The 109,290-nt window shown below is 49.9% G+C and overlaps 4 protein-coding genes, 1 long non-coding RNA gene and 1 pseudogene across 7 annotated transcripts in view; 1 reads left to right on the top strand and 5 right to left on the bottom strand.

Moving 5' to 3' along the window:
* Positions 1–11,235, bottom strand: part of IQCN (IQ motif containing N) — a gene marked incomplete at its 5' end in the record, with an annotated part of 22,350 nt that extends 11,115 nt beyond the window's left edge. Inside the window, 1 exon segment of the mRNA XM_082454004.1 lies at positions 11,033–11,235. Coding sequence (XP_082310130.1) covers positions 11,033–11,235 — 203 coding nt within the window.
* JUND (JunD proto-oncogene, AP-1 transcription factor subunit) lies at positions 10,579–12,348 on the bottom strand. The gene has a single exon (XM_082456240.1). It carries the CDS (start codon positions 12,291–12,293, stop codon positions 11,253–11,255), a length of 1,041 nt encoding a protein of 346 aa, XP_082312366.1. The 5' UTR covers positions 12,294–12,348; the 3' UTR covers positions 10,579–11,252.
* A 4,534-nt stretch (positions 12,349–16,882) lies between these two features.
* LOC309658074 lies at positions 16,883–19,829 on the bottom strand. The gene is made up of 3 exons (XR_014262022.1): positions 19,788–19,829; positions 18,721–19,059; positions 16,883–17,659 (listed from the first exon to the last, which is right to left on the bottom strand). It is a non-coding gene; the product is annotated as an uncharacterized lncRNA (long non-coding RNA).
* An 8,042-nt stretch (positions 19,830–27,871) lies between these two features.
* Positions 27,872–39,970, bottom strand: LSM4 (LSM4 homolog, U6 small nuclear RNA and mRNA degradation associated). Of its 2 annotated transcripts, none has more exons than XM_082456128.1 (5): positions 39,814–39,970; positions 35,654–35,773; positions 33,524–33,622; positions 30,480–30,663; positions 27,872–28,522 (listed from the first exon to the last, which is right to left on the bottom strand). In XM_082456128.1, exons 1-5 carry the CDS (start codon positions 39,814–39,816, stop codon positions 28,431–28,433), a joined length of 498 nt encoding a protein of 165 aa, XP_082312254.1. In that variant the 5' UTR covers positions 39,817–39,970; the 3' UTR covers positions 27,872–28,430. The 2 variants fall into 2 exon arrangements, with proteins under 2 accessions (XP_082312254.1, XP_082312255.1); XM_082456129.1 differs by having other exon boundaries at positions 35,732–35,773; positions 39,814–39,969.
* Positions 39,971–56,380: 16,410 nt separating this feature from the next.
* Positions 56,381–103,926, top strand: PGPEP1 (pyroglutamyl-peptidase I). The gene is given in 6 exon segments (XM_082455482.1): positions 56,381–56,504; positions 58,570–58,622; positions 76,862–76,978; positions 85,244–85,476; positions 103,070–103,487; positions 103,490–103,926. Coding segments are annotated over 6 exon segments (1,101 nt in total). The 5' UTR covers positions 56,381–56,470; the 3' UTR covers positions 103,736–103,926.
* On the bottom strand, positions 77,968–83,248 carry LOC309657679 (COMM domain-containing protein 10 pseudogene; annotated as a pseudogene). The gene has a single exon. The product of its transcript is annotated as a COMM domain-containing protein 10 pseudogene (transcript).
* Positions 103,927–109,290: the final 5,364 nt, after the last annotated feature.

Genomic DNA, 109,290 nt, shown 5'->3' on the forward strand with positions numbered 1-109,290 from the left:
CTTTGCAAATCTCGCTCATTCAGAGGTAAAACTAGAGAAATACCAGTTAGGCCAAAGGGTAGGATAAAGCCATCATCAAAAATTGGCACTTCTGGGCTTCCCTGGTGGCGCAGTGGTTAAGAATCCGCCTGCCAATGCAGGGGACATGGGTTCGAGCCCTGGTCCGGGAAGATCCCACATGCCGCGGAGCAACTAAGCCCATGCGCCACAAATACTGAGTCTGCACTCTAGAGCCCATGAGCCACAACTACTGAGCCCACGTGCCACAGCTACTGAAGCCCGTGTGCCTAGAGCCCGTGCTCCACAACAAGAGAAGCCATCGCATTGAGACGCCTGCGCACCACAATGAAGAGTTGCCTGCTGCTCGCTGCAACTAGAGAAAAGCCCACGTGCAGTAACTAAGACCCAATGCAGCCAAAAATAAATAACTTAATTAATTTTTTAAAAAATTGGCACTTCTGCTACAATTGTCAGTGAATCTCCTCCACACACATGTTTTTGGGTTTTAAAAAAAAACCAAAAAGATGAATGTGCAAGGAAGTCTATTCCAGTGGTTTTTTTTAAATTTTTATTGAAATATAGTTGATTTACAATGCTGTCTTAGTTTCAGGTGTATAGAGAAGTGATTCAGTTATATATACATAAATGTATATACATATATACATATATATTCTTTTTTTACATTCTCTTCCATTATAGGTTATTACAAGGTATTCAGTATAGTTCCCTGTGCTATACTGTAGGCCCTTGTTGGTTATCTATTTTACATACATCCAGTGCTATTTTGTACCTAAAAACAAAACTGGAAATACCCAAAAAGGTGATTGCTAGGGGGCAGTTACAAGCGCATAAAGAAAAGTACTCAAGGATGTTCATCACTATATTTTTTAGAAGAGTCAAAACTGAAAACAACCCAAATGGTGGTTTAAATTAATCAATTGAACATTCATACAGTGGTATGCTATCCAGCCATTAGAAATGGTGTCCAGACCCACAAGAATGGCTAAAATTTAAAAGGTGAATATGTCACAACCACTTGCAAAAACGATCCATGTCTTGAAGGGAACTCAACAATTCCACCCTGACAAATATATTCAAGAGGTCCAAGTGTTTATACTCACCCCAAACCAGAAACCATCCAAATGCCCATCAACAGAATAATGAATATCAAGTGTATATTCATCAATATATTAATATGAACGAATAGAAATAGAAATACTGACTTATTTATACCCGTTCAACACATCAATGAGAATGAGGTCAACACTATAGAGAAATCTCACATTCATTGTTTTGAGTGAAAGAAGCTGAACATAAAAGAGGACAGATTGGTTATTCCAATTATAGGACATTTAAAAGGGAACAGAAGAAATTAAGGTCTGCTATTAAAAGTCTGGACAGTGGGATTGCCCTTGTGGTGGGGTGACTGGGAGGGGACATGAGGGGGCTTGGGAGACCAGTCACGTGGGTTTCTTCGGATTGTGAAAATCTGACCTGGGGTCTTTTCTCTCTGCGTCACCTTCATATAGAGGCCAAAATACTCTTAAGTGATGTTGAGGAATATGTAATGAGGTAAGCAAATAATCAGAGCATAATCTTAAATGAAAAATGCAAGTTGCAAACCACAGGCACCATAGGACTTGACTTTTTAAAAAAGAGCCCAGGGGACTTCCCTGGTGGCACAGTGGTTAAGAATCTGCCTGCCAATACAGGGGACACAGGTTCGAGCCCTGCTCTGGGAAGATACCACATGCCGCGGAGCAACTAAGCCCATGAGCCACAACTACTGAGCCCACGTGCCACAACTACGGAAGCCCACGCACCTAGAGCCCATGCTCCGCAACAAGAGAAGGCACCGCAACAAGAAGCCCGCACACTACAACAAAGAGTAGCTCCCGCTCGCCACAACTAGAGAAAGCCTGCACACGGCAACAAAGACCCAACGCAGCCTAAATTAATTAATTAATTAATTAATTTTTAAAATAATAATAAAAAATAGCCCAGGACTTCCCTGGTGGCGCAGTGGTTAAGAATCTGCCTGCCAATGCAGGGGACATGGGTTCAATCCCTGGTCCAGGAAGATCCCACATGCCGCGGAGCAACTAAGCCTGTGAGCCACAACTACTGAGCCTGCACTCTAGAGCCTGCGAGCCACAACTACTGAGCCAGTGTGCCACAACTACTGAAGCCTGCGCGCCTAGAGCCCATGCTCCGCAGCAAGAGGCCACCGCAATGAGAAGCCCACGCACCACAACGAAGAGTAGCCCCTGCTCACTGCAACTAGAGAAAGCCCGCGCACAGCAACGAAGACCCAGCGCAGCCAAAAGGAAACTCTAATGTGGTTTCCTAGGGCTGAGGGAGTATCCCAAAGGAAGGGCAAATTTGGAAGAGGTTAAACCCCCTTGGAGAAGATGTGGTTTGACCCACCAGATGGCAGAGATATTTGCTGGTTTGGCCAGACCGAAGCAGAGCTGGAGTTGCCAGGCAAGCAAAAGGCCACCTCCTGAAGTGCACGTGGAGGAACAGGTGATCAGTAACTGGTGATATGCGCACACATCAGGAGTCCAGTTGCTGGTGGGGACAGAAGGCCTGCAGAGTGTGTGGGCTACCGTGGGGGCTTTGGGTTTTGAGTCAAGAAGGCTACAGAAAGATTTTCACCAGGTCATGTCTGCAAAGTCGCAAAGGGATGACGTTGTAGACCCATGAGTGGGGCAGGTTCACCAGGAATCTTCACACCTCTACCACTGACACTTCCTGCAATGTTTCACCAGTACCCTCTACTGAGAAAGATTAACATTACACTCACTTGAAAGGAGACAATGAAAGGAACTCCTTGGTATATTACAGAGTAATGGACATATTGAAAGGTACATTTGGAGGCAAGATGTAATAAATTGAGAACTGACGTGCACTTTAAGTGATGAAAGAACCAAAAACCTGCCAACTGATAATTATATATCTAGTGAAAATGTCCTTTGAGAGTAAAGTTAAAGACATTTTACAGAAAACAGAAGCTGGTCCTCCTTGAGCGGCATCACTTTTTTTTTTTTTTTGGCTGCATTGGGTCTTCATTGGGTCTTCATTGCTGCGTGCGGGTTTTCTCTAGTTGCGGCGAGTGGGGGCTACTCTTCGTTGCGGTGCACGGGCTTCTCACTGCGGTGGCTTCTCTTGTTGCTGAGCACAGGCTCTAGGCGCACAGGCTTCAGTAGCTGTGGCACGCGGGCTCAGCAGTTGTGGCTCGCGGGCTCTAGAGCTCAGGCTCAGTAGTTGTAGCACACAGGCTTAGTTGCTCCGTGGCATGTGGGATCTTCCTGGACCAGGGCTCGAACCCGCGTCCCCTGCATAGGCAGGTGGATTCTTAACCACTGCACCACCAGGGAAATCCTTGACTTGCATCTTGAATTGCTGCCCTTTTTTGGTCAATTTACCCCCTGGGAAGTCCTGCAAGCCAGAATAGAGATGACTGTATGACACAAAGCATCACTGAAATTTTTCAAAATGGATAGGCTTTGTGGAATTCCCCCCCTCAAAGTGGGGTTGGTGGGCTAGGCACTCAAAGAAATCTCATGCACACCTTTCTCTGTAGACTCTATGAAATAATAGCCGCCAACGGAGATACTCAGAGATTTCAAGCTGCATAAAAAGGTTTTAAACTCCTCAGAAACAAAAGTGGTTCTGTAAGTAGTATGCAAAGAATGAGAATCAATTCTGCCTCAGAGAGGAAGTAAAAGAAGCAAGATGATCAATATCTTGTGATAAACTCTAATGGGAAAGAAACTAAAAAAGAATATATATATATATATATATATATATATATCTGAATCACTTTGCTGAAATTAACACATTATAAGTCAACTATACTTTGATAAGAAAGAAAGAAAGAAAGAAAGAAAGAAAGAAAGAAAGAAAGAAAGAAAGAAAGAAAGAAAGAAAGAAAGGGAGAGAGAAAGAGAAAGAAAGAAAGAAAGAGAAGCAAGATGATACCTGACTGGTCATCTCTTCTTGGTCCAAAATGTGCAAAGAACCTGGTTTATGTGGCTTGTGTAGCTCCTATGCCCTGAGAGATGCTTTGTGCCCAGACGGCAGTCATGGGTGATTACCTCCATGATTACCATGCTAACTGGAGAGCAAGGGCTGTACTGCTGTGTCCCCAGCTCTATTGCCAGCTTGGCACATAATCAACCAACACAGATTGCTTGTTGAGTAAGTGCTTGTTGATGTGTCTTGTTATTAATCAGTTAGAGGGTCTGATGCCACCATACCTTCTCAGATGTGTCCCTTTAGCTTCCTAAGAATCTAGGGGTAGGGGATTAAGAGGTACAAACTATTATGTATAGAATAATCTACAAGGATGTATTATATAGCACAGGGAACATAGCCAATATTTTATAATAACTATACATGAAGCATAACTTTTAAAAATTGTGAATCACTATACTGTATACCTATAACTTATTTAATATTGTACATCAACTATACTTCAATAAAAAATTTTTTTTGAAAAAAAATAAATAAATAAAGACATTCTCAGGTAAAAGAAAACTAAAAGAATTTGTCACCTGCACACCTGCATTACAATAAATGCTACTAAGAAAGTTCTTCAAGCTGAAGGAGATTTACACTTGAGGGAAACAGATCTTTGGGGAGAAATGAAGAACACATAAGAGATGATAAATACCTCATAAATAGGAAAGACTATTATTTTCCTCTTTTAAAGAACACATATAACTGTATAAGCAAAAATTAAAACATTGTCTTGCGGCATTTATAATCTAGGTAGATGTCATTCATATGACAAAGAGAATAAAGGACAGTGGTGAGGGTAAAAGGACCTATACAGTTGGAAGATTTTTACATTTTAGGTGAAGTAGAACAATAGTAAGTCTAAGTCAATTGTGACTTAAGGATATATGTTAAGGATTACAGTTCCTTGAGCAGCCCCTAAAAAGGAAAAAAAAAAAAAGTCAGTAGTTAATTTAAAATAGAATTCTGAAAAATATTCAAATAATCCAAGAGAAGGCAGAAGTGGGGGAACAGAGGAATAAAATTCAGAGACCACAGAAACTAGTAAAATGGTAGATTTAAATTCAATCATATTAATCATTGATATGATAATGGACGAAACATCTCAAGGCAGAGATGATCACAGTCGATTTGTTTTCAAGCATATCTGGCCCCAGGGCTTCCCTGGTGGCGCAGTCGTTAAGAATCTGCCTGCCAATGCAGGAGACACGGGTTCGAGCCCTGGTCTGGGAAGATCCCACATGCCGCGGAGCAACTAGGCCCGTGAGCCACAACTACTGAGCCTGCGCGTCTGGAGCCTGTGCTCCGCAACGGGAGAGGCCGCGACGGTGAGAGGCCCGCGCACCGCGATGAAGAGTGGCCCCTGCTCTCCGCAACTGGAGAAAGCCCTCGCACAGAAACGAAGACCCAACACAGCCAAAAATAAATATAAATAAATAAATAAATTTATTAAAAAAAAAAGAATATCTGGCCCCAAGATGGGCCAGACCCCAGGCACAATGGGCATCAATGTGAACTGAATCGTAACAGTAAACTGGCCTGAAGCTGGCTCCCCGGAGGTGGGCACAGTCACTGCCCCCATGTCAGAGGAGGAACCTGAGGCAACACAGCGTGTTTTTTTTTCTTTTCTTTTTTTAAAAATCTATTTATTTATTCGGCTGCGCCGGGTCTTAGTTGCGGCATGCGGGCTCTTACTTGCGGCATGCAGGATCTAGTTCCCTGACCAGGGATCGAACCCAGGCCCCCTGCATTGGGAGCGCGGAGTCTTAACCACTGGACCACCAGGGAAGTACCAACATACCGTGTCTTACTTCTTTATATCGTTTCGTATTTGCCTCCCCCGTTAGACTGTGAGCTGTCCACCAGGGAGGACCCTTTGTTTGCCCTTGTCCCAGTGTCTAGAACAGTACACATAGTATGTGCTCAAGAGATATTTATGGATAAATGGAAGGATGAAAGGAAGGATAAATAAATGGATGGATCGATGGATGGATGGATGAATGTGGCCCAGGATTCAGAACTTGGTGACGGCCGCTTCAGGATCCAAATTGGTCCATCCCAGGTTCTGAGGTTTTCTCAACCACATGGCTCAGCCCTTTCGATAAACTCAATCAGAATAAGGAGACAAAGGAAGGACAGAGTGAGAGAAACAGGATGGCAGGAAATGAAAAGAAGGAATAGGAGCCGCGGACACATAAGCTCAGTGGCCAGCTAGGCGATTTTGAGTAAACCCCTCTGAGCCTTCCAAATGTGTCACATGAGCTAAGACCACTTTCCCAGCTTCCCAAGAAGACATGATAGGCTCTCCAGGCTGGGCCCCCAAGGCAGACAAACCCACCATCAGGCCTCCGGGGGCCCCTAGCACCCCTGCTGTGAGAGGTTGTGGAGCTGTTCCACCTCTCAAAGCAGTCTGGAGGGCCCAGGAGGACTCTGAAGGCGCTGGGGGCCAGGGGAGAATGACCAGGTCTCCACGTACTGCCCCCGCACCAAACCTGCCACCAGCCTCACTCACCTGCCCTTGAAGCTGAACCCACCAGCCCAACGGCTGGCCTTGGGGCGCTGGTGCCACAGTGGCTTTGTGACTCACAGCCAGGTTCTGGCCAATCCTATCTCCTGGGGGGAGGGGGTATTAGAAGGCTGACTCAGTGGGGTGGGGGAGGGGGCAGGACCCAGGTCAGGGTCAGGGTTGAGGGCATGGTGATTGCTACATCTTGCCTGCCCATCCTGAGTAGAAAGTTAGGGCTCTGAGCACAGAGGGGACCCCAAAATCTCCCCCTCCATGTGTCTGGAGGTGGCCTCAGTCTCATCCCTTGGGTCTTTGCTGAGCACTTACTTTGTGCTGGGACCTGATCTGGACCTGGGGACACAAACAACTCAGATAATCTAGGGGTGTGAAACTGTTACGAGGGAACCAAAGCGAGGGTGGGATGGGCTGAGCCCCACAGAGAGAGAAAAAGAGTTGGCTGGGGGTGTGCTGTGGGAAGGGCATCCCAGGTGGCCAGCAGAGCATGTGCAAAGGACCTGCGGTGGGAACAAGCTGGGCATGTTTAGGGAACATGGAGGAGGCTAAAGTCATTGGAGGGAGGGAGAAGAGGGCAGGGAGGGTGACTGTATAGGTAGGGCTTCAGAGAGGACTATAGGAGTTTGGGTTTTGTTGAGAAGGTGAGGGGTAAGCCAGGCTCTTGTGCTCTGACTTACATCCTAAAGGGCCTAGAGTGTCTGGCTTTGAGGATGGGGACTCCTTAGGGTAGTGCCAGGCCCAGGGCCCCTTGGGATCTTCCCACTGCCTGGCAAAAGTGGGCACTGACCCTGAGCCACAGGCCTGGAAGGGGAAGTGAGGCCACCATCCCCGGTCACCTCCTGGGGCTGGGCCAAGGTCTGGTGTGAATCACTGCTGGCTGGGCCACGGCTGACACACACTTTGGCCTCAGCTCAGCAGTGTCGTGCCAAAGCCACACAGCCTGGCCCAGAGGCCTCTGCCTGGCCTCCCTGGGGAGCCACTGGGGGGCATCAGAACAAGAGGCCAACAGGGACGCCCAGCCTCCCTCTGCAAAGATCCCCTGTCTTCTCCACACTGTGGGTGTGGCTTTGGGCAAAACCAGGGATATGGGAGTTGGACAAGACTTATGTCCTTCATTTCAGCAGTGACCAGGACAGTTCCCATCCATGACCTGAGTGAGCCAAACACAAATCCAGGGTGATCAGGGCAATAATAGTGGAAGCACAGAGCACTGATGGAGCCCAATAAGGGCATCTGCAGCAGAGCTTGAGAGGTGAAGTTCAGCTGGGCGGCTGAGGGAAGAGGTGTATCAGGCTTGCAGCTGTGCAAAGGTCCCGAGGCCAGAAGGAAGGGAAATAGTTCGGGTGGGGAGCTGCCTGGAAAGAGACACTGACCTGCCCAGGGCCAGGTGCAGTCAAGGCCTTTTTTCCAGAAAAGTGGCAAGTAGGGGCCAGATCTATGGTTTCCAAAAAGCCCTTCAGGTCACATGCTATTGAAAAGACAGGGCGTCCACCTAGCCCCAAGGCTCCTTTTAGGCAGGTAAAAGGCTTGGGTTTGAGCCCCTGTGCTGCCATTTAGCAGGATTTTTGTCCCTGGTTCTTAGCACACAGCTCCTAAAACTTCTGTAAACTCCGGAGTGGTAAGTGTCTTTTGTATGCTAATGAGATAATCGGTGGCCAGGCCAAGCTTAGATAGCTTCAGGATGGGGGCTGGTCTCCAAAAAGACCAAAGCATGATTAGAGGGTTGTAACTTTCAGCCGCACCTCCCAGACCTCCTGGGAGGGGAGACAGGCTGGATATTGAGTTAATCACCAAACGCCAGTGATTTCATCAATCCTGCACAAGCATTGGTGAACTCATGGGGTGCTGGGAAGATGAGGTGCCCAGAGAGGTCATGGAAGTTCCTCGCCCTTCCCCCATTTGCCCTTCCCCCATACCTTGCCCTAAGCATCTCTTCCATCTGGTTGTCCCTAAGTTGTATTCTTTAAAATAAACTGGAAAGAGTGAGTCAAGTGCTTTCTTGGGCTCTGTGAGCGGTTCTAGCAAATTATTGAACCTAAGGAGGGGTTGATGGGAACCCTCGGGTTTATAGCCGGTCTTTAAGAAGTACAGGTGGCGGGGGGAATTCCCGCGGAGTGGTTAAGACTCAGCGCTTTCACTGCAGGAGTCACGGGTTCGATCCCTGCTGGGGGAACTAATCCCTGCATGCCCATGCCGCCCAGGGCCAAAAATAAATAATTTTTTTAATAAAAAGAAGCACAGGTGGCAACCTGGGACCTGTGATCGGCGTCTGAAGTGGGGCAGTCTTGAACTCTTCACCTGTGTGGTCCGTGCTAACTCCAGGCAGAGAGTGTCAGAATTGAATTGTAGGATACCCAGCTGATGTCTGCAGTTGGAGAACTGGTTAGTGTGGGGAAAAAAAAAACCCACTCATTTGGTGTCGGAAGTGCTGTGAGTAAAAACATTTCAGGGGGTATCCGGTAGATCTCGTAACCTCCCTGGGCCTCCCCTTCTCTATAGGTTGGGGGCTGCACAGTGTACGCCTCGCCTGAATTCTATTTCACTGCTTTTCATCCCCCAAGCACTTCCAACTTCTGACCTGAGATATGTTACCTGGACACGGGAAACATATCCTTTTCACAGCACAGTAGGTAAAGGCCAGAATGGGGAGGGAACTTGGCTGAGGTTACAGAGGCAAATTGGGCAAATTGGCACCCAAGTTGGGACTCAAGTCTCCTGAAGAGTGAAGCTCTGATCCCCAAGCATGGTTCTTGGTCTCCTCTGTGTGGACACCCCAAACTCAGCATCAGCCCTCTTTTCACTTCAAACCCCTCTCCTGAAACATCTGCCTAAAGGTGGTACCAAAGAGAGGTCACATAGTTAAAAAAAACAAACCCCAAAGCAGCCCTTGAAGCCTTGAAAGGTGGGCAGCCAGGGTGATCCGGCGGAAGAGGGAACTTGTATGTGGTGAAGCCCCACTCTTTCGATGGCTGAGGGACTGTGGGCACAAGGCGTTTCTTCTCTGCACCTCTCTGCACCTCAGTTTCCTCATCTGTAAAACAGGCATGATTTGCCCACCTTCCCTATCAGGGTTGGGTACACAGTTGGAGTTCAAAGCTCACTTGCCCTCTTTCCCTGTGTCCTTGTCCACCAATGCTCATGTCCCTCGGGCCCGAAGTGAGGCAGAAGCCCAAGGTCCAGGGTCTTTTGCCCCCACAGCAGCAAAGGCCAAAGCAGGCAGGGGAAGAGGGTAACCTGGCAGTCAAGGCTGTGGAAGTGAGAAACCCAAGGTGCAAATGTCCCTGCACGGTCTCCTAAAAAAGGCTGTGTGACCTGAAGCCTGTCACTCAACCTCTCTGAACCTTAGTTTCTTCAAAATGGGAGAATACGATGTTGGGGGATGGGTGTTTCAGATAGTACTTGAAAAATCCTGGATTCCAAGTCAGTGGTCCCACAGAAGCTAACCACACCTCCAGTCCCGGAGGCAGACTGCCTGGGTCAGATCCTACCTGTGCCAACCTTCCTTCTGTTCCTGAGACTCACGTATCATCCGACAAACGATAATACAAGCTTACATTGAGCACCACCTGTAAGCCAAGAACTGCTCTGTAAACGAACTGTCTTAATCCTCACAACTTTATAGGACAAGTTTACCATTGCTCTGCCTATTTTACAGACAGGCAAACAGAAGCCTGGAAAGTTAGTTTCTGCCTTTTCCTCCCTGCCTCGGGCTGAAGTTGTCCCCCTTCCCTCCCGCAGTCCCTCCTCCGCAAAGGGGAGACAAAGGGGACACCCGCGGGCTGGCTAGTTCCAAACTCAGGTTGGAAACCCCAATGTCCCCCGCCCAACCCGGACATGAGTCGGCCCCGCGCCCAGGCGCTCCTAGATGGCGCTCGCTGAGCGCCAGATGTGCAGGTTCTTCCCGGACGCCGACTCCCTCCTCTGAGCAGGGGCGGAGGGAGGAGGCGAAAGAGGCAGGAGGGGACGGGGACCGGGCCAGGCCCCGCCCACCTCGTCGGGCCCCGGCCGGAGAAGAAGGAGGCGAAGAGCCGAGCTGGCGTAACGAGACTTTACTGAAAACAGAACACCGGGCGAACCAAGGATTACAAACAGGAATGTGGACTCGTAGCAAAACGAAACAAAAAAACAAACAGAAGAAAAAGGGCGGGAGGAGGGGGGCGTCGGAGGGATGTAAGGGGAAGGGAAGCGAGAGCGAGGAAAGGGAAGGAGGGAGTTTTTTTTTTCTTCTTCCCATTTCTTTAAAAAACCCACACAAGAAAACACACACACACACAACCAACGTTTGTTCCCGAGTAGAAACATAAATAGGGCAGAATCGAACACTCTGTTCTTCTCTCTTCCAAAGTCAAAAAAAAAAAAAAGTAAAAGAAGAGAAAACGCAGGGCTTGAGGCTGCGCCCCCTCGGAGCCTCCTTCGGCGGCGGTGTGTACAAAGGGGCGGCCAGGACGCGCGGGTTTGTGCAACACTGGGTGGCCGCGCGCCCGGGACAGAGGCAGCGCGAGGGCGGGGGAGGTGGGGGTCATGCGCTCGCCCCCCGGCAGCAGGGGGTCCAGCTTGTCGAGTCTGAGGCGCCCTCTCCGACTCCTGGCACCCTCAAGGGGGGGATCCCGGGGCCGCGCCCTCTGCGAGTCCGGGGCGCCCACGCCCCCCCCAACCACGCGAGCCCGCCTCTCTGGGAGGAGGCCGCGCATGCGCCCCGCACGCGAGCTCAGTACGCGGGCACCTGGTGCTGGGGCAGCAGCTGGCAGCCGCTGTTGACGTGGCTGAGGACCTTCTGCTTGAGCTGCGCCACCTGCTCGCGCAGCAGGCTCGCCGTGGACGCCAGCTCCGTGTTTTGACTCTTGAGCGTCTTCACTTTCTCCTCGAGGCGCGAGATGCGCTCCAGCTTGCGCTTGCGGCACTTGGAGGCAGCGATGCGGTTGCGCAGCCGCTTGCGCTCCGCCTTAATGCGCTCCTGCGTGTCCATGTCGATGGGCGACAGCGGCGGGCTCTCGCCGAAGCTCGGCACGTCGGGCACCGTCTGCGGCTCATCCTTGAGCGCGGCCAGGCGCGGAGGCCCCAGCGCGCCTGGGGGTGGCGGCGGCGGGAAGGGCACGGGCTCCGCGGCGAAGGCGACCGTCGCAGCACCCCCCGCACCCCCGGTACCGCCCGCGTAGCTGCTTAGGTTCGCGTAGACGGGCGCCTCGGGCGTGGCCGCTGCCGGGGCCAGCTCGCTGGGAGGCGCGGCGCCCGCAGCCATGCCAGAGGGTCCCCCGGCGGCGGCGGCGGCAGCGGAGGCCGCGCCCGCGCCCAGCTGGTTTTGCTTGTGTAAGTCCTCTAGGGCCTTGACGAAGCCCTCGGCGAACTCCTGCTCCTCGCTGGCCGCCACCTTGGGGTAGAGGAACTGCGTGCTTGTCGGCGTGGTGGTGACCAGCCCATTGGACTGGATGATAAGGCGCTCGAGCTCAGGCGAAGCGAGCTTGAGCAGCCCCAGGTCGGGCGAGGCAAGCAGACCGTCTTGGGGCGCCGCGCCAGGGGCGCCGTCGGTGCGCAGGGGGGCTGGGGGCGGCGCGGCCGCGGGCTTGAGCGCTGCCGCCACCTGCTCGCTCAAGCTCAGCGTCAGCGCGTCCTTCTTCATCATGCTGCCGGCCGCCGCCGTCGGGGGCGCCCCGGGAAACAGACGACCCGGGGACGCGAAGCTGCCGTCACTACCACTGCCGCCGCCGCCCAGGCCGCTCAGCGCCTCATCGCCGTAGAAGGGTGTTTCCATCCTCCGCCTCCCCCGCCGCGCTGGTCCGGGGGGGGAGGAGTGGCCGCGGCCGCCCGGGGGGCCCGCGCCCCCCCGTCCGCTAGGCCCTGCTCCCGCCGCGGCCGCTGCGCCCGGCCCTCCGCTGGCGGCGGCTCCTGAGCCGCGCGTCCCGCGCGCCCCCTTATAGCCTCGGCCGGGCGCGATGAGCTCACTGTCCCTGCTCGCCATTGGGCACGAGTGACGTCGCTCATTTGCATGGTGGGGCGGGGCCAAGTCACTGACGCCCCCCTCAACCCCCACCGACTGCCGTTGTCCGGGTGACGCGCGGTAAACGGCACAACAGCGCGTTGCCTTATGGGTTGACGTCATGGGGGCGAGCAGCGCGCCCGGCCCGGTCACTCCGCCCCAGGAGTGCTGTGTACGACCAATGCCCCCAGCGCCGCCTCCCGCCAAGGCACGTTCCGGGTGGCGTGATGGGCCCGGCCACCCGGCGCCCGCCCGCCCCGCGGCCCGGCCCCGCCCCGCGTCCGCGCGTGGGGCCCCGGCCGGGCGGGGGCGGTGCCGACCTCCGGAGACCGGAGGGGGATGGGGCTCCGGATGGATAAATAACTCCCTGTCGCCTCCCGCTCCACTGTGCCGACTGTGCCTTCCTTAGCGCACCTCTGCCTAGGCTTTGTGCGGGCCTGAGGGAGCTGTGCCGGGTGGCTCGCCGGAGGTGTGGGCCAGATCTGTCTCCACGTCACCCCCACCCCCGCCCCAGTCCCCGGTGGTGTGTTTGCCCCAAGAAGATGGGGGAGGGGAGAGGAGGTTTCAGCCAGAAGTTGCTGGAAATGCTTTGATCCTGCTACTCTTCACTGGGTGGGGTCTAAAGCGCGGGAGTCCGACTTCCTGACTTTACAGACGGGAAATTAAGGCTCTGCGAGGTGGAGTGACCTGCCCTCAGGGCCAGAGCTGTGACCAGGTCTGAGCTCTTATCCATCTGGTAGAACCCAGGCGTCCGTGCCCCTGGGCAGCCGCCTACGTTTTATCTCTGCGTCTGCCAGGGCCTCCTGTGGGTACCCCGGTGACTCCCGGACTGGGTTGTTAAGGCAGGAATTCCAGCTGGTAATTATTACCTGTTTATTACTATTATCATGACTGTCAGGTCAGGCTTAATGGGCCTCCATAAAGGCTGGCTGGCGATGGGATATGAGGGAGGTGGGAGGGATCCTTCCCCACACTCCCAAGAGATCCTCGGGACATCTGGATCTGACCTACAGCCCCTGCACAGAACCCCTCCATGGCTCTCACCACACTCAGGATGGCGCCCAGTCCACAAGCAGTTGGTGGAGGCCCCATATGCTCCTTTGCTCCTTCGGGTGACCCCCTCTAACCTATCACCCTCAACCTCTCTGAGCTTTGTCTTCCCAACTCATTGCTGCCTCATCGATAGGTGCTATGCCCTCAGCCTGGTGATCCCTCCGCCCCCCCCATGCTTACACTTGTCCTCAGAGAGGCCCCTCCCACTCACCTTGTTTCCGTTATATTCTCAGAACCATCCAGAATGATGGGATGGACCATAAGTCCCAGGAGGGCAGGGACCTTGTCTATCTTGAGCCTGATGGGTCCCCAGCTTCCTGCATGGGGCCTAGCATCCAATAGCCAGCGTTAAAGAACACTGGCTGGTGGGGTTGCTGTGGCAGTTTCTGGCCTCAGTTTGTCTGACTGGCCTATGGACATGAGCACCTGTTCTTCTATTTCCCTTCCTCACCTGGCCTTGCCCCTAACTGGGCTGTGGAGCAAGAAGGCCATGAGGGAGGTTGTCATCACGAGCAAGAAGCCTGGCCTGGCTGGCAGACGGTTGGGGGTATGGGTTTGTGTCTACATACACACAAATGTCTGTTTGTGCCCACATGTGCCTGTGTGTGTTCATGCGTGGGTCAGTGTACCCAAATGTGTTCACACATGGGAGTGGGTGTCTGTGCCCGTATGGATCCGTGCATATGGATCTATGTACCTGTGTGTGTGTGTGTAGATGTATGTGTCTGTGTTTCCAGGAATGTGGGTCTCTGTGCCCTCCAGACCTGTCCTCTTGGGTACCAGCCCGGGCAAAGGGACCCCTAAATGGAGCGGATGCAGGCCCCAGCCTGTAACCAGCCCTGCCCTAGGACCCTTCTCTGGGCCTGTGCAGTGGGGCTAAACTGAAGGAGATGGGATCATGCTTCTCCCCAAGGCAGGAGGGTGAGTTGGTGGCCTAGGGAGGCTCCACCCTGACCTTGGGCCTTGACTTTGATAGGTAGCGATGGTCTGGTAAGCTGTGGGCAGGGCCAGCTTGAGCTGAGAGGTCACCCAACAGACAGGCTTTGGGAAATGGAGGCACAGGAAGGCCAAGGCATGTTACCTCTCTGAGTGTGTTTACTGCTTATGAAAATGGAGCAAATAATCCACCTACTTCATGGAGTATTGTGACTTTTATTGGAAGTATTTGAACAAATAGTAAGGGCTCAATAAATGTTCTCTATAATAATTGTTTTACTTTATTATCATTTGGCCAAACTTAACTGCAGTTCTTTGGAGTACCCTCAGCCTGGAGTGCCCTTCCTTAGCCTCCTGGCAAACTCCTACTCATCCTTCAAAACCCACCTCCAGTACTCCCTCCTCCAAGAAGTCTTCCTTAACCATGCCTCCAGCGACTCCCCTAAACCCTTCCATCTGACTAAGCCCTGTCCACTCTGTGTTTGATTCTCTCTGCCCCAGGAGGGTCCTTGGAGCTAGGTGGGGAAGACCTGTCTTGGCCTCTAAGTGTGGGGAGCTGCCCTTGGCAGCCTCTGCCATCCCTACTCTCCAATATCTACCCGCCTCAGGCTCCTCTGCTGTGCACTTGCTGTTCCCTGTGACCCAGTGCCCTTCCCCATCCTCTCATTCCTCCCTCTGGGACACTCCTGATCCTCCATTTGGACCAGCGCTGACCCCATAGAGCTGGGGGGCAGCTGTGTCCAGCTTTAGTACTCCCAGACAGGGGGCTTCTCAGGCAGGTCAAGGGGGGCCTGAAATCCATCAACAGTCCCATGCAGTGAACTAGGGAAAACTCCCATTCATTCATTCATTCCACATACAATGATTGAGCACCTACTGTGAGCCTAGTGATGGGGACTCACATGGGTGACACAAACACCAGCAACCTCTCAGACACACAGTGTGAAGGAGGAACCTGACAAGCACAGCTTCAAGGAAAATAAATGGTACCTCCTTCATGGAGGATGAAGGGGGTAGTGTTTTAGAGTTGGGTACTCTGGGAGGGTCACCCCAAGAGGTGATGTTGAATACAGGAGGAGCTGGAGCAAATCATGAGATAATTAATTTGAGGGCAGTGTCCCAGTGAGAACAGCAAGTGCAAAGGCCCAGGGGCAGAACCTGCTGGCCACATCGATGGAGGGTAGAGAGGCAAATGGGGCTGGATTCACTGAGCCAAGGGGAGCCAGAGCGAGAGAAGGAAGGGGGGGCCGTGGAGGTACCTCCCCTGAAACCTAGGTGGTATTTGTCTCAAGGGCAGCAGAAGTGGCAGATAGGATTGAGGGACCAGAGGGTAACAGGGCTAGGTCGGGACTCTTCATTTTCGCCTTTACTCTCCCTGCAGCTTCTTAAGTCTTGGGACATTATCCCACTTCCCAGAGCAGCATCCAGAGAGGGCGCGCGACCTTCCCTGGGTCACACAGCCAAGGCCTCAGCCCCATTCCCACCCCAGCCTTCCAAATGGAGGCTGAACATAACGCCCCCTCGCCGGCGTTAAAATCTCCGCAGCTCTGCCCTCTCCCCAGCGCGAAGAGGTTTGCTTTCTTGTTTAAAGCAACCTGCAATTCGATTTAATGTTTAGTCTTTATTTGAAGCTCCAGAGACCTAAAATCTACTTAATAAAACGGAAAGCCCCAAAGAAAAAGAGTTAAGCAGGAAGCCCAAGGGAGTGAAGCGGAGGGGTCCTGGGGCAGAGGCTCTTGCCAAGGATGGTCCCGGGGTGCTCAGAGCACCGCGGAGCCGGATGGGGCTTCTGCGGACAGTCCCCCGGCGCTTAGGACCCAAGGTCTAGTGGGGGTGGAACTTGCGGAGACCGTCCCCGGGTGGCAGAACCCCGCGGGTGGGCCGGGGGAAGGGCGCCGGGCTCGGGCTGGGGGCGCTTCTGGCCCCGGCGCATTCCTGAGGATCGGGTTACTGGCGCAGGCGGCGGCCCCTCCCCTCCTGTCCCGCCTCCGCCCTCGCCTGGAGCAGGAACCGCTCTCCTCCCTCGTCCAGTGCAGGTGTTTGTCAGGCCGCTGGGAGAGGACTCAGCCACTGCCCTCTGGCTCTTTCCAGTCTCACAAGACCATTTTACCGCCGAGGAAGCTGATGCGCCGGCAGCCCCCTTCAGCACCAGATGGACACCGGGCAGAGCCTGCTTTATGACCGGTGGCCCTGTTGACTCTTTCCCGAGGTTGTGGTGTCCCGAGGCTCCCGCAGGCTCAGAAGAGTCACTAGGTCCAATACTTGTTGATCGATTGAATGAGTCCAGAAGGGCTATGGGACAAGAAAATAACTTCTTATGCTACCCTGACCTCCACCCCCCAGGACAGGCAGGACTCCTGCACTCATCTAGTGCACATTTTAGGTACACTTGCTGTATGCCCAGACCCACGTTAGGCCTTTTCACAGGCCGACGTTGGGGAACCGGAAGATTTGGGGGTCAGAGGGTGGTGAGCTCGATTTCACAAGACCAGCTTCAGAAGCTGATTTGTTTTTGTTTTTTGCTTTTGGTCAAGTGCAAGCACCATCATTCATCCATTCTACCACCCTCTATATATGAACACCTGCTGTATGCCCAGGCCTGTGTGCTGGGGGAGGGTTTGGGGCCATCCCTCATCACCTCTGAGCTGACCAGACTCTCACCCGGGATGGGAAACCAGCACCATGACATAGAAGCCCGCTTTAGGTCAATGTCACAATTTTTTCCTTTAAGTCGACCCCTTTTCTGTTTCTACTTCAGTAAATACATTTCAAGAGGGAAGCTTCGAGTCACCACCAGGAATGGAAAACCAGTTTCTCTTGCCATAAATAGAAAGAAACCGAAAAACGATGAAATGAGAGCAAAACTCAGGCATTCACTCCTCAGGGACACTCTGGGCCCGTCCTGGACCCCGAATGTCCCAGTATCCAGAAAGCATTAAAAGCAGGGAAGCCCCAAACCAACAAGAGTGGGGCATGTGTGTCCAGAGGGCAGGAGGGGCCACAGGGACCCACCCAGCATTCCTGTCCCCAAGGGGAGGACCCCAGCACGCAGTAGGAGCTCAATAATGTGCCCAGCCTTGGTGACGAGCACCTATGACGCGGGGTTTGCCTGCATCAGCCGGAATCTTCCCAAGGCCCTGAGACGTACCGACCTGTTTGGGGGGACAGGTGGAGGCTGCAGTGGCAGGCAGAGGCCTCTTGGGGGTGGGACCCCAGGGGCCTCTCTGAGGAGGCTTCAGGTTGGTTAAGTGGAAGCTCCCATTTCTGCCTCAAGACCCTGGGGCTGTCCCCACCCACAGTCCTGTGGGCCCCTGAGGTCGCTCCCAAGCTGCCTGGGATTGGGGAGGGTGTGTGTGTGAATCAATGGATACATTAATAAGTAATTAAATGAATAAGTGGATGAGTTAGTGAAGTAATGAGCAGATGCTTCCATGCTGCCAAGATGGGAAACCCACTCTCGACATTGTTCCTTTAAAACCCCACAGCAGCACCGCGAAGAGTGACACCTGTCCCCATTTTTCACATGAACAAACTGAGGCTCTGAGCAAAGCATGGGTCCAATCTTTGGAGGGAAGACTGGAATCCAGGTGAATCTCTACAGGCAGACAAGGCTCAGGGAGTTGGGCTGATGCAGAGAGAAGATGGGGCTGGACCTCAAGCCTGCGGGGGGCGGGGGGAAGGACCTTGTGGGCCGGCAGCTGGTCGGCAGCCCTACAGGATCAGGCTCCTGTAGGGGAGTAGATCGAATGGGGGTGAAGCAAGCGGCCGAGGGAGCAGGGAGGAGGCGGCGGGGGCCCCCAGGGTGGGGAGGAGCAGGCAGAGTCCGGGTCGCTTGGGAAGGGGCCCCCCAGGAAGGAGCAGATTGCGGGGAGGGGCTGCATGCGAGGTATATATTAACGCCAGTCGTGCCCTTCCTGGGCGTGGGGGCAGGGAGACCCCCCACTCTGAACCTGAGGCCGTTCCTCTGAACTCCCTCGCCCGTCGCCTCCCACCCTTCCCCCCTGCCCCCTCCGCCACCGCCTCTCCCCGGGAGGAAGTGGTGAGGATGCGGGGGAGGGCCCCCCATTCTCACTTCCCCTGGGGCAGGGCGGGGCCTGCAGGGTTCCCTCCCCCGTCGAGGGACTCGAGCCCCCGCCCCCTCAGGGGTGGGGCAGGGGAGCCGCACGAGCTGGGGCTCGGCCAGGGTTACACGGCCCACCTCTGGGTGACTTACAAGTTCTCTAGGCTTCGACGGTTCTCATGTTAAAAATGGGGATAAGAAACTCGAACCTTGAAACAGCGAATTGCTGGGTGACAGGTCCCCGCCCCGGGCCTGAGGAGCCCCCCGCCCGGGGCGTGGAGACGCAGCCGGACAAGGACACGCCCAGCCCTGGAGGGGTCAGGGCCGGGCCGGAGGGAGGGATGTCGCAGTAAACAAGGACTTGGATTGGGGAGGGAGGCGCATTCCAGGCTCAGGCAAAGACCTGGATGCCGATCGGGGCCTCTCGCCTCGCCTGGCGGCTGGGCTGCCCAGGACCTGTCCCACGTCGGTCCGGGCAGCCTGGCCCCTCCTCTGGCAGGGGTAGGGGAGAGAAAGGTTACTGGGTTGCGGGGGGGGGGGGTGTCTCGGCACGGCGGGTGGCAGAGCAAGAGTTAACCCCGCGCAGCGACCGGACTCTGTGGCGGCGAGGGGGGCGGGTGGCGTCAGCACCGACGTCAAGGCGAGGCGGAGCGGCGTAGACTCGGGTGCTCTGGCCGCCCGGCCCGCGCCCCTGTAGCGCGGGAGACCGTGGGTGTGGTGGTGGGTAGGGCCCGGCCCTCCAGTTTCCCCGACGTTGCGCAAATAGACTGGGAAACTGAGGCACGAGGGGCGTGGCCTAGCTGGGAAAACCCTGGGCCTCTGGGCTCCAGGTTCCCCCGCCAGTCTGCCCCAGCCCACCTCTATCCCACCGGGTCACCGTCTCCCAAGCCGAGACCGCCCCCGGCGTCGCCTGGCTGGGACGAACTGGTGTTTTGGTTTTGTTCTCCAGCACGCAGACAAACGCAGATAAACGCTGGGCGGCCCCGAGCCGTGTCCTAGTTAGTCGCCACATCTACGTGGGCCTCAGTTTCCTCCACCGGACAATGGGAAGAGAGCTGACATTTACTGCGGGCGCCGGGCTCGGCCTTCGGGAGGGGGGGTGGGAGGGGATTCCCACCCCGAGGGGCGGGGAAGGGAACCGAGAGCCCTGAGGTACGAGCTGGGGACACTAGTCAGGCGGGATTAGAATCCCCGGCTGGTTCCCGGCACCCCCTCCTTACCTCCAGCCCCCTTTCGTCCCTCTCCCTCCGTTTTTTCTCCCCTCCACTTCTTCTCCGCCTCCTCTCCTCCCTCCCTCCCTTCCCGGCCCGGCCCCCCTCGCCCCACGCCCAGCTCGGCAGCCCCGCGGGGCCGCTAATTAAATGCAGGGCTGGGGGAAGGGGGACGGCACGCGGTTAACCCCTCCCTGCCGGGCCGTGAAGTGCTGTTGCAGCCGGGGAGGGAGGGAAATGTCCGCTGCCAAACTCCCCTCCGCCCAGGACTTCAGGTCCTAGGACAAGCCCATTTGATGAATGGGTAGATAGAGGCTAAGGGGCCGGCCCCAAGGTTCTGGGCAAGGCCGGATTTATCAGGGCCTCCTAATAGGGGGGTTGGAGCGGGCACATAGTGGAAGGGAAAAGGGAATTATAGTGAGTGAGAAATAAACAAAGGGAGAAAGGCAGAGATGGAGGGAGAGAGAGCAGGAGAGGGAGGGAGAGAGAGCAGGAGAGGGAGGGAAGAGAAGTGTTTCTGGTGGAGAAACACAGAGACAGAGACCAGAGAGAAAGGAGGTGGGAAGAGAGACCAGCTCGAGAAGGCAGGAGACACAGGAAGAGACAAATGATTGTTTTTAAATCAAGCCACATTTTTCACTGGGATGCAGGGCCCTTGGCTGGGGACTGGACCCAGTCTTCTGTCTCGCAGGCATGAAGAGAAGGTGACATTATAAATCTGTACAAGGAAAATATAGTGACTGTCTCCTAGGGATGATCAGTATGTGAGGTGATAAGGGACTCACAGGCCACCTCGGGAGCTGGAGGCCCCAACTGTCCTGGAGGCTCACAGGGCAGGATCCCTGATGCTGGCTTCGGCCCCAGCCTGGCTCACCCACTGCTCATTGACCTCTGACAGGGCTTTGTGGCCTGAAATGCCCAGGGAGCTGTAGGTCACTCCAAGTCCCCACCATGCCCCTGCAGCTCTGGGTCAGGTGGAGAGGACGCAGACACTGGTGTTTCACTGCCTGGCTTCCCCTTCTCTCCGCACACTGGCTACTGCCATTGTCAAGCTGGGTAAACTGAGGTTCTGAGAGGGGCCCACATTCTTGGGGTGGAAATAAGTGAAAACATAGATAATACAATATCTGGCAGTGACAAGAGCTATGAAGAAATCTCACTGGGAGGAGGGGAGTGGTGAATACAGAGGGTCCTTGACACCTGCAGACAAAAGGGGTGCCATGAGGAGGCACCTGGGAAGGATGTGTCTGAAAGCTGGATCAGCAAGAGCAAAGGCCCTGAGGTAGGGCTGCAAGGTGTGTTGGAAGAGAATCAAGGAAGAGGCCTGGAGTGGGGTGAGGAAAGGGGAGATGGGAGAAGGTAAGGGTCGGGGGGAATCACAGGGGCATCCGTGTTGTCAGCAGCTGGAGTGGGGGATAGGTGGAGTCCTTGCCAGCCCAGGTAGAGCCCGTGACTACCCTCCCTGCCTCTGTTTCCCCACCAGTGTCCATGTTCCAGAGGATGCAGGGGAGGCACAGGGGGCATAGGGACTGCCAAGGGTCACAGGGATCCATCTTCTGCCCTCTGTGAGTGCCACCCTGGCCTCCTCACACTCTCTGTGACTCCCTGCCCATCTCCCTGCCACCCCTTAGCTCTCTGCCCACTGCTGTCATCGAGCCACCCAACCCTTGCCCATGATGTTCCCTCACCAGTGCTCACCTCAGGAAACACTCTGCAGCTCCCCTACCGAGCAGAGCCCAAAGACTCTCCCTTGGCTGGCTCCCCAATGCCACTGGGCCCCTCACTCAGCCTCCTCACCCCCAGTTTGGCTGCAAGCTCTGCAGGGAGGGGGTGGCTTAGGAGACAGAGAGGCTGACAGAAATGGGAGAAGGTGGGCATCAGGGTCCTTGAACCTGGGTAAAAATAGCTGTCCCCTCTGCCCCTGCCCCCTGTGAGGAGGCGGTAGTGATGGTGGCTGCAGTGATGGGGGATGTGCCCAGAGGAGCATCCGGCAGGGCCCGTGTTGCCATGGTGATGCTGACTCAGAGGCAGAGGCAGGTAGCGGCATCTGGTACCCAGCCGGCCCGCCTCTGCACTCACAGCACCCTCCCCAACCCCCACCCTGTAGCGTCCACTCCACTCCACTCATTTTCTGAGACTAGAGAGGGGTGGGTGAGTCCCTGTGGCAGCTGGATAAGTTCCTCCACAACCCCCATCCAATCACCTGCTGGAAGGTGGGGGACAATGTTCTCACTGCACTGACTTGGGTACCAGGTCTTCCTCCCTCCATCCACCTGTCGTCCTGCCCATCTGTCTGTCTCTCTGTCCATCCCTCGTTCATACATCCGCCTAACATTTATGGACCACCTCCTGTGTGCCCACATTGTTCTCAGCACAGGGCAGTTACCTCATGCCCATGCAGTCAAGGTATCAGAGAGGGGTCTGGGCTGGGAGGATGTGGGTGAAGACCCCCCGGCCACTTGGGTCCAGGCCTCAAGATGCTGAGGCCCCCTTCTCTCCCTCCTGCTCTCAGTCTCTCCCCCTCTTCCTGCATCTTTCAGTCTCTCTCTCTGTCTCTCCATCTCAAAGTACAGCCCGGACCCTTCCCCACACCCCTCAGGGCCCACAGCTGCTGCCCACCTCCCTCCACCCTCTACTTATTCCACTCCAGCCACGCCAGCCTCTGCAGTTTTCCTCCAGCACACCAGCTCATTCCCACCTCAGGGCCTTTGCACATGCTGCTCTCCCTGCCTGAAAGACCCTTAGGGTCTTCACCTGTGTATTTATCTTCTTTAATTCTTGGTTTCCCAATTATCTCTCTACCCCGCAGGGTATGCCTTCACTTCTCCAACTGTGAAATTGGCATGGTGAGCACAGTATGACTTTATAGTGGGGGGTGGGGATGATGCGCTTAGAACTGCGCCCAACGCAGAGTAAAAACTCAACACAGTTCAAATGTCCAGGAGCTGATGAAGGATAAACAAAATGTGATCCATTCATACAACGGAATATTATTCAGCCAAATAAAGGAATGAAGCACTGATACACACTACAACATGTATGAACCCTAAAAATATTACGCTGAGTGAAAGAAGCCAGACACAAAAGGCTGCATAGTATGTGGTTCCATTTATGTGAAATGTTCAGGACAGGCAAATCCATAGAGACAGAAAGCAGATTAGTGGTTGCCAGGGGCTGAGGAGGAGGGAGTGGGTGTGGGGGTTTCTTTTTGGGGTGATGAAAATGTTCTGGAACTAGATACAGGTGGTGGTTGCACAACATTGTGAATGTACTAGATGCCACTGAATTGCTCACTTTAAAATGGTTGATTTTATGTTAGTGAATGTTACCTCCATTTTTTTTTTAAAAGGACATTAGGTAAAAACTAAGGAAATCTGAAAAAAAGTGTGGACTTTAGGCAATAATGGTCAACCTGCTGTGTCTCCAAGACACCCAGCATGCATCTTCCCCAGGGCCTTTGTGCCCGCTGTTACCTCTAGCTGGAGGTTTCAAGTGACAGAGAAGCTGGATCAGACCCCAGGGGGCCAAGGCACAGTCTGACTCCAATTGCTTTCTTCACCTTCCTGTGGCCACAAGAAAGGTCAAGGGGCTTGGTGGTTAGGATGGAGTGTGCCCGGGAGGCTGAGTGGTTGGGATGACATCAAAGATATTTGGGTCCCTTGGAGGGAACGGTCTGTTCCCCTGGGGGAGGGAGAAGGCTCTGTAACCTATGTGGGGTCCCAAAGCAAGTGGGCAGGGAAGGCAATGGAATTCAGCCCAGCTGGGGGCCCTGTCCTAGGGGCCTGCTTCTAGCAGCCTCATGAACACAAACAACAAGATCCATTTCCTAATTTTTAAGGAAAACTGCTGAGTAATGAAGATCTCCCTGGACAGTGTTGCTGCGCCTGGGCCTCCCCATCCAGGAACCGAGACTTCTGGGGGTTGTGGAAAAGGCTTCGCCCTTCCAGAGAGTTCTGGGGAACCTTGTCGAGTCTCTCCATGGCAACAGGGAGGGAGGGAGGCCACCTCGCCACACTTCACACGGACTTGGGCACTTGGGGACATCCCACAGCCCTGCTGGCCTTGGACGCTTAACGTGCTGGAGGGGTGCAGCGTGGAGGGACAGGTCCTGGGGGTGTTTACAGGGACAGTCTTCAAAGGAACAGAGAAGGGAATGAGGGAGGGGAAGATGCATGAGAACTCGCCAAGTATTTTTAGGCACTGAATGCAGCCCTGAAATATTTCCATGGCCACTCCTAGAGGATGAGCTGGGTGACTATTTCAGTGCCTGGTCCCAGCGGGGGCAGAGTGGGGGTGAGTCACTGCTGGGTGGCTGGACAAAGACCAGGAGGGGGCTCTCAGGGCAGGACCTTGGGCCTGTAGGGTGACGGCTCCCTGGCCCGGGACCAGGCGTCTGGTGCTGGGCTCCAGGGTACAGAGGACAGTGGTCTGGCCATTCCCTGTAGCGTGGCACCACTGCCCAGATCCCCCCTGGACAACAAGCAAATCACGTTGACCCCACGGCTTATGGAGATAAAGAGGGTCCCAGGTGAGGTTTCAGACACTCCACAGGTGCTCGGTGAAGCGCCTCTCCTATGTTTTCAGGCACGTATGAGGGACTTCCCTGGCGGGCCAGTGGTTAAGACTCTGCGCTTCCACTGCAGGGTGCACGGGTTCTATCCCTGGTTGGGGAAATAGATCCCACATGCATGCCGCAACTAAGAAGTCCACATGCTGCAAATAAGAAGTCCACGTGCCGCAACTAAGAAGTCCACATGCCGCAACTAAATACCCCGCACACTGCAACGAAGATCCCGTGTGCTGCAACTAAGACCCAGTGCAGCCAAAAATAAATAATAAATAAATATTAAAAAAAACCAAACAGGTGCCGACTTCACCTGCCCCCATTCCTAATTCTACACCTGACACAACTGACCGGAGAGAAGGTAAATGGATCCTCCAAGTTCAAGGAGGGGACAGAGGGAGGAGCTCAGAGGAGGCTCTGGAGCGGTGTGTCCTGGGGGCTGTGTGTCCTGGGGAGGGTCGCTCACCCTCTCTGTGTCTGCGCCTGGGCACTGCCTGGCACATGCTAGACTGTTGTTAGTTTACGGCCCTGGGTCTCTTCATCCTCTCTGCCCTTCCCAAGCAGGCCATGGAAGCTCAGGGGATTTGCACTTGCTGTTCCCTCTACCTGTTGTTCCCTGCTCTCTTTCCGAGGCCAGAGGCTTCTCGTTGTTCAGGAATTGGTTTGACCACGTCCCCCTTCTACTCTTTGGAAAGGACCCACCCCAGCATCCTAAGCTTCCTGCAGAACAACAAGCCTGTCTGCCTGGGCCCTCACGGCGCCCCTGCCCCTTCTCCTGTCACCTCTGCGGCCTCTACCTTGGGCTGAGCCCCCAGCACTGCCTCCTCTTGGTCTCTTGGCTTTCACCCTTGCCTCAGTCTGTTCCAGAACGTTCTGTGGCTTCCCATTTCGCTCAGGGCCTGCACCCGCCCCATTTCCTGTCCTCTCACTTTGCTCCTGTCACCACTTGGCACAGGACCTTTGCACAGGCTGTTTCCCCTTTCAGGAACACTCTTCCCCCAGATGGCTGGCTCCTTTGCCTCCCTCAAACCCTTTTCTCAAAGGTCACCCCCTGGCCTGCCTGGACCACCTCTCTCCCCGACCCTTGCTTTCTACTCTGAATTTATGCATTCGGCTTGTTTGTTGCCAGCTCACCCCCGTGGAAGGTAAGGGCCACCATGGTGGGGACTCTCTGCCTAATTCACAGCTGAGTCTCCAGTGCCTGGGATGGAGCTGTGGCCCCAGTTCCTCCGCCCCCGGCCAGCCCTCTGCTCCCGTTGTGGCAGGCAGCTTCTCCCACTGAGATCGTTTGAGTGGACATCAGACCACTTCCCACAGGCCAAGCAGCCCTTTGTCCACAGAGAGATGTCAGAGGACAGCAAAGCACATGCTGAGCCAGTAGGGGCCCACATGCTGTTGATGCCAGGACATGCGGACCCCAGGGTCCAGTTGAATGGGTGGGGAGGACACCGGCCGTCAAGCCTGCCTGGAGGACGTGGGAGGCAGCAGTCTGGGGGCAGGGCCTCCCGGGGGAGGTGCTCTTGGAGCAGCAGGTGAGGCCCAGGAGAGGAGGAATCAGCGCAGAAGTGTGTGCAGGCGGGAAAGCAAGAGACACCCTCCCACCCGCCACCAGCTTGCGGGGCTGCCGCTTGAGGCTGCCCGCTGAATCCAGGTCTCTGAAATGGACTCATGGGCCCCAGGGTGAGGCAGCAGGGCCATCCAGGCTGGCACTGGCCCCAGGCTGAGTCACACCCTGGGTGTGTGGGTCTCCCTGACCTGAAGCAGCTGGAGCAAACTCCAAGGGGAGGAGGTCGGGGCCTACAGGAACCACCTACACTTAACCACCTACACTTAAGGTAGCCCGCAGGCTGCAGGTCATGCAGCAGTCAGCTGACAGTGGTGAAAATCCCTGGGGACAGACCATCAGAAGGGCAGAAAGAAGGAGGCCGAGTTGTGGGAACTAGGCCAGCACTTTTGGTTTCTCTTCTTGTTGAAGGGGCTGAGGCTGGTTTCTTGAAACCAACCAGGAAGACTGGAAAACGGGCCTGTCCTGACACCCAGCTCAGGAGGACGACGCCTTCCGGAAGCCCACTGCACCTAAGCGGCCAGGGCCGGGGAAGCGGCTCATATCACCAGCGGGCAAGGAGAGAACTGGGAGCCCGGACTGCCCGGCTGGAAAGGTCAGGGTTGCCTGGCGCGGCTGGCGGCGCGGACGGGAAGCCGCGATTACGCACGCCGGGGATGCGCCCCCGCGCGGAGACGGGGCGCGTCTGGGACCCACGACCCTGAGCTGCGAATGGGCCCTTGGGAACGTCTGAACACGTTCCTGGTCCAGAGCTGGGTAAGGGAAGAAAAACCAAACTGCGAAGAGCAGGAAGGGGCGGGGCTCCTAAAGGGCTTCCCATTCACAGCCGCGCAGGACACCAGAGCCCCACGGATTTCATCAAAGCCTGACTGGAGACGACCCGCGCCCGGCAGTGGGGAGACCTAGCCCCCCAGACCAAGGCCTCTGAGGCCATAATGGGACTCTGCGTCCAGGGCCATGGGGGAGGGGAGTTGTGAACACGGCCCCCTCCCTCCCCAACCGTCCTTCTCTTCTTGCACCTTCATGTCAGCCGGGCCCCTGCACAGCCCACGTCTGTGATGAGGAAGGTGGGTTCTCAGGGCCCAGGTCACACTCAGACCCCACACCCGTGTCCTCAACCTATGCCAAAGTGTTGCTTTGTCACTAGGCAAGGATTCAGGCAGCAGCAGGTCCCTGGAGGGGGGGCCCGGGGAAGAAGCAATGATGGGGGCGAGAGTGGTGGCAGGGAACGGCACTCTCCAGATAGGATGGGGCTGAGAAATCTTAGTCAGAGGTCTTCGAGCTAGCTAGGCCAGCACTTTGCAGACCTGATAAGTGGCAGTTCTACAGGTGGTGGCACCACCACCTTTTCTTCCAATCACCCCTCAGAACCAGTCTCAACCCCGTGACAGGTAGAACCTGCACCCACAGGAATTGGCCTCCTAACACCAGCACTGTCTCTGTGGTTCCCAGGAATATCGGTCAGCAGACCACGTCACCGGAAACATTTTCACAAGTGCTGGCTCAGCGTCTCAGACAAATCACGGGGTTGTGGAGAGGCAGTACCCTGACTTGAAGAAGAGGTAAAAGGTTCACGAAAACCTTCCTCATGTGTTCCTCGAAGCAGCCGCCTGTCATAGCTTCTCTCTCGGTGAACTCTGGTGTTAATGGTGCTTGCAAAACAGGGACGGAGGGCAGAACACTGGTGGCAAGGCCAGGCGGTGTGGGTGTCCCGCTGGCTCCCACCTGGGACTTTCCTCCCCACAAAGAGAGGAGGGGGTCGCCTACTGACCAGAGCCCAGTCTTGCCTTCCACGTTTTTTAAGAGGCTGCTGAGGGACATGGGAACCAGTGTCCCAACGAAGTGCTTCCCCTCAGTGAGAGGCCACAGGGTACAAAAGGAAACTTCTTGCATGGGGCTGTGATTTCCTGAGGACACTACCTACTAGATGCACCCAGTGGTTCAAAAGGAATTATGGACTTACAGTTTGTAGTTGTATTTGTTTTTATTTTTGTAACACAAAGAGAGAGGAAGTGAAGGGACAGGGCCCAGCGTCGTCCCCCAGAACAGCTTCTGAGGCATACGTTTGCCTGGATTCGTTTTGAAAAGGCAATTTTGGGGTCCGTGTTTCAGGAAACTCTCCAGGCTGTCAATCTCAGTGCAAACAGCTTAAAATAAAAACCTCCCGTCTGTTCACCACACAGGGATCTAACACAAAATGCAAAACAAACCTGTTTGGAAAATGCCTGCCCTTAAAACAAGAGGGAGGGCTTTAAAGATGCATTAAACACAGAATCTTCCAGGAATCAAGTTGGCTGCGACTTCACAAAACCAGAAGCACAGAATAACGTTTCCAACTGTAGAACTGCTGGCTGACAAAAAAAGAGGAGGATCACAAGATGACAGGCAGGGGGTCCTCCCCCAACACCTGCCTCTTCTTTTTGTTCTGAACAGACTCATAAACTGGAGAGTAGAAACGCGGCCTTGTGGGTGGAAGCAGATGCTCGGAGGCGGCGGCTCAGTCTCTGGGGAACAGAGGGGCGGCTCACTGTTTGCCCGCCTGTCTGCCTGGCTTCTTTTCTGGTTGACCTCTGCCGGTGCCTGGGATTCCACCTCGGCCCCGGCCACCAAACACACCTGTGAGACAGGGGAAAGGGGCTTCAGCAGAGCCGGGCTGGGAGGCCCACTGTGGACTGGGAACAGGAACTGGAATCTTTAGACTATGGCCAAGTTGTTTAATCCCTCTGAGCCTCAGCTTCCACTTCTGTAAAGTGGGTGCAGTGATCCTACCTCTGGCGGGAAGGGCAGGTTGAGAATCTGAGGTGGAGTGTTCACCAGGGCTGGGCATGGGCAGTGCTCCAGAACATTCTCAGTGTGACAAGGGACCAGACCAGGCCCCCCCAGGGGTGCGAAGGATGCCAGGGAGGACAGAGGTTAGCACCAAGTCACACTGGGGCTTGGGGTGGGCTTCCTGGAAGAGAGGGCTGGGGGCCAAGGTGGAGGGCAGTAACCAGAAGGACAAAGCCAGAAGGGCTTCCAGGAGGGGGGGGGGGGCACGAGCTAGGACAAGGCCTGGACTCAGTCCAGGGATGGGGCAATGACCCCCAGCTGTGAGGCTGGGAGCTGCACCAGGGGACCTGGGCCTTCCTCGCTCTGGCACCACCCGCATCTGGCCCAGGAGAGAAGCGTCTGGGTGGTTTGTGTGTGTCCAGCCTGGAGAAGGGGCAGGGGAGCCTCCTGAGCCCTGACCTCTGCAGTCAGTGGTGGGGCTGTTTCCAAAACACATTTTACGTGGAGCAACGGCACTGCTGTTGGGGGAGGTGGGTAGTCGGAGGGGGGCGTGCCCCCGGCCCAGGGAGGTCCCAGAAGGATCAGGACAGCATGGGGACATGGAAATGTACACACAGGCCCCCTTCCTCCACAGACATGCAGGGGGCCCTCTGGGGACAGAAGCCAATGCTGGCAGGGTCTGCCTAACCTCATGTCTCATGGGGCAAGACCAGCTTTGCCAAGGGGAGCCTGGCTATGCGGGGACCCCTGTGAGATTTCCACTGGCCGTGGAAGGCCCTGTGGCCTCGGTTCGGACCCGCCCGAGCAAGCCGCTCTCCCCGTCCTCCCTGCTCCTTCAGGCAGTTTACTTGACAGTGGTGGCCCCCAGTGAAGAGTCTAGCCCTGGGGACAGGTCCTGGGACCCCTGGAGCCCTGCTCACCCCCATCCTAGGCTATCCTCCACCTGGGGTGCCCTCCTGCCCTCTTCCGTCTAGCTCCTTTCTGACTGTCACGTGAGCCTCAGCTCATGGCTGGCTCCTGTGTCCTTCCCAGCCCTGCCCACGAGCCCCCAAGGTGGGCCCCGGGCCTGGCACACAGGAGGCTCCTCCAGATGCAAGAGACAAAGCCAGGTCCCTCCAAGAACAGGAGCCAGGCGGGGGAGGCGGGGAAGGGCAGGGTCTGCAGATGGCCTCTGGGCTGAGGCCCCAGCTGACTGCACAAGTTTAATTTTATGCCAGGTTTATAATCTCAGGGTGGTGTGGTGGGATCTATTCAAAAGGCGTGACCTTGGCTTTGTATAAAGGAGTCATAGCAGGGAAGGGTCCCATGCCGGGGCCCCGCGCTGGGGTCCTCACCCGCAGTCTAGTGAGGCGGGCACCGCGGGACCCTCTCTGCAGAGGGGAAACTAAGCCTTGGCGAGGTGCCCAGAGCACCTGCCAGGAAACACAGGCAGGGCTCAAGTCCCAGGTCTCCGTGGGCCTGGACCCGGACCTAAGGGAGCATTGAGAGCCACTGCAGGGCAGGAGGGCCCAGGTGGGTGAGGGTCAGCACTGACCACCAGGACTCAGCTGGGCTCCCCGGGTTGGGCTCCTGCGGTGGGGCAGGCGGCAACCAGCAGCGTCAGCTGTTCCGCAGAGGAGCCCCATGAGTCACAGCCCCCCAGCTCCATGTAGGAGGGGCTCAAAGCCAGGCCCTCAGCACCATGACGGCACCAGCCAAGAATGTCAACACTGGGCTGGGACAGATGCCACGTGCTGCAGTCACCCCCGCCAATGGGGAGGCCCCAGCAGCCTGCTAGGGAGGAAGCAGGGAGAGAAGGGCGTACCTCGCCCGGCGCCCCCCATTCCGCGGCCCTTCTGCTGCTTCTGCTGCTGCAGGCCACCGCGGCCGCGGCCCTTGGCCACCACCTCCTCCTTGACCATGTCGATGATCTCATCAGGGATGCGCAGGTACTTGATGGTGCTGCCGCGGATGTAGCACTCAGGCATCCGCCAGAATTTGTCCCCGTCCTGTGACAGAGGGGGTGTGTGTCAGATCTGTGGCGGGTAGGGTCCCTGCAGAGCAGGTGCAGATGCCGGGGCAGCATCTGTCCCCTCAGGCCGCCTGCACCTGGCATCGCCCCCACAGGCTGCAAAGTTCTTAGTCCTGGACGGGACACTGGAGGGGCCGCCCTCCAGCAGGATCTCTCCAGATCCTTGGCAGCCCTTCACACATGAGAGAGGGTGGGGCAGGGCCTCGTGAGAAGCCTCCGTGTCCTCAGCCTGTCCTCCAGTGGGGGATGCAGCCCGAAGCCTGGAGAGGGGTGAGGCTGTCCCACGCGCCAGGTGCTGCCACAGCCCAGCTCCTCCCCCTCCTGCCCCTAGCCTTCCAGAACTCACCTTTTGGAACCCTCTCTATGCACCCTGACTCATACATTCACACAAGTATCTCGTGGCAGGGTCTGAGCTGGGCCTGGGACACAGGTGAGCAGGACAGAGACCCTGTGTGATGGGTGAAGAGGGCCAGGAGGGGGTGGGGAGCCAGGTCTGGGGCCAGCCAGGGGCAGCTCCCAGTGACGCCAGTTTTCAGGGGAGCTAATGGAAGCTAGAGAGACAAGGGGCTTGTAAAGTTGCAGACTCCTGAGCAACGCCGACCCTGCAGTTTTTAGGATGCTGACTGTTTCCTCCCCACCACCACATACCCTGCGACCAGCACAAGGCCTTCCCTCCACGCTACCTCCTGCTGCCCTTGGGCGGGAGCCCGGAGCCTCATCCATCAGATGAATTCTCCAGCCCCACCCCTGTTGCCCAGGCCAGAAGCCTGGGTAACCCCTCCCCCCACACCCCTAGAAATCAGACCACGACATCTCTCTGCTTAGATCCCAATCAGCGCCCCGTTGGCCCAAGGACGAGGTCCAAACTCCTCAGTGTGGTTCCAGAGGGCCTGAGATCCAGCCCCACCCTGGCTGCCCTCTCTCGGCACTCGATGTGCCTTCCAGATGGAACTTTCTGGAACACACACAGTGGGCTTCTGGCCCCCAGCACTTTGCACACGTTGTTCCCACCTTTTCATGTCTGGCTAACTCCAGCCCTCAACAGGCCTTGCTTCCAGCCTCCCTGCAACCCCCAGTCCTCCTGCATGACACTCATCAGCGGTGCCTGGGCCGATCTGGCCCAGCCCAGCGGAGGTACTCGGCAGGGACAAATGGAATGTTTGCGGGCCAACTCTTCCCAGGAACACACACGAGAGCCCCCGACCCATACAGGAACCCCAAGAGGCCTCAGAGCATTCCTTTCCCAGAAATGGTAGGAGAGGGGCCAAGTCCGTGGGGATGCAAAGTACAGCCAGACAGAAACAATGATTGTGTGGAAGCTCAGGGCTGGGGCTGGGGCCGGCGGCTCAGCGCGAGGCTTTCCCTCAGCCAAGGGCAGGCCGAGCCCAGCGCGCTCCCTGTAGGAACAGGGTTTATTGTGCTTTCCATGGGGTCAGCTAAATGCCTCCCGACCCTTGCTCTCCCGTGCTTTCTCAGCCCCTGGGGTCTCTGTGTTCAGCCACCTGCTACCCAAGGGAAGGAGGGGCTGCCATCACCTGTTTACAGATGAGGACTCCGGGTGGCCTGCGTGAGACGGTACCTCCCACCAGCCTCTCCTCCCAACCGCTGGGTCACAGAGGGGGACTCCCCAGGGGGAGCCACGTGTCCAGTCTCGGCTGGCCGTGGAGGCCGGACGGACCTTGCCCCGAGACCCAGTGATTGGATCTAGGTGCCAGAAGTGGACACAGACCTAACGGTGGTGTGCAGAAGGACAAGTGCTCAGCTGTGCACTGCGGCACCGTCTGCCACAGGCACACTGGAAACGCCTGCCACCAGGAGTTCGGTCCCAAGAAGCAGGTCACAGAGCCGAGCAGGTGAGGGCAGGGGGTCACAGTCCTCTGTCTACCTTTTGGGGTGTGAACTGTCCAGGAGCACAGACCGGGGCGAGAGTGGCTGCCTTGTGCTCTGCTGTATGCTGGCGTGGCGAGCCCTGGGGGCACACTGCCTGTGGCTCAAGACAGCCGGGCCCTGCCTGGGCCCCCCAGGAGCTTCCTCCTCGTAACATGAGGGGCTATCTTGGGCAGGGGGACGGAGACCGGAATAAGGTGAGAGGAAAGCTCTAGCAGAAGCCAGTGCAGATTAGGGGGAGGGAGTCCTGCCTTCCTCACTGTCCTCATCACTCTGTGGATCACCCCAAGGCGGGGAAGGCCAGTGACCCTGGGGAACATTCTCCCCCACCCCGGCCCTGCACTTCCTGGTTTCAGGCCTCAGGGGAAACATGCCCTGTGGTGACCCGGACATCCCACGGTCACACCACCACGGCCCACATGGTGGGCAATGCCCACAGCCAGGACCAAAGGCAGCAGAGGCTGATAAGGAGGGTGGGGCCTGCCCTGGAGGCCACCCCTCCCTGTAGAGCAGGGATTTATGGCCAGAAGCACCCCCCAGGCCCAAGTCCTTCTTGGTCAGGGGTGGCACCCGGGGGTGCGGGAACAGCTCAGTACCTGCCGGGCAGCATCCCCGCAGGTGCAAAGTCCAGGGCACTAGAGACTTGGAGCCTTGTCCGGCTGTCCCCCCCCAACATCCTGCCCAGTCCCTCGGGCCCCACCCCTGCAACAGGCTCCGCCCCTGGCAGGATGACCAGTTGTATAGGCTGAGGTAGGCACCCTCCCACTCCTCCCACACGTCCAGGGAAGGGCTTCTACCCCACTTGGAAGCAAGGATGCTGAGGCTCTGTAAAGCCCCAGGTCCCAGTGCGCATTCCTGGCCACACGACCCCCATTCGCTGTGCCCACCAGACCGGCGCTGCCCCAAGGCCCCCAGGCAGCGGGTGCAGACTCGGGGCGGAGGGCACTCACCCTGGACGTGCAGATCACCTCACGCAAGTTGATGTTCATCCAGTTGTCGCAGCTCACCAGGTGCCCATTGTACGTCTCCCCATTTTTGAGCTCCACCAACTGGAGAGAAAACGGGTCCCACGTCAGTCTCAGGCCCCAAGGGAGGTGCAGACTTACCCCGAAGAGCAGGCCACCACCACCGGGCCTCATTCAGACACATCCTCGGCTCTTCTTGGGACCCACTGGCCACAGCACACGGTGCCCAGGCCCCCAGGGGCCCACCTTACAGGAGACACGCTCTGCTTTCTCGGTACGCTTTGCTGGGCATTGTAGACTTTCTACGATGAAACCATTTTTTTGTGTGTGGAAGAAACAAACAGACAAAAAACCCCCCCACATCTTTAAAGGAATGAGTGAGGGTGGCCAGGGGCCGGGCAGGTGCCCGGTGATGGCACACGTGTGATCCTTGGTGGTCTGGAAAAACTGTTTTTCATTGCAATAACTACTTGCTTATTTTGATGTGTTTCGAGAAAAGCGCGTCATGCGGAAGACAGGCTTTTGCTAGGAAAAGGCTGAGACTTAAAAAAGAATCAACTTAGAGAATGAACTTATGGTTACCAGAGGGGATTGGTGGGGGGAAGGGATAGTTAGGGAATTTGGGATTGACATGTACACAGGACTATATTTAAAATGGATAACCAACAAGGAAGTACTGTATAGCACAGGGAACTCCACTCAATATTATGTAACAACCTAAATGGGAAAAGAATTTGAAAAAGAATAGACACGTGTATATGTATAACCGAATCACTTTGCTGTACACCTGAAACTAACAACATTGTTAATCAACTATACTCCAACATAAAATAAAAAGTTTAAAAAAAAAAAAATCAACTCTCGGGGCTGGAGAGGCACTGGGCTCACAGCCGCCACCTCTGCATCGTTCCGTGGGCCGGGCATGGGCGCAGGCGCTGGCATAATGAGCGCCAGCGGCAGCCTGGTCCGTGCCTATGACTTCCTGCTGAAGTTCCTGCTGGTGGGTGACAGTGACGTGGCGAGGGTGAGATCTTGGCGAGCCTGCAGGACGATACAGCTGAGTCCCCGGACGGCCACCTGGCAGACATCACGTGCTCTCCTGCTGCCTTCTGCAGTGCTGCAGACATTTTCCAGCTACTCTGCCCGTTTCCCTTGGCAACCACTTTAAGATTTAAAATATGATTTGTAAAGTCATCACTTTCAAGTTTGGAAAAGAAAAAAGAAAAAAAAGGAATCAACTCAGCTATCTGCCCAAGAGAAACGAGGACATACATCCATGGAAAAATGTGTTCACGGATGTTCCCAGCAGCTAAAATCTTCACGAATAGCCAAAAAAGTGGAAACAACCCAAATGTCCATCATCAGTGGACAAATGGATAAATAAAACGTGATGTATCCACACAACAGAACATCACCTGGCCATAAGGAATGAAGCTTTGACACACGTTACAATGTGGACAAACCCCGAGAACATCATGCTGAGTGAAGGAAGCCAGACACGAAAAGCCACATGTTGTGTGATCCTACTTACAGGAAATGTCCAGAACAGGCAAATCCACAGAGACAGAAAGCAGATTAGTGGTTGCCAGGGGCTGGGGCGGGGGGAGGGGGAGGGGAGCAGCTATTAATGGAGACTCGGTCACCTTTTGGCGTGACAGGATTGCTCTGGAACTACATAAAGGTGGTGGCTGCACAACACTGTGAATGTACTGAACGTCCCTAAACTGTACTTCAAAAGGTTGAATTGTATGGTATGTGAATAACGTCTGAATTAAAAAAAAGAAAAGACAGCAGAACATATTGACAGATACTACACTGTATCACGAAAGGACAAAAGCAGCTGAGGGAATGAGCATCGCATGAACCTATCCATATTTTAAAAAATCATTCACGTTTACACACACATTAAAAGTCCAGATGTGTATATATCAAAGAATAGTTAAATTGTTGGGAAGATGAACGAAGAGGTGCTTCCACTTTCTCTGAATCTCTAGTATTTGACACTTTTAATAAGCATGTATTACTTTGATCAGGAGCAGAAATGACACAGGTCCTGAGGCATGTGGGAGGGAAAAGAGGACAGGCAGGAAGTGGTTTTGGCTGGAGGCACCTCACCCTTTGCCCAGTGTCCCTGTCCCTGTGCTGAGGCTGGTCCCCGCTGAAATGTGCCATCCCAGACCGGCACGTACTCACCATTGGGTGATTCTGAGCCGTTTTCAGCAGTGACAAAGGAAGCTGAAAGGCAAACAAAAGCACATGACTTGTTTCATCAGCGCTGTGGAGCCCTGGCCTCTGGGCAGGGCTGGGACTCCAGGAGCACACATTCCCTGACAGAAACGCAGCTTCTGAACTCTGCCGGAGCCCAGGACACATACCTGCCTCCTAGTTTAGGACAGAAAAGTCTCAGGAACACCCCCACCCCTGCAATCGCAGAGGCAGCTGCCCTCTGGTCTTGGCGCTGACCATTCCGGGCATTTCTTTGTAGCTCAGGCTGCATATAGTCCCACCCCTGACAGGACCAGGTGTAGCCCTCCATGCTTATCAACAGCATCACAGCACACGGGTTCTGCTGCTGCTTGCATTTTTTGCTCCACTGATGTTTCTGAGATACATCCAGGTTGATACATGCAGCTCTAGCCGGGCCTTTCATTTTCGGCATGGTAGGTGGTTATCATCACACCCACTTTATGGACAGAGACACTGCGGCTCAGAGACTGAGGAACTTGCCCGGCACCAGAGAGCTAGTGAGAGACGGAGCTTGACTTGACCCCATCTGTCAGAAGCCAGCTCACGCTGAGCCCACACTTCACGGGGCAGCCCTGATTGAACCAAGAGTGATTTGGCCAGGCGCAACTGGCCTCCCGATCTGAGGAGGCCACATCTGAGCTGGGTGTTCATAGAGAAATTCACCAGGTGAGAAGAAGAAATATTTCAGAAGAAGCCTGTGGTCACTGCAAGTGAGAGCAGATAAAGGATGGGATTTAAAAACTCCCCCTGATAAGGTGAACTTTCAAGATAGTTCTTTTCCCATTATTACTGAATTTCTTTTTTATAAAAAACATATAGTGTAATTGGGGAAAAAAAATCAGTTCTTTTCATTTTGGGTACACAAATCACGACCCATACACTGGGGCCTGTCTCTGGGTCTCCAGAACGGTGACTCAGGTGGCAGTGCTTGGGTCCAGGGTCCAGTGACAGTCTATCCAGTATAGCCAGGTGAAGGTTCTAGACCAAGGGCCCCACAAGATGGGAAACTGTCTCAGCAAGGACCACACCTTGCCCAAGCAACTTTGGAATTCTAAGTTGGCCTGAGCCCCAGGACTTCTTGGCAGGGGAGTCCCAGCCCACCCTCACCCTCCAATAGGGGGCAGCTGCTTCTCCAGGTGGTGGGGACTGTGAGGCCTCTCTCAGGAGGCCACAAGGGGCCCTCAACCCCCAGAGGATGGCTCCCTATGGAAGGGCTTGGTGGGGGGGATATCTCACATCCCACGGGCCTTCCCTAAGAGCCACCTGGGGAAGATCCAGGGGCGGCAGGAAGCCAGGCCCAAGCCCACTTCCTGCACTGGCTTCCTGGAAGGGCACGATAAGGAGGAAGGAGCCACGTGGAGAGGAGGTGGCTGCTCCGAGGAGGGTGGGCAGGCAGGCTGGGGTCCCAATGTGGCCAACCTGCAGCTCCTGCCCTCTCCTCTGGAACGCATCTGTGTGAGGCTGCCGGGTGCGGAGACGCGCATGCGGGAGCCACACACCCAGGGGGTATTTTACAACGGAGAAGGCTCATGCTTTGCTGGGCAAGCCTGTTCTGTGTGTCCACAATGGGAATCTGGACCAGGGCAATGACACACCTAGGTCCTCCTCCCAGACCACCAGAGAGGGGACAGGGCCAGCTTAGCCCTGGAAGGCAAGAATGAAGATGGACTCAGTGCTGAGAGGTGGAGGGAGGGTCACAGCAGTACCCTCAAGGCCCCTCTAGATGAGGCACCAGCGGTAGAGCAGATGGGACCTGCCCAGGGACACGGAGCAAGATCCCACTAAAGCCAGGGAAAGTAGGCTGATGCCTGTCAGCAGGGGACCCACAGACGTCCTTCAATGGCATACAGAGCTTCTATGCCGGTCCCTCTCAGGTTGCCACCCTGTCCCAGCTACTGGCGGCACAGCCCTGAAGGACCCACAGCCTCCTTAGCTGTTGCTGGCAGTGTGCCCTCAGAATACGGCCGCGACACAGATGGGTCCAGCACCTGCTCACAACCCTCGCCTGCGCAGCCGCTCCCTAGGTGGCCCACAGAGCCAGGCCTGACACAGCTCTAGCAAACTGGCCCACTCTGCTCCTCACACACCATGCCCGGTGCTGCTGGCCAAGCTTTGTTCCTCGGTTCCCTCTGCCTGGGGTGCCCTTCCCCAGGCTGGTGGCTGCTCCCTCAGCCAGGCCCTCACTATAACCCCATCGAGGGAACGAGGTTTCCACCTGGGCCACCCTCTGCTGTTTCTATTATAGGACGTAGCCAGTCTCTAATTAACTTGTTTATTTATTATGTCTCCCTGGCTAGACTGGAAGTGCCACAAGCCTCCTGCTAGACTGGAAAATTCAGAGGGTGTGGACTTTGTCCAGCACTGAACACCGGGCCAGGCACACGTGAAGGACTCAGTAAATATTTTCTGAACAAATACGGCACACACCACCAAGGGAGGCACTTGGGGCAGGGGGGATTCCTGCTGAAAGGAGAGGTGGCATTGGGGTAGCAATGCCAAGCAGTGGTCACATCTTGCCATCTTCTACGTCCTTGTCCCCAAACTGTGCTGGAGACAGAGGCGAAAGGAAGGGGAAGATCCCAGTGAACTTGAAAGCCAAGGGGAAGGGGTGGCGGCGGCAGGGGTGGGGGGATGGAAGACACTTGAAGGTGCCAGGGAGACAGGAAAGGGCCAAACACACAGTTCAGTGGGAGACAGGGTCATCTGGAGTTGGGAAAGTCATAAAAAAGCTTCAGGCATGAGAATTTCTTTTTCTGGCCTTTCTCAGAACGCCTGGGGTCTGACCCTCAGGCCTGGGCCAATCCAGGACTAGACCTAATGGTATCCTGAGGCTCCCAACTCAGGAAGCTGCTGCAGACCACCCACTCCCTCGCCCAGACCTCTGCTTCCGGCCCTGCCCTGACCACAGGGAACAGGCAGTGTGTCATGCCTTGTCCACTCCTGAACACTCCTCAGAAGGCGGGAACAGGCTGAATGAAGGAATCTGTACTTCGCACAGACACTGTTCTAGGCTCTGGGACTATATGAGGATAAAAAACAAAGATCCTGTCTCCATGGAACTTAAAAGGCGCATTCTTCCAGTTCTGCCCAGTCCCTCAGACCAACTCTACCCTCCAGCTGAGAGGAACCTGCTTCCTTCTCTCCATCCCTACACTGACCAGGAGAATTTAGTGAATCCTCACGGTCGACTCTGAAAAATGTGCAGCCACCATCTCAGAGCAACTCAGGTGCTGATGGGCCAAGTACTCTCCCAAGAAGCTCCCAGCTCTCAATTCCTCTGTGTGGACCTCCGTTTCCCTGTCATACGCTGGGGGCACAGGCACTCTCTGGGTTAGATCTACAACTTCCACAACTTGTGAGCGCCATGGCCCTGGGGAGGCTTCCTGTCAGGGCCTCAATTTTTCTTTTTGTGAACTGGGAGGATGCAGTTAGTCCATCCTTAGCTCAAAATACCCCCTCTCCCTCTGAACAACATACTGTATGACACAGGAAGAAGCAAACCCTTCTCCGGGTCTGTTTGTCAGCCTGAAAAAGACAGGCACAGGAGGTTGTGCGGCTAGCATTCTAAGGGCCTTACAAGCCCTGAAATTCCCTAAATTGGTTTAATTTGAGAACGCACACCGGCCCCCTACTTCCTGGCGCTCTAGCTTTACAATCTATGAGGTTAGACTGGGTCGGATGCACTCGGAGTCACTTCCCTGCCCGAAAAGTCACTCTGCTGCATTCACCGGGCCCTTCGGTGGGTCCCCTTCCTCTCCGGCCTGTTTCCCCACCTGAAAAATGGGAAGACTGCGGCCAGACCGCTATACTATGATTACACGTTCGTTCAATCACAAGTTCCCCTGAGACCGACTTGCTGGGTGTCCGGAGAGAAGCCCCTGCCGTCCCCGGTCTCAGTTACCACCCCCTCGGGCCGGGGTGGGGGGAGGACTCGAGGCCCGGATGGTACGCTCGCTCCGCATCACCCCTGCCCCAACACCCGCCCCGAGGGCCCTTGGCGGCCGGCTCCCCCGTCGCCTTGCCCTCACCATGGTGTCGGCGGGGACCGGGCTCCCCGGCCACTTCCGCCACCGCCGCCGCCGCTCACGTTCCCGCCGGTAGCAGCCCCGCTGCGCGCCACTAGGCTGAAATGGAGTGGCAGCGACGCGAGCCAGTCAGAGAGGGGCTCGTGGGAAGGACAACCAATCCACGCAGAGTAAGGCGAGGCCTACTAAGCACGAGGGCGGGGCGGGCCGTGTTCTCACAAGAGAAATAAGGGACAGACTCGTAAAGTGCCGCCGTGAGTGCTGCAAAAGGGGGGGGGGCGGAGCAATATGCGCAGGCGCAGGAGACCTTGTGGGTAAGGGCGCATGCGCAGGCGAAACCCTCGCGGATCTCGGCTCCACGCTGTGGGCGAAGGCGGTTATTACCTCCAGTTTCGAGACAGAGAAATGGAAGTTCTTTGGTTCTTATTGGGATGTGCTTAATGTCTCCCTTCGGGCCCCTCCTCTGCTGAGTCTCATTATTGTAGTTGACCATTATCCAAGGCACGTCTTTTGGTAGGTTGGAATCCCGGCTGTGCCCTTTGAGCCTCAGTTTGCCTCCCTTTGAAATGGCCGTAATAATAGTGTCTGCGCTAGAAGGTTGCAGTGAGGACGGAACGAGTTAAGCCACGGAAAAGCACGTAGAACAGAATCTGGCACATACTGAGCACTTGATACACGGGTGCGCAACACTGAGCACCTACTATGGACCCGCTCCTAGAAACACAGACGTGAATAAACCAGACAAAACTCCAGGCCCTCCTGAGGCTTAGGAGCCCACTGAGGAGACAGATGGTAAACAAATCGTTCGGAAAAGGTATTAGTTTCCTTGGGCTACCGTAACAGAGTGATCAAACTGGGTGGCTTTAAACCATAAAACTTGACCCAGAAGTCTGAAATCAAGGTGTTGGCAGGGTTGGTTCCTTCTGAAGGATCTGAGGCACAATTCATCCCATGCCTCTCTCCCAGCAATCCTTGTAGTCTTTGGTTTATTTATTTCTTTTTATCTTTTATTTTTTATAAATTGTTTATATTTATTTTTGGCTGCGTTGGGTCTTCATTGCTGCGTGCGGGCTTTCTCTATTTGTGGCAAGCAGGGGCCACTCTTCACTGTGGTGTGTGGGCCTCTCACTGCGGTGGCTTCTCTTGTTCCGGAGCACGCACGTAGGCTCAGTAGTTGTGGCACACGGGCTTAGTTGCTCCGCGGCATGTGGGATCTTCCCAGACCAGGGCTCGAACCCATGTACCCTGCATTGGCAGGCGGATTCTTAACCACTGTGCCACCAGGGAAGTCCCGTAGTCTATGGTTTATAAACACATTACTCCAGTCTCTGCCTCTGACATCACATGGCTTTTCTCTGTCTCAGATCTTCCTCTTCTTTTCTATGAGGACACTCCTTTCTCTTATTAGGTCCACCCTAAATCCAGGATAAATTTCATCTTGAGATCCTTAATTATATCTGCAAAGACTTTATTTCAAATAAGGTCATATTAACAGATATGGGGGTTAGAACTTACCTATGTTATCCAAGATATGCTAGGACATTTCTTTTTAGGGACAATACTCAACCCACTACATCAAGTATTAGCTGTGATTCCTTTGAACATAGACATCTATTTGAATAGTTCATGTCTCCTAAGTGACCATGCATGTACTTTCACACACTCTGAGCATATCTGCAGCCTAAATTTCCAGGAAAGGTCCAGCTGGATGACCATCGAGGGTTCCTTCCTCTGCCTTGACTTTCACAGATGCCTTGACCTTCAGGTCTGTAAACGAGACATAGGTGTTCTCCTCCAGTGACTACCCTTCTCCAGGCCTCCTTAGTGTCAGCGCTGACCCGAGAGCTTTTTCTTTTCTTTTTAATTTTTTGACTGCACCACGTGGCTTGTGGAATCTTAGTTCCCTGACCAGGGGTTGAACCCGCCCCGGCAGTGAAACTGACAAGTCCTAACCACTGGACGACCAGGGAATTTCCGAGAGCTTTTTCTTACCAAGCCCAGAGCCAAGCTCTTCCAGCTGTAAAGTCCCTATTCCTGTCAGAGCCAGCTCAGGGAGCCCCTGATGCTCAGCTCCTCAATAAAAGATTCCCCTGCATCAGGTCTCAGAGACCTGGGCAGAAGAGGATGGGACCTCACAGGCCCAGCCACCTCCCACTGGGCAGGTTTAGGGCACCAAAATCTCCCCTCCAGGACCTGGTGAGGGGAAAGGGGTCTGGGGACCGGCTTTGCTATGAAGGAACTGAGTGACTCAGGCATGTTTCTCCCTCTCCCTTCTCGTTAAAAACAGGAATACAGGGCTTCCCTGGTGGCGCAGTGGTTGAGAATCTGCCTGCCAATGCAGGGGACACGGGTTCGAGCCCAGGTCTGGGAAGATCTCACATGCCACGGAGCAACTGGGCCCGTGAGCCACAACTACTGAGCCTGCGCGTCCGGAGCCTGTGCTCCGCAACAAGAGAGGCCGCGATAGTGAGAGGCCCGCGCACCGCGATGAAGAGTGGCCCCCGCTTGCCGCAACTAGAGAAAGCCCTCGCACAGAAACGAAGACCCAACACAGCTAAAAATAAATAAATTAAAAAAACAAAAAAACAAAAAAACAGGAATACAGATCTTCCTGGACTTACGATGGGGTTACGTCCCAATAAACCCATCATACATTGAAAATATCATAAATTGAAAAGACACTTAATACACTTAGCCTACTAAACATCGTAGCTTAGCTTAGCTTAGCCTACCTTAAACGTGCTCAGAACACTCACATTATCCTATAGTGGAGCAAAATCATCAAACACAAACCTATTTGATAAAATGTTGAATATCTTATGTAATGTGTTGAACACTGTACTGAAAGTAAAAAACGGAATAGTTTTAAGTGTATCAGTTGTTTACCATTGTAACCATATGACTGACTGGGAGCTGAGGCTCACTGCCAGCTGCCCAGCATCACGACAGTGTATGTCTAGCCCGGGAAAAGATCAAAATTCAAAGTTCAGTTTCTACTGAATGATTGCTTTCGCACATAATGAAGTTGAAAAATCTGAAGTTAAACCATCATAAGTCGGGGACAGTCTGTGATCATCTCTGCAAATCAGGGTTACTGTGTGGAGTGATCACATGTGAAACCCATATAGAGTGCCAAGCACCTGGTAGCCCTGGACCCACAGTTGTCCTTCATGTCTTAGTTTGGGGTGTGCCCTCCCCCAGAAGCTGACCCTGAGATGAGGACTCAAGGACACATGGAGTATTCAGGGGGTGACCTCAGGAAGTCCCCACTGGGGATTGAGACCTGAGACAGGGAGGGAAGGATCCCTGCAGTGGATGCCAATGAGCAGGTGACAAAGTGGGCACCTGAGGGTTAGTCCAGCTGTGGACCTTAGGGAGACAGCATAAGAGCTTGTGTCTCAAAGTGGTCCCACCCAGGGTCAGGGAAGAGTTTATTTTCCCCTCTATCATTGGCTTGGGGATGCTCCCAGGGGTGCTGGTGAGGTCAGGGAAGTGTGCAGGATGCTAATAAGTGGCCAAAAGTGATATGCTGATTGGGCTAGAGGGATCAGTGTGACCAGCCGAGCCTTACTTGCCAAGGGTAAAGGCCGCTTTGATGTAAACAACAGAAAATGGGCTACATGAAGTGCTCCAGCGTCAACATGGTGGTGGAAGTAGGAAGAAAATTGCATGCTGGTTCACCTCGTTCTGACTTTTCTAGACTTTTCTATGTGCAGTCCTTCTCCTTTTGCACAACTGACAAACTCCTATTCATCCTTGAAAATTCTGCTTGGGTGACCCCGTGTGGCGGACTATGGTTACTGCAGATTTGGTCAGCTCTTTCAACACAGGGGAGGCCAATCGGAGTTCCCCGTCCACCTGGGCATAGTCGTTGGCTAAAGAGGAGCAAGTGACCAACCAAGGCCAATTAGACGCACCCTTGGGACGGATACTGAGGGCCAGAAGGGAGAAAAGTGCTTTCCATAGAGGTTTTTAAAAGTGCAATAGTGAAAGCCCAGTGCCATCCCGATTGATCTTCTGGAAGAAGCTCTCTGCAGGTTGAATCTAACATAGAATTCCTCTGTGGAAAAGAGGCACAGTTTGAGCCCCTGGACCTAGCTATATCTGAAGTCATAAGGTGCGACTTTCCACTTATATGAGCCCAACAAGTTGTCTTTATTGCTTAATCCACTTGGCGTTTGGACTCTGTCCCTAGGAATTGGCAGGCCCTCCACTGATGCATAGCTGCTCTGTGAATTCTTCAATGACTGCGCCCCCAAATCTAATCATTCCTTCTCTTATACTTTGAACTTCAGTACCTTGCATTGATTTTCATCATTACCTGGCTTGTAATTGTACCACGCTGTAATTGCTCGTTTGCACACTTAAGCCTTCTTGACCCTGACTTGTAGGAGCAACATGAGAGTTTGCATGGGCCACTATTTTAGACTGTCAGCACAGTTTTTCCTTCCCCCCATCATGGACACATGGCCCAGGCTCAACCAATCAGAGGTCTTCCCTGGAAGTCTCCTAGAATTGCAGAGCTGGAGTAATGTGAGTCCGGTACAGACATGGCCATCTTTTCACTTTAGAGTCTTGGCCCTGTTTAATCCTGGATCCAGCTGTACCTGATGCTTCAGAAAATCGTCATCCTTTCCTATCCCGTGAAAATACTCCTCTACTTTTTTTCCAGTCCAGTTTAAATTGTATTTCTGACAGCGGAAACCTAAAGAGTGTGAACCAATGTACCTATCAAATTTTAAAAGATACACTATCCTCCACTTAAAAAAAAAAGGGGGGGAGGGGGATCATAAAACTCAATGCTGGCAAGGTTGTCGTGAAACTGGTAGACATATATTTTCTTTTAAGTGGGGGAGAAATGGCATTATGTTTCAAAATCCATAAAAGTGTCACACCCTGCAACTCAGTAATTCATTTCTGAAATTTTATACTAAGGAGGTCTTGCAAATGAAGGGAACTGCTCCATACCAAGACCTTGCAACAATGTTGCCAATTCTAAAAGAGCAGAAAGAATATAAATGTCTAACAGCAGTGGACTGGTTGAGTAAGCTATGTTTCCTCCACTAGAGAGAAAATTTTCCATTCATTAAAAAATTATATGTAAATTCTCCCCCACCCCCACCCCCGGGAGCGGGCAGTGGGCTGAGCTTAGTGGTTAGATTCTAAAAAAGAGAGAAAAGGGAAAATAGTAACTTGACAGTGGGGACATGGCACATACCACCTGTAGTGGGTTGAATGGTGGCCCCTCAAACACATGTCCAAGTCCTGACCCCAGTACCTGTGAATGTGACCTTATTTGAAAAGAGTCTTTTCAGATGTAATTAAGTTAGGACCCTGGGATCACCTGGGATTCAGGATGGAGCCAGAACTCAATGACTGATGTCCTTCTAAGAGAAGGCAGAGGGAGATTTGAGACACAGACAGAGAAGACAGAGGCAGGGATTGGAGTGATGCAGCCAAAAGCCAAGGAACACCTGGAGCCCCCAGAAGCTGGGCAAGACAAAGAAGGATTCTTCCCTAGGGCCTCTAGAGGGAACGTGGCCCTGCTGACACCTTGATTTCAGACTTCTGGCTTCCTGAAGTGTGAGAGAATAAATTTGTGTTGTTTAAGCCACCGAGTTCGTGGTCAGTTGATACAGCAGCCACGAGAACCTCATACACCACCTTAACCAAGTGATCCAGATTATATCACTGTGATAAGTCATGTGGATAACAGGGATCCCTGATATGGTGAGATGAGAAGAGTGCCTCACCTCTGTGGTTTTCCCCAAATACCTATAACCCCATTCTAATCATGACAAGGACATCAGACAGACCCAGATCAGCGGCATCCAGCAGGACGCCCGGCCAGTCCTCTCCAAGACTGCAAAGGTCATGAGCAACAAGGAAACCTCAAGGAGCCATCCCACCCAGAGGAAACTGGGGAGATGTGATGACTTAACATTAACAGGGTTCCCTGGCTGGGGTCCTGTATCAGAGAGAGGACATGAATGGAAGAGCTGGTGACATCTGAATAAGGTCAGATGGTTGGTTGATAGCAGTGCCCTGGTGTTGATTTCTTTGATGTACAAATACAGTAAGTCCCATACATACGAACCTTCAAGTTGCAAACTATCAAAGATGCAAACGTGCGTTCCATCAGCGTCAGGTGTGAGTGAAATTGCAGCTTGCCCTCCATCTCCTATTGCTGACGATCCTTCAGCTCTACCATCTCCCACCTCCTCTCCCTCCTCCAGTCAGTCACCCTTCTTGCCTGTTCACTCGATGCCAGCCCTGTATGCCAGCTGTTGTACTGTACTACTGTACTTTTCAAGGTACTGTACTGTAAGATTTAAAGTGTTTTCTTTATTTTTTGTTTGTTTGTTTTTTGTTTGTTTGTTTCTGTTTTAAGGAACAGGTTAAAAAGAAAATCCTAATGTGATTTATTTATAATGTGTGTGTTCTTTGTCTTATCCTAGTGTCTAAAATCTTCTCCATGGCTGGACCCCAAATAATATTCCTTTACGTGCTAAGTGGTATCTAGAGAGTGGGATAGGTTTAATAAATACCCTAACCCTAACCCGTACCCTAATCCTAACCCGTACCCTAAACCTAGCCCTAACCCTAAAACTAACCCTAACCCTAACCCTAACCCACACCCTACACCGTACCCTAAACCGTACCCTAAGCCGTACCCTAACCCTAACCCTAACCCTAACCCTAACCCTAAACTACCCTTTACTGCTTCTGCCTCCAATAGATTTCCTAAGCACTAGTGTTTTTTTTTGTTTTTTTTAACATATTTAGATTTTATTTTATGTATTCTTAAATATTATTTTGAAGACTTCTTCATATATTCCTTAGATTTCTCACAACTTCTCATTTTGAAAAGTGGAATAACATGAAGTAACACCCTCTACTCTTCACTAGATTCACCATTTTTACATTTATATATATATATATATTTATATACTTACACACATTTTATTTATTTGCTTACTTATTTATTCATTTAAGTATATATGAGTAGACTTGATATTTTAAAGTAGTTTTGGGTATACCAAAAAATTGAGCAGAGAGTTCCCATGTGCCCCTTAATTTCCCTATTAACATCTTGCATCAGTGTGGTACATTTGATGTGCATTGTACGTCCTACAGTTTTGATGAATATGTCATGGTATGTCTCAGCCATTACAGTACAGAACAGTTCTGCTCTCCTAAAAATCCCCTGTGTTCCACCTGTTCATCCCTCTTTCCCTCCAAACCCCTGGCATTTATTTTTTTCCCCTTTGGCTGTTGCTTCCCATACAGTGTTGAATAGAGCTGGTGCGTGGACATCTTGTTTTATTTCTGATCATAGAGTAGAAGCATTCACCATTAAGCATGAAGTTGTATGTGATTTTGATACATACCCTGAACAGGTTGAGGAATTTCTCTCTGGTTCTAGTTTTATGAGAATTTTTATTTTGAATGGAAATTGCATTTTATTAAATGCTTTCAACATGTATTAAGATGATCATGTGGTTTATTAAGATGATCATATGTTTTTTCTCCCTTATTCTGTTAATGTGGTGAATTACATCGATGCATTTTTTAATTGGTAAGCCACTATTTTAGTTCTGCTGAAACTCACGTGGTCCCAATGTATTATCCTTTTTTATAATGCTATATTTTATTTGGTAAATCTTTTGTTAAGCCTGTTTTTATGTAGATTAGTGATGGATATCAGTCTTTAGTTTTTTCTTCTTGAAATATCTTGATCTGGTTTTGGTATCATAATGCTTGCCCCATAAAATGAGTTTAGGTATGTTCCTTCTTTGTTGTTTTTCTAAAATATTTAGTGAAGGATTGATATTTTTTCTTCATTAAATGTCTGATGGATTTGACCAATGATGCCTTCTGGGCCCAGAATGTTCTTTGTGGAAAGGTTTTAAATTACAAATTCAAAGGCCTTAATGGATACAGGGCTATTAAGATTTAATAAGTCGTCTAGCATCATTTTAAATGTGTCTCCTTATGCTGATGATCCTTCAGCTCTACCATCTCCCACCTCCTCTCCCTCCTCCAGTCAGTAACTCTTCTTGCCTGTTCACTTGATGCCAGCCCTGTATGCCAGCTGTTGTACTGTACTACTGTACTTTTCAAGGTACTGTACTGTAAGATTTAAAGTGTTTTCTTTATTTTTTGTTTGTTTTTTATGTATCATTTGTGTGAAAAGTATTATAAACCTATTACAGTACAGTACTATATAGCCGATGGTGTTAGTTGGGTACCTAGGCTAACTTTGTTGGACTTACGAAGAAATTGGACTTACCAACACACTCTTGGAATGGAACTCGTTTGTATGTAGGGGACTTACTGTAATACAACTGATAATGTAAGATGTTCACATTTGGTGAATATGGGTGAAGGGATAGGGGACTCTCTGTATTGTCTTTGCAACTTTTCTATAGATCTGAACTTACTCCAATATAAAAAGCTTATTTAAAAAAATCACATGACCAAGACATGGAAGCAACCTAAATGTCCATCGACAGATGAATGGATAAAGAAGATGTGATAGATATATATATATGTATATATGACAAATATATATAAATAAATAAAATAGAATATTACTCAGCCATGAAAAAGAATGAAATAATGCCATTTGCAGCAACATGGATGGACCTAGAGATTATCATATTAAGTGAAGTAAGCCAGACAGAGAAAGACAAATATCGTATGATATCACTTATATGTGGGATCTAAAAGAAATTATAAAAGTGAACTTATTGGGCTTCCCTGGTGGCGCAGTGGTTAAGAACCCACCTGCCAACGCAGGGGACAGGGGTTCGAGCCCTGGTCCGGGAAGGTCCCACATGCCACGGAGCAACTAAGCCCATGAGCCACAACTACTGAGCCTGAGCTCTAGAGCCTGCGAGCCACAACTACTGAAGCCTGCATGCCTAGAGCCCGTGCTCCGCAACAAGAGAAGCCACCACAATGAGAAGCCCACACACCACAAAGAAGAGTAGCCCCTGCTCACCGCAACTAGAGAAAGCCCGCGCACAGCAACCGACCCAATGCAACCAAACATAAATAATAAATTAATTAATTAATTTTAAAAAAATGAACTTATTTACAAAACAGAAATAGACTCACAGACATAGAAAACAACTTATGGTTACCAAAGGGGATAGTGGGGGTGGGGAGAAGAGATAAATTAGGAGTTTGGGATTAACATATACACCCTACTATATATAAAACAGGAAAACAACAAGGACCTACTGTATAGCACAGGGAACTATACTCAATATCTTGTAATAACCTACAATGGAAAAGAATCTGAAAAAGAATATGTATATATTATATATATAACTGAATCACTTCACTGTATACCTGAAACTAACACAACGTTGTAAATTACTATACTTCAATAAAAATAAAATCACACGTGACACACATGCTATGTGTAGGACAGGTTATGATGTTATGTTGAGATGCACTGTACAAAGTTAATTGTTATCAAGAAGAGGAGGACGACGAGGACAAGGAGGATGAGGTGGAGGTTGGGGCTGCTTGTGCAGGCTAAGGACTCAATTCCCCCTTGAATCCCAACATCCAACCCGTGAGGTATTTCCAGGGTTTTCCTCCACGTGACAGGTGGGGAAACTGAGGCACCACACGTGCATTCCCCATCAGTACCAATCTCTGAGTATCAAGTGCTCCTGGGGCACAAGCACCACCAGGGGAAACATCGAGGGCTGTGTTGGGTTATTAGAGCGTTAAGTTGTGTCTTCCTTGGGACTTCCGTGTTGGTCCAGTGGTTAAGAATCTGCCTTCCAATGCAGGGGATGTGGGTTCCATCCTTGGTTGGGAAACTAAGATCCCACATGCTGCGGGGCAACTAAGCCTGCACGCCCTAGAGCCTGCACCACAACTAGAGAGTCCGCGTGCCACAACGAAGATCCAATGCAGCCAAATAAATAAATAAACAAATATTTTTTAAAAATGTAAGTTCTTTAACAAAGAAAAGATTTATCTTCCTTAATTTTGTTTTCTTCTGTTTTAAGTTGCAGGTGGAAACTGCTTCCCCACCTCCCCCTCCTGCCACGACGTTCACAGCTTCTGAGGATTACCAGAACCCACTTCGCAAAAGGAGTACAGGAAAAAAAGAAAATTGCTAGAAAACTATATGCATCTTCTCTTTTTTTCTTATTCTTTCTTTTTTTTTTTTTTTAATTTTGGCCACGTGGCTTGAAGGATCTTAGTTCCCTGACCAGGGATCAGACCTGCGCCCTCAGTAGTGAAAGCACAGAGTCCTAACTACTGGACCGCCAGGGATCAGCACAAGCTGATCACATACCCTGCGACCCACTTCCCTCACTTGGCTTTTAAAAATGCTTCGCTGAAACCTTTCTGGGTGTTTGGGGTTTCTGAGCACAAGCCACCAGAGCCACCCTTCTCCTTGTATGGCACCTTACAATAAACCCTGCACTTTCCTTCACCACAACCTGGTGTCAGTAGATTGGCTTTACTGCATGTGGGTGAGCAGACCCAAGTTTGGTTCAGTAACAAAAGCACCCCCTCCATCTTCTAGTCTGAGCCCCCGAAAGGACTCACACATCTCAAGACCACCTGGAGAAAAAGGGGCATTCACCCGTTTAAACGCGCACGTCTACCCAGATGTCACTCTGCCTAACTCGGCCAAAAGGCCCATCCAGTCCCTACGCTGGCAGAGCCAAAAGGAAGGAGCCCCAAGAAGGCGCCATGGGGTCCCACGGGCTTCCACTCTCTCCCACCTCCCCCAAGGCCACACCCAGCAGGAGCTGGCAATGTGAAGAGTCTTGGAGATCCCAGGGGTGGGATCTGAACCCAGCCAGTCCTAGCCTCCCCCACCTGGCTCTCTGTGGCTGTGAGCCCCTAATCTCCCAGTGCTGTCAGGGTGGGAGCCCACAGAGAAATGCAGCTTCTTTCCCAAGCCAACCTCCAGCATGGTGGGTTCTGCTCTACTTAGCATATTTATTGAGCACCGATGCGTGCTGGCCCCTGTGCGCAGCGGTGACCAAGTCAGATCAGGTCCCTGCCCTCCCAGGCTCACAGTCCAGAGGGAGACAGTCGGCAGCTGCACAACTGTATGAATAAAAGTGAAATTACAGCAGTGACACGTGTTAGGAGCGATTGGAGATGGCATGGAGAGAGAGCATGTGGAAGAAACTGGATAGACTGTGGGTTTGTTGATTGACTAAGCAATACATCACACTCATCTTTCCATATGCAAACAGTGCATTCTATTTAAAAAATACTGTACAGTGCAGGTAATATATTCAATATCCTGTGATAAACCATAATGGAAAAGAATATGAAAAAGAATGTATATAGATGTATAACTGAATCACTTTGCTGTACAGTAGAAATTAACACATCATTGTCAATCAACTATACATCAATAAAAAAAAAAAAGATGCTCCATGAAGACATTCTGTGTGACCACATTGTTATCCATGCTAATACTCCTATTATATTATATACTTTACCTTCCTTCCCAGGACTCACTGGGGCCCCAGTACTTTTTGATCCCCATTTTACAGATGAGGAAACTGAGGTTTGGAATGGGAAAATAACTCATCTGAGAGCAGGCACCACGTGAGGAGCCAGGCAGAATTTGAACCCAGGCAAGCTGGCTCTAACCACCATATTTGCTGCCCTCCATTCTCTCCCTAAGAAAATTGCATAGAAATTTTAAGAGGAAAAATTCTTCACAAATGAAATGTTTTTGTTTGTTTTGTTCTGTTTCTTTGTTTGTTTGTTTTTACAACTCCGGGAAATAAGGTGTGGTACCTGAGTCCATTACATCGTACCATCAATTTCCTGGTTTTTTAAAAAATAATTAATTAATTAATTAATTTTTTGGCTGCGTGGGGTCTTCGTTGCTGCACCCGGGCTTTCTCTAGTTGCAGCGCACAGGCTTCTCATTGCGTTGGCTTCTCTTGTTGCAGAGCATCGACTCTAGGTGCGTGGGCTTCAGTAGTTGTGGCACGCGGGCTCTAGAGTGCAGGCTCAGTAGTTGTGGCGCACGGGCTTAGTTGCTCTGCCGCGTGTGGGATCTTCCCGGACCAGGGCTTGAACCTGTGTCACCTGCATTGGCAGGAAGATTCTTAACCACTGTGCCACCAGGGAAGCCCCAATTTCCTGGTTTTGACAATGGTTTAGTTAAGTGTCCATGGAGTGGGAACTATTTTTGCAACTTTGTCAGTCTTAAAATATTTCCAAATAGGAAGTTAGAAAAGTTGAATGGTCTAAAGAATTGAAAGCAGGATCTCAAAAAGATACTTGTGTATCCATGTTCACAGCAGCATTACTCACAATGGCCAAAAAGTGGAAGCAACCCAAGTGTCCATTGATGGATAGATGTATAAACAAAATGTGGCCCATTCATACAGTGGAATATTATTCAGCCTTAAAAAGGAAGGACATTCTGACACATGCTACTACGTGGATGAACCTTGAGGACATTATGCTAAGTGAAATAAGCCAGTCACAAAAGGACAAATACTGTATGATTCCACTCATATGAGATACCTAGAAGTAGTGAAATTCACAGCGAAAGAAAGTAGAATGGTGGGTGCGGGGGGCTGGGCTGGGGTGGGGTGGGGAATGGAGAGTTGTTTCGTGGGTACAGTTTCAGTTTCGCAAGATGAAAAGAGTTCTGAAGGTTGGTTGCACAGCAATGTGAAGAATGTACTTTTAACATTGCTGAACTGTACACTTGAAAATGGTCAATTTTATGGTTTTACCACAATTTTAAAAAATTGAGTGGTGTTTTTTAAAAAAGAGAGTGTATCATCTTTATTTCTTTTTTAAAAAAATTTATTTATTATTTATTTTTGTCTGTGTTGGTTCTTCGTTGCTGTGTGCAGGCTTTCTCTATTTGCGGCGAGCAGGGGCTACTCTTTGTTTTGTTGCGCGGGCTTCTCATTGCGGTGGCTTCTCTTGTTGCGGAGCATGGACTCTAGGCACGTGGGCTTCAGTAGTTGCGGCATGCAGGCTCAGTAGTTGTGGCTCGCGAGCTCTAGAGTGCAGGCTCAGTACTTGTGGCTCATGCGCTTAGTTGCTCCGCGGCATGTGGAATCTTCCTGGAACCCGTGTACCCTGCATTGGCAGGTGGATTCTTAACCACTGCGCCACCAGGGAAGCCCTCATCTTTTGTTTCTGAGTAGTCCACGTATGTACACAGTGGAAGAAATGCTGAGGGTGTCTCCCCTCCACCCCCACTTTCACCTCCCCTGTATCCCGGTTCCCTCCCCAAAGCCCCCACTGTAATCAATTTCTTACTCTTCCTTCCTCAGATATTTTCTGCATTTGCAAACACATTTTTCTTACTCTGACATTTGTTTTTCATTCCATCAATGCTTCCACGCTGTTTTTTTTTTTTTAATCATTGTGATAAAATACACATAACACTTACCACTTCAACCATTTTAAAGTGTATGATCCAGGGACTTCCCGGTGGCGCAGCGGTTAAGAGTCTGCCTGCCAATGCAGGGGACACGGGTTCGAGCTCTGGTCTGGGAAGATCCCACATGCTGAGGAGCAACTAAGCCCGTGAGCCACAACTACTGAAGCCTGCATGCCTAGAGCCCGTGCTCCGCAACAAGAGAAGCCACCGCAATGAGAAGCCCACGCACCGCAATGAAGAGTAGCCCCTGTTCGCCACAACTAGAGATAGTCCGCATGCAGCAATGAAGACCCAACGCAGCCAATAAATAAATAAAAATAAAATTAAAAAAATAAAGTATATGATCCAGTGGCATTAAATACATTCACCATGCTGTGCAACCATTGCCTCTTATCTAGTTTCAGAACACTTCTGTCACCCCCAAAAGAAACCCTGTCCCCATTAGCAGTCACTTCCCATCTCCCCTCCTGCAGCCCCTGGCAGCCACTAATCTGCTTTCTGTCTCTATGAACTTGCCTGTTCTGGACATTTCATATCAATAGAATCATACAGTATGTGGCCTTATGAGTCTGGCTTCTTTCACTCAGCCTGGTGTTTTAAGGTTCATCCACTCAGTAGCATGTGTCAGGGCTTTATTCCTCTTCACTGTTGAGTAATATTCCATTGTATGAATGGACCTCGGTTTGTTTCTTTATCTGTTGATGAACATTTGTTTTCTTTTCTTTTGGCGATTGTGAATAGTGCTGTCATGAACTTTCACCTATAATATTTGGACACCTATTTAATTATTTTGGCTTTATCCCTAGGAGTGGAATTTCTGGGGCCTATGGTAACCATGTTTAACTTCTTGAGGAACTGCCAAACTTTTCCACAGTAGCTGCACCACTTTACTGCACTTGGCTTTCCAATGTAACCATCTTGGTTTTTTAAATAAAGAGCTCTCCATCCCTTCCCCTCCCTTCACCTAACCCCTCACAGGCACTGAGCTGCTCGTTACACTGTTGCAAAGCCAGACTGTGAACACACAACTTGGCCCCTCTAGCCAGCTTTCTTTGGCCCTGCTTGTCCTTCCTTAAGGACTTTGGTCCTGCTTTTCCTTCCCTAAGGACTCACCCACTTATTTCTGATCCAAATCCCAGCCCCTTCCATGTGTGACCTGGGACGAGTGGCTTAGCTGCTCTGGGTCCCTTTTCCTTACTTGCAAAATGGGATAAGAATAGTTCCTCCTTCCAAAGATTTGTGGTATCAAAAAAGAGAACATCAGTGATGTGCTTAAACAGGGCCCGCATCCAGTGAATGCTAACTTTTACCCCCGTCACTCTCGGCAGTAGCATGTGACACAGTTTTTCTGATCACCGCTAACTTGGTGTCATCAATTTCCTCTTTTTTTTTTTTTTTTCCCAGTGCAATGGGGGGGAAAATGAAACCCTCTGTGGTTTCCCTCTCTTCACATACCCAGCTTCTAGCAATACATGCACTTTGTACCAGACACTTATTACATGTTTGAGTTATAAAACCAGATTCTTGGTGAGATTTTTCTTCTGTTCTTTTCTTCCACTTGGCTGAGGTCTTGCTCCCACAGCTGGCCCAGGCTGGATTTCAGATTTTCTGAATTCTACCTGAAACTGCCAGAGACCAAAATAGCCACTGAGTGTGTGACCTCTGGTCTGAGCTTGCAAACAAGGCTCCTGGGCAGTTCAGAGAACACTGCCTTGGATATTCTGAGGCTTGGGCCAGAGGCAGACGGTCCTTGGTCAGCACCCTGACTAATCTGGGCCAAGGCTGCTTGGAATGAGATGTCAGTGACCCACGTCCAAGGTCCAGTCCTGTTTCTAAGGATGTGGCCAGAAACTCAGCTGTATTTTTTGGCTATTTTAGGAAGAATGCTGGCCTCTGCTGAATGTGGGTTGGCGACCTACTGTGTGCCAGGCACAAGGCTCTAATGGAGACATAACCCTGCTCTGGAAGTCAGGGCAGGAAATGGGAAATAAACCAGAAAAGCAGTGTTGGGCTTCCCTGGTGGCGCAGCGGTTAAGAATCTGCCTGCCAACGCAGGGGACGCGGGTTCGAGCCCTGGTCTGGGAAGAACCCACATGCCGGGGAGCAACTAAGCCCGCGAGCCACAACTACTGAGCCCGCGTGCCGCGACTACTGAAGCCCACGTGCCTAGAGCCCGTGCTCCGCAACAAGAGAAGCCACCGCAATGAGAAGCCCGCACACCACAATGAAGAGTAGCCCCCACTCACCGCAACTAGAGAAAAGCCCACACGCAGCCAAAAATAAATAAATAAATAAAATTTAAAAAAAAAAAAAAGCAGTGCCTATAAAGGAATGATTTCTGAATGTGATTGCTGCTCGGAAGAGGATGAAACAAGGAAATGAGGTGGACTTACTGGGGTGGTGGTGAGTTGGGGTGGGGGATTTCAGCCAGGGTGAGGAGGACCCCTAGGAGGAGGTGATGTTCCAGCTGAGCCCTGAAGAAGCAACTAGTTTTGCAGGAACCTGTAGGGCATGTTCCAGGCAGAAGAAACAGCAAGTGCAAAGGCCCTAAGGTTAGACTGTGTTGGGTGGGCCCTTGGAGGACTGCTGGGTCTAGAGCAGCTGTGTATTGGGGAGAAGGAGGGAGGGGAGGCCCAGGTCTCTGGGGCCACACCAGCCTCCTTAGCAACACAGGAGCCTGCTTTGGGCACCACCTAGCTGTGGGTGCCCGGTTTTCACTTTATTTCATCCCCGCCTCAAACTCCTGGCTTGAATGCCGCATCTGTAACCCCAGGAGGCTTTAGGTGAATGGCCTTCCGAACTATGCCTCAGTTTCCTCATCTGTAAAAGGGGCCGACTAATGGAGCCTTGCTCACAGGGAGGTGGGGGGCACCGATATAACTCACAGCAAGCGATCGGTGAACATTGTGGAGTGAATAACCGGCTCCGTCCCCAGCGCGTGACTCGAGTTCAAGCGGCCACAGCCTGCAGGCCGAACTGTCCCCATCCTACGGGTGGGGAAACTAAGGCTGGGCAGTGGGGGCAACCACGCACTACTGGGGGGAGAGTTCGGGATGAGGCGTGCACTCTGCGTCTTGGTCGCGGGGACGCGCACGCCCAGCGGCCCGGCCGGGGGCGGGGCCAGGGCGGGGCGGGGCTGGGCTTTGGGGCGGGGCGGCGCGGTGGCCGAGCGGCGGCAGCGGCGGCAGAGGTCTCGCCAGTCCGGACAGGAGTGGGTCAAAGGCGCAACCTGAGCCCGCCATGGAGCAGCACAGGAAGGCGGTGGTGGTGACGGGTACGCGGGTAGTGCGCTGATGGCGGCCGCGGCAGCGGCGGCCCGTGGCTGGGGCGGGTTGGGCGGCTCCGGAGGCAGCGGGGCCGGAAGAAGCGCGGTGGCGCGGGTGGGGCAGGTGCTAGAAGTCGTCCCAGGTTTGGAAGATGTCATCGCCCACGGGAGCCCAGCTCAGTCCGCGCGACAGAGAAAGTGGAGAAGGGGGCGCCCCTGTGGTCCCACTGTCAGGAGTCGGGGCAGGCAAGGACGTGGGGGTCCTGCCAAGTGCCCCACACGGAGCAAGCCCCTCTGGCCTCCTTCCTTCCCCAGTCGGGGACAGGGACCCTCCGGGCACCTGTTTGTTGTGTCTACCCGGCCGGCAGGCTGGACTGGACTCCTCCCTGCCCCTCCCGAGGTCGGGTTTGTCACCACCCTCTGTCCCAGGGGACAAAGGCCGATTTGCGGGCAGGAAGTGCCCCGTGACAAGTTAATCTCTTGCCAGCCACTGCTCCCCGAGTCTTGCGCTAATGGGGGGCTGCTCCCCCGAGGCAGGGGCAGGTGAAGTTCGGGGAACCTCGGGTGCCCGGCCGTTCTTCCGCTTGTCCCAAGGACTGTCTTGGTCAAAATCTTTCCTGCCCGGGCTGTTTCTGGGTGATCCCGGACCCCCGCCCCACTGTCACCGACTCCCCAAAACTAACTGCTTCTCCTCTAGGAGACTCAACCTCGGAGCCTCGTGTGCGGTCAGTTTCTGCCAGGCCTCTGGTCGGGGTGGGGGGTGGGGGGGTGCGGTATTTTGACCCTGTCAGGAGGGGTCAGAGTGAGAAATCCAGCTAAGGTTCGAGCAGGTATATTGTGGTCCAGGGAGGTTTGGGCTGGTCCTCGAATTTCCAGGAATATGGAAGAAGCCACTTATCTGACAAACAGGTGTGTCAAGTTGCCAGAGGGTCACTTTCCCCTGCAGCCCTCCTATATCTGCTTATTTATTACTTTAGTCCTGACTCAGCAGGCAGCCATGGGACTGGGCATTTTTCTTGCATGAGCTCATTAAATCTTTACAGTCTCCATTTTGCAGAGGGGGAAACTGAGGCTCACAGAGGTCACCTTGTTTGTAAGTGGCTGAGCTGGGACTCATACTTGGTCCATGCAGGAGGAGGAAAGGGGTGGAGAGGTTCTGACCCTACTTGGGGGCCCCTTGCTGTTCCAGGGAACAGTATCCCTCCCAGGGCCGTGATACCACTTGGGACACTTGGCCCAGCTGGAGTGACCCATGGTTCAATGACAGGCTTTCTTAGAGAGGTTTATTTTTTAGGTGGTGTGTTGGGGCGATTAGAAGAGGGAGGCCACAGACTCTCCTGGGTCTGTGTTTGAATCCGTGCTCTTCCATCTTCTTGCTGTGAGACCTTGGGCAGCTGGCTTCACCTCTCTGTACCTCAGTCCTGGCTCCTCTAAAATGGGCCCAGGAAACACCCTTGCCTGAAAGGGAGGCACAGGGAGGCTGAATGCCACAGGGCATGCAGAGCACTTAGCACATCCTCAGGTGAGAATCTGGTTTGTAAATGGGGCCTGGAGTTTGAGTGAGTAGGGAGGAGGGTGGTGGGATGACGTCTGGACAGCCTGACCTGGGAGATACCCACTTGCATCCCTTAAGGGCCGTTCCTTATCAGGCGATGATTCACAGACCGCCTATGGCCCTGAAGTTCCAGAGTCCAGGGAAGAGGCACAAAGACAATGATAAAATTATATTTGGGGGTCAAGGATAGGGGAAGAAATTGGGAAGGGAACAAGGCCAGCCTTTTCTGGGGCAAAAGGAGGGCACTGGCTTGTTGCTGGGCATGAAGGTCAGGTGAAAGTGAGGACGACCAAGGACTCACAGCTTCTGTTAAGAGCAGACAAGTTTGTGTGGTGGAGGGCTCTGAAGGGACACTGGGTGCACCCCAGAACTTGGGACCAGGCCCCCAACATTGTCCCAGGTGGCAGCTGCTCCCGAAGCTCCCTGCTCCATTCTCCTGGATGAAAGCAGCAGCCTGGCCCTGGGCAGGCCAGGAGGGGCTGCTGGGTGGTGACATGCTGCTTTTCTTATTTTTTTCAGGGTTCGGCCCTTTTGGGGAACACACTGTGAATGCCAGCTGGATTGCAGTCCAGGTAACTGGATCCAGAGGGGAGGAATCAGGCTTGGGGCTGGGCTTACCCTGGAAATACTTGACACCAAAGAAAGGAAGGAACCTACGAAGAGACCGTCTCCCGTGAAGCTTCCTGAGAGATATTTAAGTCTGATATACACTTCCTCTAAGATAGTTACCACTGTAGCTTGCGTTTGTTGAGTGCTTGCTGTGCGCCAAGCGTTTTTTGCTGCCCAGCTTGCTGAATTCTCCCAACAACCCTTAGGTGCAGTTATTCTTGTGCCCACTTTATGGATGAGGAAACTGAGACACAGAGAGAGTTATCTGAGGTCATCCAGCTCAGAAACCAGAGTGGCATTTCTTCGGAAGTATCCCATGCCACAGCCAGGTTTTGGGGGAACAGGCAGGGATATTGGGGGATGTATTAATCTTGTAGAGGGGGTGCAGTGACCCTCAGTGTTGCTTCCTGGCAGCTGGAGGAAGCAAAGGCTGCATGTTGGGGGGGAGGAGGTCTTTCCCACTGTCCTGAGCCTTCCAGTTTCTTTGTCAGCTGGGACATTTGGAGGGACAGACTGGGGAACAATGGGCAGAAAGAAAGAGAGAAAAGTTTTCTCCTTATATAAATCAGATCTGCACGGACCGGAGCCAAACTAGTGTTAATCCTAGCCCATTAGCTGCTTGATTTAAAGCATCCCCTGCTTTCCACTCCAGAGCCCTGAAGTCGGAGAAAAATCCAAGTTGAAACCTCAGTGTGTCTATTCCCAGTTGAGGTGCCCCACCTTTTTTGTTACCCTTCTTCCAGACCTCAAAATCTTGGCCACATTCCTCTCCCTTTTTAAAAATTTTCACCCCACTTTGCTAGCAGAACAGAGGGACAGGATCCCCGGGACTCTGCAGATGGGAGCATGTCTGAGGCCCTGCTCGTCGCACCCGCTCCCTGGAGCCCCAGACAAAAAAGAAACAGCGTGTTTCTGAAGACGTGTGTGTCTGGCTTTGTGCGAGTTTCAGACAGGAGTCTTCACGGGGCTGAGTGGACACAAAGCCGTGTGTCTGAATTCCTGGGCCCCAGACACTATGATCTGCATCTAAATAGGAGAAAAATCAATTAAACAATCTTTGGAAATCCCTCCTAGCTTTGGGACTCGGATGGTGGAAGATGGCAGCTTTTCATCCTGCTGCCGGTGGGGAAATACCACTTATATTTCAGTCACCCATCTCTCCAGACCTCACCTCTAGAAGACTTTCAGTTTTCTTCCTCAACTTTATGAGACAAGAAGGGAGAATTCTCCACCATTCCCCAGCTAAAAAAATGCCAACCTTCCCAGATCCAATTGTTTCCCTTAAAAAAACAACAACAACAAAAAAACTGGAGTTGCGTGTACGTACCCTGAGTGTGCACAGTGGTGTTTGTCCATGAAATTTTACACATCTGTACCTCCGCAGCACCTGAGTCCAGATCAAGACCTAGAACATTCTCAGCCCCTTCTCTGTTCGTCCCCATTGCAGAAGCCCCTTGTGTCCTTTCCCAGCTACTCCCCCTGCACCCGCCAACCCCACTCCCAGGTGTAAACCTCTCTGCTGACTTTATGGCCTCCGTAGGTGCGTTTTACCTGTTCTAGAGCTTGGTGTCAATGGAATTGCACTTGGGTCCCATGCCTTCTGCACAGCAGAGCATCTGCCGGATCCACGCATGGGGTGGCTAGGAGCCTCTGGTGGTGCTTTTCAGTTTCTCTGGATAAAACAGATTTGCCCGTGGAAAGGGTGTAGTCATTGGATGGGTCAAATCCATCCCTCAAGAAAATATGCCTCAGAGTGTTCTTGGTGTGATCCAGACATGAGTTGCGGGCAACCATTGATGTCTGTCACCTCAAGCTGAAGATGGGTGTTTGGTGAGGCGGGGTGAGCAGCCGTTACTTACTGTCCCGACTGATTTTTCTGAAGCTCAAGTTGCCACCTGTGGAAGGAACTCCTCCTCCTCTGCCAGGGACCAACTAACTCACTTCTCTCTGTCTGTCTCTCCCCTTCTCTCTGTCTCTCTCTGTTTCTCTGTCACTCTCAGTCTCTCTCTGGGTGTCTCTCTCTGTCTCTCTTTCTCTCTGGGTCTCTGTCTCTCCCCTTCTCCATGTCTCTTTCCATATATCTTTCTCCCCCACTGTCTCTCTCTCTTTCAGTTTCTCTTGGCCTCTCTGGGTCTCTGTCTCTTCCTGTCTCTGTCTCTCACTCTCCCAGTCTGTGTCTCTCTCCATGTCTGTCTTTTGCTCCCTCCTCTCTCCCTCCCCCCACCTCCTTCTCTCTCTCTCTCTTTCTTTCTGTCTCTCTCCTCTCTCTCTTATCTGACCTTCCTTCTTCATGCCCTGGGTGAACTGGCACCCCAGCAGAGAGTGAACTGTTTCCCACCAGCCACATTCGGGAGGTGGGAGTTCTGGGGACAGAGGGGCACCCCTCCTTTCCTCTTTCCCAGGAAAAAATGCCGCTGCCCCTAGCACCCCACACAGGAGGGACTGCATTTTTCGAGTGTCCTGTCTCCCCGCAGTTCTTGGGTGGTGGGAGTGGGATGCTGGCTGCGGGTCTTTCTCGCCCTAGGAGGCTCAGGTGGGTGTTGAGGGCTTGGACCAACCCCTTGGCTTGGGGCCATCTGTAGCCTTCTCTGCCCAAGTGGGGCAAGGAGGAGTCGGGTCACAGGTCCTGGTGACTTCACAGGACAATTACTGCCACAGTGAGTCTAGACAGACCTGCTAAGGATATTAACCAGGGAACAAAGGGGGTCTTTGTTATGGGGTCAAGGGAATCGGTCAGACGCAGCCGCGCGGCGGGATCTTGTCAGGTAGATGGGGTGTAGACAATGTGTTGTCTGGGGCGCACAAGCCCCGTTACTTTCACAGTCTGTGCTTGGCGGATGTGCTCCCTGCAGATTGTCGTGGGACTTGGGGTGCGCTGCTACCCTCCCCCCAGGAGAACTGTCCAGCCCTTTTGGAGCAGAAAGTGCTCAGAGACCAAGAATTTAGCTTGATTACGGGCCACCCACTTCTCTTAACTTAAGATGAATAGGATAGCTGCTCCTCCCCCACCATAGCCCTTATTAAAATTGGGGAATCATTTGTATAAAAACATGTACAGATCTTCAGTGCCCCCATCACTTTCGTGGAAAGTATTTATGCCCATGTCACCAATACTTCGATCAAGGTGGTTGATTCCCATCAACCCAGAACATTCTTTCCTGCTATCCCACCCCCCACCCCGCTCCCCATCACTCCTCAGCTGCCTCCTGAGCTCCGTCACCACAGATGAGTTTTGCCTGGTCTCAAGCTGCAAACAAATGAATGGGATGGCACAGCCTCTGTGTCCCTCTGGCGCCGGCTGCTTTTGCTTAGCCTGTATTGGTGTGTGTGTGTGTGTGTGGCAGGGGGACAACTGTCTCCTTTCCCGACCCACCCCTCCTCCCATTGGCACTGACACTGGGGGCTTCAGGGTTTGCTCCCCAAGAATAAAGCAACAAGGATGCCCCTCTCAGGGTCTCTGGCGAGCATGTGGACGCCTCTCTGTGGGGATGCTGGCCATGGGGTGTGTGTATTTCTTTGATGGTGGGTTTCTTAGTTTATTTTTTCCCCCAGATGGGGAGGGGGTAGGTGGGGACCCAGAGGACGTGAGGAGGAAAGGTTAGGACAAGAAGGTGACTCACTCCATGGCTCCCTGGTGGCACCAGGTCATTTCCTACCATCAAAAGTCGATGTGGGCGATTCTTCCCACTGATGCTTGGTCAACATCACCCAGTGGGAGAGACCCTTGAGTTACTCTGGGCGGGCAGTGGTGCTCAGCATGTAGCGCCTCTTCTGCTGGGTGAAGGGAGAGGGGCAGAGACAGGATCCATAAGGCGGGGCTGCTGCCCTGAGCTGGGGGTCCGACCTTGGCGTATCACATGGCATGGTGGCCACCGGGAGGGTTACTGCGCCGTATAGAGGGTTCCTTGGCTTGGTCACTAACCGAGTTAGTAGCATCCTCAGTACCCCACCCCCCCGCCCATAGAGATTCTTCCACCAAATTGACTTGCCTGGGCATATGGGTGGCCTGTCCCGTGGACAACTTTGGGGCCAACTCCCTGAGTGAAACTCTGAACAAATAAAGATGATCCTTTTAAGTCCTCACTTAACCCGGGAGACGGATTCTTTTCATTACTGGCCTTTCAACATGTTGCCAGAAAGCGCTGCCAGGGCCATGGGGAAAAGAAACAGGGGAGAGGGCAGGGAAATTTCAAGCTGTGGGGGACAGGAGGGTAAGAAAAAGTGGGGTCGTGGTTGACAGGATGTAAAGATAGATGAGATTGTTTACCTTATGCTGAGAGGTCTTTGCTGGAGATTTCTCCTCCCAGCCATGGCAGGAGAGGATGACAAAGAAGTCCTTTCACACCCAGATTCCCCAAGTGTTAACATTGTATTACATTTGCTCTTTCTCTATAGATAAATAGGTAGGTAGGTAAATATAGTTTAAACATTTTTTTGACTTCCAAGTCATTTTTTAAACTGTGGTAAAATATATATAACATAAACTTTACCACCTTAACCATTATTAAGTGTACAGTTGAGTGGCATTAAGTACATTCACATTGTTTTGCAGCCATCACCATCATTGGTTTCCAGAACTTTTTCATCTTCCTAAACTGAAACCCTGTCCCCATTAAACACTAACTGTTCTTTCCTCACTCCCCCAGCCCCTGGCAACTACCACATTATCCTTTCTGTCTCTCTGGATCTGACTACGCTAGGGACCTCATATAAATGGAAGCATACGGTTCTGTGCTTTTGTGCCTGGCTTATTTCATTTAGCATAATGTTTTCAAGGTTCATTCGTGTTGTAGCACGTGTCAGAATTTCCTTCCTCTTGAAGGTTGATTTATATCCCATTGCCTGGTCTCAAGCTGTATATACCACATTTTGCTTATCCATTAATTGGTCAGTAGACACCTGGGTTGCTTCTACATTTTAGCTCTTACGAATAATGCAGCCATGAACATGGGCCTACAAGTATTTCTTCAAGATCCTGCTTTCAGGCCTTGTGGGTATACACCCTGAAGTGGAATGGCTGCATCCTATGGTAATTCTGTGTCTAATATTTTGAGGAACTGTCATGCTCTGTGTCATTTAGGGGTCAGTTGCAGACATGATACTCCTCTATCCCTAAATAAGTCACCGTGTATTTCCTAAAACAAAGCCTCAGCACAGTGATCAAAATCAAGCTTATTGGACATTGATACAATTCTATAATCTACAGCCCTTATTCAGATTTTGCCAACCACCCTGTTAATGTCCTTCACAGCAGAAGAAAATTCCAGATTATATGTAGGATTCAGTTGTCCCATTTCTTTAATCCCCTGTGGTCTGGAAAGTTCCTCAGTCTTTCTTTGTGTCTCATGGCATGACATGTTTGCTAAGAACTGCTCAGTCCTTTGGAGAGTGTCCGTCAGGGTGGCTCCTCCAGTGTTTCCTCATGACTAGATGGAGGCTGTGTGTGTATTTGGGGCAGGAATCCCACGGAAGTAATGTTGTGTCCTTTTCCGTGCATCATATCAGGAGGCACTGGATATATTGATGTGTCTCATTCTTGGTATCATTGACCTTGATCACTTGCTGAAGGTGAGGTCTGATGGATTTCTTCTTGGCAAAGTTACTATCTTGCCCTTTGTGATGAAAAAGTATCCCATAGAGAGATACTTTGAGACCATATTAGCATCCCCTGGTGAGTCTCACCTGAATCAGTTATTATTTTAGTATGATGCTTGCCAAATGATGGTTTTCTAATTCCATCTTTCCTTCGACACTTTTTATGACCTTCTGTGAGTTTATTTGTATCTGCATGGACTCATGGGTACTGACTGTCTTCAACAGATGATAACCTCTTCCTCTTAATTTTTTTTTTTAATTTTTATTTTATATTGGAGTATAGTTGGTTTACAGTGTTGTGTTAGTTTCAGGTGTACAACAAAGTGATTCAGTTATACATATACATATATCTCTTCTTTTTCAGATTCTTTTCCTGTATAGGTTATTGCGTCTTACTCTCTTAATTTTGATGTTCAAATTGTCCCAGATTTGGCACATGGCAGCCCCTTCAGGCTGGCTCCTGTATCATTCTTGAGCACTTCCTTCCTTTTTGGTTTCAGGCTCACTTTTTGGAAATGCTTTTTTTTTTTTTTAACATTTTTTTTTTATTCAAACAGAAATTCACAACAATTATAAACATCCTCATCAGTTCACTCAGTCCCATGTAATTAATTTTTTTCATCTTGATCTTTTGTTAGCACTTCTATGAATTCATCAGTTTTCCATTAGAGTTCTGAAAATGCTTATTCATTCAGTTCAGCAGTATAGTCAGTTACCAGAAACCTGCACTTGTCAGAGTCTTTTCCATGAATTCCTTGAAGATGAAACCCTTTTATAGGAGCATTTTTGCAAAAGCATCAGAGTACACCCAGAACTGTCTGTAAATGACAAAAGACTTAAAAATGACCACGGTTAAAGATTTGATGAAAGTTCATAATAATGCAATTGACAAGGAAATTTAGTTATTTCTGAGATACACATTTTAAAGTAATAACTAGAATTATGACTTATAACATACCAGAACATATAAGATTTTTAGGAATTTCATGTAATGTCTGAAACATTTATATTAACATATTTCCATACAAATAACCCAAAGAAAGTTTAGTATTACTTTTTTTTAATTTTTGAATTTTATTATTATTTTTTTATACAGCAGGTTCTTATTAGTCATCAATTTTATACACATCAGTGTATGCATGTCAATTTCACATGTATTTTCACAATAATTTTAGATTTACAGAGAAATTACAAAGATAATACAAAGAGTTCCCACATACCCCTTACTCGATTTCCCCTAGTGTTAACATACATAATGACTACATATCTCAAAATGAGGAAATCAACATTGGTCCATTACTGTTAACTAAACTCCAGTCTTCATTCGAGTTTCACGAGTTTTCCCACTAATGTCCTTTTTCTGCTCCAGGATCCCATCCAGGACACTACACTGCATTTAGTAGGGCATCCTTCCCCCCGCATTTTTCTGATTTCTACCTGAGTATTGGATGTCAGATGCTTTGTATGCTTTTAAGAAAAACTGAGATACAATTTTATGGGATATAATCATGTACCATAAAATTCACCCTTTTAAAGTGTATAATTTAACAGTTTATAATATAGTCACAGAGTTGTACAACCATCGCTTCCATCTAATTCCAGAACATTTTCATCACCCCAAAAGAAGCCCATACCCATTAGCTATCACTCCCATTCCTCCTTTTCCTCAGGTAACCACTAATTTAGCTTCTGTCTCTATGGATTTGCCTTTTCTGGACATTTCATATAAATAGAATCACAAGACGTGGCCTTTTATGTCTCCTTTCACTCAGCATAACATTTTCGAGGTCCGTCCCTGTTGTAGCATGAATCAATGCTTCACTCCTTTTCATGGCTGAGTAATATTTCATTGTATGGATGGACCATGTTTTGTTTATTTGTTGATGGGCATTTGGGTTATTTCCACCTTTTGGTTATATGAGTAATGCTACATGGACATTCACATACAAGTTTTTGTGTGCATGTAGGTCTTCATTTCTCTTAGGGGTATGTGTGTGTATCAAGAGGGGAATTGCTGGGTCTTATAGGAATTCTGGGTCCACCTTTGTACTTTCCCTGTCCCATCCCTGAAATGAGCAGCTTCTCCAAGAAAACCTTCATTCTTTTAGCAGAGAATGATAGTTAAAGCTGGAAGCTGGGAGCTGGGTGTGCTCACTGCTACTAGGATATCATCGCTTCTGAGCTCTGGCAGTTGACAGAACTGGAAAGTAGAGGTGTGTACATTCACACACAAACACACACACCAGCACCCATTTCTATATCAAAACCCTGGAATTTGCACAGATGCCTTCAATTCTGATCCAACACCACAGACTTGTGACTCCTTCCTCTGACATTGTGAATCCCCTCCCCTCATGATCCCCATGTGTTCACTTCTTTGATCAATCCTAGAATAAACAGAAAGGAATTTCAGAATTACCTACTCATGCTTCCCCCAAAGAAAGCCTACTTATTAGAATTTAGTATTTGCTTATGGTTCTTTTTGTCTTTAGCCTGAGGGCAGAGTCCAAACAATGTATTCAAAAAAATTGCTTGAGTTACTTTTTATTTATTCAATATTTATTTATTTATTTATTTATTTTAAATTGAAGTGTAGTTGATTTACAATGTTGTGTTTGTTTCTGGCGTACAGCAAAGTGATTCATATGTGTGTGCGCGTGTATATATGTATATGTATATATTCTTTTTCAGAGTCTTTTCCATCATATTTTATTACAAGATATTAAATATAGTTCCCTGTGCTATACAGTGGGACCTTGTTGTTTATCTACTTGGGTTAGTTGTTTTTTTTTTTAACTTGAGTTAATTTAAAAAGGAATAACTTAAAAATATTTTTGGAGGAAGAGAGAAGTGCTTTAAATTATTTTTGAAATATTTCGTACATGAAAAGTATACACACACTCTATATAGGGCAAACGTGAAATTATGGTGGCTCTGTATTTAATATAATGTGTTTTAGAAAAAGCATATATAACTAGCACATCACGTCTTGTAACTTCATGGATACTGTCACCTAGGGATGAGGCTACATTTATTTAAGGGAAAAAATGAAATGATTGAGTTTGAGAAAAATATTAAGTAATATTAGCTCCACTGGGGAAACGGAGCTGAGCATGATGGGCCTATAGCCTGGGGCTTGGGGAAAGGTGTTCTGTGCCTCTAAGCTCATGACTTTCTGGAAAACTCACTTTTCTTTTTTTTTTTAATTAATTAATTTATTATTTTATTTTTGGCTGCGTTGGGTGTTCGTTGCTGCGCGCGGGCTTTCTCTAGTTGCAGCGAGCGGGCGCTACTCTTCGTTGCAGTGCGCGGGCTTCTCATTGCTGTGGCTTCTCTTGCTGCGGAGCACGGGCTCTAGGTGCATGGGCTTCAGTAGTTGTGGTGCGCGGGCTCAGTAGTTGTGGTGCGCAGGCTTAGCTGCTCCGTGGCATGTGGGATCTTCCCGGGCCAGGGCTCGAACCCATGTCCCCTGCATTGGAAGGCAGATTTTTAACCACTACGCCACCAGGGAAGTCCCCACTTTTCTGAAAAATGAAAAGTTTGTGTAACCCCATTTCCCCTACATGTTCAAGATCCTGATAAAGGGACACAATTCATCATTTAAGGGAAATGAGGAGGACCCCAGATTGGGTGCCTTCACATATCTGGGTCCTTCCTCCTGGCCAGGCCGTTGGGAATTTGAAATTCCTGCAAATTATGTGTGTGTGGAGGGCTTGGAAGTGGATATTTACTCTGTAGATTTTATTTTATTTCACTTCATTTCATTTTATTATTTTTTTTGGCCATGGTGCACGGCAGGTGGGATCTTGGTTCCCCAACCAGGGATTGAACCTGAGCCCCCTGCAGTGGAAGCTCAGAGTCTTAACCACTGGACCTCCAGGGAAGTCCCATACTCTGTAGATTTTAGGTTTTCCATTGAGATTGAGAGAAAAGGCAGAAAGGAATTCCAGAAAGTTGTGGAGGATTTAAAATTGGAATCTGACAGTTCCCAGCTTTCAACAAATGAAGTACAGTTGGTAAAGAGCCAAATTCAAAATCTCCAATGGAGAGAGTCTGGTGCACAGGGAACGGCTTGGGCTGCAGGGAATAATGTGCTCAGATCCTGGACTCAGGGGCAGAGGCCCGAGGGAAGCTGTTTGTCTTCCTGTTAACAGGCTCCTGACGGACTTCCCTGGCAGTCCAGTGGTTGAGACTTTGCCTTCCAATGCAGGGGGTGCAGGTTCAATCCCTGGTTGGGGAGCTAAGATCCCACATGCCTCATGGCCCAAAACACAAAAACATAAAACAGAAGCAATATTGTAACAAATTCAATAAAGACTTTTAAAAAAATGGTTCACGTTAAAAAAAAAAATCTTAACAGGCTCCTGAGAGCCCCTGGTGTCAGCACACAGCAGATGCCTTTAGGGTCTGTATTCAGGGAGCAATTCAAGGGTAAGGAGATGGATATAGACTGTAGCTTCCTGCTTTTTCTTTTTCAAATTGTGATAAAATATACATAACATAAAATTTACCATTTGAACAATTTGTAAGTGTACAGCTGAGTGGCATTAAGTACATTCACACTGTTTTGCACCCATCACCATCATCCGTCTCCAGAACTTGTTTATCTTCCCAAAATGAAATCCTGTCCCCATTAAACACTAACTGCCCATTCTTCCCTCTCCCCAGTCCCTGGCGCCCGTCATTCTACCTTCTGTCTTTATGAATCTGACTGCTCTAGCGACCTCATATCAGTGAAATCATACAGCTTTTGTTCTTTTGTGTCTGGCTTCTTTCATTCAGCATAATGTTTTCAAGGTTCATCCATGTTGTAGCATCTGTCAGAATTTCCTTCTTCTTTAAGGCTGAAGAGTATTCTATTGTATGGATATACCAAATTTTATTTATCAATTCATTAGCTGATGGACATATGAGTTGTTTCCATCTTTTGGCTATTGTAAATAATGCTGCTGTGAACAAGGATATACAAATATCTGTTCAAGATCCTGCTTTCAGTTCTTTTGGCTACATACCTGGATGTGGAGTTGCTGGATCATATGGTAATTCTTTGTTTAATTTTTTGTGAAACCACCAAGCTGTTTTCCACAGGGGCTGCACCATTTTACATTCCCACCAGCAGTGCACAAGTGTTCCGATTTCTCCGCATCTTTGCCAACACTTGTTATTTTCCATTTTTTTTAAGATATCCTGGTGGGTGTGAAATAATATCTCACTGTGGTTTTGATGTGCATTTCCCTAATGACTAATAATGTTGAGCATCTTTTCTTGTGCTTATTGGCCACTAGCTTCTTTGAAGAAATGTCTATTCATATCCTTTGCCCATTTTAAAATTAAGTTGTTAGGTTTTTATTATTATTATTATTGAGTTGTAAGCATTCTTTATATACAGTTGACCCTTGAACAACTTGGGCTTTAGGGGCACCAACCTTCTGCACTGTGGAAAACCCGTCTGTAACTTACAGTCAGTCTTCCATATGCTTTGTTCCTCCATATCCACAGTTCTGCATCGGCAGATTCAACCAAGCTCGAATTGTGTGGTGCTGAGGTATTTACTGTTGAAAATAAATCTGCATATAAGTGGACCCGTGCCGTTCAAATCCGTGTTGTTCAAGGGTCAACTGTATTCTAGATATAGATCCCTTGTCAGATATACGGTTTGCAAATATTTTCTTTCACCCCAGGTGCTTTTTCATTCTATTTATTGCGTCCTTTGATTCACAATTTTTTTTTCATTTTTATGAAATCTTAATTTCTCTATTTTTTTCTTTTATTGTCTGTACTTTTGGTGCCATTGAATTTGTTTTTAAGGTGGAAAAGAGCTCACTGGGTCTCCTTTTGGGGATTAAGGGAAGTTTCATTTATAAACCCTTAAGTTTTTCCCCTGCCTCTAGTATATACTGAGTCTGAGGTCAGAAGGGCAGGCTTCGGGAGTTCCCTGGTGGCCTGGTAGTTAGGATTCTGGGCTTTCACTGCTGTGGCCCGGGTTCAATCCCTGGTCGGGGAACTAAGATCCTGCAAGCCTTGTGGTGTGGCCAAAAGAAAAAAAAAAAGAAAGAAAGAAAAGAAAAGCAGGCTTCAATTTGATAGTATCACTCACTAGCATACATGTTCTGATCTTGCAGTGCAACTAGGTCACTTTTTAGCATTTATGCTTCACACATGGGTGCGAGAAATGTGCACAAGGATGCTTGCTGCAGTATGGCTTAAAACTGAGGAAAATTGGAAGCCACTTAAATATTCCAGTGTAGGGGAATGTTTAAATCCAGCTAATTTCCGAGATGGAATATTATGCAGCAGGGAAAAGGGAAGGAACAAGATTTACATATAATAATGTAGCTAGATCTCCAAAACCAACTGCTGAGTGGAGAAAGCATAGTTGCTGAAGGATGCAATAGATGTAAAAATAAATACTATGTGTTTTCTCAGATAGGTGTGTAGAAGGGATAGAAATAGGTCTGCATGGATGTGTGTGCTGTTAACAGTATCTTCTTCTGAAGCATGGGAATGGGACCCAGACTCAGGGTGAGGGGGCTTCAAACTTGATCTGTCTGGCTTTTTAAAAATATACCAACTGTGTTCATGTCCTTATCTACTAATTCTACCATCTGTGTTGTTTCTGGTCCTGTTTCTTTTCTTCTTCTTTCTTTTTTTTTTTTTTGGCCGTGCCACGTGGCTTGAGGGATCTTAGTTTCCTGACCAGGGATTGAACCCGGGCCATCGGCAGTGAAAGCGTGCAATCCTAATCACTGGACCACCAGGGAATTCCCTGGTCCTGTTTCTTTTCTTTTCTTTTTTAAATTTATATTTACAATAGTTACATAGCAGGGTTTTTTCTTTCTTTTTAAAAAATATTTATTTTATTTTTGGCTGCGTTGGGTCTTCGCTGCTGCGTGCAGTCTTTCGTTAGTTGTGGCGAGCAGGGACTACTCTTTGATGAGGTGCGCGGGCTTCTCATTGCAGTGGCTTCTCTTGCTGCAGAGCTTGGGCTCTAGGCGCTCGGGCTTCAGTCGTTGTGGCTCACGGGCCTAGTTGCTCCGCTGCATGTGGGATCTTCCTGGACCAGGGCTTGAACCCGTGCCCCCTGCATTGGCAGGCGGATTCTTAACCACTGCGCCACCAGGGAAGGGAAGCCCCCGGTCCTGTTTCTATTGATTGATTTTTCTCTTCATTATGGGTGGTAGTTTTTGGCTTCTTTGCATGCCTGGTAAGTTTCAACTGGTGCCAGATCTTGTGAATTTTACCTTGTGGCATGCTGTATACTTCTGTATTTCCTCAAAATATTCTTGAGCTTTGTTCTGGGATACAATTAAGCTACTGGAAATAGTTCCTTTCCAGGCTTGCTGTTCAGTTTTGTTAGGCAGGACCAGAGCAGTCTTCACTCTGGGGCTAATTTTTCTCCACTTCCTTGTGAAGTTTTTCCGCTCTGGCTGGTGGGAACAAGTATTTCCAACCCAGTGTGAGCTCGGAGGCTTGTTCCCTCTGTTCCTTTCAAGTGGCTCTATCCCTGGCCTCTGCATGCGTGTAAACCCATCAGGCCTCGGACCCTCAAAAGAGCTCTGGATCAATTTCTAGACTGATCTCTCTCTCTCTTCCTCCCTCTCTCTCCCTCTCTCTTCCTCTCTCCCTCTCTACCCACTCTCTCCTTTCTACCTACTTCCCTCCTCCCCTTCCCCTCCCCCCTCCTCTCCCTCCCCCTACCTCCTCTTCCCCCCAGGTACCTCCTGTCCAGGACTCCACTCTGCAAACTGTAGCCTTCTTACACTTTCTAGAACCTCAGCTTTGACTCCTCAACTCCACGTCTGAAAATTGTTATTTTACACATTTTGTCTTTTTTTTTTTTTTTCGCTTATTCCATATTAGGCAGAAAAAGTCACTTGGATTTTTTTTTTTTTAAAAGGAAACACATTAATGTTTTAAAATATAATTTAAGTTAACATTGTTTTATTTTTTCTAGTTTCTTCTATTGTTTTATTTTTTCTCCCTATGACATGGGTACTACTGTTCACCCATTTACAGATGAGGGAACTAAAGCACAGAGAGGTTGAGTGACTTACCCAGGGTCACCCAGCCAGGGAGTGAGGGTAGGGGAGGGAGAACAAACCTGGTCACCTGGCTTTAGAGGCTCCACTCCTGATTCCTACCCTCCACCATCCAGGCAATTAAGAGCTGCTTTTTCCTTTTTTAAAAAATTGAGATGAACTTGCATAGTATAAAACTATTTTAAAGTGTACAAATCAGTGGCATTTATTACATTCACAGTGTTGTCCAACCACCACCTCTGTTTAATTCCAGAACATCTTTATCATCCAAAAAGGAAATCCTGTCCCCGTTAGCAGTCACTCCCCATCCCCAGTCCCCAAGCCCCAGGCAACCATTGATCTGCTTTCTGTCTCTGTGGATTTGCCTGTTCTGGACATTTCACAGAAACAGAGTCATATAATATGTGACCTTTTGTGTCTGGCTTTTTTCATGCAGCATGATGTTTTCAAGGTTCATCCACATTGTAGCATGTGTCAGTGCTTCATTCCTTTTCATGGCTGAGTAATATTCCACTGTATGGATGGACCACATTTTGTTTATATCCTTTCATCCAGTGATGGATACTTGGGCTGTCTCTGCCTTTCGGCTGTTGCAAATAGTGAGGAGCTACTTTTAAATGTAGGAAAGGATGAAAAGGAAAGGGGTCACAGCCAGCAGTGAGTCCAAACCCCCACTTACAGTTAAGAAAAACAAGGCACCCTCAAGAGGGTCGGGTACTTGCCCAGGCTCACCTGGGTCTGTGTTTGTTCTCAGTCCAAGCTTGAACTGCTCACTTGTTCAGCTGACATTCACCAGCACCTAATGTGTACACATCTTGGGCCGTGGCCAGGACATTGACCTGTGGGACCGAGAGAGCATGTAAAGCAGGCTGGGCATCCAGAATGTCTTCTTGGGAGGCTAAGACATGAAGGCTAAGGAGTCAACTGACCGGAAAGTGATGGGAAGAGCATTCTAAGCGGAGGGAATAGCCAGTGCAAAGGCCCTGAGGCAGGAGTGAGTCTGGTATGTGGGAGGCTGTGTTGGGGGAAGTGAGCAAAAGGGGGACAAAGGGAGAGGAGGGCAGCATCCCGACCCCTCAGGGCATCGTGGGCCATGGTGGGGAGTTGAGATTTTTATTCTGAGCGTGGCAAGAGCCACAGCAGGGCGGAAGTAGGGAAAGGCTGCGTTGTGATTTTAGATGCTGCCTTGGGGGACAAGAGGCTGGGGCAGTGCTGGGGAGGAGATGGGGCTTGATCTCCAAATCAATTTGCCAAAACAAAACTTGGGTGTGGGCTTCCCTGGTGGCGCAGTGGTTGAGAATCTGCCTGCCAATGCAGGGGACACGGGTTCGAGCCCTGGTCTGGGAAGATCCCACATGCCGCGGAGCAACTAAGCCCGTGAGCCACAGCTACTGAGCCTGCGCATCTGGAGCCTGTGCTCCGCAACAAGAGAGGCCGCAATAGTGAGAGGCCCCCGCTTGCCATAACTGGAGAAAGCCCTTGCACAGAAACAAAGACCCAACACAGTCAAAAATAAATAAATAAAATAAAATAAATAAATAAAAGTTCTTTAAAAAAAACAAACAAACAAAAAAAAAACTTGGGTGTATCCAACAAACGTCAAGCAAACAGTGGTCTATAACATCCTATTATTTTTAATGTGTGGCCATTCAAAATCATCACTCCGGGCGTGCAGCGTGCACAAACAGGGTGAATATTGATAAAATCACGGGAATGGAAACAGGGAGCACAGATCTAAAACCTCCAGCGCTTCTCAGGGGTTCGATGGTGTAAAAAACAATATGGTCAGGTAGGAATCATGGTTGTGTGCCAGCGAGCACCAGGCCTGCCTCGTCTCTGAATCCACAAACCCTTTGAAGAAAGTCCCCTCTGATTCCCATCACCACAGTCCAGGGAGTTGAGAAGACAAAGGAGCATGAAGAATAAAAATATTAGTGACCAAGAAAAATGATTGTGGGAGAAGTTAAATATTTTACAAAGTTTTCTCTTTAGTGTCTTTTAAAATAGATTTCACACAAAATATAACCACCCTCCCCCCTAGCCCTCTACCCATCAGTGTCTGCAGCTCACCGTGCACCGTGCAGGTTTGCGCTCTGCCCTCTTCTGTCCGGTGGGGAGGGCTTCCTGATCTCACACGTAACTGGGCTTAGCAAGAGCGCTGGGGTCCCAGATCCTGGTGTTGGCATTTGAGACTCCCCCTGCACACACACCTGCCTCACCCCACCTACCCTCCAGATGTCCTTGTCTCCAGGTGACCTCTTTGGGGAGCAATTTGGAATTATCTATCAGTGAGGAAAGACCTGCTGTTCCAGGCATCGGATACTCTCCAGAGCAACTGCAGTCAGTGGGGCGCAGAGTTGGGGTAGCGTGGGTAGCAAGGTCAAGGCAACCAGAGAAAGAAATCCTGCAGCCGCTGCAGGAGATGCAAGAACTCACCTCTAGGGACTTCCCTGGTGGTCCAGTGGTTAGGACTCCACACTTTCACTGCCGTGGGCCTGGGTTCAGTTCCTGGTCGGGGAACTAAGATCCCACAAGCTGCGCAGCGTGGCAAAAAAAAAAAAAAGATAAGAGCTCACCTCTAGTGAATTCGGCAAGGCCAGATGCAAAAAATGCTTCTCCTGGGACCTGCCCATAGAACTCTGTAACATCCGCCAGTGGTAGCATGTCCAAATTACTGCATGAGATCTGAGAATAATCTGAAACAGCCTGACCGATAATCATTATTTGGGGTATTAATTTTACCATGAACAATGCTCAGTTTTTGATATTGAGCTGAAACCTTCATCCCTGAACGTCTCTGCCCACCCCTGGACGCCAGAGCTGCCAGGATCATCATTCCTCCGGGAAAGTTGGTTCTGGGTCTGCTGTGCTCTGGGCTGTGGGCCATCTGGGGGAAGGAGGGCCAGTCATGGGCTCTGCCACATTGAGAATCTGAGGAAAGCGTCCGTGTTTCCCCAGAAAAGTGCACATGTGGTGCTCCATCATAGCCCTTTTTTCCCAGATATATATTTATATATACATATATGTACATACCTATGTATACATATTCTTTTTCAGATTTTTTCCATTATAGGTTATTACAAGATAGTGAATATAGTTCCCTGTGCTGTACAGTAGGTCCTTGTTGGTTATCTATTTTATATATAGTAGTGTGTATCTGTTAATCCCAAACTTCTAATTTATCCCTCCCCGCCCTTTCCCCTTTGTTAACCGTCAGTTTGTTTTCTATGTCTGTGAGTCTGTCTCTGTTTTGTAAATAAGTTCATTTGTATCATTTTTTTTTTAGATTCCACATGTAAGTGATATCATATGGTATTTGTCTTTCTCTGCTTCACAGACTTCACTTAGTATGATAATCTCTAAGTCTATCCGTGTTTCTGCAAATGGCATTATTTCACTCTTTTTTAAAAAAAATTAATTATTTATTTATTTTTGGCTGTGTTGGGTCTTTGTTGCTGCGTGCAGGCTTTCTCTAGTTGCAGCGAGCGGGGGCTACTCTTCGTTGCAGTGTGCGGGCTTCTCATTGCAGTGTCTTCTCTTGTTGCGGAGCACAGGCTATAGGCACACGGGCTTCAGTAGTTGTGGCACGTGGGCTCAGTAGTTGTGGCACGTGGGCTCAGTAGTTGTGGCTCGCAGGCTCTAGAGCGCAGGCTCAGTAGTTTTGGTGCACGAGCTTAGATGCTCCGCGGCATGTGGGATCTTCCTGGACCAGGGCTCGAACCCGTGTCCCCTCCATTGGCAGGCAGATTCTTAACCACTGTGCCACCAGGGAAGTCCCTATTTCACTCTCTTTTGGGGCTGAGTAATATTCCATTTATATATATACCACATCTTCTTTATCCATTCATCTGCTGATGGACATTTAGGTTGCTTCCACGTCTTGGCTATTGTAAATAGTGCTGCTGTGAACATTGGGGTCATCATAGCCCATTTTCGTTTATAATTCATGATATTCTTAAACTCCTTCATTCCTGAGGTGGTTAGAGGCTCCCTAAGGAGTTGGGTCCATCTGTAAATGTATGTTGAGACCCTGCTATCTACCATGCACCAAGTCTATAAACAATTCTTAACAGGTGTAACAAAGGGAGAGCATAATAACAAACAACAAAAATAATAGTAGTAATGGTAGTCAACATTATTCGAGTCCCTACAGTATGCCAAACATTGCTTGGAACTCTTTAGCGTGAATTAGTTCCTTCATTTGTTATAACTACCTTGTGAAGTAAGTACTTTATTATCCCCATTTTACAGATGAGGAAACTGAGGCACAGAGAGGTTAAGTGACTTGCCCAAGTCACTGCCCTTCCCCCCACAGGCAGGGTTCAAATCCAGGAGACTAGCCTCAGAGGCCATGGTATCATGCTGCTGCCCACGGAGATGCTGAGACAGTGGGTGGGGAAGGGGCTGAGGGAGGAGCTTTGGGATTGACCAGCATATGTGCCTTCCTGCTCTGCACAGTGAGTCAGGAACCCTGCCTGTCTTCTGAAGACAGGTCACTCTGTCCCCAGGGATCTCTTTATCCCTGCAGCCCTGACCTAATGCCACGTTTCCTCTGCTCTTGCTCCCAGGAGCTGGAGAAGCTGGGGCTTGGTGACAGCGTGGACCTGCATGTGTATGAGATTCCAGTGGAGTACAAGACAGTCCAGAGGCTCATCCCCGCCCTGTGGGAGAAGCACAGTCCACAGGTAAATGGGGCAAAGATGAGTGGGGTGAAGGTAGGTGCTTCCCCATCAGGACCTGCAGGTGGGTGCCCCACACATGGATGGTTTGTGTGACTTTGTTCCTGCTCTGATCACATGGCTGATGCCACAGTCTTATTTCCTAAAGTGCCACACTTTCCTGGGTTACCCTTAGAGGTGAGGGAGGAAAGCAAACATCTGGAACTTCACAGAGCCTGGTTCTGTCCCACTTGAGTTCTGTATCAGTCATGACCTGTTTGGTTATAAGTGACAGTCAAATCACACCTCAACCCAGCTTGAGCACAAATGTTGGTATGCTTCAGGTATAGCTTGATTCAGGTGCTCACCCAATGTCATCAGCCTCCTCTCTTGACCACGTAGCTTTGCTTTGCTTTCCACCTTGCTTTTGCTTTGGCAAAGATAGGTGGTTGCTGGCTGATATCCTCCCAACTCAGCCGCTCAGCAGAAAGAGAACACCTCTCCTCCAAATAATTCCCCAAAGTCTATGGCTGATTCTCATTGGCCGGCTTGGGTCACAGGCCAGTCCCTGAGCCAATCACTATGGTTGGGGAAGAAGGAATGCTCTGATTTGTGAAGCCTGAGTCCCACATGCCCACTCTGGTGGCCAGAGGGTGGTGTCACCTCTCTCCAGACCTCGTAGAATGAGAAGAAGTGGAGGGTGGTCCACAAAGGGAAAACAGCTGTGGGAGGGAGCTGTGGTTTTAACCTGATGTGATGGAATGGAGGCCAGGCAGGCAGGAACCACACCCTCCCACCAGAGGTAGTTTTGGCCCAGCCAAGACCTTGGGCAGGAGCCATCTGGGAACTTACCTGGGCTGGTATCTCTGACAGGTGCAATCCCAGTCCCCTTTGCGGGGGCCTCACGCAGCTTCCTACCCTAGCCTGCTGTTTCAGATTCTCCAGGGCTGGCTGGAGGCATCTTCCTTTCTAAGAAGCCCTCTCATTGCACCTCAAGTAGAATTTGTCCCGTAAGGGGTGGGTGGGGGGGATAAATTGGGAGGTTGGGATTAACATACACACACTACTATATATAAAATAGATAACTAGTAAGGACCTACTGTATAGCATAGGGAACTCTACTCAATACTCTGTAACGACCTATATGGGAAAGTAATCTAAAAATGAGTGGATATATGTATAACTGATTCACTTTGTTGTACACCTGAAACACAACATTGTAAATCAACTATACTCCAATAAAAAAATTTTTTTTTGAATGTGGCTACTTTCTTATTTTTATTAATGTAATTAATGAAGTTCTGTGTTCTAAGGTACACATTACACTTTGTATCCATGGACCCTTCTTGATACATAAAAGTATCATCAGGTATGTAAAAAACAAAAAGGTCAGGCAATAAAGCAAAAATAGGACAGTAAAAACAATATGATACTCACTTTTGTTTCCTTTAAAACAGAAGTGTTCTTAACAATTGCTTGCTGTTGGCTCACAGAACTAGAGAATGTATATTAGAACATCAGTACTCAGAACAATGATCTTCCTTGGCTGTTATTTTGATAAGGAGCAATAAGCCATATAATTTACAAGAAGAAAGCTAATGAATCCTTCAGAAAACACAACCTGGCAGTTTATCTTCAATGCAAAATAATAAGGTGGCAGGAGTGTATAGAGAAACAAGTCTTCGAGAGCATCATGTAAGGGAATCCAGCTGTGCTTGTATGGTCACAAGCTTGTTATAGAAATCAAACAATTCCTTGTGACTGAATTCCACAAGAACTTTCTTCAGGCTCTTCGACCCTTCATTGCTCACTCCTAGCTGTAACACAGCTTGAGGAGATTTTAGTTTTGCTTGGGCAGAGTGAGCCATCTGAAGGTTAAGCTGCCATCCATCCGACCGTCTCCAGCTTGTGGGGTGCGAGAATCCTCTGCCTGAATTTTTCAACTGTTTCTTGACCCATAGACGACCAAGCATTGACAAATGCTTCTGCTTTGTCTCGTCTAAGATGAATGTTCTCTAACTGCTGCTGCAAAGCAGTTGGCTTCACGTTGTGATATACTGCCTGTTCTAAAATGAATGATATTGTTGCAAGAACTAGGTGAAGATCTTGTCTCTCTAGAGAAAATGCAGCTTGAAGTCTTTCTTCCTCTTCTTCACTGAAACTATTCTCAGCCTTCAGGTGAAGTTTTTGAAGAATTCGGGTGAGCAATCGTGGAAATCTTCCTGTATCTATTTCAGTTATCAGCGACACTGCTTTTTTCATGCTGGGGCTCTCCTGCAAGATCAGTGCCGTGGATGCCGCCATCCTCGAAGCTCCCTCAAACATTTTTTTTAAAAATTAGAATTTGTCCCTTTTTACAGAGGGGGACCTGGAGGCTCAGTGAGATGTGACTGAAGGTTCTGTGAATGAGCTTTTTCCTCTACTGTGTATATAGTCCTGCCTTATTCTAGTTAAAAAGAAAACCTAAGGCATGAACATGTCTTAAAAATGTCTCACTATATAGAAAGGAATAAAGAAGAAGGATTTTGGGTCCAGGCTGCTACTGATGAGCTGTGAGGTCTCAGGGAAGCTCCTTGGGCTCCCCGTGCCTCAGTTTCCTCCTGTGACAGGTGGAAATAATAATAGTCAGGAATCAACCAAGCACAGATCAAAAATATTTGAAAAAAAATTCCAGAGAATTCCCTGGTGGTCCAGTGGTTAGAACCCCATGCTTCCACTGCTGGGGGCCTGGGTTTAACCCCTGGTTGGGGAACTAACATCCAGCAAGCCATGCAGTGCAGAAAAAATAAATAAATAAGGAAATCCAGAAAGTTCCAAAAAGCAAAACTTGAATTTGCCTTGAGCTGGCAGCTATTTATTTATATAACATTTGCATTCTATTAGGTATCATAAGTAATCTAGAGATGACTTGAGGTATACAGGAAGATGTGCAGTAGGTTATATGCAAATACTGCGCCATTTTAGATAAGAGACTTGAGCGTCCCCAGATGTTGATATCCGAGGGAGGACGGGGCGGGGGGAACCTGGAAACAATCTCCTGTGGATACCGAAGCGAGGGGTGACTGAAGTACTAAAATCCTACCACCCAATTCCAGTGCGTGGGTGGGGTTATCCCCACACCAAGCAATTCTTGGAGAGCGGCTGTGGGTCCTAAAATTCAACTCAATTCTGACACTACCTACCCAGAGATAGAATCGCGTTCCACAGGGTAAGGGCTCCATCCCACAGGACTGCCCTCCACTTCAGATGCCAATCTTTTTTTTTTTTTTTTTTTTGAAGTATAGTTGATTTACATGTTGTGTTAATTTCTGCTGTACAGCAAAGTGATTCAGTTATACATATATATATTCTTCTTTTTAATATTCTTTTCCATTATCGTTATCACAGGATATTGAATATAGTTCCCTGTGCTCTACAGTAGGACCTTATTGTTTATCCATTCTATATAAAATAGTTTGCAGATGCCAATCTTAAGTCTAGGTTGTTACCTGTGCTTCTGTCCAACTGGCTATAAATCAGGGGTTCCCACAACCCCTTCCTTGGGTTCCCTTAATTTGCTAGAGCAGCTCACAGAACTCAGGAACCCCATTTACTCACTGGATTACCGGTTTATTATAAAAGCATATAACCCAGGAACAGCCAGCCAGATGAAAAAGATGCATGGGACAATGTATGTGGGAACGTGTGCAGAGCTGCTTTGCCCTCCCGAGTGCCCTACTCTCCCCAGCTGAACTCCATCTCCAGGCCCTCTCCCTTCCTCTGAGGTAGGGGGATGGGGCTGAAAGTTCCAACCCTCTAATCATGTGGTTGGTTCCCCTGGCAACCAGCCCCCATTCTAAGGTGCTTTCCAAAAGTTACCTCCTTAACAAAACAGGGGAATTCCTTGGAAGTCCAGTGGTTAGGACTCCATGCTTCCATTGCAGGGGGCACGGGTTTGATTCCTGGTCAGAGAACTAAGATCCCACATGCCATGCAGCAGAAAAAAAAAAAAAAATTAACAAAACAGGACACCTTTATTGCTCTCATCACTTAGGGAACTCTAAGGGTTTTAGGAGCTCTGTGCCAGGAATAGTGAACTAAGGACAGATATATATTTCTTTTTTTCATTTTTAATATTTAATTATTTATTTTGGCTGCACCGGGTCTTAGTTGCGGCATGCGGGCTTTTAGCTATGGCATGCGAACTTTTAGTTGCAGCATGCATGTGGGATCTAGTTCCCCGACCAGGGATCGAACCCCAGGTCCCTGCATTGGGAGCATGGGGTCTCACCCCCTGGACCACCAGGGAAGTTCCAACAAATATATATCTCTTACTATAGATCTCGCTATCACAAGGACTAACATCATGAGTTTGTGGTGGGGATGAGGGAGATGAGGCCAGTAGGGCAATAAACAGTTCTCAGCCCACCCCAGGGTTTCTCAGCCACACTGGGGCCACAGCCTTCTCTGTGATGGGCTGTGCTGTGCACTGTAGGGTGCTGGGCGGCCTCCCTGACCACCACCCATGAGATGCCAGGAGCGCTGTGTCTCCAGTTTGATACCCCATAATATCTCCAGATGTTGCCAAACACCCTCTGGGGGCAGGCTCACCCCTGGTTGAGAACTCCTGGTCTATAATAAGCTCTTTTTTTAAAAAAATTTTTTATTTATTTATTTATTTAGGCTGAACCAGGTCTTAGTTCGGCACACGGGATCTTCGTTGCGGCATGTGGACTCTTAGTTGTGGCATGCGGACTTCTTAGTTGTGGCACACAGACTTCTTAGTTGCGGCATGCATGCAGGATATAGTTCCCCAACCAGGGATAGAACCCCGAGCCCCTTGCATAGGGGGCGTAGAGTCTTACCCACTGGACCACCAGGAAAGTCCCTATAGTAAGCTCTTAATAGTGGTTAACTGGTACCGTGGCTATTGCCATCACTCACAACTTCTTCGCACACGTGCATCTTCATATACATTTGTGCTCACCCGCAAGTACTTTTTTTTTTTTAATATAAATTTATTTATTTATTTATTTTTGGCTGTGTTGGGTCTTCGCTTCTGTGCGAGGGCTTTCTCTAGTTGCGGCGAGTGGGGGCCACTCTTCATCACGGTGCGCGGGCCTCTCACCGTCGCGGCCTCTCTTGTTGCGGAGCACAGGCTCCAGACGCGCAGGCTCAGTAGTTGTGGCTCATGGGCCCAGTTGCTCCGCGGCATGTGGGATCTTCCCAGACCAGGGCTCGAACCCGTGTTCCCTGCATTGGCAGGCAGATTCTCAACCACTGCGCCACCAGGGAAGCCCCCGCAAGTACTTTTTAAGCATCGTACTGCGTGGATTAGCATCCTGTGGCTGACGTAACAATTGACTGCCAACTAGGTGTCTTAAAACTACAGAAATTTATAAGCACACAGTTCTGGAGGCCAGAAGTCCAAAATCAAGGCATAAGCAGGGCTGTGGCTCCCTCCAAAGGCTCTAGGGGAGGATCCTTCCTTGTCTCTTCCAGCTTCTGGTGGCCCCAGGCATTCCTTGGCTTGTGGCCTCATCACTATATCCTCTGCCACTGTCTCCACATGACCTTCTCCTTTCCCCTCTCTCTGTCCCTGCTCTGTGTGTCTCTTTCAAGGGCATTTGTCAATGGATTTTGAGCCCATCCAGATAATCCAGGAGGACCTCATCTCAAGATCCTTTACTTAATTACATCTGCAAAGACCCTTTCCCAAATAAGGTCCCAGTCACAGTTTCCAGGTATTAGGACAGGGACATACCTTTCCTTTTCTTTCCTTTTTTTTTTTTTTGGTGGTGGTGGTGGAGTCACCATTCAACCCTCTATACTACAGCTAGCTGCTATTTTGTTTTTGCATTCACAGGAATTACAGTGTTACCTGGTGCTCCACTGGTTTATGGAACACCAGATAACACAGTGTGGGTGCTAGGCCTCCAGTAGCATAGCCCCCGCTCCTGGCTAGTTCTGTTCTTGAGAACCATGGCCCGCTAGACGTTACCATGCCAGCTACACAGGACAGTTTAAACTTTCCAGAAGCCACAATTGAAAAGCATACAAAGAAGGAATTCCCTGGTCCAGTGGTTAGGACTTGGCACTTTCACTGCCGTAGCTCGGGTTCAATCCCTGGTCTGGGAACTAAGATCCCACAAGCCGCATGGCCAGAAAAAAAAAAAGCATACAAAGAGATAGTGAAATTAATTTTAATAATATCTTAAATGTCACCCCTTATTTCTAAAATATTATGTCAATGTGTAATCAACATTTAAAAAGTTATTAATGAGACATTTTACTTTCCTTTTTTTTTTATTTTTTTACTTTTTAGCCGCACCACGCGGCATGTGAGATCTCCGTGCTCTGCAGTCGAGTCTTAACACGCGGAGTCTTAACCGCTGGACCACCAGGGAAGTCCCTACATTCTTTTTTCATGCCCAGTCTCTGAAACTGGTGTGTGTGCTGCACTGGCATCTCAATTTGTATCAGCCATGTGTTGGCAATCTGTATATCTTCTTTGGAGAAATGTCTATTTAGGTTTTCCGCCCATTTTTGGATTGGGTTGTTTGTTTTTTTTGATATTGAGCTGCTTGTATATTTTGGAGATTAATCCTTTGTCAGTTGCTTTATTTGCAAATATTCTCTCCTATTCTGAGGGTTATCTTTTCGTCTTGTTTATGGTTTCCTTTGCTGTGCAAAAGTTTTTAATGTTCATTAGGTCCCATTTGTTTATTTTTGTTTTTATTTCCATTTCTCTAGGAGGTGGGTCAAAAAGGATCTTGCTGTGATTTATGTCATAGAGTGTTGTGCCTATGTTTTCCTCTAAGAGTTTTATAGTGTCTGGCCTTACATTTAGGTCTTTAATCCATTTTGTGTTTATTTTTGGACATGGAAGCAACCTAAGTGTCCATTGACAGATGAATGGATAAAGAAGATGTGGCACATATATACAATGGAATATTACTCAGCCATAAAAAGAAATGAAATTGAATTATTTGTAGTGAGGTGGATGAACCTAGAGTCTGTCATACAGAGTGAAGTAAGTCAGAAAGAGAAAAACAAATACCGTATGCTAACACATATATATGGAATCTAAAAAACAAAAAATGGTTCTGATGAACCTAGGGGCAGGACAGGAATAAAGACGCAGACATAGAGAATGGACTTGAGGACATGGGAAGGGGGAATGGTAAGCTGGGACGAAGTGAGAGAGTAGCATTGACATACATATACTAGTGGGAAACAGCTGCATAGCACAGGGAGATCTGCTCGATGCTTTGTGATGGCCTAGAGGGGTGCGATAGGGAGGGTGGGAGGGAGGCGCAAGAAGGAGGGGTTATGGGGATATATGTATACATATAGCTGATTCACTTTGTTATACAGCAGAAACTAATACAACATTGTAAAGCAATTATACTCCAATAAAGATGTTAAAAAAAAAAAAAGTCACTGTGAGATATATCACCGTAGGGAAATAACCAATAATCAAATAAAGAAAATGCATAGAAAAAAAGTTTCTATCAGCCACATTTCAGATGCTCAATAGCCACATGTGTCCTGTGACTGCCATATGGCACAGTGTGCTCATCAGTCTGTATTTTAAATGTTCACATATTTTCTTACAGCGTCCTTTCTGTATATAAACATACACACAAATAATTAATATTTGAAGTTAAACTGTATTCAGTTTGGTATCCTGCCTCTTATAAATATGTTATCATGAGCATTTAATCACACAGGTCATTAAAAATTCTCCCTTAACATTATTTTTACAGCTGGGTAATATTTAGTAATTAACACAACCATTCTCCTATTATTGGGCATGCTAGTCATTTCTATGTTTTTGGGTTTTTTTCCTCACTTTTATAAATAACACTGAAGTGACCATTGGCAAATTATTATCTCTTTGATTGTTTTTAGGTTAGATTCCTGGAAATTATACCTTGCCTTTTGTATTTGGCAATATGTCTTGAAGATTATTTCATACAGAATTGCCTTGGGCATGTTAACAGCTACAAAGTAGCTCATACTTTATTTATCCAACCCCCCCACCTCACCATGAATGGCTAATTAAGTTGTTTCCAATATTTGATTGTAATGACAAAGCTGCAATGAGCATCTTTGCATATTTCACATTCTTGCATGTTTCACTTGGCACACCTTTCTGTAAGAGTGACTGTAGGGTCTATTCCAGCAGCAAGATGTCAGAAAGCACGTAACCCCCAGCAGAGCTCTGTGAGGATGCTGCCCTCTCCTTGGCCTGGGGGGACTCCCAGTCCCATGACCAGACCCTATTAAGCCTTGCCCATCTGTCTGCAGCTGGTGGTGCATGTGGGGGTGTCAGGCATGGCGACCACAGTCACGCTGGAGAAGTGCGGGCACAACAAGGGCTACAAGGGGCTGGACAACTGCCGATTCTGCCCCGGCTCCCAGTGCTGTGTGGAGGATGGGCCTGAAAGCATTGACTCCATCATTGACATGGACGCTGTATGTAAGAGGGTTACTACACTGGGCCTGGATGTGTCAGTGACCATCTCACAAGATGCCGGCAGGTAAGGCACCATGGGGCCCTATGGTGTAGGTGTGAGTAGGGGTTTCCCTCCTACATCAGCCCAGGCTGGGTGTTGAACAAGCCAAGTGTGTTTGATTTTAGCCTCTTTGGGCCAAGTGCTCACTTTTTCTTTTTCACTTCTGAAAACATAATTGTTTTACCACCTGATTAAAGCATGGAATAATTTTTTTTAAGCATGGGATATTTTAACAGTATTATACATAATATTTTTACATAGAATTTCACAGTATATAAACCTCACCATGCATGAGGCACAGAGTTAAGTATATATGTGTATGTGTGTGTATATATATATAAAACAGGTTCCACGGATTCTGCTTCTGGAACTCGTTGTGTGTGGACTATGGATCCTGGCATCTCCCACCTGCACGTTGCTCCGGCCGTCTCCCTGCTGTTCCTCCTGCCACCTCTACCCCAACCCTGACAGTCCTTCTCTCCTAAGCAGTCAGTGTCTATATTAGTTTCCTGTGGCTGCTATATATAACAAATTACCATGTTGGTGGCTTAGGACAACAAACATTTATTCTCTCCCAGTTCTGGAGACTAAAAGTCCAAAATCAAGGTGTCAGCAGGGTTGGTTCCTTCTGGAGGTTCTGAGGGAGAATCTGTTCCATGCCTCTCTGGCTTATGGGGGCTGCTGGCAACGCTGAGTGTTCCGTGGCTTGAGATGCTTTACCCCAATCTCTGCCTTCATCTCCACGTGGCCTTCCTCCCTGTGTGTGTCTTCACATGGACTTCTTTTATTTTTTTTTTTAAGATTTTTTTGATGTGGACCATTTTTAAAGCCTTTATTGAATTTGTTACACTATTGCTTCTGTTTTTTTTTTTAATATAAATGTATTTATTTATTTTTGGCTGCATTGGGTCTTCGTTGCTGCGCACGGGCTTTCTCTAGTTGCAGCGAGTGGGGGCTACCCTTCGTTGTGGTGTGCAGGCTTCTCATTGTAGTGGCTTCTCTTGCTGCGGAGCTCGGGCTCTAGAGGCATGGGCTTCAGTAGTTGTGGCGTGTGGGCTCAGTAGCTGTGGCTCACAGGCTATAGAACGCAGGCTTAGTAGTTGTGGTGCATGGGCTTAGTTGCTCTGCGGCATGTGGGATCTTCCCGGGCCAGGGATCAAACCCGTTTTTCCCTGCATTGGCAGGCGGATTCTTAACCACTGCGCCACCAGGGAAGTCCCTGTTTCTGTTTTATGTTTCGGTTTTTTGGCCGCAAGGCACATGGGATCTTAGCTCCTCGACCTGGGATCGAACCCACACCCCCGGCATTGGAAGGCGAAGTCTTAACCACTGTACAGCCAGAGAAGTCCCCATGTGGCCTTCTTACAAGGACACCAATCATTGGATTTAGGACCTACCCTAAACCACTATGACCTCATCTTAACTAATTACATCTGCAAAAACCCTATCTCCAAATCAGGTCACATTTTGAGGTTCTAGATGAATATAGATTTGGGGCAGAAACTAACTATTCAGCCTATTAGAGGGTCTTCTATTAATTTAAGTCTGATGATGTCCCTAACTTGCTTAATTCTTCCTACAGCTTCCACTGCACCTCGAATAAAATCCCAGCTCTCCAGCATCCACAGGTTCTGTGTGGTCTGGCCCCTGCCCACCTCTCCACCCTCCTCTGCCTTCACTCTCGCCTCACCACTGCCTTCCAGACCCACAAACCAGGCTCCTCCTGTTCCTCAAACACACCAAGCTCACTCTAGCACCAGGGCCTTTGCACATGCTAAGACCTCTGCCCAGAGCTCACCTCCCTCTGATAATACCTCTTTCAGGTCTTAACTCCAAAATGTTGCCCCCTTGGGAAGGACTTCCCAGCCTCCCAGACCTCTCTGTTCTATGCCCTCTCAACACCAGGTACCTTGATTTCTCAACAGTTTGTACACCTCTCCAGTCCAAAGGCGGCAGGTAGCAAATTCAGTTGACAGAATGAAGAAGTGGCTGAATTTACCATCAGTCTTTTTTTTTTAATTATTATTATTATTTTTAAAGATTTATTTATTATTTCGTTATTTAATTTAATTTTGGCTGCGTCAGGTCTTAATTGCGGCATGCAAGATCTTCCCTGTGGCACGTGGGATCTTTTGTTGCCGCGCGCGGGCTCTTCTCATTGTGATGCGTGCGCTTCTGTCTAGCTGTGGCGTGCGGGTTTTTTCTCTTCTCTAGTTGTGGTGCGCGGGCTCCAGGGCATGTGGGCTCTGTAGTTTGTGGCATTTGGGCTCTTTAGTTGAAGCTCCTGAGCTCAGTAGTTGTGGCGTGCAGGCCCAGTTGCCCCGCGGCATGTGGGATCCCAGTTCCCTGACCAGGGATTGAACCTGCTTCCCCCTCATTGTAAGGCAGACTCGTTACCACTGGACCACCAGGGAAGTCCCTTAATTACTTTTTTATTAAAGTATAGTTGATGTACAATAGTATACGTTACCGATGTACAATACAGTGATTCACAGTTTTTAAAAGTTACACTCCTGGGCTTCCCTGGTGGCGCAGTGGTTAAGAATCCGCCTGCCAATGCAGGGGACACGGGTTCGAGCCCTGGTCCGGGAAGATCCCACATGCCATGGAGCAACTAAGCCCGTGCACCACAACTACTGAGCCTGCGCTCTAGAGCCTGCGAGCCACAACTACTGAGCCTGTGTGCCACAACTACTGAAGCCCGCATGCCTAGAGCCCATGCTCTGCAACAAGAGAAGCCACCACAATGAGAAGCCCGCTCAAGGAAGAGTAGCCCCCGCTTGCCGCAGCTAGAGAAAGCCTGCACACAGCAACGAAGACCCAACGCAGCCAAAATGAAAGAAATAAATTTATTTTTAAAAAGTTATACTCCATTTATAGTTATTATAAAATATTGGCTATATTCCCTGTGTTGTACAATATATCCTTGTAGCTTATTTTATACCTAATAGTTTGTACCTCTTAATCCCCCTCTCCTATATTGCCCCTTCCTCCTCCCACCAGTCTATTTTTTTTTTTAATTTATTTATTTTTGGCTGCACTGGGTCTTCCTTTCTGCACGTGGGCTTTCTCCAGTTGCAGCGATCGGGGGCTACTCTTCGCTGCGGTGCGCAGGCTTCTCATTGCGGTGTCTTCTCTTGTTGCAGAGCACGGGCTCCAGACGCATGGGCTTCAGTAGTTGTGGCACGTGGGCTCAGTCTTTTTTTTAATTAATTATTTATTTATTTATTTATTTTTGGCTGTGTTGGGTCTTCGTTTCTGTGCGAGGGCTCTCTCCAGTTGTGGCATGCAGGTGCCACTCTTCATTGCGGTGCGCGGGCCTCTCACTATCGTGGCCTCTCTTGTTGCGGAGCACAGGCTCCAGACGCACAGGCTCAGTAGTTGTGGCTCACGGGCCTAGTTGCTCCGCGGCACGTGGGATCTTCCCAGACCAGGGCTCGAACCCGTGTCCCCTGCATTAGCAGGCAGATTCTCAACCACTGCGCCACCAGGGAAACCCTCAGTCTTTTTTTTAAACTGATTTTTATTGTTGTTTTTGGCTGCGCCACACAGCTTGCAGGATCTCAGTTCCCTGACCAGCCCTGGTTGAACCCGGGCCCTGTCGGTGAAAGCCCGGAACCCTAACCATTAGGCCACTAAGGAACTCCCCTGAAATTAATTTTAAGTTACTCAGATAATTCTAGAATATATTCTCATACGTTCCTTTTGTGAAAGATTCTCTTGCCCTCTCGCCTCCCCCCGCCCCAGGAATCCCTCGGTTAAATCAGAGATTTAAATTGTGACCCTTCCTACTCACCCACACATATGTTTCCATACATATGAGGACATTTGGCATACTACTTTCGAATTTTGTCCTGTTTCACTTTGCTTTCATGTGGATGGGGTTACGTGGTGTGCATTTTCATGAGAGTTCCCTTCCTTGGTTTCACTTGTGGGCATGTGACATGGGTCTTAGTGAGTTCTGTCTTCCTGTGGCTCCACTGCCTGCCTTGTAAACGGCTGCATAGTATTCCACTGTGCAGATGAACCAGAGTTTATTAAGCCACTCCTCTCTCAGTGGACATTTAGGTGGTGTCTTAGTCTGCTCGAGCTGCTATAACCAAAAAGAACCCCAGACTGGGCAGCTTATAAACAACAGAAAGTTACTGCTCACAGTTGTGGAGGCAAGGAAGTTCAAGATCCAGGCACCAGCATGACGGTGTTCTGATAAAGGCCTTCCTATAGGTTGCAGACTGCCGACTTCTGGCCATGTCCTCACAGGGTGGAAGGGGATTGGGGGGGACATTCAGATCCTAGCAGGTTGCTTCCTGTTTTTCCACTTTTACACATCATGCTGCAGCAGATACCTTGTTCATCTTTCTCGTGCTCTTGTGCAGATGGCTCCTGAGATAGAGTCTAAAAACTCAAAACATCAGGTCATAAAGTCTATGCATTTGTAATTTTTAAGAAAATTATTTTAAAAAAATTTTATTGAAGTATAGTTCATTCACAATGTTGTGTTAATTTCTGCTGTACAGCAAAGTGATTGAGATATATATATATTCTGTTTCATATTCTTTTCCGTTAAGGTTTATCACAAAGTATTGAATATTGCACATTTGTAATTTTTGTAGCCTGCCAGATTGCCCTCCCCTGGGGCAATCTGCATCCCAACCAGCAACATCTCACACTGCTTCCTTCCCCACATACACCCCAGCACTTGGAGTTATTTATTTATTTATTTATTTGCTGGCCTGGGGAGGGAGAAGCAGTATTCCATCTTGTGGATGACTGGTGAGGTTGGGGCGGGGGGGTGTCTTATGATGGATTTCGATGGAACATTCACTCTCTGACCCCATTTGGTCTCCCTCCCATCCCCCACGCCCTGTGGCTTAGGTACCTCTGCGACTTCGCCTACTATACCTCTCTGTACCAGAGTCACGGCCGCTCAGCCTTTGTTCACGTGCCCCCTCTGGGCAAGCCCTACAATGCAGACCAGCTGGGCCGGGCACTTCGGGCCATCATCGAGGAGATGCTGGACGTCCTAGAGCAGTCAGAAGGCAAACTCAACTGTTGCCACAAACACTGATTGCTGCTCAGGCCTCCCAAGACCTCATTCTGCCAGGGACCCTGAGAGAGACGTCCGCCCTCCGGGGCCTGACTGGAAAGGACGAGCCCATCAGCTGGGGATCTGTTTTGGATCAAATATGCCAACTTACACACCTCCTCTCCCTTTTTCTCTGCAAAAGCACTGGTTGATTTGAAAGCCGCAGTGAAGATTTTTTTCTCTGTTTCTCTTTGCATCTGGGGATACAGCTGTGGCAGCCAGGAAGCCGGGCGGTCCTGATTTCTGCAGAGAACCCCTATCAGGTGTCTCTCTTCCGCGATCCTATGGCTGGGGCTACCTGCCATTCTAAGTCTGTGGTGGAGGGATTCCAGAGTTCCCTCCGTCCGTGACTGTTTTTTCCCAAATGTAAAAGCCTCATGGAGACGCTTTACCCTGATCCATGTCCCAGCAGCCTGGACAGCCCCGGCAAAGGCCGCCTTAGGATCTGGCATGGCTTTTTTTCTTTCTTTCTTATTCTCTTTTTAAAAACAATAGTGCTAGTTTGGGCACAGAGTAATTTATATTCCCTTTGGTTAAAACGCGGGCTTTAGCCAAACACAAAAGTGTCTTTTCTTTTTCCTGGGGTGCAGCCCCTTCTGCCTCCTGCCCTGAACACTGGACCTACATCTTTGTTTTGGGAGTGACATTGAGGTCCCCTTGCTCGCGGCGGGGTGGCACTGGGCCCATGGCCAGACCACGGGGAGTGGGGGGTGGCTGGTGCCCCAAGAGACTGAAAGGGTTGGCTGATCCTTTCAACGACCGAGCTGTGAGCTGTACCCACGGGGCCACTGGGGCCAGGCTGCCGCTGGGAAAGCAGACTCTCATTTCAACATGCACATGACTTTTTTTTTTTTTTTTAATATGTAAAAATGCGTAGCAGCTGCAAACCTACCCCACATCTGACCTGGATTTTCAGTCTTGGTGCTTGTTTTCCTTAAGGGGAGAGGGCCAAAATGGAGTCTGGGGGCTGAGCTCCATGTGTGCTGGTGTATTTGAGCAGGAGAGCGGTGGGGCAACCAGCAGGCTTCGTGTAGTTGGTTTTTGGATGCGCCTAGGACTCGGTAAATTTTTATCTCACTCCCTGGTAAATTTTTATCTCACTCCCCGGTGACTTTGAACTTACCAGCAGGGGTGAGAGTGACATCTCCCAGGAGGCAACTAAATTCAGCTGGACCCTGACACCCATCGGACAGAGGGGGTGGCAGAAGCAACCGTGAGGAAAACACACATTTTGGAAGTATTCTTCTATTTTTTGGGAGAACACGCAGTTTTATCGCTTCACTAAGTGTGAAGCGTGCTGGAGTCTGATGCTGTGTTGGATCATGTTGGTGTTTCCCAGCATGCAGTTCTTTTGAAAACAGCTGAGATTTTTTGTTTTGTTTTGTTTTCTTAAACATTCGCCCTCTTTCCCTCCTGTTCCGATGCCCAGAGTGGTTGCTGCCTCCGTTGAGCTGCTGTGTCTCTTGGAGACCAGGTTGATAGGTTTCTGAGTGAAATGCATTTTCTGAGTCCGGGGCTTTCTCTGGAGGGGAAGAGTGGGCACAGGTGGGTGATGTGGGGTCAGCATATGGCAGTGGGTGTGTACCATGGCCCGCAGGGTAAAATGATCAGGACCTAGCTCCCCTCTCCATGCCAGCCCTCCCTCTGCCAGAAATGCCCCCTCCACATCCCTGGTCCGAGTTTGCAGTCTCCTGAGAAATCTGGAGCATAAGATGTCATGGCATCTACTCACTCAGCTGGCTTCTGTGAGCAGAGGTTGTAGCTCTTTTGAATGCGGGGGTGCTCAAGGCCAGGGGGTCCCCCAGAGGTCTTATTAAGAATGGCATCTAGCTCTAACTAGCTCTGTTCTCGAAAGGTCTGATCTGTGGGGCTCTGAGGAGGAAATGGATCTAGGCAAGCTGGAGTAGGGAGGGAAGACTGGAAGTGAGCCAGGTTTGAGCTTAGCTGGGTGCCCACGGAACCCAGACACACCATCCCCAAACTCTGCATTTTCATCTTTCTTTTGTGCTCCCTTCTCTTCTCTGTTTAAAGCGCCATGTGGTTTAGCAACTTAGAGATATAATTTATTGTCTGATCATTGTCGAGTGTGTGTGTGTCATTTTTGTGTTCCTGCAATGGTTTTAGATTTCCTCATCAAGTCAAACCAGAACCCTGGCCTTGTTCATGATGCAGAGCACATAGCTCATTTTTATTTAATCAGATAGCCATTAAACATTTCACTCGCTCCCTGCCAGCTTTGAAATTTTCCTGTTTTAATTACTTTTATCTTTTTCTTTGGGGCAAACTCAGCCATTCAATCCATGGTATATCTGTCTGCATTTGTTGGGTCCCGGACAAAAATGTCCTTGTGTGAGAAGAGGGGGACCAAGTCTCATTCCTTCTGCCGTGTCATTTTAGGGTCTGGGTTGGCGGGGGCACAGAATAGGGAAAGGCATGAGCCTGTGAAGTGGGTGCAGCTTGGCATGTACGGAGGTGAGCAGTGCCAGAAGGGCTGGGTGCAGTGAGTGTTAGTGGTGGAGGGATGGGCTGAGGGATGTGGTGGGAAGGCTGGTGGGGGAAAGGTGAGACGTGGTGCTGGGGGTGGACTCATAGGAAAGTGGAGGGGGCCTCTCTCTGGTGAGCCCTGTGGAGGGTACTGAGGTGGGGGATGGGGGCAGAGACAGTGATGTGGGCGTCGGGTGATGGCATCTCCTTTAAGGTGCCAGAGCCTCTGCACCTTATAACTTTATTCTTCTCTAAGCCCCTTTGGCTCCCCCCTTCCCACCAAAAAGAAGGTCGGTGGTCTGCGTATGAGTACGCAGCTCGAAAAAGAAATAAGACAGAGTGGATAGAAAGAAAGGTGGGAAGAAGCAGCAATTCCAGTTGGTGGACTGGGCTTGGTGCCACCTGGCTCACCTGGTCCAATCAAGGAACAGCCAAGGTCTCCTGGCCACTGAGAGAGACAGGGCCGTGGGGCAGCAGGGGGTGGCGGGCAGAGGTCATGGCTTCCCAGTCGGTGCCAGGTCTTTGGGGAAAGGTCAGATTGTGATAGTTTCAGCAAGAAAAATAGTTTTCAGCTACCCTGCTCTTTGCTGGCGTGGAAACTTCTAGAACAGAAAGGGCCTGCTCAAGGGGACGACTGGAAAAGTATACTCTTGATGCCTTTTTGTTATCTTAGAAGTTTCTGCCAGGAAGCCAGGCCAGTGGGTGTGCATGTACACCCACAGGCCTGTTCCCCCGAGGGGTGACCGGGAGGGGGAGGGGAGCTGCTCGTGGAAATCCACCCACCACACTGGCCTCTTTTTTGCTGCCACTGTCTAGACTGTTGACCTTTGACCTCTTCACCTCTTGGAGTGTCTGAACCCAGAAGTCCCCTTCGGGGATGGTGGGACAAAGCCCCATTCTTCTCTGAGGGCCCAGCCTCTGCCCTGAGACCACTGGAAGCCTTCTCAAGCCTGCAGCCAGCGTGAGGCGCTGATGGTGGTCATACAGGCAGAGGCAGCTGCCTTATTGTCAGGTCAGCCCTCGTGGCCAAGAGTCTCATGGCCTCCACAGACTTGTGGGGAGCTAAAAAGGCCTTTGTTTTTATATCCCTAATTAAATTTCCCTTCTCATGGAACAAGTGCCTCGTAAAGGGCCCAGGGCTGCCCCTGGGAGGGAAAACATCTCCATTTTTGCAGTGAGGAAGTGTGTTAAAGGCCAGGGTCCCCCTCAGACCCAGAGCAGAATGGCTGTTGAGGGGAAAGGACATTTGCCAAAAATCCACATCTTGAAAGTTAGTTCTTGGATGGACACTGGGCATACCTGCTACGAGATCCTGTCCTCCAGTTTAGGGGCAGTTGTCACAGCTTGAGTTTCAGGGGCTCCTAGACCTCCAAGGGCTCCAGTCCAGCCCGAGCTGCTCCCGCCACTTAAAATCTGTTTCTCCTCCTCCCTCTCCTCACCCAAGGCTTCCCTTCAGCTGCCCAGAGACCCACAGAAGTGCCTGCCTCTGCAGTACACATGGGGCACAGAGAAAGGGGACAGGATGGGAAAGAGAGAAGCACCCCCAGGCCCTGGTTCCCCGCTGCCCAGACCGGCCTCACCCAAGCCGTTTGCAGGGGTGGGACCTGGGGCCAGTGGCTTTTGTGTCCTGCACACTTTGAGGAAATCCCAGAGAAAGCCGGTTTGGAATTGGGCTCTCTGCTCCCAAGGCCTGGCTGGATGCCACGGGAGACCCATCTGGATCGTGGGAAACAGAGTTGGCCTTCCTCCTGCCCAGGCATGTTTCCAGGGCTCCCTTAACATCTCAGGTTTCTATCTTGTCCTAAATCTCTCTCTAGGAAAAACCCTTCCTGCTGAAGGTGACCCTGTGTTCTGTCCCCAAAGGAGGGTCCAGCCCCTGCAGCTTCGGGGTGGCTTCTCCCTGAATCCAGGGAGACTCCTATGAGTGCCTTGTCTGAAAGCCCTGTGTCTAGGACCCCAGGCCGGGCAAGGGTCTACCAGACTTTGCTGGGGGCTGGGCCCTGGGAGACCCCAAACTTGACACCCCAGAAAGCAAATAAAACAGTTGAAATATGCAATTTCTTGTGTGTCTTTGTGAGAAGCTGGCATCCGCCAGGGTCATCCTCAACCTGGGGTCATCAACTGGCAGAGGGGGCCTCAAATCACCAGTATTTCTGTCCTTGGTGCTTGGTGTGTGACCTGGTACTTGGTGTGTGGCCACTGCAATGAGTGTGCTGAATGGATAATGATGAGAGGATTTCTGTACTGAGTGTTCTACCTCCTACAACCCACTGCCTTGGTTCTGATGCACAGAGAGGTTGAGTAACTTGCCTATGGTCACACAGCAAGGGGGTGTGGGGGGTGGGATTTGAATCGTGATCATGTTGACCCCCCAGCGTGTGCAGAATTCCCCTGTGGGGAAGGTGTATTACCACCTTTTACAGCTGGGGAAACTGAGGCTCTGTCAGTTGAGGCCCCTTGTCCCAAGGAGACGAGGGGCGGGAATGTGAACCCAAACCAGCTTCTCTGGACTGAGCAGCTTGAACACTGGAAACAGGATTCGGTCATCCCCCCGTGTCTGTCGTCAGCAGGAATGGGGACACTCCAGAGTCAGTGGCCTTCAAAGAAGAAGGGGCTTCAGCAGTAAGGAAATGGCTTGTCTTTGGGAACATGGGTCCCAGGGGAGGGGGTACCCCCTCCAAGTCCCTGAGCCCCCAAGGTCTTTGCACCCCAAGATGAGGTGTCTATAGCACAGTGATTTTGCTTCTAAGGCTGGCTCTTTCCACGGCCCCGGGGTGTGAGCAGGATCCCAGGTGTACCATATAGATGCTCCTGTGGTCACTGGAAGGGGCTGTGTCCTTTTTACATGGGGGATCCTTTTCCCAAATCCTGGAGATCTCCCCTCACCTCCCTGGTTCAACGGGGACCCCCGCCTCCCCTTGTCCATGCTGCCCAGAGAGAAACCCCCTGACCTCAACTGTACCCTACAAGTTGCAGGCCAAGAGGGGAGGCTGTGTGTGGAGGGGAGTGGGTGATTCAGGTGGAGGGGATGTGGGAGGGGTAGCAGGGCTGATGGCGCAGCGTCTCAAGGCCTGGCGAGTGGTCTAAGTGTTATTCCAAAGGCTATGAGAAGCTGAGAGGTTGGGAACGATCTGAGGCCCACTTCCCTGAGCCTCAGTTCCCCATATTCATGGGCCTTGTGTGAGAGTTCAGTGAGATTCTGCTTTTACAGCTCTGGCACATAGTACTTAATAAGTACAACTACTATTACTTCCTCCTCCAGGAAGCCCTCCTGGCTGTCCAGGTACCTCCTCTGCCTCCCATAGCTGCCTGGTTCCCCCCTACCCCCATGCCAACATACTCTGGGTAGTAACTGACTAGTTCTATGGGAGTCCCGGAGGACAGGCAGGTCTGTCTGGGGTCCCCTGTGTCTGTTGCACCCAGAACAGCACTGGGCACGTAATAGGTGTGCAATAAGCTACAGGAGAGAGGAGAAGGGTCAGTGCTGGGTGTTGCATTCTGAGGCCAACAGGGGGCGCAGGGAGGTGCAGGAGCCTCCGGGGAGGGGAAGGGGGATGACACGCCCCTGAAGGCCAGGCACCTCCTCCAGCTGAGGCCCCCACCCTGCCTGTTCGCTGCCTCTAGAGCCCCATCTCCTCTTGGCTGCTCCAGGAACTTATAAATTACTTACTGTGCTCTGGGCTTTGGACTGGGGACACACCAGGAAACCAGCAGCTCCCAGGCTGGGAGTACAGTGCAGGGGTCCCAGCTGTGATGGGGGACAGATAGGCAGCTGAAGGGTGTAAGGCATATTAAGGGAGGCTCATTCAAGGGTAAGGCTTGGCCCCATTCAACAGAGTTTCCCTCAGCTCTGGCTTGGATGTTCTCGGTCTTAAAGGTGAGGGTCTCAGACAAGAGTCCATCCCGTTCCAGGGATCTGCCTGGGCCCCTCTTCACCTCTCACACCCTCGGTGGCTCCCCTTGGCCCACAGGAGAAAGCCAGACTCCTCTGCTGGACATCTGAACCCCTTTTCCCTTGTCTCTGCTGACCCCAGGTTGTCTTTTCTGCCTGGAAGTCCCCCCTCCTCCATTTACACCTAGAGAACTCCTATGCATCCCTCAAAACCCAAAGTTTTGGGGGAAGATGCTGAGGTCATTTGGGACACTTTGATTGTGACAGGCCTGGGTGGGGGTAAGAAGGGCAAAGTACCACACCAGAAATCCCAAACTAGGCCTTCCCGCACACCCTCTTCAACCTTCCTACTGGCTACTTCCTGCCCTGGCATCTTGCCACTAGGCATTCAGCAGTTTCTACAAGGAGTGCCCAGACCTGCCCAGACATGTCCTGGTCCCCTGGAAGAGAGGAGGGGTGCGTTCAGGCTGCTCCCACCCCCAACACACACATACACATACACACACACACACACACACACACTGATGGGGGTTGTGGTGAGAAACTGAAAAACAGAAATGCAGAGAGAACAAGGGAGAGAGAGAGAGGGACTGAGGGAGGCAAAGAGAGAAAATGTGGAAACTTCCTAGCTGTTTTTTCTTCTAAGTTGCCATGTTTAGGGTGAGGAAACCTAGAGGTGGAGAGGGCCCCAGCCAGCCAAGGAGGATTTGGGATGCTGGGTGACTGGGACACCACGCTGTGTGAGTCATGCACAGGGCTGCCCTGTTCTGGGCCTCAGTTTCCCCCAGTGTCAGGGAACTGATTTCCCCAGCCACCTGCCAGGGCTGGGGGTCCACACTCAACCAGGGCCTAGCGCACAGGAGGCGCTCCATAAATGCACACCGTGGTCAGTGAAACCATTACCGGAGCAGGCATGCAAACCAGGGCGCTGGAAGGGGGTGTGTGGGGGCGGGAGGTGGGGGGGTTAGGGGTTCTGGGCAGTGAGCATGTGGGGCCCCAAGCCTGATGCCTCAGCTGACCCATTTCCTGCCTGGCCTGGGCTGTGCTGGTGACCACCCGCAGCCAGGAATCCACACAGCCGGTCCCAGGGCCTGAGCCGACCACTTCCGTCCCCCGCTCCCCCTGCAGCCCGGGCCCTGCTGACTCACACTCAGCTGTCCCCATTCTTCCGTCACTGAGATCTGATTTTGAGAGGAAGGGGCACTGGCAGAGGCCCAATCCCCGAAGGCAGGAAAGTCACGGCCGGCTGGGAGCATCACGGAAGAGAGAGAATTATACCCCGGGCTTAACTGCCTGAACAATGAAAACCTGCTCTTGACAAGGAAAAAAATGAATACTTTTGGGACAGTCCTTTGGAATCAGTCACAATTTCAAACTTTCGGCCACCAAAAAAATCCATAAAGAAATTGAAAAGATAAGCCAGGGACAGAGAGGAGATACCTGCGATGCATTTAACTGACCAAGGAATAGCTTCCAGGACATATGAAGTGCCCCCACTCCACCAGACACACTAGACGGAAAGAAAAAACACCACACAGAAAAATGGGCAGATGGCATTGTTTTTGCCATAACAATGACCACGAACTGGGTCTTACATTTCCGGCTTACAACAGCAGAAATTTATTCTGTCACAGTTCTGGTGGCCAGAAGTCCCAAATCAAAGTGTCAACAGGGCTGGAGGCTGTGAGGGAGAATTGGTCCCAGGCCGCTCTTCTGGCTTCTGGTGGCTTCTGGCACTGGTCGGCGTCCCTTGGCTTGTGGCTGCATCACTCCAATCTCTGCTTCCATCTTCATGTGGCCTCTTACAAAGTAATCAGTCATTGGATTTAGGGCCCACCCTACTCCCGTATGACCTCATCTTAATGTAAATAATTTCATCTACAAAGACCCTCAAGGTCACAATCTGAGGTTCTGGTGGACATGAATTTGGGGACATACTATTCAATGCAGTACAGGCATGAAAAAGCAATTCTGGGAAGATGAACCCAGGACAACCAATAAATAGAAGCTCAATCTAGTCATCAGGGAAAAAAATTCACTGAGATCCCATTTCACTCTTAGGCAGGGGACAGAGTCACTGGTGACGGGCATGGGAATTGGCTTGACCACTCAGAAGAACCATTTGGCCATGCTAACATAGCTGAGGATGGCCAGACCCTCCCTCCTGGTCCTAGTGTGAACCCCAGAGAAACCTACATGTGCATGCCTTCCCAGCAGCATGGTTCATAATAAGAAGGAGCTGGAAACTAGGGAAATGTTAGGGTGTGTTCTTACGGTGGAGTACTACACAGCAGTGAAAAAAGATGAGCCAGACTTGCAGGCAAAAATCTCCAATCTAGACCCTTGAGTGAAAATAATTGTAACAGTGTGATACCATTTTTATAAAGTCTTTTTAATTTGCATTTTTGTATTGTGGTAAAATATATGTAACATACATAGAATTTGCCATTTTAACCATTTTTAAGTGGACTGTTAGTGACATTAAGTACATCTGAAATGTTGAGCATACACATAGTACGTCACCACTATCTACTTCCAAAACTTTTCCATCACCCCCCAAACAGAAACTCTGTAACTGTTAAGCAATAATTCCTCATTTCTCCCCCCTCTTCCTCCAGCCCCTGGTAACCTAAAATCGACTTCCTGTCTCTAAGAATTTGCATATTCTAGACGTTTCATATCAGTGGAATCATATAATGTTTGTCCTTTTGTGACTGGCTTATTTCACTCAGCATAATGTTTCAAGGTTCATCCACGTTGTAGCATGGATCAGAACATCATTCTATTTTTATGGCTGAGTAATAGTCCATTGTGTGGATATACCAAATTTTGTTTATCCATTCAGTTATTGGTGGACATTTGCATTGTTTCCACCTTTTGGCTATTGTGAATAGTGCTGCTGTGTACATTGGTGTACAAGCTCAGTTTGAGTCCCTGCTTTCAATTCTTTTGAATACATATCCAGAAGTGAGTTGCTGGATCATATGGTCATTCTGTGTTTAGCTTTCTGAGGAAATGCCAGACTTCTCCACGGCAGCTGCATCATTTCACATTTCCCCCAGAGGTCCAAGAGGGTTCCAATTTCTCCACATCAACACTTGTTATTTTGCTAATAGCCATGCTAATGGGTATAAAATGGTATCTCAGGACTTCCTTGATGGCGCAATGGTGAAGAATCCCCCTGCCAATGCAGGGACAGGGGTTCGAGCCCTGGTCCAGGAAGATCCCACATGCTGCGGAGCAACTAAGCACGTGCGCCGCAACTACTGAAGCCCGGGCACCTAGAGCCCGTGCTCCGCAACGAGGGCCACGGCAATGAGAAGCCTGCGCACCGCTACGAAGAGTAGCCCCCGTTCACCGCAACTAGAGAAAGCCCACGCGCAGCAACGAAGACCCAACGCAGCCAAAAATAAATAAATTAATTAAATTAAATTAAATTAAATTAAAAAAGAAATTGGAGTGATGCATCTACCAGCCGAGGAACACCAAGGATTGCCGGCAAACACCTGAGGTTAGAAGAGGCAAGGAAGGATTCTTCCCTATAGATCTCAGAAAGAGCATGGCCCTATCAATACCTTGATTTCAGGCTTGTATCCTCCAGAACTATGAGAAAATAAATTGCTACTGTTTTAAGCCAAAAAAAAAAAAAAAAGAAGAAGAAGAAGAAGAAGAACATGAGAAGGATACAGAGATATGGAAGGCAAGGCATCCGGGAAGGGGTGCAAGGCTTCCATGCCCTCTTGCAGGACCTCCACGTGTTCACCATCCCGGAAGCTCTCTGAACCCGGTACTTTTGGGATTTTTATGGAGGCATCATCACGTAGGCATGATCAATCATTAACTCCATTTTCAGGCCATCCCCCCTCTCTGGAGAATGGTGGGGGAGGGAGTGTGGCTGAAAATTCCAAACTCCTAATCATGGCTTGGCCCTTCTGGTGACCAGCCCCAATCCAGGAGCCATCCACGAGCCCACCCAGAGTCCCGTCATTACAACGAAAGACACTCCTATCACCCAGGAAATTCCAGAGGATCTAGGAACTCTGTGTCAGGAACTAGGGTCAAAGACCAAATATTAGAACAAAAGATGCTCTTAGTGTTCTTATCACGTAGGAAGTTACAAGGTTTTCAGGAGCTCTGTGCCAGGAACCGGGGGCAGAGACCAATATATATATATATATATATTTTTTTTTTTTTTCCTATTATCTCACAGTGTGTAATTTTCTTTTCTTGCGACATGTTTACCTGTCATTACTATCAGAGTAATTCTGGCCTCGTTAGAACTGTCACTTCCCCTTCTATTTTTTGGAAGAATTAGATAAAAATTGGTATTATTCCATAAATGATTCAGAATTCACCAGTGAAGCCATCTGGTCTTGGACTTCTCTGTTGGAAGGTTTATTATTATTATTATTATTGGTCACACAGCGTGGTATATGGGATCCTAGCTCCCTGACCAAGGATCAAACTCGCGTCCCCTGCATTGGAAGCGCAGAGTCTTAACCACTAGACCACCAGGGAAATCCCGAAGTTTTTTGGTTCTTTTTGTTTTTTAATTAATTAATTAATTTTTATTTTTGGCTGAGTTGGGTCTTCATGACTGCTTGCGGGCTTTTCTCTAGTTGCGGCGAGCGGGAGGGCTACTCTTCGCTGCAGCGCGCGGACTTCTCATGGCGGTGGCTTCTCTTGCTGCAGAGCACGGGCTCTAGGCGCATGGGCTTCAGTAGCTGTGGCACGCAGTCTCAGCAGTTGTGGCTCGCGGGCTTTAGAGCACAGGCTCAGTAGTTGTGGCGCACGGGCTTAGTTGCTTCACGGCCTGTGGGATCTTCCTGGACCAGGGCTCGAACCTGTGTCCACTGCATTGGCAGGCAGAGTCTTAAGCACTGCGCCACCAGGGAAGTCTCTCTATTATATCTTTATGCTCTAATTTATGTCTGCTCTAATCTTTATGATTTCCTAACTTCTACTACCTTTGATTTATAGTTTACTCCTCTTTTCCTACTTCTTCAAAGTATAAAGTTAGGTTCTTGATAACTTTTAGGATGTTTATAATTGACCAGGACCCTATGGGGCCTTCCTGGGACAGACCCCCCCACCATGACCCCACCATGTCTTCCGCCTGCCTCTTGTCTGTAGAAGAACATTAGGCTCCTAGGTCTTCCTCAAGTTACAAAGCATAAATTTAATCAGAGAAGTGAGAAAATGCAGAAAGGAGGGAAAACAGTCAAGCAAGGCAAAATAATACTAGTTTAGCCATTAAGCAAAGTCAAGAACATTTAGTTCCATCTCAAGGGCTATAGATAATATTCTGAGCCACGTCCTTTGAGCTGTTTTTCAGATACTTGAAACCTCCACCAGGTGGAAGAGGGTAACCGTATGCTGCCCACAAGCACGTAGACCTCAGGCCAGTTGGAACCAGAAGGTTGAAGATGTTGATTCCCGATTACCTCACCACCAGCCAATCAGAAGAATGTCCATGAGCTGATCACACACCCACAACCCCCCTCCCTCACCTTGTCCTTAAAAACCTTTCCCTGAAAGCCACCAGGGAGTTCAGGTGTTTTGAACACTAGCTACCTGGACACCTTGCTTGGTACCTGCAACAAATACTGCACTTTCCTTCACTACAACCTGGTGTCAATAGATTGGCTTTACTGCACGTGGGCGAGCGGACCCAAGTTTGGTTCGTTAACGTGTTGTATTTTTGTTTTCATTCAGCCCCAAGTATTTTCCAATTTCTTTCGTGATTTCTTCTTTGATCCATCGTTTCTTTAAGAGTGTAAGGGGCTTCCCTGGTGGCGCAGTGGTTGAGAATCTGCCTGCCAATGCAGGGAACACGGGTTCGAGCCCTGGTCTGGGAAGATCCCACATGCCGCGGAGCAGCTAGGCCCGTGAGCCACAACTACTGAGCCTGCGCGTCTGGAGCCTGTGCTCCGCAACAAGAGAGGCCGCGATAGTGAGAGGCCCACGCACCGCGATGAAGAGCGGCCCCCGCTTGCCGCAACTAGAGAAAGCCCTCGCACGGAAACGAGGACCCAACACAGCCAAATAAATAAATAAATAAATAAATAAATAATTTTTTTTTTTAAATTGAAAAAAAAAAAGGTGTGTTAGCAGTGTGCTCAGCAGTCCTGTGCATCTGTCTCTTGCTTCAACAGTGTTTGCACGGAACAGACCCAGGGCCACCCTTTGCTCCAGCCTCTGACCACCCTCCAACATTTTTTCCAGTCGCAATCTTCAGAATCAGCCACTCAGTTATCCTCGGTCACCGGGACCAGCCAACACCGTTTTTCGAGATTAACTCCTTATTACCGATCAACCATGAGCTCCCAGATTCATCAGAATTATTCCACTGAGGTGGAGGCCGCCATCAACCACCTGGTCAACACGCATCTGTGGGTCTCCTACACCTACCTCTCTCTGGGCTTCTATTTTGATCCCGACGATGTGGCTCTGGAGGGCGTGGGCCACTTTTTCCTCGAATTGGCCGAAGAGAAGTGCGAGGGCTCCGAGTGTCTCTTGAAAATGCAAAACCAGCGTGGCGGCCGCGCCCTCTTCCAGGATGTGCAGAAGCCATCTCTCAGGATGAGTGGGGTAAAACCCAGGACGCTATGGAAGACGCCATTCTCATTGAGAAGAACCTGAACCAGGCCCTTTTGGATCTGCATTCCCTGGGTTCTGCCCATGCAGACCCCCACCTCTGTGACTTCCTGGAGAGCCACTTCCTAGATGAGGAGGTGAAACTCATCAAGAAGATGGGTGACCACCTGACCAACCTCCACAGGCTGGCTGGTCCCCAGGCTGGGCTGGGCAAGTATCTCTAGGAAATACTCACGCTCAAGCATGACTAGGAGCCTTTGGAGCCCAGTGGCCTTTGAGGAGCCCCTCTGGTGTCAGGGCTTCTGCTTGAAGCCCGTCTCTGCAGCCACTAGGCAGCTTTTTAACCACCCTGGAGCCCTCTCCCAAGCCTTGGACCAAATGGATACAATAAAACTTTTTGCAGCGGAAAAAAAAAGAGTGTGTTGTTTAATATCCACGTATTTGTGAACATTCCAGCTTTCCTTCTGTTATTGATTTCTAGCTTTATTCCATTGTAGCTGGAGATGATTTCAGCCTTTTAAAATTTATTGAGAGTACACCTGTAACTTATATAATATTGTACATCAACTATACTTCAATAAAAAATAAAATTAAATGATGCCAAAAAATGTATTGAGAGTTGCTTTTTTGCCTAATAGCTGATCTATACTGGGGCATGTTCCATGTGCATTTGATAGAGATGTGTATTGTGCTGTTGGAGTGTTCTGTAGATGTCTGTTTGGTCTAGTTGGTTTAGAGAGTTGCTCAATCCTCCATATCTTTAATCTTCTGTCTAGATGTTCTATCCATTATTAAAAGTGGGGTATTGAAGTCTCCAACTGTTACTGTAGAACTATTTACTTCTCCCTTCGAGTCTTAGATACAGCTTTGAGTTACTGTTTAGGGTCCTTTCATTTTAACCGGCAGGACTCCCTTTAGCATTTCTTGCATGGCAAGTATAATGGTAACAAACTCCCTCAACTTTTGCTTACCTGAGAATGTCTTGATTTCTCCCTTTTTCTTTCCTTCTCTTTTTTTTTTTTTTTGGCCATGCAGCATGGCTTGTGGGATCTTAGTTCCCCAGCCAGGAACTGAACCCGGGTCCTGGCAGTGAAAGCGCCAAGTCCTAACCACCGGACCACCAGGGAATTCCCTCTCCCTTATTTTTGAAGAACGGTTTTGCTGGATATAGAATTCTTGGTCAACAGTTTTTCTTTCAGCAGTTTAAAATGTCATTTCATTGCCTTCTGGAGTCTAGGGTTTCTGATGAGAAACTGGCTGTTGATCTTATAGAGGATTCCTTGTACTTGATAAGTAGCTTTCTCCTGCTACTTTCAAAATTACCACATGACCCAGCAATTCCACTCCTTGATATATACCCAAGAGAACTGAAAACAGTTGTTCAAACAAAAACTTGTACACACATGTTGATACCAGTGTTACCGAACTGGGTCCATTTGCCTGACACACAGCAAGCCAAACACTGAGACTCTGAGGTTTGCAGCAGAGAAAGAATTTATTCATAAGGCAGCCAAGCGAGGAGACGGGAGAACAAGTCTCAGATCTGCCTCCCCGAAGGAGAGGGGGTTGGGATATTTATGGGAGAAGCAGGGTGGTCTTGGGCATAGGAAAAGGTGATTGGAGGTAGGGGAAAAGGTGAGGTAATCGGTGTTCTGCACAGGCGTATCTGGCTTACATTTTTCTGCATCTTCAAAAATGGAGGTACTTAGCATGATCTGAGGGTGGAGTTTTCTGACGTCAAAAGGCCATTCATCCAACACTTGCACGGGCCCAGCTTTGGGGTCAGTGGTCCCCATCAGCCTTAGTTGAACAAGAGCTGACTCCAAGTTCCTGTAAAACAACTGGGCTACGTGACTCTGGGAAGGTATGCAATTAAAGAGAGGAAGAAAAGAATGAAAGAAAAAATAACTAAAGCAAGCTTAATCAGTGAAGGCAGTTTACAAGCAGAGAGGTTTCAACAAGCTGTTCCCCTATCTGTGGCTCTGCAAGACAAACTCAAGAATTCCTGTTAGTCATCTGCTTCTGTTAACTCTCTGGGGCCAGTTTCCGTGGTTGCCAAGGGCTGGAGGAGGGGGCATGGGGAGTGACTGCCGATGGGGACATGGTTTCCTTTTGGGGTGATGGGAAAGTTCTGGAAATAGATAATGGTGATGGTTACACCACGCTGAGAATGTGCTAAATGCCACTAAGTTGCACATGTTTAAATGGTTAAAATGATACATTTCACGTAATATGTATTTTACCACAATGAAAAACTTTATTTAAAAACAAGGTCCTATTGCATAGCATAGGGGAACTACATTCAGGATCCTGTAGTAAACAGTAATGGAAAAGAATTTTTTAATTGTTTTAATAATAAAATAAAATAAAGTAAACTAGGGCTTCCCTGGTGGCGCAGTGGTTGAGAATCTGCCTGCCAATGCAGGGGACACGGGTTCGAGCCCTGGTCTGGGAAGATCCCACATGCCGCAGAGCAGCTGGGCCCGTGAGCCACAATTACTGAGCCTGCGCATCTGGAGCCTGTGCTCCGCAACAAGAGAGGCCGCGATAGTGAGAGGCCCGCGCACCACGATGAAGAGTGGTCCCCGCTTGCCACAACTAGAGAAAGCCCTCGCACAGAAACGAAGACCCAACACAGCCATAAATAAATAATAGATAAATAAATAAATAGATACTCCAGCATCTACCTTTAAAAAAAAAAAAAAAGTAAACTAAAAGTGACTTTGCTCAAGTAACCCCGGCCATCAATTGGGCACCAAACTTTGGGGGTGCATTCAAATGCTCACAGATTTTTTTTTAAAACTTACCTTGACTGTGAAGAGCTGCAAAAACACCTCTCCAGGTGAGGAAAACTACCTTTGACAAGGAAAAGATTCTAGGATGTGAAGTGCTTGCTTGCCCCGGTCACAGAGCCAAGGAGAAGCCAAACTGGGATTTGAACCAGGCTTGTCTGCTGTGAATGGCCTCATGGGCCTGCGTCAGCTTTCAAGTTCCTTTGCCAGCCTGGTGCCTGGAGTTGACTGTCTGACCTCAGGGTCTTTGAACATGTTGTGTTCCCCTGCCGGAATCACCCTTTCCTCTACTCCTCCCATGCCTAGAGACTTTTCTTTTGCTACTTGAAAAGAGGTCTGGCACATAATAGATGTTAAAGAAATATCTGTGGAGCGAATGGATGAAGGAGTGAATGGACAAATGAGTAGATGAGTTCCTTTAAAGCACCTCTCATGTGAGCACAAGGAGAAAGACCTGTGGATCCTCACAGCTGTGGCCTGTCCAGGGCTCAGGACATTGAAGGAAGAGTGGCACAGAGAGGCCAAGCCACCTGCCCAAGGTCACACAGCCAGGAACTGGCATGGTCAGGATTCGAACCTGGATCTCCCTTCCCTGAGCCTGGGTTCTTCCCACAACGCCCAGGTATTGCAAGCCCATCATACTCCCAACATTGCAATTTCATCAGTCCCATCTGAAGGGTAGCAGAAGGTGACACTCCAGAGCCTGCCTCTTTGGCATAAAGATTCTTTAGAGAAACTGCAGGTACAGGAGAAACTCTGAAAACAGAGTAGAAGTTACGCTTTTGTAAGGGGCATTTACATTTATAAAAGAAGTCTCCATTTGTTAAGTGTGTCTCCCTCTCTGTACAAGGAAGAAGAGCATGGCTCTAAATCCCTGGAGAATCTTATCAGTGGAGAGAGCACAAATTAAAACCTGCAGAACGAACCTTACCCTTGTTTACTGTGCTTTTCCTGGTCACCTCCCAGAATTGGCCTCAACACCCACCCCAGGCCCAGCACCTTTCTTTTGTCTTTAGCGGAAGATGGTATTTAAGGGAGTGGCTGGGGCCCTCTTGGGGAGTTTTACTCAGTTTCCCTCTGTATCTCCCATATATACACGAGATATACATGTTAGACTTCTGTGTGTTTTTCTCTTGCTAATCTGTCTTTTATTCCAGGGGGTCTCAGCCAAGAACACAGAAGGGTAGAGGGAGAATTCGTCTTCCTCCTCCCCGCCCCACATCTCACGCTGGCCCCTGAGGGTGGCCAGATCCCCTCTTTTTAGAGGCTCTGGGAGAGACGGAGCAGGCTAGGGAGCTGGCTGCCTGGGCTTCAAGTCCAGCTTCACTTCAAGCTTTCTGGCCTTGGCACAATGCCTCTCCGGCCTCAGGTTGTCACCTGTGAAATGAAGATCATGATCCGCCCCCATCAGGTCTTATAAGGATTATGTCTTATGTGCCAGACACACAGTAGTGAAACTGAGCCCCCCTAAAACCGAGTTCCCTTACCAAGTTTAGGATTAATCCCTCTATCCCAAACTTCATTCCCTTTCTTGTCCTGTCTGACCTCAATCCTGTGCTAACTGAACACGAATCAACCAGAGTCAGATGATTAAAATTGCTGATGTTGATAACATTGTTAATGTACCAAAATGGCTATTGTAGATAACATCGCTAACATACAAACTCAGCTTGTTTCTCCAGGGCAAGATGAGCTCACAGACCCCAGAGCCATGGACCACCTGGCCAGAGAATCGTAAACCAGACATATCCTGATGCCTGAAACTACGATTAAGAAATGTCACAGCAGGGGCTTCCCTGGTGGCACAGTAGTTAAGACTCTGTACTCCAGGACTTCCCTGGTGGTGCAGTGGTTAAGAATCCACCTGCCAATGCAGGGGACATGGGTTCAATCCCTGGGCAGGGAACTAGGTCCCACATGCATGCTGCAACTAAGAGTTCACATGCCACAACTAAGGAGCCCAAGTACTGCAACTAACACCCAGTGCAACCAAATAAATAAATATTAAAAAAAAAAGAATGGGTACAATTCTGATTTAAAAAAACCAGATATGTCACAGCAATGTCACAAGATGATTAATTTCAGCCTCTTTGTTCTTCCCCTTTAAAAAAAACTCCTAACTCAGGGGCCAAGGTGGAGTAGATTGGAGGCTGGTCTCCCACTCCCTTGCTTGGTGCCCTGCAATAAACGTTGTACTTTCCTTCAACACAACCTGGTGTCAGTAGATTGGCTTTGTTGTGTGTAGGGTGAGCTGACCCGAGTTCAGTTTGGTAACAGTAGGTGCTCAAAATTTTTCCCCTGGTATTTATTCTTTGCTCCACACTTTGCTGCAGATGTAGGTGTCTCCCCACACCATCGCCATCATTCACTGCTGTGATGTTTCTCAGGGAATTTCATGGCCCTTCTCTGGACCACACCTCCCTTGATGAGCTGATACAGATCCCTCAGTCCCTGTGAATGTGACCTCATTTGGACAAAGGGTCTTTGCAGAAGTAATTAAGTTAAAGATCTTGAAATGAGACTGTTCTGGATTTACACTGGGCCCTAAATACAGTAAGTCCCCTACATATGAACCATCAAGTTGCAAACTTTCAAAGATGCAAACATACATTCCATCAAGGTGGGGCATGAGTGAAATTGCAGCTTGCCCTCCATCTCCTATTGCTGACGATCTTTCAGCTCTACCATCTCCCACCTCCTCTCCCTCCTGCAGTCAGTAACTCTTCTTGCCTGTTCACTCGATGCCAGCCCCTGTATGCCAGCTGTTGTACTGTACTACTGTACTTTTCAAGGTACTGTACTGTAAAATTTTATATGTTTTCTTTATTTTTTGTGTTTGTTTGTTTTGTATGTATTATTTGTGTGAAAAGTATTATAAACCTATTACAGTACAGTACTATATAGCCGACTGTGTTAGTTCGGTATGTAGGCTAACTTTGTTGGACTTACAAATTGGACTTATGAATGCGCTCTCAGAATGGAACTCG

Source organism: Balaenoptera physalus (assembly GCF_965194825.1).
Source record: "Balaenoptera physalus genome assembly, chromosome: 3".
NCBI classification, from domain to species: Eukaryota; Metazoa; Chordata; class Mammalia; order Artiodactyla; family Balaenopteridae; genus Balaenoptera; species Balaenoptera physalus.

What these genes read in the sequence shown, in the direction of transcription:
- LSM4 (XM_082456128.1), bottom strand. An exon ending in ACAGGGACACTGGGCAAAGG is followed by an intron (nt 33,623 to 35,653) that starts GTGAGGTGCCTC and finishes TTTTCTCTCCAG; the next exon opens with TTGGTGGAGCTCAAAAATGG. An exon ending in AATGGGGGGCGCCGGGCGAG is followed by an intron (nt 28,523 to 30,479) that starts GTACGCCCTTCT and finishes CCTGTCTCACAG; the next exon opens with GTGTGTTTGGTGGCCGGGGC.
- JUND (XM_082456240.1), bottom strand. Translation starts at nt 12,293, where the DNA reads ATGGAAACACCCTTCTACGGCGATGAGGCGCTGAGCGGCCTGGGCGGC.